The sequence below is a fragment of the Salvelinus fontinalis genome, chromosome 12 (genome assembly GCF_029448725.1).
Source record: "Salvelinus fontinalis isolate EN_2023a chromosome 12, ASM2944872v1, whole genome shotgun sequence".
NCBI lineage: Eukaryota > Metazoa > Chordata > Actinopteri > Salmoniformes > Salmonidae > Salvelinus > Salvelinus fontinalis.
Genome location: NC_074676.1, coordinates 21,682,401 through 21,785,370, shown reverse-complemented (window position 1 = coordinate 21,785,370; position 102,970 = coordinate 21,682,401). Strand labels below are relative to the sequence as shown.

Genomic DNA, 102,970 nt, shown 5'->3' with positions numbered 1-102,970 from the left:
ATCACTACACGGTACAAGAAAAGTGATGTTCTGGGTCAATTTGACCCGCAATTTGACCTTAGTCTATATACATTTTGAACGGTGTGTCCTAGAAATAAGCTGCTTTCTGCACAGGAATGATATCCCTATGATACTCAGACGCTGAACAACACTGATCTGGAGTCAAATTGACCTGCAATTTGACCCTTGAACTTTCTATAAAACACATAATAAAAATAAATAAAATAAATCACTACATGGTACAAGAAAAGTGACATCCATGATGTTCTGGGTCAATTTGACCCCCACAATTTGACCTTGACCTTAGTCTATATAACATTTGAGTGGAGTGTCCTAGAAACAAGCTGCACTGGAATGGTGCAACCTCGCCGACCACATAGATATGAGAAGGATTTCCCTATGATGTTCAGAGGCTGAGCAACACTGATCTGAATTTGAGCTGAAACTAAGTTTTGACAAATGTTGACTTATGACGTTGGATCACGGACGATCTGACGGATTTATGACTTTGACATGCATCAAACATTTGGCTCTATTTAAAGGTTGGGGCTATTAACCCAGGGAAAAGAGCATCTGAAAGAAGACATTCTCAGCAACATTTAAGGGAAACTGTGCTTTCTGTGACTGTACTTACTGTATTAACCTGGAACATAACTTGTGTGTAGCCGAATTGAACATAAGGGTAGGTTTTCCAGTATACAGTCTCGCTATTGTTATTTTACTGCTGTTCTTTAATTACTTGATAATTTTATTTCTTATCCATTTAAGAAAATCATTTTTTTAACTGCATTAGAAGAAAATGTAGGTAGAAAATGTTTATTATATTTTTTTGTCTGTACCCATTCAGGGACTGGTTCCTGATAGCAGCCTGTAGTCGGGTAATAGTTTAATGAATTATAGCATACTTTACTTGTACCATTAGGAATTGTCTTAAAGGACAGGCTCCTGTTTTATCAGTATTTTCAAGTACTAAGTAAGCATTTCACTGTGAGGTCTACACCTGTTGTATTCGGTGCATGTGACTAATAAAATTTGATTTGAAGGAGAGCATAATAGTTGACCTACAGTATACATGACCGTTGAAATTCATTTGACCTCAGTTTAATAACACCATCTTCATAACATATATTATCTATTATACATATCACATGCAAAAGCATAAAAAGCAATACATATCCTCTTCTTACGTAACCTTTTCCTGCAGTCAAACAACCTAGTGGCCTCGTTGGTAGAATGTTATTCATATTTTTTTATAATTAATAAACAGGATTTTTTTAAATGCAGAAAATCTGGTGTTTCTATGTCAAACAGTTTCGTTATATTTCAGTCTTCTGTGATGTACAGTATATAAAGTCTATTGGGATGTAAATTCAAAATTGAATACATTTCAACTCTATATCTGACATGGTACAGGTGTCTTCTTTTTTTTAAGCCCATGTGTGAGTTGTATACTTTTGTTTCAAAGTAGATTTTCTTAAGACTACCAAGTGACCCTGATTTAGCCCACTGCATTCAAAGGTTAACTCACAGTTTATACAACAGAGTCGCTGAGTCTGTCTCTCTAAATTCATTGAAGCTGTGGGTGTGTGTGTGTGTGTATATCTGTGAAGGTACATTTGTGTGTGTGTCAGGTGAGGCTGTACTGTCCCAGAGCAATGATCAGGTCCTGTAGAGGTTGTGTGTGTTCTGCTTCCAGCAGGTTGTGTTGAAGGCTGAAGTGTGTGAGGTGTATGAACAATGTGTTGAGGTGGGGGTGTAGTCCCAGAACCAGGGCCTCTCTGTAGTGACTCCAGTAGATATGAGCCAGAACACGGAACAACAGCAGAAACACCTTCTTGACCAAGAACACAAAACCTGCTGGGAACACTGACCCTGGTGATGGAAGGAGGGGAGGAGAGAAGAAATGAGATGGATAGGATGTAGAGAGGTGTTGGGGATAAGAGAGGGAAGGGAAATAGTGAGGATGCAGAGGATGATGTGTAAGGTAGTGGGGGAGAGGGAATGAAAGGGGAGAAGGGTTGAGTATTTTATTGACTGATAGATTAGTTGGTTTGTTATGTTGTAGTCATTGGTTGATGATCAGTAGGGCAGTGAATGTCTGCAGCACTTGTGTTCATTTACTGTGTGTGTGTGTGTGTGTGTGTGTGTGTGTGTGTGTGTGTGTGTGTGTGTGTGTGTGTGTGTGTGTGTGTGTGTGTGTGTGTGTGTGTGTGTGTGTGTGTGTGTGTGTGTGTGTGTGTGTGTACCTGCTCTGGTGGGGAAGACGTCTTCATCTGTCAGTAGGTCTTGGATGTAGGACATGGTATAGTCAAAGTAGAGAGGAGCGGAACACCTCAACTTCTTCCCCTGATCGTCTGTCCATATATACACTCTACACACAGACACATTGAGGGAGCAGAAGGGTGTGCCTGTATGAGTGTGAATATTAACGTACGTACGTGTGTGTGTTTGAGTGTGACTTACGTGTTATCTGGTCCGCAGGCTGTAGGACAGGTGGTAGGAGTACATAACTCAGAAAGGGCACTGGAGAACAGGTTAATATGCTTAAAGAACGCTACCGCTGGAGAGTGGGAGAGAGAAACAGTTTAGGTTATAGTAATGCAATATTGGGATTAGGGATATACCAAATTAACCCTAACTCTTATTTTAGCATAACCCTAAAGTAACCGTATCTTCATGTCCACATCCTGGTTCAATTCCAACCCTAGCTTCATGTCTACATCCCGGTTCAACCGTAACCTCAACCACAACTCTAACTCTAATCTTGGCATAACCCTAACTCACTTTATGTTTAACCCTGGTTTAACCCTAATCCTAACACTCCCAAATAGGGCTCCCATTTCTGAATTCCCAATGTCTGGTCTTGTGTGGTTTTTGTGTGTGTGAGCATGCTTACGTGTGTGTGTGTGTGTGTGTGTGTGTGTGTGTGTGTGTGTGTGTGTGTGTGTGTGTGTGTGTGTGTGTGTGTGTGTGTGTGTGTGTGTGTGTGTGTGTGTGTGTGTGTGTGTGTGTACTGACTGTTGCTGGCGAGCCACTCAGCCTGGTCCAGTCCGGGTGGCAGGGCAGTGAGGGCGGTCATGTTGGTGTGTGTGATCCTCTCAGAGATATACTGCTGCTGCAGATAGGGACGCTCCTCCAACACCAGCTCATTGTTATTATCTCCCCTAAACAATACAACACACACAGTTAAAGTGTGAGTGTGTCTCTCAGTATTTAAATGTCCATGTTTCACTGCTCCAGCTGCAGACATCAGAATGCATAGTTTGCAGTCTGGACTATATGGTTTACTATATGCACACACACAGCTGTTGCTGCAGTCTCTTCCCAGGTAGCACATAACGTTCTGAAAACCAATTAGAACCATATGTTTCTTAGAGCTTGGTGAGAGCATGGTTATCCCATGGTTATTTTGTACACAACCATCCCACAACTTTCTGGGAATTGTGCAGGATAGTTGCTTGGTTTGGAACATTCTCAGCACATTTAAGGAATTTGACCCAAAAATATTTTTTTTGTGGTATTTCATTACTTTTACCTTAAAATTCAAACATGGTTAGATTTGTCAATTTTGGTAACGTTCAAGGAACGTTCTCTAACTGGTTTGACATTGGGGAATGTTCTCAAATAGTTCAGAGAACATTAAGAAACAACGTTCTTCTGTGGGAATTTCAGTACTTCAGCATAACGTTTCCTACAGGTTTCCTCATAGTTCTATTGGTTATTGTTACATAAAACCCACACAACATTAGTAACGTTCAAAGAATGTTCTAAGAATGTTATTAAAAAATATATACATTCCGTTCTCAGTGTCAACAAAACTGTCTATTCTCTATCTTGTTCAGGTGTATTGGCCGCACTTTGAAATGGGGTCTGTTTGAATAGACTAAAATTAATAAATAAAACTTTGAATGAATATAAAAATTAAAAAGAAACACACTAGCGCCATCCCGGTGGTGCAGTGGACTAGTTCAACGGATAGAGAATACAAGATCATAAGTGCGAATCTCACTGACGCTGTGCCACAATAAAATGCCTAAGCAAATTAATTTCAATGTCCTATCTGTGTTCAAAACAGTTAACCTAAGCTAGCAGTGTCATTAAAAGTCTTATTGAAACCTTCAGTGAAAGTGTCAGGCCCTGGCCTTAGTTATCTTTTTTTCTTTATTATTTTAGCTAGGTCAGGGTGTGACATGGGGGATGTATGTGTTTTTTGTATTGTCTAGGGGTTTTGTATGTTTATGGGGCAGTGTCTAGTCTAGGTGTATGTATGTCTATGGTTGCCTAGATTGGTTCTCAATTAGAGACAGCTGTCTACAGTTGTCTCTGATTGGGAACCATATTTAGGCAGCCATATTCATTAGGTAGTTCGTGGGTGATTGTCTATGTGTAGTGTTTGTGTCAGCACTATTTGTTTATAGCGTCACGTTCGTTCGTTTGTTGTTTTGTTAGTTTGTCAAGTGTTCTTCGTTTCATTAAAAGAAGAATGCATTGTTATCACGCTGCGCCTTGGTCCTCCTCTCTTCAATGTTACGACGATCGTGACAGAAAGTAATTTAAAAATGTTCAAATAAACAATCATTTCCATTCTCAGAATGTTCATAAAACAATCTCAGAACCTCCCTGCAAACTAAAAAATGTACTCCCAGAACAAGCAACATTTTCACTCCTGGTCTCAGAATGTCTAAATAAAAAGTTGTTTTAACGGTCAGGAAACTTATGGCTTCGTTACCAGACCAGTGGGAAACCAAAAACGTTCTCTGTCACAACTTCCAAGGACCTACAGTGACCAAAAATATAAACGCATGTAAAGTGTTGGTCCCGTGTTTCATGAACTGAAATAAAAGATCCCAGAAAGGTTCCATACACACAAAAAGCTTATTTCTCTCAAATGTTGTGCACAAATTTGTTTACACCCGTTGGTGAGCTTTTCTCCTTTGCCAAGATAATCCATCCACCAGACATGTGTGGCATATCAAGAAACTGATTAAACAGATGCACCTTGTGCTGGAGACAATAATAGGCACTCTAAAATGTGCAGTTTTATCACAACACAACGACATAGATGTCTCTAGTTTTGAGGGAGGGTGCAATTGGCATGCTGACTGCAGAAATGTCCACCAGAACTGTTGGCAGATTATTTCATTTAACTACCATAAACCACCTCCAACGTCCTTTAAGAGAATTTGGCAGTATGTCCAACCGGCCTCACAACTGCAGACCACGTGTAACCACGCCAGCCCAGGACTTCCACATCCGACTTTTCCCCCTGCGGGATCATCTCAGAGCAGTCACCCTGACAGCTGATGAATCTGTTGGTTTGCACAACCGAAGAATTTCTGCACAAACTGTCAGAAACAGGGAATCTCATTTGCGTGCTTGTCGTCCTCACCAGGGTCTTGTGCTGATTGCAGTTCGGCATCATTACCGACAATGGAAATTATTGTTTTTTGAAGGTTTTTAAATAACTTCCTTAACTTTCACTGAAGATTTCAATTATACTTTTAATAACACTGCTAGCTTATGCTCACCCTTCGATAGCCACTGGCACGCTGGAGAAGTGTGCTCTTTCACGGATGAATCCCGGGTTTCAACTGCACCGGGCAGATGGCAGACAGTGTGAATGGCGTTATGTAGGCGAGCGGTCTGCTGATGTCAACATTGTGAACAGACTGCCCCATGGTGGCAGGGGTGTTATGGTATGGACAGGCATAAGCTACGGACAACGAACACAATTGTATTTTATCAATAGCAATTTCAATGCACAGAGATACCGTGTTGAGATCCGAAGGCCTATTGTTGTGCCATTCATCCGCCGCCGTCACCTCATGTTTCAGCATGATAATGCACAGCCCCATGTCGCAAGGATCTGTACACAATTCCTGGAAGCTGAAAATGTCCCAGTTCAGACATGTCACCCATTGAGCATGTTTGGGATGCTCTGGATCAACGTGTACAACAGTGTGTTCCAGTTCCTGCCAATATCCAGTCCAACATTCCACAACCAATAACCTGATCAACTCTATGCGAAGGAGATGTGTCGCGCTGCATGAGGCAGATATTGACTGGGTTTCTGATCCACACCCATACCTTTTTTTTTAAGGTATCTGTGACCAACAGATGCAGATCTGTATTCCCAGTCATGTGAAATGCATATATTAGGGTCTAATGAATTCATGTAAATTGACTGATTTCCTCATATGAACTGTAACTCAGTAAAATCTTTGAAATTGGTGCATGTTGCGTTTCAATTTTTGTTCAGTGTAAATGTGCTAGCTTGGTTATCTCCGGTGCTCATGGGTGCTAAAGCGAATTAATTATGCACCTGTGTAATGAGATTAAAGAGCTGTGTGTCTGGTCGTTACGGAAGCATCTGTTCGGCATAACAAATCAGAGTTGAGGAGGGGTGGTCTGAGGAGATGATAAAGTGAGAGGGGTAATACTTGTTATAATGCATTATAACCACAGACACATTAAATGTATTGTGATATTGGTCAATGTCTCTGTCCTAGAGAGTCTAAACCAGGGACTGGAGCCAGAGAGATTTGACTTCATGCAAAGCAGGTCCAAGTTTTACAATGTACTACACTACACTGTCAATGTTTTCCACTGACTATATCACCACACAGTCAGTGAAGTGAAAGCAACGAAAATACTTTCAACCTTGATATCTGTGTGTGTGTGTGTGTGTGTGTGTGTGTGTGTGTGTGTGTGTGTGTGTGTGTGTGACCTTGTTACACTGATAACAGACACATTCTGTTCTCTATGAGGAGTTTCAGTCCCTGCTGGGGTTGCCTTGGTGTGTGTGTCCTATTGGCAAAACAGCATGGCCTTTGTCCACAGGAGAAAGAGAGAGACAGAGAAAGCCAGCGAGAGCAAGTGAACGATGACAGAGGGAGGTTAGGGTTAAAGGGTAAGGTCAGGACAAAGTATGTAGGAATCTTCATAATTGCTTTTAAACAGCATCTGGGGATGGTACAGACAGAAGGAAGGTCACACTGGGAATCAATATAGTGAACACAGCGATCAGGCTGGTTTTACCACGCTGAGGGAACTGTCAACTAAACTTCCTCCCTAGTCTACTCTACACAATTGTCCTTTTATTTAGACTACACTCTCTACCAACCACCTGTACACACACACACACACACACACACACACACACAAATGAATCCAAAGTAGGTGGTGTGTTTATAGGTAAACAGAATCCACTGTGAACCTGCTCTCTCACTCGTGTGTGTGTGTGTTAACGTTTCACTGCACTCTGTGGACGAAGCAAACAGTAAGTCCAGCATAACTGGCTCTGTTCAAAAAGACACACAAGCCATCTATATATTCATGACATTTTTTAAAGCACACACCATCTCTTCTTAAACACTGTTTAAACCACAATCCCATCGTTCCTGCTTTTTGCCTCAGTCAAGGAATCTATATCCGTTGATGTTATCAGACAAATATGTGCCACACACACGTCCTTATAAAGAGAACATTCCTCAGTTTACCATGTCCAGCAGCCGTCTCTCTCTTTCCCAGTTCCTACTTCTCTCGCTCTATCCACCTCAGTTCAGATCTTTTGAGTTCTAACTAACTGTTCAACCTACTACCAGCCCTACTCACAAACCCAGTCTAATCTGAACTAGCATAGAACAATGAGAGAGGGAAGGGGGGAAAAGAGAGCGAGGAGATGGAGGGAATGGATAGATTGAGAGAGAGGAAGGGGAGAGATACTTACAGTTTGTTGACATCAGAGGGCTGGGGTACTATTTGTGTATCCGCAGCAGAGGGGTGACTCTGGCAGCCCCCCATGGCTGGGAGCTAAGACCTCGGAGTAGCCAGCGACAACCCTTTCCATCCGGGGCCGGGCTGTTACACACACAACATAACACACTCACACATGCTCTCACATTCACTCATACAAAACACACTAATGTAGGTACACTATACTACACACTAACACACAGACCTCCTCCAGCAAAGCTCCAAGTATGAATTATATTCCACAAGTGTAAAATCCACTGAAAAGTCCTCTGCTCCCTCCTCGTGTTAGTGTGTGTGTGTGTCTGTTCTTTGTCTGTGTCCCACGCCCCTAGACTCCTCCTCTGTGAGGTGGACAGGCAGGTTTCTCCACAAACATATTTACTGAGCCAAGAGCTCTCTACTCCTCCCCCTCCATCTCTACTCCACCCCTCCCACCATCTCCCTGCACTAGGTAGCCTCGTGGTCAGAGCGTTGGGCCAGTAACCGAAGAGTTGCTGGATCGAATCCCCGAGCTGACAAGGTAAAAATCTGTCATTCTGCCCCTGAACAAGGCAGTTAACCCACTGTTCCCTGGTAGGCCGTCATTGTAAATAATAATTTGTTCTTAACTGACTTGTCTAGTTAAATAAAGATTAATTTAAATTTAAAAAATCTCTACTCCACCCCCTCTCTCCATCTCTACTCCACCCCCTCTCTCCATCTCTACTCCACCCCCTCTCTCCATCTCTACTCCACCCCCTCTCTCCATCTCTACTCCACCCCCTCTCTCCATCTCTACTCCACCCCCTCTCTCCATCTCTACTCCACCCCCTCTCTCCATCTCTACTCCACCCCCTCCCTCCATCTCTACTCCACCCCCTCCCTCCATCTCTACTCCACCCCCTCCCTCCATCTCTACTCCACCCCCTCCCTCCATCTCTACTCCACCCCCTCCCTCCATCTCTACTCCACCCCCTCCCTCCATCTCTACTCCACCCCCTCCCTCCTCCACTCTGTGTTGGCTGCTGTATGTATAATTTAAGCGCATGGGAGCCCAGTGTTGATGGTTGACATATTTATTAGTTTGATATCTGAATTTACAGGCTAGGTTTGACAACAGTAACACACACAATTACATATACAGAAAAGGAACCGCCAGCATCAGAACCCTTTATAAAAGGCCTCCGACTACAGAGAGCACACACACGTTTGGGTCAGATGCAGTGTGTGGTGTTGTATGGGTCAGATGCAGTGTGTGATGTGGTATGGGTCAGGTGGTGTGGTATGCGTCAGATGCAGTGTGTGGTGTGGGTGGTCAGATGCAGTGTGTGGTGTGGGTGGTCAGATGCAGTGTGTGGTGTGGGTGGTCAGATGCAGTGTGTGGTGTGGGTGGTCAGATGCAGTGTGTGGTGTGGGTGGTCAGATGCAGTGTGTGGTGTGGGTGGTCAGATGCAGTGTGTGGTGTGGGTGGTCAGATGCAGTGTGTGGTGTGGGTGGTCAGATGCAGTGTGTGGTGTGGGTGGTCAGATGCAGTGTGTGGTGTGGGTGGTCAGATGCAGTGTGTGGTGTGGGTGGTCAGATGCAGTGTGTGGTATGGGTGGTCAGATGCAGTGTGTGGTATGGGTGGTCAGATGCAGTGTGTGGTATGGGTGGTCAGATGCAGTGTGTGGTATGGGTGGTCAGATGCAGTGTGTGGTATGGGTGGTCAGATGCAGTGTGTGGTATGGGTGGTCAGATGCAGTGTGTGGTATGGGTGGTCAGATGCAGTGTGTGGTATGGGTGGTCAGATGCAGTGTGTGGTATGGGTGGTCAGATGCAGTGTGTGGTGTGGTATGGGTGGTCAGATGCAGTGTGTGGTGTGGTATGGGTGGTCAGATGCAGTGTGTGGTGTGGTATGGGTGGTCAGATGCAGTGTGTGGTGTGGTATGGGTGGTCAGATGCAGTGTGTGGTGTGGTATGGGTGGTCAGATGCAGTGTGTGGTGTGGTATGGGTGGTCAGATGCAGTGTGTGGTGTGGTATGGGTGGTCAGATGCAGTGTGTGGTGTGGTATGGGTGGTCAGATGCAGTGTGTGGTGTGGTATGGGTGGTCAGATGCAGTGTGTGGTGTGGTATGGGTGGTCAGATGCAGTGTGTGGTGTGGTATGGGTGGTCAGATGCAGTGTGTGGTGTGGTATGGGTGGTCAGATGCAGTGTGTGGTGTGGTATGGGTGGTCAGATGCAGTGTGTGGTGTGGTATGGGTGGTCAGATGCAGTGTGTGGTGTGGTATGGGTGGTCAGATGCAGTGTGTGGTGTGGTATGGGTGGTCAGATGCAGTGTGTGGTGTGGTATGGGTGGTCAGATGCAGTGTGTGGTGTGGTATGGGTGGTCAGATGCAGTGTGTGGTGTGGTATGGGTGGTCAGATGCAGTGTGTGGTGTGGTATGGGTGGTCAGATGCAGTGTGTGGTGTGGTATGGGTGGTCAGATGCAGTGTGTGGTGTGGTATGGGTGGTCAGATGCAGTGTGTGGTGTGGTATGGGTGGTCAGATGCAGTGTGTGGTGTGGTATGGGTGGTCAGATGCAGTGTGTGGTGTGGTATGGGTGGTCAGATGCAGTGTGTGGTGTGGTATGGGTGGTCAGATGCAGTGTGTGGTGTGGTATGGGTGGTCAGATGCAGTGTGTGGTGTGGTATGGGTGGTCAGATGCAGTGTGTGGTGTGGTATGGGTGGTCAGATGCAGTGTGTGGTGTGGTATGGGTGGTCAGATGCAGTGTGTGGTGTGATATGGGTCAGATGCAGTGTGTGGTATTGGGGTGAAGGTATGACGCAACTCTGGTTAGCTTTATCAGACCCTGAATCAGGGTGGATCCCTCTCCCTGTCCCAAATCTAGCCAGTTTCATTAGTCTCTAGCACACTTTGGCATCACAATAGGTGGATCAAATCGTCATATCACATAAATATTATTAAGATTTTGTAATAACTTACTGATTCCTCTCTTCCTCAAACCTCTCTTCCTCAGCTGTGAGTAAAAGCCCTTGGTGGTTCTGCCCACCATCACAAAGTGCTTTAAACATAAAACCACACAACAACAGAAACTAACTTCACTAAGTCATACCTGAATGACATGCTCTAAATGAGAGAAGGGAGAGAGAGCGCTTTAGATACTGATAAGATGATATAGCATGAGGAATTGTATATGGAAAACATTTCCAATACACTAAACATATACATACATGTACCCACCCACCCACACACCCACTCAACCACACACCCACCAGGAGGAAGCATGTAGCAGGGTTTCAGGGTCTGATGCTGAGGTAAAAACCATAACACAGATGTCATTATTGCCTCATTTCAACATTATAAACACACACACACACACCAACCTGCTAAACATCCGCTTTCCGATACATCTGAATTGATACCAAAAATAGATACGTGTTTATATATATATATATATACTGTTTACATTATAATACGTTTACATTATACCACAACCTAATAAAAGGTTCAACGGTCACAATATTACATTTACACAGCTCTGTGGAGGGGTGATATGGAAGGGTGTGAGTGCTTCTGTCTGCGCAAACTCTGTGTTTGTGTGTGTGTATACACTCACGCAGTGGAGTGTGTGTATGCCTCACGCTTTGTGTGTGTCTTGTGTGTGTGAATAATCATGCTGTGTGTGACGTCACACAGGTGTGCTTTCATCACATCCACAGAACTGCTCTTTTAACCTGAGAATATATATTCCAAATCTCCCACACATACACACAAAGAGAAAGAACAGACGGAATCAATATTTTCACTACCTGTAATAGTCCACACAGAGAGAAAGACAGTGGAGGATTTTCATAATCAGGCTGGATTTTCTATGCTGAAATGATTGAGTCAAATAAATAAAAACTAGGAACACACTTTGTCTTTGAAGATCTTACAGTCAGTACTGACTACTCCTTCCCCTGCTCCCCAGGCCTCAGACTTTACTCTGCGCTGATGATGTGACTACAGCGGGAATGGAGCGTCTTCTCAACTTAAAGTGTAAAAAAATCCGGCTGAGTCAAGAACTAACAACACTACATAAAGCTGGATCTCACACACACGTCGCAGTGTGGTGATAGGTGTGTAGGAGAGACTACAGCAGAAGGGCAGGGACAAACATCACATGAATCTGTTTATAAACTGTTGTGTTTAGGAGCTGTGGTTTGGCTTCCGGAATGGCTTTCTCTTCTGCTTTCTGACTCTCTCAGCCACCGTAGATGTCCTAGACACAGACCTATGACAGGGCAGCACTCCTCACGATACAAGACGTTGCATGGCATGGAGTGTTGTTGGGAAGTGGAGTGTGTTAGAGTTTGCTAGGGAATGGAGTGTGTATGTGTGTGTCATTTTACCGTAGTACTAGGCCGGTCCGTTTGCCAAGGATGGTGTGTCTCTGTGGGGAGAGTGGAGGTGATGGTGTCAGTGAAGAAGCAGGTACACAAGACAGAGACACAGATACACACTTACTTTGTGACGGTGGCAGGCCGAATTTTGAGGGGAGCAGCGGTGGCATTGAGAGGGTCTCCTCCACCCATCACCCTCTCTTTCTCCTTCATCTTTTCTTTCTCTCTCATGTCAGCCTCACTGTAAGAGTAGAAAGACATAAGTAATAACATATTGGCTGTGTCTCAAATCACACCCTCTTCCCTGTATAGGGCACTATTATTGGCCAGATCCCTACAGTGCATTCTGAAAGTATTCAGACCCTTTGACTTTTCCACATTTTGTTATGTTACAGCCTTATTCTAAAATGTATTCAATTGTTTTCCCCCCTCAATCTACACACAATACCCTATAATGACAGAGGAAAAACGTTATTTAAAAAAAAGAAAAAAATACATTTTTGCAAATTTATAAAAATCTTGGGTATGACGCTACAAGCTTGGCACACCTGTATTTGGGGAGTATCTCTGATTCTTCCCTGAAGATCCTCTCAAGCACTGTCAGGTTGGATGGGGAGCATCACTGCACAGCTATTTCCAGGTCTCTCCAGAGATGTTCGCTCGGGTTAAATTTCGAGCTCTGGCTGGGCCACTCAACGACATTCAGAGACTTGTCCCGAAGCCCCTACTGCGTTGTCTTGGCTTTGTGTTTAGTGTCGTTGTCCTGTTGGAAGGCGAACCTTCGCCCCAGTCTGAGTTGCTGAAAGCTCTGGAGCAGGTTTTCATCAAGGATCTCTGTACTTTGCTCCGTTCATCTTTGCCTCGATCCTGACTAGTCTCCCAGTCTTTGCAACTGAAAAAAGAATCTTGTTTCTCATGGTCTGAGTCTTTAGGTGCCTTTTAGAAAACACAAACAGGTTGTCATGTGCCTAGCCACTCTACCTTAATAGCCTGATTGGTGGAGTGCTGCAGAGTAAGTTGTCCTCCTGGAAGGTTCTCCCATCTCCACAGAGGAACTCCGGAGCTCTGTCAGAGTGACCATCGGGTTCTTGGTCCCCTCCCTGACCAAGGCCCTTCTCCCCCGATTGCTCAGTTTGGCCGGGCGGCCAGCTCTAGGAAGAGTCTTGCTGGTTCCAATCTTCTTCCATTTAGGAATAATGGAGGCCACTGTGTTCTTGGGGACCTTTAATGCTGCAGAAATATTTTGGTACACTTTCCCAGATCTGTGCCTCGACACAATCCCGTCTCTGAGCTCTACAGACAATTCCTTCGACTTCATGGCTTGGTTTTTGCTCTGACATGCACTGTCAACTGTGGGACCTTATATAGACAGATGTGTGCCTTTCCAAAATCATGTCCAATCAATTGAATTTACCACAGGTGGACTCCAAGTTGTAGAAACATCTCAAGGATGATAGATGGAAACAGGATGTACCTGAGCTCAATTTCAAGTCTCATAGCAAAGGGTCTGAATATTAATGTAAATAAGGTATTTCTAAAAACCTGTTTTTGCCTTGTCATTACGGGGTATTGTGTGTAGATGGATTAAATAAACAATTTCTTCATCAATTTTAGAATAAGGCTGTAACGTAACAAAATGTGGAAAGTGAAGGGGTCTGAATACTTTTCGAATGCACTGTATGTGGCAGCCCTATGTGGTTCTGACCAAAAGTAGTGCACTATATAGGATTTGAGCGCTTTTGGATTTGCCTCTAGTAGACCCATCAGAACTCAGCATAGACCTAGAGTAGAGAGGCATAGTCATAAGGTCAGAGAGGAATGTAGGGATGCCCAGCCAAAGGTCAGAGGTCAAAAACATACAGTTAGTTATCATGCAGCTGACACAAAGCTCAATGTCTTGCAGCAGAATTGAAGTCAATTCACTGCTAATAGGGTGGCAGGTAGCCTAGCGATTTGAGCGTTGAGCCAGTAACCGAAAGGTCGCTGGTTCGAATACCTGAGCCAACAAGGTGAAAAATCTGTTGATGTTCCCTTAAGCAAGGCATTTAACCCTAATTTGCTCCAGGGGCGCGGTACTACTATGCCCAACACTTTAAAACAATACATTTCACCTATCTGGTATATGCGACAATAAAAACCTGTCTTTTTTTTGTTAGCAGATGTCATCTGTGGCTATGTTTCCATTGGGTTTTGCTCTGCAAAGTGTTATACACTCTGTAACACTCCCAAGCCAATACAACTCCAAAGGCAACACACTCAATGGCTAGAGACCTCATACACTACATACCCTCTGACTGCAGGATGAAACACTCTGGAGAGGAGGAGAGGAAATTCAGAAGTGCAGGAGAGAAGATGGAAGGGAATGTGGGAGTGGAGGGAAGAGAAGAGGAGTGGAAGAGGGCAAGACAAGAAATTAGGAGAAGAGGAGGGAGGACAGATTTGGAAAGTGGGAGGGAGGGAAGGAGAGAGGAAAAGAGAGAAGGTAAGATGAGAGGAGTGGTGTGGTGAGGACACTGGACAGTAAGGCAGGGAAAGGAATATACTGCACGACTGAGAAGAGAATGTGTGTGTGTGTGTACCTGGTGAAGACAGCTCTCTCGTTCTTGGCGTCCATCCTAAGTCTGATGGTCTCCCGTCCGGCGGTTGTGACAACGGTCTCTGTAGTAACAATTTCCTTGGATACCGTCTCCATAGTAACAGATTCAGTCTTGTCCTCTTCATCACTTTCTGAGCCTCCTGATGAAGAGCTGTCTGATGCTACCAGGGGAGCCTTCCTCGCCACACACACACTCCACACACAAGCTGCAGAGAAAACACACACACACGTTTATTTCACACACACACACACACACACACACACACACACACACACACACACACACACACTTTGCAAATTGAACACACACGGTTACACACGCCATGCAGGGAGAACACACACAGACTTACAGTTCTTGTCCTGGCTGGGTTTTGTTTTGTCTAACCCACAGATCTCTGAGTCTACTGGAGAAGTGCACCTCGGACCTGTTTCTGAACTGAATACACACACACACACACACGAATATAAACTTATACATGAGCAGCAGAATGTTCATAAAGACAGACTGAAATGTGGCTACACTCACCAGCAGAAGGGCTGAAAGTCAGTGAACTTGGCCCAGCCCTTCTCTGCAGTTATGGGTTGGGGGGCGGGGCTGCCCCATGCATCCACGCCCACTTCTGACTTGGGGGCAGGGCTGTCCCATGAGTCTACGCCCACTTCGGACTTGGGGGTGGGGCTACCCCATGGGTCTATGCCCACCCCTGATTTAGAGGTGGGGCTACCCCATGGGTCTACGCCCACTCCAGGTGTGGGGGCAGGGCTACCCCATGGGTCTACGCCCACTCCAGACTTGGGGGTGGGGTTAGCCCATGGATCCACACCCACTCCAGGAGAGGGGTCCTTAGAGTTCACCTCCCCGAAACTAGCCGCCCAGCCAGGGCCTGAGGAATAAATGTAACTCAGAGCTGAGGACCAGACACACACAAACAAAACAAGAAGAACCAGAAACATACGCATCGACTACCACAGCAACAAACAACTAAAGAAAGTGATAAACACATACAACCACAAAAACACCCCATGAACAAAAACACATTGAATACCCACACACAAGCAGACCTGTGTTCAAATAGTCATCCTTACTCTGTGCAGTCTCAGTCTGGCTGATGTTCTCAGTCTGGCTGATGTTCTCAGTCTGGCTGATGTTCTCAGTCTGGCTGATGTTCTCAGTCTGGCTGATGTTCTCAGTCTGGCTGATGTTCTCAGTCTGGCTGATGTTCTTGCTGTGTTTCGTCTGACCTGTGACCTCACTAGGCACCTCCCACTCCTCTGTTTCAGAACCTGTTGAGCTATCAGCAGTATCGCTCACCCCATCACTCTGAGCCGCTCCAACAGACGTCCGCGACCCCCCAAACCTGAGAGAGCAAGACAGAGAGTGTTGTATGTGTACCTGGTCCCGTGTGTGTCGTATTCTGGTCCTGGACCAGGTGTGTCGTATTCTGGTCCTGGTGTGCCGTATTCTGGACCTGGTGTGCCGTATTCTGGACCTGGTGTGTCGTATTCTGGACCTGGTGTGTCGTATTCTGGTCCTGGTGTGTCGTATTCTGGTCCTGGTGTGTCGTATTCTGGACCTGGTGTGTCGTATTCTGGACCTGGTGTGTCGTATTCTGGACCTGGTGTGTCGTATTCTGGACCTGGTGTGTCGTATTCTGGACCTGGTGTGTCGTATTCTGGTCCTGGTGTGTCGTATTCTGGTCCTGGTGTGTCGTATTCTGGACCTGGTGTGTCGTATTCTGGACCTGGTGTGTCGTATTCTGGACCTGGTGTGTCGTATTCTGGACCTGGTGTGTCGTATTCTGGACCTGGTGTGTCGTATTCTGGACCTGGTGTGTCGTATTCTGGACCTGGTGTGTCGTATTCTGGACCTGGTGTGTCGTATTCTGGACCTGGTGTGTCGTATTCTGGTCCTGGTGTGCCGTATTCTGGACCTGGTGTGTCGTATTCTGGTCCTGGTGTGTCGTATTCTGGACCTGGTGTGTCGTATTCTGGACCTGGACCAGGTGTGTCGTATTCTGTTCCTGGTGTGTCGTATTGTTAATCTAAGTGTGTGAATGTGTGTGTGTTTGTATACCTGGTCCTAGACTTGGTGTGTGTAGTGTAGTTAATCTCTCTCTCCTCCCAGATATCTTCCTCTTCGTTGTCATCAAACGACTGGATCTTCTCCTTAGTGCAGGCCTCAAATGCTGCAGTCTTAGCCTGCACATGCATGCACACACACCACAATGTATGCGTATAGATCCCTGCACAACTGTACTCGTTGACCAGTCTACGTAATGACTCAGACAGTGAATTTAAAATGGAAGCTCCTAGGAGAGAGGCTATGGACTCTGTCACTCACAGTGTCCTCTGTGTCCACGTTGAAGTTAATCTCTGCGATCCGGTCAAAGGTGGCACTGCCGCACACAACATACACACAATCAGGTCAGAACCACTTAGAGGACTTACTTGATGCTGTGTGTGTGTGTGTGTGTGTGTGTGTGTGTGTGTGTGTGTGTGTGTGTGTGTGTGTGTGTGTGTGTGTGTGTGTGTGTGTGTGTGTGTGTGTGTGTGTGTGTGTCTTACTTGATGTTGTCGCCGTGTTCTGAGAACTCGTCGTCATTGAAGCCGAACTGATCCACAAAGTTAGCAGTGATCTGCTGGATCTGGTAGTCTGAGAATGTCTGAAAGACAGCAGACATTGAAAACAGAACTGGATTATGGTAACTACCATGACAGAGTAGGAGCAGTAGATGACTATCTGGAAATACATGTAAATACATGCGTGTGTGTCTACCTGTTGCAGTGACAACTCTTTGGGGAAGGGACTCTGTCTGTCATCGTCTTCACTGGAGGAGCGCAGGTTGTGAGACACCTGGAACACACAAGGCCAGGGGTTTTACTTGTGTATGTATGTGTGTGTGTATGTGTGTGTGTGTATGTATGTATGTGTGTATACCAGGTCTACAGTGTTCTTCCTGTTGATCTCTGTCAGGGCCTGGTCTACAAAGATCTCCCAGCGCCCCTTGCAATCCACAAGCAGCTCTGCAACACACAGTCACAGTAAAGACAGCTTCACACACAGACAGTTATTCTACAATAGGTTTGTTGTGTCCCTAAGTAATCCACACAGTCCTACCTGTAATAAGGCTGCTGATCTGGCTGTGTAGTGGTCCTTTCTCCATGCTACAGACTACAGTGTTGGCGATCCTAGTCAGGTGACCCATGTAGCCTCTCCTCATGCCCCCCTCCGCCCTGAGAACATACACGTTCGTGCCAATATGTAACACACACAATTATATTTATGAACGTTAACACACTATACTAGTGATACACCAATCACAGATGACAAAACAGGTTCAAAAACAGCTGAATTGCTATCTGTTTAACAGTTTTAAGTATCTTACTGCATCTTATCATTCTCCTCCCAGGCCTCCAATATCCTCTGAAACAGACGACAGTCCTGAAACAACTACAGATGGAGAGAGAGAGAGAATGTTACTGAGACACACAGGCAGGCAGAGACAGAGAGAGACAGAGACAGACAGACACGTACATGGGTCACCAGTGGGTTGTGTGTGGAGATGTCGGGAGGAACAGAGGGCAGTGGGAGTGTGGGGCCAGGCGAGTCCTGCTTCTCCTGGGGCTCCTGCTGAAGCCTGGGATTTTCCTGGGTAACCAGGGGTCTCTGCTCCTGTGCAGAGTGGCTGAGGATGGCTGCCACACACAGCTCCACTTGGAAGTGCAGGAAGTTGTTCCAGGTGTACTTAAAGAACAGGTCCTGCAACACACAACAAAAACAGGTTAACGGATAAAAGAGGTAAAGGTGTATACAAACCAGGACATGGTGTGTGTGTGTGTGTGTGTGTGTGTACTGACCAGTAGAATGTTTATGGTGTTGAGTCTGCAGAGCTCCAGTGTGACGGTGTTGTTATAAATGGTGTTGTTACAACAGATGTAATAACTGGTGTTTGTGGTCTGTAGCAGAGAGGCCATCAGCCTGGCCACATGGAGACGACAGTTACCCAGTGGCACCTCCAACACACCTAGACTGGTAAGCATGGGGGTCACCTACAAACACACGACATTGAGTTTTATGATGTGTTGAATAGTTGACATTACAGCTCTGACACTATACATGGCATAACAGTGCAAGACTGTATGGGTGACTAAGTCAGAGACTACAGGATGTGTGTATGTTGAAGGTGTGTGTTTGCGTGCGTGTGCAAGTTTACCCTGGGCGGATCCAGCAGTAGTTGGTGGTAGTGTGTGAGGTGGGGTTGGATGGCCTGCAGGATGCTACTGTTGACACACCTCTCATGTCCCTGAACACACACATCCAACATACCCTCTACCCTGGAACACACACACACAGGTAAGATAAGTATCTTTAGATAAGCATCTAGATCAGTCACAACTTTCCCATTTACTTTCCCATTGGATAAACTCTGAAAATAAGGTCTGTGGTAAACACAGGTTTAAAGGGTAGGAAGCATGAGTTTTTGCTCGCCAATGTAACAACACGGTGTGGTCAAAGACTTAGTAACTTAGTTGTAGTCACGATCTGGTTAGCTATAAGTACAAACATGGTTTTGTTTTTGGGTCATTACATATTTAATACATTATTTCCGGATATCTTCTAAACAACCCACAATGCACTATTTCTCAACGTCACATGGAAAATCTATTCTGTGCTGCCTAGTTCGTATGCTAGCTCGGCAGCTAGCTCAAGCTGGCTAACGTTAGCCACTAGCTATGCTAGCACGTAATTACATTCCAGACCAAGTGTTGGCGGTGGTGAGCTACAATCCACTGATCAAGAGGTGTGATATACAAATGGGGCACCTGCGGCATCCCCGTGCTCTTTACGAACTTTGTGGCGGTTATCTAGTGGGAACCCATTAGCATGGCAGGCTCTGGTGCCTTCTTGCCGTAGGCTCAAAACAAAATAGAAAAATCATACCTGCTTGCTCTAATTGTGTAGTATCCGTTCTTTAATCTGTTCTCCTGTTTGTTTTGTCAACTATTCAGCATGTTCTCTGTGAAGTAGGCTACGAGAGTTTTGTAACTTTTCCCCACCTTGGTTTAGTGCTATCACGCTAGTTGACTGACTTCTGGAATCTATCTATTTTATATTTTTCTCACTATATACCTATTGGATTTCCCTGACTCTCCCTCGGCCCAGCGAAACGCCCACCTACACCTCGCTTTGGTAGCCAAATCAGCTTGCACTCTGAAAAGTTTTACCATGGGATGGGCCAAACACTTCAATCTGTAGATCTCTTTGCTTTTAATCTGCGGTTATGTTTAAATTGTGTTAGGCGTGGTTGGCTATGCTAGTTGGCTAAATAGCTAACATTAGCTGGCTGGCTAGCTTGCTGGCTAAGTTAACTGCATATAGCTAACATTCTTTGAAAACTGGTTAGATGGCTTTATGCATTTCCAAAACTTAAATGTACTTTAATGTAGCTGTACGCTAGGTATTGATAACAACTGGCTGACTATTGCAGTGCTAATGTAACGATAGCAGGCTGGTAGGGCAAACGTTAGTAAACTATTAGGGCTAAAGTTAGCAAGCTAGTTGGCTAGCAACCTTGCAAGTTGATTGGTAACAATTAATTAATTAAGTATCTGCTTGTAAATTGGCAGAAAATTACATTCAATCCAGTAGTCATGAGTGCAAATTATTTGAAGTTATTTCTGTTGGAGTTTACATTATAGGGAATAGACTGGCTTGCCGGGTCCTCCATAACAGGCTGACTACACCGCGAGCGTTGCAAAAATAAATGTAGAAATCGATATTATTCAATTATTGCACCCACACTGCTTGCGCGCCAACGAGCGTCTGCGTTACCAAGGGCTAAAATAGAAGTCAGTTCTATTTGTGATGCAGATTGCGCTGCTAGTCCTGCCTCTCCCATCTCCTCATTGGTTTACAGAAGCAGGTACCCACGTGCCATCTCCTCATTGGTTATACCCACGTGGGTGACTGAAAGACGAACGAGGTCAGTGGCGGTAATGCACCTAATTTATGAAAGTTGCCATTCGCAATATAAAGTCAAGAGAAGAAAAAGCCTAGAAGGAGGAGAGATGACTAGAAACGATTTGGTTGACCGTTTTATGTGTGGTTTAATTGTCGGAGTAGAGGACCTTGTGCATTTCAGGTAAAATAACAACTCAATGTTTATATTCCAGGACAAATTAGGCAGCAACAGCAAGCTAGCTAAATAGGACAAATTAGCTAGCAAGTGCAAGCTAGCTAGCTAAATTGCCATAAATGTTTAATGCTTTTCGACCTGTCCCCAAATTAATGTAATTGGTTCAGAGTTTGTTGTGATATTTTAACCTGCGTGTCGTGATCGTGTTTGGTGTGGAGGGACAAAATACATTTATGCACGATGGCGCATGATTCGATTTGGGTTCCGTGTAATACATCACATCCCCAGAAAACATTTTCCATCATGACTTCGGCAATCTTTGGAATTCTGATAGTTTTTTTTTAAATTTTGAAGCATTTATGTCATCAAAACAAGTATGTAAAGGCTTCATAAGGCTCATTTTAACGGACTGATATTATCTCATAGAACAAAACGTATACGATTTCCTAAGCCTGGGTTAACTCAGACCTTACTTTCTGCATATATCCCAAAACCCCATTAATTTCCCCCATGGGAATGAACCAGAAACAGCGGTAGAAGATGCTAACTCATTTCCCTTTTTTAGGACTGCAAGCTGGCGAGCACCAGACTTTTTAAGTATGCAAGAATAGAACACCCACCCTGGCCTCCTGATTTCCAGTAAGGTTAGAAGGATTTGAGTTCCACAGATGATACAGCTCTCTGTCCTCTCTCCCACAAACATGTTGTCTAGCAGCTGACCCACACACTCCTGCCTGCAGGAACACACAGGGCAGAGGATATTACAGGTGTGTGTGTGTGTGTGTGTGTGTGTGTGTGTGTGTGTGTGTGTGTGTGTGTGTGTGTGTGTGTGTAAGTGTGACTTACGACTCCAGCACGGCAAGCAGAGGGTCAGCCTCAGAGTTCTCTTGGAGTTGATTGGCCTGGTCTCTGCTCAGACGGATGATGTCACACACAGTCTGGGATGCATTTGACTGTTTCTGAAACACACACACGGCTGGAGTTACCCCGCTGACAGCACTCTCTAGTCATCAGTAGAGTGTGTGTGTGTGTCGGTCTTACCTCCTCATCTTTCCCAGGGTGGATGAGCTCTATAAGCCTCTGGACCAGCTGCTCTTCATTTAACCACTGCAGAGGGAACACAAACACACACTATTACATACTTTACCACACACTGAGGATGTGTGTGTGTGTGTGTATGTGTCATACGTTGAGTGTGTCCTGTCTGAGAGGAGCAGGCTCTACACAGCTGATGAGGCGTAGCAGGAGGTCCATCATGGCTGATGTGTTGATGTGATTCAGGACCAGACCCAGGAAACCCTCCTTTCCACGCAGAAAGGAGATGACCTACAGAGACCACAACACAACCACCTGTTAACCAGATCATCTAAAGACCAAAATAAATGACCATACAACAATATAGGCTACAACAACATCATACAACAAAATGATTACAACCAATATTATCTACCCAAGTAGGGCCCTATAAAATCTGTTTTATTTTTGACTCATTCAGTTTAGTTTTTCCGAGGTTTCCATTTTTCCCTCTCAAAATCAAACTTTTTATAGAAAAACAACAAAATCGGATGTTCTAAGTCCATAACGATGCTTAAAACACATCAGGAGACCACTCTGGGTCAGTTGTGGGACAATAGTTCCCAAAATCATATAACCTGTAGGACTAGGCTACATACCAGTCAAAAGTTTGGACACAACTACTCATTCAAGGGTTTTTATTTATTTTTACACTGTACAATAATAGTTAAGACATCAAAACTATGAAATAACACAAATGGAATCATGTAGTAACCAAAAAAAGTATTAAACAAATCAAAATATATTTTCAAGTAGCCATCCTTGCTTTGATGACAACTTTGCCAAGAGTGTGCAAAGCTGTCATCAAGGCAAAGGGTGGCTACTTTGAAGAATCTCAAATATAATTTGATTTGTTTAACACTTTTTTGGTTACTACATGATTCCATTTGTGTTATTTCATATGTCTTTTGATGTCTTCACTATTAATCTACAATGTAGAAAATAATACAAATAAAGAAAAACACTGGAATGAGTAGGTGTGTCCAAACTTTTCACTGGTACTATATAGATATAAAAAAAATGTTAAGCAATGATGAATAAGTTTTATTTCGCAATAGGATTTTTTTCTTCTCCCGGGCAATTGGACGGTACCAATTTATCGGCTTATCAATAAAAAATAAAAAATGTTTTACGGCCAGTAGCCGGCTAACGGAAGTCCTGGTGCGCGCACACACACACACACGCCATTTCAGAAAGTTGCCGGAAAATACGAATAACTGATGCATTTTCTAATAAGATCAATACATTTAGTTGATTTCCTACTAAGTGCAATACACTTTGAATATTTTTGAATTCTGTTTTAATGTCTGGATTCCGTGCGCATTTTCCACAACACAGATTTTATAGGGCTCTACAGTAGAGAGGAAACCTTCCTTCTTCTGCAGAAAATGAATCACCGCCACAATGAAACTACAACACAACCAGAATAAAATGATCAACTGTGTGAGAGTTGGTGTTACTGTACCTGTTCGGTCTTGCGTGTGATGAGGTTTCCGATGGTCTTGCTGAAGAAGGACGCAAGAAGGGGGTTGAGGGGAGGGGGCTGCTCCAGGAAAGAGTACAGGGTATCCAGCAGGGGCTTCTCTCCACCGAGCTTATCATTTATCACCCCCACATCACTCGTCAGCAGCTCACACGCTATGTTAGGGTGCCTGGAACACACACACACACTCAGCATAGTATCCCACTGACTGACTGACTGACAGTGTGTGTCTCTCTACTCCTCTTGGCCCCCAAAGTTTTCTGAGCAAAAATAATAACTAATAGATTTTTTAATTGTTGGACATAAGACTAAAAACACCAGGAAATCACCTCCAAGTGATTTAATTTTGGAAATCAGTTCTCAAGTATTCCCACGCATAATAGAGAGATGTGATCATATACAAAAGTAAGCAAGGTTTGAAATGATTATGTTTTAGTCAAATGTTATCTCTGTTTGGGCTTCTTGCGGTCAATTTGCCATCTATAAATTATTTGTAATTATGTTCCTGCCCCCCAACCACCCGCTCGAGAAACAATTCGGCCCGTGGCTGAATCTAGTTGATGATCCCTAGTCCACTCACTTAAAACGTCTTGTTTCTTCCAGGCCAGCAGGGGGCTCTGTGGTGATGAGGTGCAGCAGCTCCTGCATGCAGGTGTCCTGGGACAGGAAGACAAGCAGCCTTGGGCCCAGAGAGGAGTGAAGAGACACTCATTAGCATGACACCATTTCCTATTCAAAATGCTCAAACTAATGCTAATAAACAGTGTGCTTTCTATGGCAGATGTTAATGCTGAAGGATAACCTGCGGTTCTGGGCCTTGCACTCCTGCAGTACGTCCTCCTCCTCCATGAGCTCAGTGAGCGTGACATCATCCTTCTCCAGCAGGGCCTCCAGCTGGGATGCCATGTGCAGGTCAAACTTCCAGAACATGGCTGCAGCTGCAAGGAGAAAGAGTGAATAGAAAGTCATCCTCGCCAACTGTGTATCAAAGGTTTTGCAACTTTACATTTCCTGCTCGGTCTGGAGTGTGAGAGGTTCGTTCCCCACGGTCTTACTCAAGAAGGATGGGAGGAGGGGGCTTGAATTGGGGGGGGGGGGGGGGGGGGGGGGGTAATGTGTAATGTGTGTCCTTGGTCAGACCTCTTCAGTCATTTGTCTCAAAGACCCAGGAAGGAATGGTCATCTGCATGGACGATTACACACAGCCAGACATCCCCCCCCCCCTCAGTTTACAGAGGAAGCACTTTAAACCTTTGGTGAAATAGATATAGGTTAGATTGCACCTTTAAGTGCGAATGTGTGTGAGTGTTTACCTAATTAATGTGTGTCCTTGGTCAGACCTCTTCAGTCATTTGTCTCATAGACCCAGGAAGGAATGGTCATCTGCATGGACGATTACACACACACCATTGGCGCACACACACTGATAAACGGTCTGCAACCCGAAAAAGTGATAAAAAGGGAGACAGAATCAGTGTGTTCCAGCACATACACACATCTCTGACTCTCCTAATCTTCAAGATTAGGAAACTGTGCTGCGTAGCAAGGTGGCTAGCTAGCTGCCAATGACTGTCAAATATGTCTGACCATATTAGCTAGTAGGATGTTGTTAGCTAGATAGCTAATTAGACTGCGTATATAGTTAGCCAGGCTGATTATTGCAATCTTGCTATGGCACAGCTACGACAAGCACCTACCTTGTCATTTAGCTCCAGGGCGTCAGTGTCAGTCTGCTATAGTAGCTAGTTGAGCAGTTTGTTTATATTCCAAGCCAGTCAACTGGAGCTGCACGCCCCATCAACCAAATATGTCAGTAATCTGGCGAGTGTTTCTTTGACAGCTCACAAGAGGCTGCCGGACCCTTCCACCCGTGTATAGTACAATCAATCCCAGCGCCAGTAAATTAATTGTCGCTTTTACCCTCAAGATTGCAGCAAGACAGACAAGGATGCTGTCATATTTTTTTTAATCAAAATGGCGGACACTGTTACGGGAACGCGCAAAAGTAAAAGGTAGCTACGGGCACTTGTGATTTATCGTTGTGGTAAAGAGTAGAGATTGTGCTGACTATTACAATTCACAAAAATATGGGTGGCACCATTAAACCATAGCTTTCACACTGCTATATGTATGCCCCCGCCCTAACGGATTATTGTTAATAGGAGATTAGTAAAAATGATAACTGGGTCACACAGTCAGGAGGATACTTCCAAAATTGACAAGCAGACGTTATCCAAAGCTGTAACTGTTAGCCTAGAGATAATGTTATACAGATACATATGTATGTTTGTAGCTAACGGTACGTCATGACTCTCATCATCTCTGCTATCTCTCTGGAGCATATCAGCTGACTGACAGCGCGCTGACCCAAATTGACGCATTGCGTATGACGTTTCCACCCGGCTTGTCTTCTCTCGTTTCCTTTCATCCGCAATTCCGCAGGTCTTTCTCTGTGTGTAGCCCTAGATAGATAGCATTATGGCCAACGTTGTGGATACCAAGCTGTACGACATCCTCGGAGTTTCACCCTCCGCTTCCGAAAACGAGCTAAAGAAGGTACGTGACAGGTGTTATTATTGTTAAAAAAAGAACAACACCACAGTGCCTACACAGACATTTTGGTGATTAATTAGACAGCAAAACTGGGTTGGTGTGGCCTTGCCAACACTGTTCAGATGCTAAGCTAACTAGCCTTGCGAGTTAGACAGCGGATATTTCTGGAGAAAATAATTGATATAATGAAAAGCTAGCTATGTCTTTCTCTGATTGACAACTCGATCTAATGTAGCTAGACAGTTAGTTAGCTGTTAGGAAGTTGGCTAGATGTATTTTATACATGGGAAACTAACGTTAGGCCTTCCTTAATGCATAGAAAGTAACATTCGTTATCCCAGACAGTCAGATCGTTGCTAGACGATGCGCTGCAGATTGCTGCTCGAAGTTAGCTGCAGTGGCTAGCTGGCTTAACGTTAGCGTGAGGAAACAAATCTGTCAGCGTAGAACCATAGACGTACTAGTTAGGCTATGTGTTAGCTAGCCGGTTAGTACATACGATCAGAATTTCTGGTTCGACTATTAGCTAGCTGGAAGATTTTCAGATTCACAAAGTCTTGGTCTCGCGGCAGCAGCAGTGTATAGCTACGCAGTTAGAAACATTTTGGCCCTATAAACAGCCCAGAGACAGTAACTGAAGTAGTTGTTTCTTTTGTGTGCAGGCATACCGCAAGTTGGCCAAAGAGTACCACCCTGATAAGAACCCAGATGCCGGGGACAAGGTAAGAGAGAGGTGGTTATACACACAACATGTGACACAGCACACAACGAATCATAACACGCTAATCACGCCACATCACGATCACCAGCCATGGTAGTACCATTACACAGGCCTATCTATATTGAGCAGTAACTAAGATGGGTATTAATTGACTTTGGTATTAGTCAAATGGCCTCCTCTCTAGAGCAGGAGTGCACCTGGCTATTCTGTAGAGGCTCCTTCTCTCTCTTGGTCTCATCTGCTTCATATACAGCACTGACTTGAGATAACTGGCAGGTGAAAGCTAATTCCCAACCAGCATGTTCTGCATCTCTCAACTGACCTGTGTAACATCAGTGCAGATGAGGGAGGAGAGGAAAGTAAACCACGTTAGATTATTGCATTGGGAGAGGAGTATCTGTGAGACAACTGCATGTGGTGATTGTTCATGCAGATTTAAAGTAAACAGTTCATGCAGATTCTACAACACCTGAGGTTGTAGAATGTCTGTGGGAGGTAGTTATGATAAAGAATGGCAGGTCCCTAATGGTTCACCCCTTTTCTCCCAGTTTAAGGAGATCAGTTTTGCATATGAGGTGCTGACCAATCCAGAGAAGAAGGAGCTGTATGATCGCTATGGAGAGCAGGGGCTGCGGGAGGGAGGTGGTGGAGGGGCTGGCATGGACGACATCTTCTCCCACATCTTTGGAGGGGGGCTGTTTGGCTTTATGGGGGGGCAGGGACGTGGAGGGGGAGGACGCAACGGGGGACGCAGGAGAGGAGAGGACATGGTGCACCCCCTCAAGTGAGTGACAGTTACTCTCCCTTCACTTCTCTAGTCTTCCATCCAGACATTGTTGGTTATGCCTTACCTAACCCTGCCTACCTTTCTAACACAGAGTATCACTGGAAGACCTCTACAATGGTAAAACAACCAAACTACAGCTCAGCAAAAATGTCCTGTGTGCTTCCTGCAATGGGTGAGTTTACACACTTTTAAAGAATGTATTTAATGTGAAAATCAATGTTAGTAGTTGCTGAGCTACTCCACTTTTTGAAATAAATCACATCTTTAACATGAGCTATATTGTTTAATGTGATACTTTACTCTCCTCACTTTGGTCTGTCTCCAGTGCGGGGGGTAAGGCGGGGGCGGTGCAGAAGTGCGTGGCCTGCAGAGGGAGAGGCATGAGGATCATGATCAGACAGCTGGCTCCTGGCATGGTCCAACAGATGCAGTCAGTCTGCACAGACTGCAACGGAGAGGGTAGGAAAACACACACACATTCACATACTCTGCAATTTTATGAATACACTTTTGAAACACATTTTTTTATAGGAAACTAATCCCTTTGATGTTTTTGTATAGGGGAGGTCATCAGTGAGAAGGACCGTTGTAAGAAGTGTGAGGGTCGTAAGGTGAACAAGGAGACCAAGCTGTTGGAGGTCCATGTTGATAAAGGCATGAAACACGGCCAGAAGATCAGCTTCACAGGAGAGGCTGACCAGGCCCCAGGCACTGAGCCTGGAGACATACTACTGGTCCTACAGGAGAAGGAGCATGAGGTAATATACACACTCTCACACACACATTGTAGCAGAGAGTACTTGAAGACCTAAACAAACTACTGGAAACCTCTTCAAATGATGTGTTTGGAAATTCCTTAGATTCCTCCATGAAGATGGCCCTCAATTCACACCTTCTGAGTTTGAGACATTCCTGAAACTCTCGCCCACTTGTCATTCAGAGCAGTTCAAAGTGCTGAGAAAGTGTTAAGTGTGTGTGTGTACTGCAGGGGTTCCGTCGTGACGGCCATGACCTTCACATGACGCAGCGTATCGGCCTGGTGGAGGCTCTGTGTGGCTTCCAACTAGCAGTCACACACCTTGACGGACGCCAGCTTGCTGTCAAATATCCCCCCGGCAAGGTTATAGAGCCAGGTAAAACACACACATCACCTCAAGTATATATCTATTTGGTCCGACCTGTATCATTAAATTGATGATTGTGTGTGTTTGTGTCAGGTTGTATACGGGTGGTGAAGGGAGAGGGGATGCCTCAGTACAGGAACCCATTTGAGAAGGGAGATCTGTTCATCAAGTTTGACATCCAGTTCCCTGAAAACAACTGGATCAGTCCTGAGAAACTCTCTGTAAGTACCTCTAAGAACCAACTGGCCTGCCTAAGGTGTCCAACCATGTAGTTCACAGTCCAGGACATCACACATTGTCTCAACCATCACTTTCTCTACATGATCGTACTGAGCAGGGTTTCCGTTAGGAAAATGTAGCGCCGCCGGACATTTGACTGGCAGAATTTTTATATATCGTACATTTGAGAAATTTACCAGTCCCATATGCATTGGGTGCATAACCTAATTAGGCCGTCCACCCACAGTGCTCAGAATGACAGAAATCACATTTAGATTATGGTAATTCATTTTAACAGAACAAGTCGAGGATGCAACTATGTGCATCCTTCTTACCGAATTCCGATGCACAATAAGACGAGTAATGAACAGCAAAATCACTAGTCTGTGTCAATCTACTATCCCCCATAGTAGAACAGTTTACTTTTTCTATTGGTCAGCTTGTCATTCTGTGCGAGAAAGAAATGGCCTATCCCAAACAGACTCTGGGACAGTTGTGGGGCGATAGATCCCAAATTCATACAACCAGTAGGCCTAGGCTAAAAAAAATAATTTGAATAGAACATGAGTGAAATAGGTTTCAATGTTATATGGAAGTCTTTATAAAATAATTATCTTATCTAGCTACATATTGAACCTCCATCCTCTCGGGCCAGGGGCACAACAATGTATGAATTAATGGTTGGATCAGAATAGCCGTTATAATCATTGGCCAGTACATAGAATTAAGCAAAACCACAAGTCCAAATCACTATCTCCATCCAAGGCTAATTTAGGAAAGGCCCAATTTTAGCTAGCTAGCCAGCTACCGGAGGATAACAACACAAGGAGATGCAGCAATTCAAGTTTTTCTGTCAATGATGTGTGTTTTCACTGTCAATGAGAATCAAGAAGAGCCAATGTCCTTCATGACTGTGAAAGGCCTCGATTCTAGGACGTAGAAAATCCTACATCCATTAGATCAGAACAGGATGGATCAACAGTGATTCATATTACTGGTTTGCATCCTAAAAAAAGGATAGTTGTGTTTTGCTGCATAACAAGCTTACATTATTTGTCTGCTCATATGATGTGGATCATCGTCAGGTTATTAGATATAAGTTTTAGTAACAAAAGATCACCATGGTTATAATTACACTTTAAACAGGTAGTTTGTAAATGTGTAGAATGTGTTTGTTTTGGGTCCACACTGATAAGTTAACTTAAGCAAATTTGACCGTCAGAGGATTTTCTTCTGAATAACTGGTCAGAGCATAGCACTTTCCATTCAGCTTCAGGCAACTTGGATGTAAGGCTTGATCACACCTGTAGTGACTACTTCTATTTGTCACTCCCATTGTTGCTTATCCATTGTTCACTAGATATATCAATGTAATTACACCCAACAATGTTGAAAAACCGAATGCTTCCCACCTCTAGATCACATAACTAGATGTGAGCTGGAGGTGATCCCAACGCTGCCACCAATGTAGCGGAATAAAGTGAAAGCTGCAATAGGGACTCTAACCAGGGCTCATACGTAGAAAAGTGAACTCTAATGGCCATTGCCATGAAAGTCTAGCCAACAATGCTGGCATATGCCTTGTTACAATAGCCTAAGTATACATTTAAACCAAACAGATTTGTTTTACAGGTCTTCTTTCCCAACATTTATATATTCATCAAATCTGACAAATACAGCTTTTTACTCCAACTCCGACACAGCACCAGTATCCCAAAGTATTAAGTGAAAACATGCATAGAAAACAGCATTGGCATTAACGTAAGGCTGCTTTATAAGTATTTCAATGACAACCTGGTTGATTAACAATATTGGGTTGTTATTGTCCTCAATATTGAGGAAATTATTGTCCAAAAACAAACAAGTGGCGCTGACCCAATGACAAAGATGGTGAATATACGCACTCACCGGGAGGGAAAATGGCAGATGTTCTCCGCTAGTGCCAATATGACATGCTACTGTTCGCTCAATTAAGTTAAGAATTTTGATAACTAAAAGACAGATTGGAAGCTTTTCATTGCCATCTCTTTACATCAATAGCCATTTGCTTTCCAAATAGTTTTTCCGCAATTGTATTTTTAAATATTGCGATATGCCAGGGTGGGTCTCTGCTTTTCACTGAGTCGCAATGCCATCATCCTCTATTTGGTATTTGCAGCGTGCGCTGCCCAAATTGCGGGCCCTTCCAAATTCAGGTTATGCGATGAAGCAATCCAGCTTCTTCGTCTTTTTCTTTTTTTAAGCTAATGATCCTCTGTGGCCGTATCATGCTTTCTGTTGTAGTAGTCTATTTTGAGTTGCCTGTTTTGAATGATTTAATTAATTTATGTATAGGCAGTAGTAAGCTAATTAGGCGATATCATTTTGGCAATTTTAATTCAATTTACCTTAGGGAACGCTTACACGGAACCCAAACCGGCTGCGCGCGTGCGCCATCGTGCATACATTTATTGTGTCCCCACACCAAACGAGATCACGACACGCAGGTTAAAATATCAAAACAAACTCTGAACCAATTATATGAATTTGGGGACAGGTCAAAAAGCATTTAACATTTATGGCAATTTAGCTAGTTAGCTTGCACTTGCTAGCTAATTTGTCCTATTTAGCTAGCTTGCTGTTGCTAGCTAATTTGTCCTGGAATATAAACATTGAGTTGTTATTTTACCTGAAATGTTAAAGGTCCTCTACTCCGACAATTAATCCACATATAAAACGGTCAACCGACTCGCTTTTAGTCATCTCTCTTCCTTCCAGGCTTTTTCTTCTCTTGACTTGACTTTATATTGGTAACTTTCATAAATTAGGTGCATTACTGCCACTGACCTCGTTCGTCTTTCAGTCACCCACATGGGTATAACCAATGAGGAGATGGCACGTGGGTACCTGCTTCTATAAACCAATGAGGAGATGGGAGAGGCAGGACTTGCAGCGCAATCTGCATCAGAAATAGAATGGCTTTCTATTTTAGCCCTTGACAACACAGATGCTCGTTGGCGCACGCAAGCGGTGTGGGTGCAATAATTGAATAACATAGATTTCAAAATTTATTTTGCAACGCTCGCGGTGTAGTCATCCTGTTAGCTTCCTCTAGCCCTATGGACATGCGGCAAATGCCTTTTAACGTGGCATAAACACAACCAGTCATGATGTTTTCATCTGATTGTCAAACAATCACTTAACAAAGGTGATTCAGTCTATAACACAACAAAATGTGGAAAAAGTTAGCATGTGAGTACTTTCTGAAGGCACTGTATATGCACTTGAATGGGAAGTGCACTTCAATTACCAGTTGAGAAATAAAAATAGTACCTATTTGTAATGGTGGCTATCAAAACAGTTTTTAACACATGAATTCATTTAGAATTGTTGTGCAATGATTGGGCTTATAAAAGCATGTTTCACTCCAGCAGCAACAGGAGCTGTAGCAGCAGCTCTTGCACTGTCTGTCCAATTTTCTGCATAAACTTGGCTCTGTATCTGTATGCTGTGCGTGTGTAAATAATAATCTTGAAACTAACAAAAATACACCGCCAATTTAATTACACTAAATTATGCAAATTAACCTATATACCGATTACATTTTTGTATCATCCAAAAGACGGCTATTACCGGTTAACCTGGTACTGAGATATGCAGAATGTGTGTTTTGCCTGTATTTTTAGGAGTTGGAGGATCTGCTGCCTGGGCGTGCAGAGGTTCCAGTTATCTCATCGGAGGCGGAAGAGGTTGACCTCCAGGACTGTGAGGTCAGAGGTCAGGGGTCAGCGGGGGCCAGGAGAGAGGCTTACAACGACAGCTCTGATGAGGAGGGTGGACCACATGGCCCAGGGGTACAGTGTGCCCACCAGTAGACTGAATACATACACACCCTTCTCTCGCTGGTCTGTGTGCCCATCTGTTGAGTACTCGGAGGGAAGGGCACCCCTCCACTGCCCCTCCCCCAGGTCCCATCAGGACCCTCCACCCTCTTCATTCCTCCATCAGCCAATCAGTGTTTGAGTGTGGTCAGCAGGCTGTGATGGGTGTTTAATGGCCATTTGACATCTTATGTTTGTAGGCTCTACATCTGTCTGGAAACATTGTCATTTGGGAACCTTGTGTACAAAATGAAAATATTGTCTAGTGAAATTATTAATTTATCTTCTAACAGGCTTCAGTGTCGTAGTCTAGTCTTAGTCACACACCAGCGCATGCTGAAAACACATTTAACACAGACCTACCATAGCCCCTGGTCTACACGGTGGCCTGCTGTGCCACACAGAAAGCTATTGTATTGCTTCCTGTAAGCTCAAACGTCTCCCATCGCTGAGGCACCTCGGGACTACCTGGTTCAGATTTCTCTCCACCAATCAAATAGCTTGAATCTTTAGGCTTATTTACCTTTGTCAGAAAAAAAAACATGTTTCTCTTCTGTGAGGATTGTGCTTTTGCGCATGCGTGCGTGTGACCACAGAGCTTGTGTCTTGAGTAGCATACTCTAAACTGAGTGTGTGTGTGTGTGATTTAGTAGCTGGGTGTGTGTGAGCTGCTGTAGAATGTTCTGGCTTCTCTGCTCATAGCGGTGTGTGTTCTGTGTGTATCGCCAGTGTGAGTGGAGACCTCGTTTTATGTTCAATTAAAGATAAAAACATTTGAATGTGTTGAACTTCTCTCCCACCTTGACCATGTAACATTTAGCCCCTGACCCCTAACCTCTGACCTGTGCATTATACACAACTTTCCATGCCAGTACAACTGTCACACATGCCATCTCAACTTCCATTCCCTTAGCTCTGTAAATACCAAGCCCAGCCCCTGTGCACGGTCACATCTCAATACTCTACAGTTGCCTCCTTCCCTCCTATCCAAATTCCTGTTCTTCATCTGCACTGATGGGACAAGACAGCATGGTCATGGTCAGTTGGCACAAATGTTTTGGAACACTACCTGGAAAAACAATAATTTCCTGTTTCAACATTTTGCATTAGTGTGCACTATTGAACATGATCCAGGTGAAAGCAGCATGGTGTTACTAGGCCACACATGGATTTCCTTTCTCATGTCGTTCTGTCAGATCAGTACAGATGGAGTGGATAGGAGGCTACTTTAAACTGTAGAGATGTAGTCATCTGACTGTCACTGTATATATGCTATATAGGCCACTGGAGGGACACGCTACAGACAGGGGCTTTATTTAGTAAATGATGTTATTATTGTTGATGATGCTCATTTTTTGTTAGGATGACAATTAAACTGTATAATAAACTGTCACCATCAGCTCTGTTTTTGTGTTCATCCACTTACCATCAGGCTACAGTATAAGCCAATGACAGAATAAGCCAGAACTGGCTAATGTGGCTTGTAAACAGGGTGGGTAGTAGTGTAGTGAATGACAGATTGAGGGGGGAACAGCCGGGGCGGGACTTTAACCAGCAAATACTTATCAGATTTCTAGTGAGACAGATGTGTAGCATAATAGCATAATTAGCTTGTGCTGGTGGCTAGCCTAAGTGAGTCAGCAGTGTCGTCTGTCTCTGCACTGTGGAGTCTCACTGGACCCAGCAGCTCCTTGAAGCCTGCTGTATTCCTGGGAGGAGGGAGAGCAAAAGGGAAAGAGATGGGAATAAAGAACGAGTGAAAGGTGGAACTTGACACCAGTCTGGTTAGTTAACTGTATCTCTTACATATTGTGTGTGTGTGTGTTACCTGTCTCGCTTGGACTGCATGACATAGGAGCGTTCTCTCCTCAGCTGCTCCAGTCTCTCTCTGACCACTGTCTTCTGCTGGCTCTTATCCGCCTGACAGAAACACACAGTCCAGAATCACACACCCCCTCCAATGCTTGACAATGGGGTATATTACATGTGGTTATGTGTGTGTTTGTCACCTGGGGCAGGTTATGCGTGAGGTGTCGGAGTCTGTCAGTCTGTCTGAGGCCCATCAGGTCTTCCTGGGACTTCTTGTTCTGAATGATTGACAGCCGCTCCTGGACCTGACACACAGGAAGTAGTCACATGCCTTAGTGACATCTCTCTTTTATAATATTTTTTTTCCTTTGTTCTGTGCCTTTCTTTCTAAACCCCCCCTCTGTACATCGCTCTTGCTCTCTCACACACCCTCAGTAGTTGTCCCTGTCTATTCCATTCCTTCTTTCTCTCCCTTCTCTTGATCACCCCCCCCCCCCCTCGTCTCACTCTCAGTAGTTGTCTCACCCTCAGTAATTGTCTCTCTCTGTCTCGCTGTTGTTTCTGCTCCACCTTCCTCTGCAGGTCCACCAAGCTGCGCATCGTTTTCTCTCTCTCCATCATAGAGACCGGCTCCAATGTCCTCTCTCTCTCCATCACACTCCCCATTGTTTTCTCTCCCTCCATTGTTCGGTCTCCCTCTAGAGTAGTGTGTGGGGTGTTGAGGGTCTCCTGGGCTGATGTAAGGGGTGCAGGTCTACTCAGGGCCCAGAGCTCTGTCATGTCCTCCCTCTCCCCTCCCACAGAGTGCGGGTAAGCACTTCCATTGGCTCCCAAAGCAGTGAGGTCATCAGTGTGTTCCTCATCGACAGGTGGACTTCCGCGCCTTCTCTCAGCCTCCTGCTGGGCTCTGCCCCATGTTGGAGGCTCCTCAGTGTGTGTGTGCTCAGGGGGCAGAGTGTGTGTGATAGGTGTGTGTGTGGGCACATTAGAAAGTGTTTCTGCCTTCTCTGACTGCTCCATCACCAACTCCTTCTGCAACACACACAGTCATCACAGTTATAATCTGAACCTTAGTGAGCCAGATGGAACATTGGCGAGCCAAACAGAATCTTAAGAGTGCCACATGGAATCTGAGAGCCAGACGGAATCTTAGAGAGACTAACATAGACTACCTGGCCCGTGGTGGGGTGCTGGTCTGTAGGTGGTAAGAGCTGTTCAACCTCAGAGCTGTACTGTGACAGAGACGAGTCCAACACCTTCACCTGGTCTGTGTCTCTGGTTGTTTCGTTGTAGTGTTTGTGTCCAGGTGCGTCATAGTGTGTGTATCCGGGGGTGTTGTGTGTGTCACAGTGCACACTCACCTCACCCACTTCCTCTTGTTGCTCTGTTGCAGTAGACATGACCTACAGAACCACAACACAAAGAATACACAGTTCAGATCTCTGTGTGACAGTGTTTCTGATCCTAGATCTGTGTGTGAGACGGACCTGGGCCAAATATAGTTTATATACAGTGCATTCGGAAAGTATTCAGACCCGTTGACTTTTTCCACATTTTGTTATGTTACAGCTCTATTCTAAAATGGATTCAATTGTTTTCCCCCCTCATCAATCTATACACAATACCCCATAATGAAAAAGCAAAAACAGGTTTTCTATACGTTTTTGCAAATTTATTACAAATGAAAAAAAAGTATTTAGACCCTTTACTCAGTACTTTGAAGCACCTTTGGCAGCGATTACAGCCTCCAGTCTTGTTGGGTATTTCTCTTATTCTTCTCTGCAGATCCTCTCAAGCTCTGTCAGGTTGGATGGGGAGCGTCGCTGCACAGCTATTTTCAGGTCTCTACAGAGATGTTAGATTGGGTTAAAGTCTGGGCTCTGGCTGAGCCACTCAAGGACATTCAGAGACTTGTCCCAAATCCACTCCTGTGTTGTCTTGGCTGTGTGCTCAGGGTTGTTGTCCTGTTGGAAGGTGAAACTTCACCTTCGTTTTCAATACATTTGCTAAGATTTCTAAAAACATGTTTTCACTTTGTCATTATGGGGTATTGTGCGTAGATGGGTGAGTCAATGTGAATGTAATACATTTTGAATTCAGGCTGTAACACAACAACATTTGGAATAAGTCAAGGGGTATGAATACTTTCTGAAGACACTAGTTGAATTAGTCTAAATATATTATCATAAGCATATGGTTTGGAGGGTTCTTATATATGAATCTTGATATAAACTATAGCTAAAATTAAATACTTGAGGTACATTGAATCACCTCAACATTAGACTAGACCACGTTTGCAGCTTCAAAATGACAACATATTTTCAAAATAAGTGAGAGATACGGTAATACAGTAACACTGACATCAATTTCTTATACATCTGTAGTAATTTTTTGATCATAACAATAGCAACATTGTTGTTACATAGGATTTAGCTAGTGTCGTGTCTTTGGCATCATTACACTGAAGACTTATTTTTATACAAAATTCTCTGTAATTATTATTACGTGATTAAACTAAATTAATCATGTAACTGTAATTAACTAGGAAGTCGGGGCACCGAGAAAAATATTCAGATTACAAAGTTATGATTTTCCTAATATATTTTAATATCTGATCAATTAGTCTTCTAATTAATGAAATCTTCTTTACCTCACGTTAGTCTCATTCCAAACATCATAAATTGTTGGTTATCTGCATGAACCCAGTCTTCACTATGAGTCATCCATACATCAATTGTCTTAAATCATTTATTTACTAACTAAATAATCACAGAAATGCACAAAACAAATAAGTAGATATGGTTACAAGGAAATGATAGGGGAATGTTCCCTAGTGGGCTAAACCGGCATGGCGGTTTGTTAGACAAAGGGACTCAGGAGGGCGCGAAAGTTAAAAGACACTACAAAGTTGATAATTATAACAATTGAAATGCTAATCCTTTGTACATGAACGCTCCAACATTCAGGAATAATTGCAATCAATATATATATATATTTACGCTCAGTGTGTTGTCGTGATCTCTGTTGGAAAGTTTGTTTCTGTTGGAGAGTTTGTCCGTCCTCTCTCTCTCTCTGCTGTGGTTAGAATGGATAGTTCAGAGTAACATTCATAAATGTTGTTATAGATAGATGTTTCGGCGGTTGTCGGTCTTTGCGTTCAATGGTACCGAAATCCTAGCTGCAGACAAGTAATTAGTATCAAAGATTTGTTCTTATTCTGTCGGTTCGATAGTCTCAGAGTTGAACCACGTGGTATGGTTAAGAATTCAGCAAACGTCTGAAACCTTAGCCCTCTCGTGGTTATCAAGGTAAGATGGTCTCTACTCAAACCTTAGCCCTCTCGTAATTGAGAGAAGCATGGTCTCTACTCAAAACTTAGCCCTCTCGTAATTGAGAGAAGCATGGTCTCTACTCAAACCTTAGCCCTCTCGTAAGTGAAAGAAGCATGGTCTGAAGATAAATTCCTACGGTGGGGGTTATATTCGGAAGAGCAGAAAGGGGCTGTCCCATGACGCCAGATTAATGTCTGTGCTCATGGGGCCGGCCAATGATTTAGTTAAACTCAAGGGAATTGGAGTTTCCTTCATTAAACAGTTTAAAATCACATTACATAATTTCACAAATAGTTTCATCTTTACTCATTCATTTTACATTCATTTTATACAACAATTAGATGCAAGCCTCAAAACTGAGACTCTTGTATAAACAGGGTTATGGTAATGTTGCTGTATTGTCTCTCATTAGTTTCACAAACATTAAACGAAATGGACCGGTCGTAGCTGGATTCTTCCCCGACCGTGTACACCTTCTACAAAACATGTACATGGTTAAGTCCTCAAGTTCTATGCTGGAGAAGAGGTTCCGTTCTCCTGTGAAACCTTTTCTCTCTATATACTGTCTGGCCATGAGGAGAGTCTCCTCCAGGAATTTACGACCTGAGATAACAGCAGCCTGAGTGTAGGCGAGAGAGAGGGGGAAGGCACGCTATACCCAAAGAGCGCCACGTCATGACACAATAAATTTCTTTATAATTCCATAATAATGAGGTTATTACATAAATTGTATGAATTGTTCTTCTTTGGTATTATGATGGTCTGCAAACAAATATTAAAGGTGCATGGCGCCAACTACTGTATTTTCCTGCCTACTATTCTGTAGTATGAATTCATTATGTGTTGAGAAAAACTGCCCTACCAACTAAACCTGCACCCATTAAAACCTCACCACTATTCAACTACTTTGGTCCTACCTGATCCTACTCCAGGCCAGCAGCCTGGGAGAACGGGACTCTATTGTTCAAAACATCGTATAAATGTAATGCAGTAAAACCTTGTACACCCAAGTACTTCTCTGCAGCTGCCACCACAACATCTATCCTCTGTGATTTATATTCCATCTCTGCGGTACAATTGACAACCAGCACCATGGGTACTCATACAGTTTACACACACATCTTTTTCCACCGATAATACACATTCCATTGTCTCAAGTCCTCCTGCACACTTCTCACATCTAGGAATCTCCCTCTTGCACACTACTGCCACATGACCATAAATTTAACCACTGAAACACTGTAATCTGTAATGGAAAAACTCAGTAGTACAGACAGTGTCTTCTCTGTTTCACCACGCTCTCCACTGGGTCTGCATTGCACCCAACACCGAGAGTCACACCGGGAATCTTCAACTTCAGTTGATCCTCCTCAATACTTAACGCCACTCCACTTACCACTACTTTCAACCGTGCCCTGCTCCAGATAGGAAAGCAAGTCACAGGTTGTGGTCCAAAGCTCAAATTAAGTGGACACTTCTGATGAAGTATCATTTACATTTACATTTAAGTCATTTAGCAGACGCTCTTCTCCAGAGCGACTTACAAATTTGTGCATTCACCTTATGACATCCAGTGGAACAGCCACTTTACAATAGTGCATCTAGATCTTTTAAGGGGGGGGGGGGGGGGGGGGGGCAGAAGGATTGCTTTATCCTAGGTATTCCTTGAAGAGGTGGGGTTTCAGGTGTCTCCGGAAGGTGGTGATTGACTCCGCTGTCCTGGCATCGTGAGGGAGTTTGTTCCACCATTGGGGTGCCAGAGCAGCGAACAGTTTTGACTGGGTATCATAACGTCTGACGCGTATACACTTGCAGGGCAAGGGGCGAGTGAGGAAAGAAGGATTTTTAAATGGACCACCCTTGGCCGGAAATTCGTCACCCATTCATCCCGCGATGATTGTGTTTTCAGCCACTGGTAGCTTGTGGGTGCTTTATATGGCTACAGTCAATTATGAGTGCATGTCTACTTATATTAAATATATAATTATTAATATACACCTACTGTATGATAGGTAGCAAATTAATTAGTTACCTAACGTTAGCCTGCCTAGCCGGAACTTCTGAAGAAGGAAATGTTTTATTTCTACAATTTCCAAAAGCTAACCAAACAAAAACATATTTACATTTTATGAGACGTGTTTGTGCCGTCATGTGCATTAGTAGCACAATTTCTAACTTATTTGCATTCGTTTTTACTTACACTTGTATGTTCACTTCTCCATTGATGTTGTTTTTAAGTTTTCGCAGACTTTTGTTAGCGGATGTACAATCGTCGCAAATTGAATTATGGGGAGTTTCGGGCCCGGAGTGAACATAATTGTACACTCGCAAAGCCGACTAAAAACGAGGGCTGAGGGGATTACGTTGCAAACTTCCCTTGCTTGGCTAACCATTTAGACCGCCCTCCAAGATGGCGACGGGGATTCCCCCAAGGGCTTAAGGCGGGGGTAAGTGGACGAGGATGTGTCTTTTAAGTGTTTGGACCGCAGACACAGTTCTTGACCCCAGTCGCATGGCACGGAGCGCACGCTCCCTTTGAACGGCAGAAACGCAAAACATCAACACAATTACATTTCGAGTCACTTTCATCAACCCAACATCTTCTCCACCCAGCCTGACACCACATATGGATCTGCCACAAGGCAACGATACCTTCTCTCCAAAAATCTTACTCCCACTGGGCCAGAATAATCTTTCTCATCATAAGGACGAGGCTCAAACTTGGCGGTCTTCACCGCACCTGCCACCACAATTGATTCATCCTCACTCTGGTCAAGTTCAATTTCCTTCTGTAGCTTTTCTAAAAGTTCTGTGTGATCCACCACTCCATATTCACTCAAAACATGTTTTAATTTTCAACTTTTTTCCCTATCCACCATGTTCTCCTTCATTAGATCTTCCAGAAGGCTTGTTTCATTCTCCCATTCCATATTTACTAATTGTATGTTCCATTTTTCTCATTTTTTTCTAGTGATGTTACATTTGATACCGGAGCTATGAGGGATGTGTCGAAATCGCTTTATCAGAAGTACGTCATCAATAACATACAAAGCTTCATTTGATCACATGCTTTTTCATACTAGTCCAAACACTTAAAATACACACCCTATCCTCTCAGCCTTCAAATTAAGAAGACACTTCTGATGACGTATCATGACGTCTGACGAGTATACACTTCGCTGACTTTTCTTAGCGGATGTACAATCGTCACAAATTGAATTATGGGGAGATTCAGGCCCCGGAGTGAACATAATTGTACACTCGCAAAGCCGACTAAAAACGAGGGTTGAGGAGCTTATGTTGCAAATTTCCCTTGCTTGGCTAATCATTTGGACCGCACTCCAAGATGGTGAAGGGGATCCCACTGATTTTGCCGTGGTTTCACTGCTTTTTACCATTCCAAGCTGCTTTCAGACACTGTCCTCCACTGGACACTGTACTAACAAATAGAGTTAGGATTTTGTATATAAAGTTTCACCTGACCGGTAGCATAGCAGGTAGAGTAGGGGACTGTGTGGAACATTCAGGGACGTGAAAGGTATAAGGTTGAATCTCGTTGAAGGCACACTAGTTTGAAAATGGTTTTGCCTGCACTGTTGTTCAAGTATTCTTTTTATTTAGTATAGTATACGCTTTTGTCTTAAGCATCCTAAATAATGTTATAGATTCAGTTTTTGAAACATAATCAACTTGAAGGTGAAAAAGGGAAGCATAATGTAAGATGCAAACCGACTATAGGTTACTAATGGCAATGATTTACCGGTGTGCCACTGTATTATAATGAAATGGATTAAAAATATATTTTTGAAATGATCACACGCTGCTATTTATTGCTGATCAGCAGATGTCTCTAATGTGCATTGTGAATAGATAACGAAGCACCGACAAAATAACCGTTTTTCAGCACAATTTGGTGAAAGCACCAAAGCTTTCAGAAAGCCTCAGCTTCCGATTACTATTTTTTTCCCTGTACACCATTTTACCCCTATCTCATGGCCACACGAGCTAAATGTATGGATTATAATTACCTAAGGCATTTAAACTGAAACAAACATTTCAATAAGGGCTGCAAAAAAATCTAACTAACTTGATTGGATTTGTTTAGAAAAAAGTATTCTATTTATCTTTGTGTCGCATAAGATTAATCAATCAATCAATATACATGCACTATATATACAAGGCAAGGCACTCTGGGAAATATTTAAATAAAACTTTACACTAAGCAATGTGTTAATTTTAACACTGTTTCAGTGCCTATATGGGTCCACAGACTCCACAATTTCAGTGTTGATTTAACAATCGTATAATTTGCTCTGTAAGCATCCAACTTGCTGTTTGCATTGTTTGCAATTGGCTTTTGAATTACTCTGAAGTATTTTACGAAATGATCAAATGCATTGCAGCTTTCGACAGATTCAGTGGCATGTTGATAGAGTCATACAGTAGTTGAGCGTCACAACTTATTTGACTTGATTATGTACACGTGGGGCAATGGACATTCAGGAGAATGGACAGTTACAGAAAGTTCAGATAGAAATGCATTGTGTTGATCAAATATGACTTTCAGATATTTCTATCTTCAACATGCCGTTCCAGATACAGCCCTGCCATTAGTTGAAGGCAATCAACCCAATAGTTTCAGAAAAGTAGTCTCTTGCTGAGATCTGTATTCAGATATTTTGAAAATGTTGTTGCTTTCTCAAATCTGTATTCAAATAATTTTGAAAAGTAGTCATTCTTTGGGATCTATTTGTTCCCCTGGAAAAATAGTTACTTTCCATTAAGCATAGTTAAAACTATAGTTATGCCAGGTCTGGTGTGTGGTAGTGTTTCTGATCCTAGATCTGTGTGTGAGGTAATGTAGCATATCTTACTGTTCCTGTCTGCTGCTCAGTGTCTCCATCCGGTGGTTTGCTCCAGGCCAGAGTGATGAGAGAACCCTGCTTCTCATAGCTCTGAGGAGTCTTTCTGTGGCTGCCCTCTCTCGCCTCTCGTCCCTCACACACCTCTCGCTCTGCAGAGAATCCATTGGAGGCAGAGGGTGTGTGGTGTGTGTCGAGGGAGTGGATGGTGTCTGAAACACACAGGATCTCCAGATAGGGCAGGTCCTCTGGAGCCAGGGCCGTCCCACAGCCTGGAGACACACATACACACAATATGTGATGTGTCATTTTTAATGATCTGTGTGTCTGTGTATTACCTGTGCAGAGGTCCCCTGTGTGTTGTTGTTCTGTGTCACCTCTGGTCAGGTCTGTGGGCGGGGAGGCTGAGGAGTTGATCTGGACTGAGATTGAGTCAGAAGGCCCCAGGCAGGGGTCAACAGCAGTCAGTAGTGTGTTGGGGTCCGAGGTCAGGCAGGGGTTAGAGGTGAGGAGTGTGAGCAAGCAGGAGAGACGAGGCTCTCTGAGTTCAGACTCATACTCTTCTATCAGGGTCAGCAGGCGCTGTTCACCCTGGACACAGACGCAATGCGCGCACACACACACACACACACACACACACACACACACACACACACACACACACACACACACACACACACACACACACACACACACACACACACACACACACACACACACACACACACACACACACACACACACACACACACACACACACACACACACACACTTCAAATGGTGAACCAAATAGAACTGCCAGTGTAGCCACAATGGAAAGTTGCTTTGATTTTAACACAGTGTTGTGACTGACCCTGTCCAGTAGAGTTAACAGCACTGCAGAGACCTGGGCCTCCTGGAGATCCATCAGCTCAACCAGCAGGACCAGAGCACAGCCTTCCCACTGGGACTGGTGCTGGAGGGAGGATTGTGGTTGGGACTGGGGCTGGGCAGGGCCCTGTGCTGGCAGGGTTTGGGGCTGAAGACAGGACTGGAGCTGGGCATGTGTTTGGGCCTGAGTCAGCAGGAAGGGGTGTGTGTGTCTCAGCCTCCTCATACACCCCGCTCTCAGCGCCCTCTCCCTTTGCTGGACCCACTCTGCTAACACAACACCTCACAGATCACAGTCACACAACTGGTTACTGGACATCACTGATTACATTACAGATAATAGCAGAGATCCAGATAGATAAAAGCAGTCATTTAGCTATATTTGATATACAGACTGACCCTCTGTAGGTGACTTCTGCTCTCCTGGGCCCTGTAGCTTGTCTGGAGAGTTCCCGTGCAGCAGCCTCAGCAGACACTTTCTCTCCCGCTCCTGATTCAGTACCAGACACCTCAGCAACACCTGGTCAGAGGTCAGAGGCTAGAGGTCAAACTCCAGTAGCTGAGAGGGGCGGAAGGGGTGCATATAACAGTAAAACAAAGAGGCAACCGCAGTGTTACTGACAGATGCTAGACATAACCTGTTGTTCAAAGACAGAGGATTCCTCTTCTTCCTCTTCCTCCTCCTCCTCCTCCTTCTCCTCCTCCTGCAGCCAGAGCAGGGCCTGATCTCTCCTGCAGGACCCTATAATCCTAGGCCTGGAAACAAGGCAGATGTAGGAAATCATTGACACATTAAAGTCAGAGATTTATTCCCATTGTGGTTGTCATGAAGGCCTCACCATGTCTCCCAGTCCTGTCTGGCAGCCAGCAGTGCACCATAGGACAGTGTCTCCCTCTGAGCTCTGATGGTGGCCAGGCTGGCATACAGACCCATCAACTGCAGGGTTTCCCTGTCCAGTCTGCAGGGGAAGAAGGACACGATCTGACAGTCAAGGTTGTAATTGGCTTATTGCAGGACCTGGAAAATGTTGTGCTTGCCTCTCGTCAGGGCTGTTATTGTGGAATTGGTGTGTGTGTGTCTATGTGTTTGTACCTCTTGGCCAGGGCAGTGAGAGTGTTTGTCTCGTGCTCAAGGCTGGTGTGTATTTCAGTGAGGAGAGAGATGGCCGACCAAGACTGCTCCCTGGGTTTCACCCAATCAGGACAGCCCCTCAGGGACACACCCTCACTGCACCTGTCAATCATATCATCACCTGGTCAGAGGCATAGCCATCTGCTGCACATATACCTGCTCATCCTCAGGTTTGCCGATCAATTAGATCACTCCTCAAAATAAACTCAGTGTGCATCTTTGTTGTGCACAGCCCAAAACTATCCTAAGTATGTGTGTTACCTGTATATCCTGAAGGCTCCAGGTAGGTCAGACAGACTCAGCATGTCACCTGACTCCTGAGTCTCCTCCCATAGCAAACCTAGCTCCGCCTCCCTCTCCTCACGCTCCCATGGCAACAGTGTCCTCCAGGCAACCAGCCCTGTAATATCACAAACATGATGATATGTACTGAGTATACAAATGTGATGTACTGTGTGTGTGTGTGTGTGTGTGTGTGTGTGTGTGTGTGTGTGTGTGTGTGTGTGTGTGTGTGTGTGTGTGTGTGTGTGTGTGTGTGTGTGTGTGTGTGTGTGTGTGTGTGTGTGTCTCTCACCATGGTGTTCCTGCAGCATCTCTGTGAAGAGTATGTGTGTGACGGCATCATACTTCACTCCTACCAGTAGGAGTAGCTCTGACAGAGAGACACACCCCAATGCCTGACTTCTCACCCCTGACCTCCAACCACCGCTTAAAGACGGCAGGGCTCCACACACACCCTCCTGCACCAGTCTGGGGACAGACACACACACACATATATGAGAGAGGGGGGCAGACAGATAAAGGGAGAGAAAGAGAGCGGGAGGGAGACAGAGAGAGTCTTACAAACTAACAGCTTACCTGGCCCAGCGCTGTCTAACTGCTCTCCTCAGTCTCCACTCACACACTCCTCCCTCTTTTCTCTCCTTTCCCTTTTCTTTCTCTGTGGGTATGTTCTGTGTGTCTCTGTCGTACTGAGCGTGACTGGTGGTGTGGTACAGGTCTTGGTTGAGGTGTATGTTGTGCGTGTCTCTTGTATGTGTGTCTGTGGTGTGTGTGTCTGTGTGGTACAGGTCTCTGAGTTTTCCTGTGTTGAGCAACTGAAGGTCCCAGTAGATCTGTAGAATCAGGGTTCAGAAACAAACCTCATTCAAAGTTTTTTAAGCTCAAACATTAAGAATTTGAATTGTATTTGAACCCAGGTGTAATACACAGACATCACCCCCCTCCACCCCACACACATACACACAGAGCTGTGATAGCTACTATACCTCATCTCTCCTTTCTCTCTCTCTTTCCATCTCAAGGAGAACTTCTAAAACCTTTCCATCACTGCAGGACCAACTCTCGTCACCCCCTGCAACCTGAGTGAGGCAAGGGAAGAGGTTTAAACAATACAGCTTGGCAATAGTAACACATATTTGCCTGTCAAACCTATATAATTTTTGTCTGGGTACCAGTCATTTTAGCTAACATTCCACTCCTTTCCACTGGTCACATACTGGTTGAATCAACGTTGTTTCCATGTAAGTTCAATGAAATTGCGTTTAACCAACGTAGAATAGACGTTGAATTGATGGTCTGTGCCCAGTGGGTTGTCACTTCTTTAATTTGCCAAAGACAGGAGTGGCAAGGAGTGGAATGTAATAGCTGAACAGAGATGTCAACCAGGCTAATTGAATTTAGAGAGGAGGAGAAACAGAAAGAGTGTTTGTGTGTACTTCTAACTTCATTATCGCTGAGTGTTTGTTTGTGTGTACTTCTAACTTCATTATCGCTGGGTGTTTGTTTGTGTGTACTTCTAACTTCATTATCGCTGGGTGTTTGTTTGTGTGTACTTCTAACTTCATTATCGCTGGGTGTTTGTTTGTGTGTACTTCTAACTTCATTATCGCTGGGTGTTTGTTTGTGTGTACTTCTAACTTCATTATCGCTGGGTGTTTGTTTGTGTGTGTCACCTTCTTTATAGCTGTGTGTGCATCCTCCAAGCCAGTGTGTAGACGGAACACCTTGTGGAACAGAACACACACATCCTGAGGAGAGAGCTGTCCTCCAAGAGAACGACCTAAAGACTGGTACAGACCAGCCACACACTGCTCCATCACTCCCTGGAGAGATCACACACACAGTACACATCACACATTACACAAACACAATACTAATAAGACAGTACTGAAGAAAATAAATATTATCAGCCAGCCATAGTGTCTTACCTGCTCCATGTTTACGCTGTAGACTGATGAATTATACACACTATCGCCATTATTACGTCAGTCGCCCCGACAACAGCCGGATTAGGTTACCAGGCAACAATACCGAAAGTTGTCTGCCAGCCTAAGTCAGACAGGTGACACCTGACCATGTTACTGGTCTCACCTAGGAGCAAGTAGTTCCCCTGGCCTGTATAAAGTATTAAAACACGCACAGAAACCACATATTGGACAGTCATCTTTATTTGTTGTGAAATGGCAGAGGGAATGTGACCAATATTGCCAGTCTGTGTCCGGCATAACACATGTTACATTACACATTAAGTAACAAGGAAAAATCATGTATTCAAATATATTCCAATAATTCCCTGTGGATACAACAGGGTTTCTACAGTAAAAGCTCCTGGGATGTAGTGGAGTAACAACATGTTAATAACTGTGACGCTCGTCCTCCTCCTCGTCTGAAGAGGAGCAAGGATCGGACCAAAACGCAGCGTGGGTTGAATACATCATCATTTTTATAATAATAACGAAGACGAAAATACACTTGAACAAACTACAAAATAATAAACGACGTTAACAGACCTGAACTTGAGAACACATAAAACAATGAACGCACGAACAGGAACAAACGAACGAACGAACGAAACGAAACAGTACCGTGTGGTGAACAAACACAGACACAGCAACAATCACCCACAAACAAACAGTGAGGACAGCCTACCTTAATATGGTTCTCAATCAGAGGAAACGTAAAACACCTGCCCCTGATTGAGAACCATATCAGGCTAATGCAATGAACCCAACATAGAAACACATAACATAGAATGACACGCATACACTTCACACGGGTCAGACACATCACCCCAAGACTCCCCGTTGGCCCACACCCAACCCTCATACAGACAGCCTGAAACACACACAGATGTAGGATCTTAATTTGACCATCCTGTTGCAGGAAAACAAATTAAGTCACACAATCAAAATCTTGACACACAGGTACATGTATGCACGCATGTAAATGAACAGGTGCACACACATTTGAGGTTTAAAAATGGTTCTGAAGTTTGTAATTTCCACTTAGAAATGTCATACTTGATTTTCCCTTACGAAAAGTGTTTCAACCGCTACATAAATGTCCATTAATTATAATCCATATAATAATTCACATTTCCTGTTGCTGTAGGATTATTTTCCTGCTGTAGTAAAATTACTCAAATTAAGATCCTTTGGGACAGTCACACATACCTTGAGCTACTGTAGGATGTCAATTTTATTGACATGGTTACATAGACATGGACACTATATAGTGCCTTCGTAAAGTATTCAGACCCCTTTCCTTCTTCCACAATTTGTTACATTACAGCCTTATTTTAAAATTCATTAGATAAAAACATTTCCTCAGCAATCTACACACAGTACCCCATACAGTACCCCACAAAAACAGAAATACCTTATTTACATAAGTATTCAGACCCTTTGCTATGAGAGTCGAAAATGAGCTCTTGTGCATCCTGTTTCCATTGATCATACTTGAGTTGTTTCTACAACTTGATTGGAGTTCACCTGTGGTAAATTCAATTGATTGGACATGATTTTGGAAAGGCACACACCTGTCTATATAAGTTCCCACAGTTGACAGTGCATGTCAGAGCTAAAACCAAGCCATGAGGCCGAAGGAATTGTCTGTAGAACTCCGATACAGGATTGTGTTGAGGCACAGATCTGGGGAAGGGTACTGAAACAATTATGCAGCATTGACAGTCCCCAAGAACACAGTGTCTTCCATCATTCTTAAATGGAAGAAGTTTGGAACCACAAAGACTCTTCCTAGTGCTGGCCGCCCTCCCAAACTGAGCAATTGGGGGAGAAGGGCCAAGGTCAGGGAAGTGACCAAGAACCCGATGGTCACTCTGACAGAGCTCTAGAGTTCCTCTGTGGAGATGGGACAACCTTCCTTAAGGACAATCCTCTCTGCAGCACTCCACCAATCAGGCCTTTATGGTAGAGTGGCCAGACGGAAGCCACTCCTTTGTAAAAGGCACATCCGCTTGGAGTATGCCAAAGGGCACCTAAAGACTCTGTGTCACACCTGTTCTCGCTCCCCCTCCCTGGCACTCGAAGGCGCTAGGCTCCCCAGCATTAAGCACTCCTGCCGCCATTATTACGCACACCTGCCTTCCCCTCGTCACGTGCGTCTGAGATCATTGGACTCACCTGGACTCAATCTCCTCTGTCATTACCTCCCCTATATCTGTCTTGTTCCCCGCTCTGTTCTCTGCTTCTGCATTGATTGTCATATGTCCTTGTTTACTAGTGTGCTGACGCTGTTCCTGTCCTGCTACCTGTCTGTTCCTCATTAAATGTTTAACTCCCTGTACCTGCTTCTCATCTCCAGCATCGGTCCTTATTCTCAGACCATGAGAAACAAGATTCTCTAGTCAGGATCGAGGCAAAGATGAACAGAGCAAAGTACAGAGAGATCCTTGATGAAAACCTGCTCCCAAGCGCTCAGGACCTCAGACTGGGGCGAAGGTTTACCTTCTAATAGGACAAAGAACCTAAGCACACAGCCAAGACAACGCATGAGTGGCTTCAGGACAAGTCTCTGAATGTCGTTGAGTGGCCCAGAGCCCGGACTTGAACATCTCTGGAGAGACCTGAAAATAGCTATGCAGCAACGCTCCCTATCCAACCTGACAGAGTTTGAGAGGATCTGCTGAGAATTGTATGCTGTATTTATGTGTGTGTATTCCTGAGTGCGTGTGTGTGGCGTGTGTGTACTGTTACAGTTGTTTCAGCAACAGGTCCCTGGGAGTGGTGTGGTGCAGTGAGGTCAGGGGCATTCTGAGGCGTGTCAGTCGACCCTCCCTGACACACACACACACTCCGGTAGAGTACCTTATGATATCCACATCGAGCTAAATGCTAGAGCTGCCAATTTCAAGGAGTGGGACACTAATTCAGACGCTTTAAGATAGAATCCTACTACACCGGCTCTGATGCTCGTTGGATGTGGCAGGGCTTGAAAACTATTCCGGACTACAAAGGTTAACCCAGCCACGAGCTGCCCAGTGACGTGAGCTTACCAGATGAGCAAAACGCCTTTTAAGCTCGCTTCGAGGCAAGCAACACTGAAGCATGCATGAGAACACCAGCTGTTCCAGACGACTGTGTGATAACGCTTTCGGTAGCCGATTTGAGCAAGACTTTTAAACAGGTCAACATTCACAAAGGCATGGGCCAAACGGATTACCAGGACGTGTACTCAAAGCATGCGCGGACCAACTGGCAAGTGTCTTCACTGACATTTTCAACCTCTCCATGACCGAGTCTGTAATAGCTAAATGTTTCAAGCAGACCACCACAGTCCCTGTGCCCAAGGAAACGAAGATAACCTGGCAAAATTATTACCGCCCCGTAGCACTCACGGTAGCCATGAAGTTCTTTGAAAGGCTGGTCATGGCTGACATCAACAGCATCATCCTGGATACCCTAGACCCACTCCAATTCGCATACCACTCACACAAATCCGTAGATGATGCAATCTCAATCGCACTCCACACTGCCATGAAGTGCTTTGAAAGGCTGGTCATGGCTCACATCAACACCATCATCCTGGATACCCTAGACCAACTCCAATTTGCATACCGCTCACACAGATCCACAGATGACGCAATCTCAATTGCACTCCACACTGCCCTTTCCCACCTGGACAAAAGGAACCCCTATGTGAGAATGCTGTTCATTGACTACAGCTCAGTGTTCAACACCGTAGTGCCCACAAAGCTCATCACTAAGCTAAGGACCCTGGGACTAAACACCTCCCTCTGCAACTGGATCCTGGACTTCCTGACGGGCCGCCCTCAGGTGGTAAGGGTAGGCAACAACATGTCTGCCACACTGATCCTCAACACTGGGGTCCCTCAGGGGTGTGTGCTTAGTCCCCTACTGTACTCCTTGTTCACCCATGACTGTGTGTCCAAACATGACTCTAACACCATCATTAAGTTTGCTGGTGACACAACAGTGGTAGGCCTGATTATCGACAATGATGAGACAGCCTATAGGGTGAAGGTCAGAGAACTGGTAGTGTCGTGCCAGGACAGCAACCTCTCCCTCAATGTGAGCAAGACAAACGGGCTGATCGTGGACTACAGGAAAAGGCAGGAACAGGCCCCCGTTAACATCGACGGGGCTGCTGTGGAGCGGGTCAAGAGTTTCAAGTTCCTTGGTGTCCACATCACCAATGAATTATCATGGTCCAATCACACTAAGACAGTCATGAAGAGGGCATGGCAACACCTTTTCTCCTAAGGAGACTGAAAAGATTTGGCATGGGTCCCCAGATCCTCAAAAAGTTCTACAGCTGCACCATCGAGAGCATCCTGACCGGTTGCATCACTGCCTGGTATGGCAACAGCTTGGCATCTGAACGTAAGGTGCTACAGAGGGTACTGCATATGGCCCAGTACATCACTGGGGCCAAGCTTCCTGCCATCCAGGACCTATATACTAGGCAGTGTCAGAGGAAAGCCCCCAAAATTGTTAAAGACTCCAGTCATCTAAGTCATACTGTTCTCTATGCTACTGCACGGCAAGTGGACTAGAAGGCTCCTTAACAGCTTCTACTCCCAAGCCATAACTGCTGAACAATTAATCAAATGGACACCTGGACTATTTACATTGACACCCCCCTTGTATGTTGACTCCATATTGACTTTGGGGTTTTAATTTTGGGCTGTCTTTTCTTAGCAGATGTACAATTGTCGCAAATTGAATTATGGGGAGTTTCAGGCCCCGGAGTGAACATAATTGTACACTCGCAAACTCGACTAAAAAACGAGGGCTGAGGAGCTTATGTTGCAAATTTCCCTTGCTTGGCTAATTATTTGGACCGCACTCCAAGATGGTGAAGGGGATTTCCCCAAGGGCATAAGGCGAGGGTAAGTGGACGAGGGTGTGTCTTTTATGAGTTTGAACCGCAGCCATAGTGAAGAGAAAAATATCACATGACACCCTTTAAGCCTATATGAGAGATAGAAACATCAAATGACACCTCAACCAACAAGATATCACAGTCTGACATCAGAATTAGTTGTTCATCCATGTTTCTCAAACGTCAAATTTCAAAGTGTTTAAGGATAAGTTTAGGCATTAACTCTGAATTTTTAAGGTTAGTGTTAAGTTAAGAAATTAATGGTTAAGGTAAGGGTTAAGGTTTGGGATAGGCTCAGAAAAAAAACAAAAAAAACTTTCTATCAGTAGATTTGAACGTGCAACCTTTAGCGCCAGAGGCAGATGCTTACATTTAAGAGATAAATGGGAAACACTTGTCGTGGATAATCGTTTCAAAATATAACACTTACAAGAACTTGTGAATTCAATATAGGCTTTTAATACAAAATATCAGAAGCCGGGATGGTCCGTGGACCACACACACTTTCACAGAGCACTGGCTCTGTCTTTATACACATACAGCATATGAGTCCATCCTACATGTAAATTAAGTTACTTCCCTTAGGTCATCTTCCACCATTATCTTTCAGTTCAGACTTCCTGCTTGTTCATTCCCACACCTGAAAGCTGTGAGTCTACCTGACCAACCAGGCAGCCACAACCACATCCTAGACAAGACCTCCATGAGCCAACTAGTTTTAAGCCGGTCTTCAGCTCTGGTGTGGGTCTGCCCACAAAATAAGGTGGAAACTGAGCTGCAGTTCCTAACCTCATGCCAAATGTATGACGATACTAGGGACACATATTTCTCTCAGATTACACAGACCCACAAACAATTCAAAACCAAATCCAATTTTGATAAACTCCCATATCTATTAGATGAAATATCAGTGTGCCATCACAGAAGCAAGATTTGTGGCCTGTTGACACAAGAAAAGGGCAACCAGTGATAAACAAACACCATTGTAAATACAACCGATGTGCATGTTTATTTATTTTCCCTTTTGTACTTTAACTATTTGCACATCGTTACAACACTGTGCATAGCCTTAATATGACATTTGAAATGTCTCTATCCCTTTGAAACTTGTTTACTGTTAATTTTTTATTGTTTATTTCATTTTGTTTATTATCTATTTAACTTGCTTTGGCAATGTAAACATACAGTATGTTTCACATGCCAATGAAGCCCATTGAATTGAATTGAGAGAGAGAGAAATAGAAAGAGTCTTTACTCTCTGCCTCTCTCTCTCTGGGTCTGGTGTGTGTGTGTGTGTGTGTGTGTGTGTGTGTGTGTGTGTGTGTGTGTGTGTGTGTGTGTGTGTGTGTGTGTGTGTGTGTGTGTGTGTGTGTGTGTGTGTGTGTGTGTGTGTGTGTGTGTGTGTGTGTGTGTGTGTGTGTGTGTGTGTGTGTGTGTGTGTGGAGAAGTGGGCGGGGGTGTCATGGTTAAAAGCCTATGTTTGATTGGTAATCCCTTGTCAAGCCTGATTAGTGAAGAGCATGTTCTCTCTAAAGCTTGAACATCTGACGCACTCGCACACTGGCTCAAACAACACCCTAATAAGACGTGTGTCCCTTGCCTCCACTGTAACTAGATCATCGATAGGCTTAATCAGCCACATCTTTATATCCACACCACAACCCGGACCTGTAATGCCTGATGAAAACATATTCAACCACCAGGGATCCCAGAGGTGTGTGTGCAGGAAGGCAAATGGGGCAGTCAGGTGAGATTTGACTCCTGTCTTTAACCTCCATGCTGTTCTAGTATGATCTTTCTAGTGCTCTCGAAGTACTCTGTTTGGTTATCGGACTGTCACCAGGTAAATCCCTCCCCCTGAGCCGACAGTTATCCTCAGGAAATACCTTTTAAGCTGCTGTCTGGTGTGTGTGAGAGAGTTCAAGTGCTGTGTGTGTTTGCGTCCGTGTTTCTTTCTGTACGTTTGGTGGTGTTTGCTTGTGTATCTGTGCTTATGTTTCTTAGTGTGTGCTTATTGCTGTGAGGACACGCTCCCTGGGTCAGCTTGGAAGGCTGTGTATGTATATGTGTTCCTACAGTCCGTCTAGCAGATATGTTGTATTCTCTAGGCATTAAGAACATAACCCACAGATGATCTAACACCGAAAGGTCAGTCAGCACAAGTAAAGGTGGTGTGTCTGTATGTGTGTGTGGGGGGAGGGGCTTGTATTATTATCCTTGTGGGTACCGGAAAACCCCAAAAGTCCCCACAAGGATAGTAAAGCAAGGAAAATTATGTGTGTGTGTGTGTGTGTGTGTGCGTGCTTGTGTGTGTGTGCAGGGTAATATTTTTGAGTTCATCAAAATCAAATCAAATTTGTTTTGTCACATGCACCGAATTCAACATGTGTAGACCTTACCGTGAAATGGTTACTTACAAGCCCTTAACCAACAATGCAGTTATTTTATTTATTTATTTATTTTACCGTTATTTTACCAGGTAAGTTGACTGAGAACACGTTCTCAGTTGCAGCAACGACCTGGGGAATAGTTACAGGGGAGAGGAGGGGGATGAATGAGCCAATTGTAAAGAAATAAGTAAGAAATAAGGTTAATAAAATATTTACTAAATAAAATAAAGTAAAAAATGGAAATAAAAAGTAACACAATAAAATTAGATAACAATAACGAGGCTATATACAGGGGGTACCGGTACAGGTTAGTCGAGGTAATTTGTACATGTAGGTAGGGGTAAAGTGACTATGCATTGTGTGTGTGTGTGTGTGTGTGTGTGTGTGTGTGTGTGTGCGTGCGTGCGTGCGTGCGTGCGTGCGTGCGTGCGTGCGTGCGTGCGTGCGTGCGTGTCTGTGTGTGTGTGTGTGTGTGTGTGTGTGTGTGTGTGTGTGTGTGTGTGTGTGTGTGTGTGGTTGGGTAACGGGATGGTATTGCTGGTACATTGTGTGTATTACTGGTTGTGTTTCTAGGTTCTCAGAAGGCGAGTAGACTAGAGAATGGGCCCTTATTAGGAGAGATGAATGATCTGAATTAAATGGAATGGGACTGTCATTTCAGCGTGATTTCAAATTTACTCATGGATGCTTTATTTGTTGGAATTGAGATGGAATGGAGTGATCCCCAACCCTGACAGGAACCAGAACTAGGCCCCATGGAAGGAGGTTTGTTGGCAGCACAGCCAAGAGACAGGATTCATTATTTAGACTCCAGGAATGGATATGTATCTTTAAATACTCTACAGATCTGACAATGTTGTTTATCCTGACCTGATTTGTCACCTTATGTGACTCTCAATCACTTACCTGGCAATAGCCCATTCACATCTAGAAGGTACTGCTGTGTCAGTGGAGAGAGGGAGGGTTATAGGAAGGGTGAAGGGTGGTTGTTGGTCTCAGAGTCAACCTTACGTGACTCTCAATCACTTACCTGGCAATAGCCCATTTACATCTAAAAGGTACTGCTGTGTCAGTGGAGAGAGGGAGGGTTATAGGAAGGGTGAAGGGTGGTTGTTGGTCTCAGAGTCAACCTTACGTGACTCTCAATCACTTACCTGGCAATAGCCCATTTACATCTAAAAGGTACTGCTGTGTCAGTGGAGAGAGGGAGGTTTATAGGAAGGGTGAAGGGTGGTTGTCGGTCTCAGAGTCAAGCAGGGGAGGGGTTCAGGGAGGGCTGAGGTGGGGGAGAGCAGGGGTGAGGTGGGGTGAAAGGGGGGGTTAGAAGTGAGGTGGTTTGTCAGACAGGGAAAGCTGAAGAAAATCCCACTTACTTGTGTGTGTGTCTGTGTTGTATGTGTGTGCATGCAAGTGTGTATAAGTGTGTTAAAGTCCTGACCCTTAGAGATTATCTCCATCCAACTAAACATTAATTACAGATTCAGTAAAGACCTTAACTTGATCAGTTAAAAGCAGGACCAGGAATTCCAATGTGCCCAATTCTAACATTAGCCACTGAATAAAGTGTAATGTGAAAAGGTGAGGGATATAGAGGGAACAAGCCCACAGTCAATCAAGTAATGTCAATACAGAAAGCTAGGTAGTTAGCCTAGCATCGTTTAGTCAAAGTGACCACCATGATAAAACAGACAGCAAGCTAGCCATAGTTAACCAAGCATTTTTCAGTGGCAGCCTTGTCAATACAGACAGCTGGCTAGCCATAGTTAGCTTAGCTTTGCTCAATGGCCACTGTGTCAGTTAGTTGTAGCCTTCCTATCACCGCTCAATGACAGCTTGCCTATGTAAATACAGACATATAGCTTGCCATAGTTAGCCTAGCATCACTCACTTAAGTTACAACAATGAAAATAAAGACAGCTATCTAGTCGTAGTTAGCTTAGCATTGCTCAGTGACAGACATGTTAATACGGCTAGCTAGCCACAGATAGCCTAGCATTGATCAGTGGCAAAACGATTTGTTGTTTAACAACAAAATCACTCTTATGTTGCCACACTTATCTTCCTCTGTTCCAGGCCAGGGGTTGTGGTATGAGAGGCTGGGACTGGGCCCGGAGCATGGAGCTGTGCTAAGGAAGGTTCTAGATCCAGGGCTAGGGGCTGTGATTGAGACCTGGTGTTGGATTGAGGCTGTAATGATGCAACCACAGAGTCCTTGTCTGTGCAGGTGGAGGGTCCTGCTCTGGTTCCCACTACTCCTCCTCAGTCCACTCAGAGCCACAGGTAAGACCCATCACCACAACCGTATTATTATCTTACCCTGACTGTCTCATAGAAGAAGAAAAAAAAAAACAAGTAGGGAGGGAGGACAGTTTTCTGTTGAATGGTGTGTGTGTGTTTGTGAACAAGTAGAACTATTGAACGAGACCCTGTTGGACTGTCAGTGTTCCACATCGTAATTAAAGATGCGTTCCAAAGGTTTTGTACATACTTTTTAGCTATTAGTACTGAAAGTAGCACCCACAAGCCAAAACGGGTCCCGAATATTGTGCACAATTTTGTACAACACCATCCATTTCGTATGATATGTTACACATTTCAATTTGTGCAAAATGTTACGAATTTGTAAGCACTTTCATTTAATTTAGACTGAGTATCCAATGAAGCTGTGTGTAAAAGTTAGCTGTTTTTGTTCGTTCAGGGCATCCCTATACAATTGTAGAAGATGGCTTGCCTTGGGAGGCCGGGAGTGGTGACCAAACTGTGAGACGAGAAAATTGTAAGTAATTGTAGTGTACTGGTATATGTTTATCGCAATTTACACCCATCACCACGTTTCCCTAAGCTTCTTCCTTCCCTGCTGAAAAAACTGAAAACACACACACGTGCACATGCGCCCAAGGAAATTAGTCATTTTTTCCCTTGTCAATCGAAACACAATACGCCATAAGGACAAAGCAAAAACAGGTTACATTTTTTTGTTGCACATTTATTAAAAATAAAAAACTGAAATGATTTACATAGGAATTCAGATACTTTGCTACGAGAGTCGGAATTGAGCTCTTGTGCATCCTGTTTCCATTGATCATCCTTGAGATGTTTATTCAACTTGATTGGAGTTCACCTGTGGTAAATCTAAATTGATTGGACATGATTTGGAAAGGCACACGCCTCTCTATATAAGTTCCCACAGTTGACAGTGCATGTCAGAGCAAAAACCAAGCCATGACGTCAAAGGAATTGTCTGTAAAACTCTGAGACAGGATTGTGTCGAGGCACAGATCTGGGGAAGGGTACTAAAAAATGAACACAGTGGCCTCCATCATTTCTAAATGGAAGTAGTTTGGAACCACAAAGACTCTTCCAAGAGCTGGCCGCTCGGCCAAACTGAGCAATCGGGGTAGAAGGGCCTTGGTCAGGGAAGTGACCAAGAACCCGATGGTCACTCTGACAGAGCTCCAGAGTTCCTCTGTGGAGATGGGAGAACCTTTCAGAAGGACAACCATCTCTGCAGCACTCCAACAATCAGGCCTTTATGGTAGAGTGGCCAGATGGAAGCCACTCTTCAGTCTAAAGGCACTGAAACAAATCTCAGACCATGAGAAGCAAGATTCTCTGGTCTGATGAAACCAAGATTGAACTCTTCGGCCTGAATGCCAAGCATCATGTCTGGAGGAACCCTGGCACCATCCCTACGGTGAAGCATGGTGGTGGCAGCATCATTCTGTGGGGATGTTTTTCAGCAGCATGGACTGGGAGACTTGTCAGGATCAAGGGTAAGATGAACGGAGCAAAGTACAGAGAGATCCTTGATGAAAACCTGCTCCAGCGTGCTCAAGACCTCAAACTGGGGAGAAGGTTCACCTTCCAACAGGACAACGACCCTAAGCACACTGCCAAGACAACGCTTGGGGACAAGTCTCTAAATTTCCTTGAGTGGCCCAGCCAGAGCCCGGACTTGAACCTGATCGAACATCTCTGTAGAGACTTGAAAATAGCTGTGATATTTCAGCATTTATTACTTCATAAACGAATATAAATTTGCTAAAATCTGTTTTTGCTTTGTCTTATTAATGGGGTATTGTGTGTCGTTTTTTTAGGGAAAAAAACAAGTGAATCAATTTTAGAATATGGATGTAATGGCTGTAAATGTGGAAAAGGTCAAGGGGTCTGAATACTTTCCGAAGGCACTGTAAATATGTGTGTGTATGAATATTGGTTTTTAAATCAACTTTCTTTCATTGTCTAGCAGCCAAAGGCATTATCCTAGTCATATTAGCAACCAATGATAGTTGTTGACTCCCTCCTCTTTCAACATTTCTAAGGATATTTTTATCTCTGTACATGAAACCTCTTGCATGCGCTGTGCGCATTTTAGAACAGTGTTTTGCAGCCAATTGCATTTTGGAACATTTGCGAGTATGCCTACCGCTGTGTACATATTGCTGCGCTTAAAATGTGAAGAAATTATAGTTTATCAACATTTTAAGCTAAACATTCTGATCTTGTCACGTTCCTGACCTTATTTTCCTTTGTTTAGCTGTGTTTAGTTGGTCAGGACGTGAGCTGGGTGGGCAGTCTATGTTGTTTGTTTCTTTGTTTAGTTTCATTGTTAATTAGCCTTATATGGTTCTCAATCAGGGGCAGGTGTTTGACATTTCCTCTGATTGAGAACCATATTAAGGTACGCTGTTCACACCGTTTGTTTGTGGGTGATTGTCTTCCGTGTCAGTTTATGTACCACCCGGGACTGTTTCGTTTTGTCTAGTCTGTTCCTCTTCGTACGTTCTTCGTTTTATGTAAGGTCTCATGTTCAGGTCGGTCTACGTCGTTTACTGTTTTTGTAAATTTATCAAGTGTACTTCGTGTTCGTCTTGTCTAAATAAAATCATCATGTCTTCACAACACGCTACGTTTTGGTCCGATCCATGCTCCTCCTCAGACGAGGAGGAGAACAGCCGTTACAGATCTGTTCCATCAGCCTTATTAATTGATACCTCCACTACACCACACTACTTTGATAAGCATTGTGAGTATCCGCAACACCCACAAAAAAAGGTGGGTATACGGCGAATACCTGCGTATACCCTCCACTACACATCTGCTGGTCAGACCAGCTTGACCAGCATGGACCAGCTTGAAATTTATGCTGGTCTGTACTGTTTTTTTTTAGCAGGGTTGACACACCTTCTTGTAGGCTGTTCTGTTATTGCTTTGCCAGAATTCAAGTATTTATTGATTAAATCCATTAGCTGAAATAACCTTTAAATATCTACCTACAAGGTGTTTTCAGCAGAAATTGTGCTTCCTGCGTGGCTTATATTTCAAAGGCTCAGCACTTTGTCTGATTGGCTACTGTGCTAATCATAGACTTGTCTGATTGGCAGGGAACCCATGTCTGGAGGGCCAGGATGTGTTTTCCACGGTTAGAGAGAACAGCATGATGGGAGAACTTATCATTGAGCTTAACACAGAGCTGACAGCCAATGATGTTGTCTGGAGCCTAACTGGGGAGGATGCTGATTGGTTCTTCCTGGAAGGGCGGAGCATCAGACTCAAGGCCCCATTGGACAGAGTTCTGGACCGGGAGGTAATCTTAAAAATGTTATTGCAACTTTGTCACAATGATGACAGGATTTGGTCTTGGTTTGGTACATGACTCAAACAACAACACACAGCAGAGTCATATGCAGATTCAGGTTGACCTTTATTATCATGAATCCTGCACTGGAGGTAGAACTGAGCGATTTCTGCAAGATGGACCAGCTTCAAAGTCAAAATTGGCTAAATTGTTAACATTTATGAAAACAAAAAGTAGCTTTTTGGTCTTAAATTAAGGTTAGGGTTAAGAATTAGGATTAGCAGTGTGGTTAAGGTTAGAGTTAAAATGAGCAGGACCAGATTAAGAAATCATAGGTGGTAGTTTCCATTCAAATCAGGACTGACAGCCATTGTTAGTGTACCCATGAGTGTACCTACGAGTGTAACAGTCATATTGCCAGGGTAATAGGGCCAAAAACACTTCTATGGATTATATGTCTATTTGACCACAATGCAACAAACTGTATATCTGGCGTGCATGCTGCCCAAATTGCAGCCTTCCCGACTGTAGGCATACTGGTAACTGACGAAATAAAGGAAGCACTTGAGTAAATGAAGAATACGAAGATTACGTTATGGTGTGCGGTGCATTTTCCTTGCATGGTTTAGGTCCACTTGTAGAATCTATGTCAAGGATGATGATAAAACTTAATCCATGATAATTCATGATAAAACTTAATCCACAGTTCTTTTTTTTTAGAAACTATTGATCCTCTGTGGCAAAATTATGCTGACTGGTGTATTTTGAACATTGAGAGCTAGCTCCTATGGTTGGATAAACCATTTATTTTTATTTTTTTTGGACTCTGGGGCCCTCTACGACTTGGGCGCCTGTAAGCCCCCGCATTAATCTTGCCCTGAAGATTTTATGACTTTGTGGCTGCTAGTGACCTTTCTGCAGAGCTCCCTCCAGGTCAAGATTCATGACAATAATTGCCAACTTGCTGTGCAGATATGAAGTGTGTGTGCGTGTGTGTGTATTTGTGTGTGTGTGTGTGTTTCAGGTGCAGGGCCCGGTCCTGATGGCAGCGTTGACCTGCTATGAGGAGGACATTGTGCAGGTGGAGACTATTAATTTCTGGAAATATATTTGTCCCTTCTACCACAGTGATTTTATTATGGATCCCAAACTTCTAAATGTGTGTATGTGTGTGTGTGTGTGTGTGTGTGTGTGTGTGTGTGTGTGTGTGTGTTTCAGAGTGAGTACAGGATCATGGTGGAGATTCTGAATGAGAATGATAACACTCCTGAGTTTGTGGAGAGCACCATTCAGCCTCGCAGCATCAGTGAGGTAAGTAAACTACACATGTAAACACACACACACACACACACACACACACACACACACACACACACACACACACACACACACACACACACACACACACACACACACACACACACACACACACACACACACACACACACACACACACTGAAACAGACTATTGCGTGCTGTCTAGCTGGCTGAGGTGAATACAGTGGTGTTTACAGTCCAGGCCACAGATGCAGATGACGACGCCATTATGTACTCCATCGACCAGACCTCGGTACAGTATTAATAACGTTTTATACATAAATATACACCAGGTCTCCTTACTGCATCAATAATGTTGTGTATTTAAATGAGTGTGTACAGTATTTGTGGGTGGTCTCTGTTCCAGCCTGATGCTGCCTACTTCAGAGTGGATCTCCCTAACAGTGGAGAGGTGATATTGGCCAAGCCTCTAGACTACGAGACCAAAACACAACTGGAGATCACCATATCCGCTTTGGTATACTAAAACGACCTACTGCTACAGAAAGAGTTTGGCTGCGCCTACAATCTGCGTGATATATTTTGTGAATAATGCACACCAATCAGATTGCATGACTGGAACTGTTCCTAACCACCAACCAGTCTGTTTCAGTCTGATACGGTCTGTGTGTGTGTGTATGTGTGTATTTATGTATGTGTAGGAGATGAACACTGCAGAGAAGTTCACCAGTGCCATCCTGACCGTAAATATCTTGGACAGAGACGACCAGTACCCACAATTCCTGCCGTGCACGCCCCTCTCCAACGACCAATCAAATCGTGTCTGCACCAATCCTATCTACATGGTTAACATCACAGAAGGCGAACAGGTTAGTGACCAGGGTTAGGGTGGTAGGTGTCGGTGGTAGGTGTCGGTGGTTAGCGGTTAGGGACTGATGTATTGAGTTAATGTTGTCTTTGTTATAGGACATTCTTCTGGACTTCTCTCCCGGGCCAATCAATGCTGTGGATGGAGACAGAGGCCTCAGCACACCTCTCAGCTACAGCATCCTGTCAGGTAACACACACACACGTCGTTTAGCTTTACAATGAAATGCAGAATAATATTAGGAGTTGATAACATAGATAGCTACATGTTATCAGGGGCTGATAGCGGGCATTTCGTGATGGATGAGCTGACAGGGGAGGTGCGTCTGACAAGAGGAGTAGAGAACAGACTACAGACACCCACACTACACCTCCAAGTCATGGTGAGACACACACACACACTTATGCAGACTTACACTCAGTGGGCAGTTTATAAGGTACACCACCCCGCTCACAAAAATGGTTTGCAGATAGTGAGTCGCGTGGCTATGGCTTGCTATATAAAGCAGGCAGACAGGCATCGAGGTATTCAGTTACTGTTTGATTTAACATTAGAATGGGCAAAACGAGTGACCTAAGCGACTTTGAGCGTGGTGTGATCATCGTTGCCAGGCGTCCCGATATCAGTATCTCAGAAACGGCCGGCCTCCTGGGCTTTTCACGCATGACAGTGTCTAGGGTTTACCAAGAATTGTGCGGCAAACAAAAAACATCCAGTATCCAGTTAGTGGTAGTCCTGTGGGCGCAAACAACTCGTTAATGAGAGGTCGAAGGAGAATGGCAAGAAGCATTTAAGCTAACAAGTGGGCAACAAACAGGCAAATAACAGCGCAGAAAAACAGTGGTGAACAGAACGGCATCTTGGAACGCACAATTCATTGGTCCTTGTCACGGATGGGCTATTGCAGCTGCCGACCACACCGGAAGAAGCGGCTCCAGTAGGCAAGCAATTACCAACACTGGACAATTGAGGAGTGGAAAAACATTGCCTGGTCCGACGAATCCAGATTCCTGTTGCATCATGCTTATGGCAGAGTCCATGGCCCCATCCTGCCTGGTGTCAACGGTACAGGCTGGTGGCGGTGGTGTGATGGTGTGGGGAATGTTTTCCTGGCACACGTTAGGTCCCTTGATTCCAATTGAGCAATGTTTCCATGCCCTGAAGAATTCAGGATGTTCTGGAGGTAAAAGGCGGTCCGACCCGGTACCTGATGGGTTTACCTAATAAACTGTCCCCTGTGTGTATAAACGAGTATGAAGACTGAACAAAACCACTAATAATGGAAAAATGTCTCCCCCTCCTCAGGCGTACCAGAGGAATGATCCTAGGAAGTACTCAGTTGCCACGGCGGTGGTCCGTGTTGTGGCTGTCAACCGCTTTCCTCCCCAGTTCAGTTGGGCTGAATACCGTGGCTTTGTCATCGAAGGCGACAGCCCTGCCTCACTGGTCAACACTTATGGCAACACTGTGCTGCTGATACAGACACAGGACAGGGACTTCTCTGATGTATGCACACACGCACACACACACACGCACATACAGTACACACAGCTAGACATGCATAGTGTAATATTCTGTAACTTCAACTCTCTTCTCTCAATCGGTAGGGCATCAATCCCAATATGCACTACTCCCTGAGGTCCTCGTCCAATCACACACAGTTCTACCACATCACACAGGAGGGGCTTCTGATTGCCAGGACCAATCAGCTACGGCCATCACAGACACACAGTCTGAAGGTGGGCTTTGATTGGACAGAAGAGTAGTACCAGAGAACACCCTAATTACTCTCTATTGAGGATGGACAAGCTGCATTGGTGAAGCTGATGTTGATGACGATGATATCCTGCAGGTAGTGGCTGTGGATTTGGAGTCAGGTGAAATGGACACGGCTCTCATAAAGGTGGAGGTGCTGTTTGAAGGACAAACAGGTAACACACACACATAATTGGAATCTGTGTGGTCATACTTGCTCTGCAGTTCATCATCAGTGTCTGTATGTACATTGAGTGTACAAAACATGACATAGACTGACTAGGTGTATCCAGGTGAAGGCTATGACCTGTTATTGATGTCACTTGTTAAATCCACTTCAATCAGTGTAGATGAAGGGGACCTCTACAGGATCGGTGGGTCCCCTGCGGGATGGTTGAGCTAACGTAGGCTAATGCAATTAGCATGAGGTTGTAAGAAACAAGAACATTTCCCAGGACATAGACATATCTGATATTGGCAGAAAACTTAAATTCTTGTTAACTTAAATTATTGTTAATCTAACTTCACTGTCTAATTTACATTAGCTATTACAGTGAAATAATACCATGCTATTGTTTGAGGAGAGTGCACAGTTATGAACTTGAAAATGTATTAATAAACCAATTAGGCACATTTGGGCAGTCTTGATACAACATTTGAACAGAAATACAATGATTCATTGGATCAGTCTAAAACATTACATTACATTTAAGTCATTTAGCAGACGCTCTTATCCAGAGCGACTTACAAATTGGAAAGTTCATACATATTCATCCTGGTCCCCAAGTGGGAATTGAACCCTGGTCCCCCCGTGGGAATTGAACCCACAACCCTGGCGTTGCAAGCGCCATGCTCTACCAACTGAGCCACACGGGAAAACTTTGCACATACACTGCTGCCATCTAGTGGCCAAAATCTAAATTGTGCCTGGGCTGGAATAATACATTATGGCCTTTCTCTTCCATTTCAAAGATAATGGTACAAAAAAATACAAAAAGAATGTATGATTTTTTCTTTGTATTATCTTTAACCAGAACTAATGTGTTATATTCTCCAACATTCATTTCACATTTCCACAACCTTCAAAGTGTTTCCTTTGAAATGGTATCAAGAATATGCATATCCTTGCTTCAGGTCCTGAGCTACAGGCAGTTCGATTCCGGTATGTAATTTTAGTCGAAAATTTAAATAAAGGGTTCGATCCTTAGAATGATTTTTAAGCCTTTAGACAATTGAGATATGGATTGTGTATGTGTGCCATTCTGAGGGTAAACTGACAAGACAAAATATTTCAGTGCTTTTGAACGGGGTATGGTATTAGGTGCCAGGCGCACCAGTTTGAGTGTGTCAAGAACTGCAGCTCTGCTGGGTTTTTCACACTCAACAGTTTCCCGTGTGTATCAAGAATGGTCCAACACCCAAAGGACATCCAGCCAACTTGACACAACTGTGGGAAGCATTGGAGTCAACATGGACCAGCATCCCTGTGGAACACTTTCGACACCTTGTAGTCCATGCCCCAACGAATTGAGTCTGTTCTGAAGGAAATAGGGGGTGCAACTCAATATTAGTAATGTGTTCTAATGTTTTGTATGTTCAGTGTATGATAAACAGAGTAGCAGCAGCGTATATGATGACTGTATGTGAGTGGGTGTACCTTTGTCTAGAGTCAGTATAAATGGTGTTCCTAATGTTTTGTACACTTAGTGTATATCTGTGTGTGTGTGTGTGTGTGTGTGTGTGCGCGTGCACGCACGCGTGTGTGTGTGTGTGTACGTGTGTGTGTGTGCGTGCACGCTCGCGTGTGTGTGCAGTCCCTCAGGACCAATTGGGGGATGGGCTTCTTCCTGGTAGCTGTGCAGTGGGCAAGGCTATGGGTATGGTCATCCTGGGGCTAACTCTCTTAGGCTGCGCTCTGTATGCACTGCAGCATGTACTCCAGACATACAGAGGACTGAAGGACCCAGAGGACAGGGGCTGTATAGCCCAGGGGAAGCACCCCAACGTGGTGAGATACACTGACACCTCACCCTGACCCCTAACCTTTTAACTTTTAAGCTCTAACATTTACACATTCTGGTCCTGTGCTCTGACCCGTGTGTCTCTCTGTCTCCTCTCCCTTCTCCCCTGCTGGTTTAGAGATTACAATGCTTCCAACTGGTGAGTCTCTCCTCCTCTCAGCCCCTTTGTGTATGTGTGTTTGTGTGTGTGTGTGTGTGTGTGTGTGTGTGTGTGTGTGTGTGTGTGTGTGTGTGTGTGTGTGTGTGTGTGTGTGTGTGTGTGTGTGTGTGTGTGTGTGTGTGTGTGTGTGTGTGTCATACAGGGCATTGTGTAACCATGTTGATGTGTGTGTGTGTTTTCTCTCCCCAGGTGAGTCACAGTAGTCCAATGCCAGTTCTGGATGAGGTGAAATTAAAAAAAGAGGGTCTGAGCAGCTCCACCTCCAAGCTACTGGGCAGTCAGAGCATCTACAGTCCTGCAGACTCCAACTCTTCTCCACTCAATACTTTACCTATAGCTATACCCTCAACGACCTACATCCAGCCTATACTACCCAGCACCACTCCTACAGACCCCAGTCATTGCCCTGCTTCACCCAACTCCTCCTCCAATACACCTGCTACAACCACCACACCTGAACTACTCACAACATCCACTCAACCCTTGGACAACTCTAGCTTTAACAACCCCACACTCCCCACACCTACCCCAAATCAGATGGATGAACCTTTATCTACAGCCAGATCTTCACATACACACCCCTTCCCTATTGCAGAAGAGGTAGGTACACCCACTCAGGTAGAAGAGACTCCTAAAGACACCCACCCGCCTACCTCACCTACCCAACAGCAACAGCAGGTACACACACCTTTACCTCCTCCTATTCCTATCAACTCACCCCCTCACGCCACCCCACCTCAAACCTCAATGACCAAACCTCTCCCTCTTTCACCTACTGCAGACCCAATACACACTCCAGAGTGTACAGGAGATACTCACACACCTTTACTTACTCCACCCTGTCCAGAGCAGGACAGCGTTGGGACACCCCCACCTAAACCCACTACAGGGCAGGCACACATACCTGTACTGACCACGTCCACCCCAGAGCAGGTAGGACCACCAGGGTACCCTGAGGAGTGCAAACCCTCCACACACAGCTCTGAGACAGCCTCCATTGGGGATGATGACTGCTTCCTGGGGGATGACGAGGCCATCAGGACCAGTGATGATGAGGATGAAGAGCTGGTGAGACTCTGTTTTCGCATACAGCCCACATTCCTGATAACAGACTATGACAATGACATCACTACTGAGATCCCCCCCCAGCAGTGGAGAGGAGGAGGGGACTGAGAATGGCGAAGGAGTGGAGAGAGAGATGGAATGGATGGAGGGAGACAAGGGAGGGGTCGAGAGAGACAGTGATTATATGGAAGGAAAGGGAGGTCATTTGGAGAGCCAAGCAGAGAGCTTGAAACAGGAGAGTCAATCATCTCAACCCTGTAATACCGAGCAGGAAGTGTCAGTGGGCCAATCAAATGAGAGATAGACAGTAACCCAGCAACACTCTCTAACTATATCTTTGGTGAGTTGCTGAGGCCAAAGATGTCGGAACGCTCTGAAACACGCCCACAGAAACACACACAGAAACACACATGACATCGGAACATCTTAGACTTGCCTCAACCAAGTGTAAATGAAACACAACACAACAGGCCATGTGTCTGAGATATAGGATACACTTCACTTGTAACATATATAACAAAACATAACAAAAAAGGTGCTATCTAGAACCTTAAATGGTTCGTTGGCTGTCCCCATAGGAGAACCCTTTAAAGAACCCTTTTGTGTTGCATGTAGAACCCTTTCTACAGAGGGTTCTACACGGAACCCAAAAGGGTTCTATCTGGAACCCAAAAGGGTTATCCTATGAGGACAGCCAAATAACCTTTTGGAACCCTTTTTTCTAAGAGAGTACCTAAACCAGGGGTTCTCAAACTTTAGCAAAATCACCAGGGACCCCCTCATAATCTGAACACAACTCGAGTTAGATAAAAATAGCATACATGGCTGGACGGACTGATTTTGCTCCAGTACTGCTCTGGGCTTGCTCTGCCCAGCATTCTTCATTTCCTTCATCACTGTTATTTTAATTGGGCCTATTCTGTTGTACTTATTTAATCTACCCCACCACTAATGCACACAGATGTTGATAGTCGATCAAGAAATAGGTCACAGCCTGCAGAAGCCCCAGCGACGTTGGATTTCTATATAGGCTATTGTTAAAGAAAAGAGGAGTCTATCAACTATAAAATGTGAGCACAACAGAGACAGTTACAACTGAAGAATCTGATCATCAATAGATTATAGAAAAGGCCTTTTTTTAACACAGCTGCAGCATATCAGGTAGGTCCGTGTTTAATAGCCTACCACGTTGTTGAAATGTTGAATCTTTTTAGGATGGCCTACCAAATTATATTTTTAACCACTTAAATGTAAGGTCCACCCAATAGGGGACCTTCAAAAACTGTTTTATTCAATGTCATCTAAAATTTGAATAGGTAGCCCCTATCCGTCAATACAGGGTGTCTCCTATCCAGCCGTACCATACAGTCTTTGGTATTACTTAGTACCATATATGGGCAGCCATAAAGCCATAAAAGTGAAAGTCACACCCATGAGCCCATTTCAAGATGGCTGTGACTCACAGTCCGTTAGAAGAGGGGGGGGGGGGGTCAAATTAATCATTAGGTTCTTACGAACAAAAGTAGCCTATTGTCAATGTTCTCCGATAATGTTAATAGATGGATTAGAACATCAAATCTCCACCCAGTAACAACATCTTTGCGCACAAAAAGTGCAGTGTTTTTATCTTTTGACATGTGGTATAGTGTTAGACTGTGAAGCAGGTAAAATTAAAGATGGATAGTCAGGGCCAGCAGCAGAACAAATCAGTTGGACCCTTTATTTCCATAAGCGGGCATGTTTTTTCACAGGACCTCCTATGTGTGCAAAAGCTTGCCCTTTGACAATGTTTTGAATGGTTGTAATAGTAAAGACTATAGTAAAGACTGAGCTTGTGAGTTTCAAATTTAGGGAAGATAAAATTTTACCAATCTGTGTGCCAGTTCTGATTATTTTATATGCAAATTTTTGTCAAACAATTTCATTTCCATATTAACATTTTGTTTCTTAAAATTATTGTGATGTTTTTAATCATACAAATCTGAAGTAAAATGATACAAATATAAAAGTTAAAATTAAACTATGGTGGAAGCACTAGCCTCTGCCATATGGACACATTGATATTATATGATCCATTGGCAGCTAAAGAAATTAGAGTTTAGAACTCAGAGATAGCCTATAGGCCAATGCAGCAGTAGGCCTATAACTTCCATTGTCAACTAAGTAAAATACATAGGCCTAAAGCCGACAAATAAAAACAGTAGAAAATATCCTGATGAAAACTCTGGTTCTTTCAATCTCACTCCTCCTCCTGTCTGCCTCCCTTTCCATCTGTTGCTAGTGAAGTGCAACATTGTATCAAATCATCACTGTGTCTGGCTAGAAGGATGTAGCTAGCGAACTTGAAACATTGTATCAACTAGCCAATTCCGGGCCCTCAGAGTTTCTTGTGCCAGTAAGCTTGGGACAGACAGCTGTTTTTAAGGACATTTCCACTGGATGTATGGGATCATCAGATCATGATATTTTGTTCTTTCACACTGAGGCTTGGTGATTATCGAGGCCATGAGTGTTGGAAAGATTTTTCAAATACTGAGTAACTATCATTCGCAATAGCTTCATTGACTTGTGTGAGGCAAAGAAAAATGACTGAGCTTGGCTTATTAGTGGTGTATGTGGTGAGTTAAGACAATCAGACATTGCCAAATGGGTACTTTAGTACATATGCATTCATTCTGGAGAGAGACGCACCATGTCTTTGCCACGCACCCCACCCCTACTTCTTGATGCAACATTTTAAATTGTATGCAAGACACATTATCTAAACACATACAGTGCATTCGGAAAGTATTCATACCCCTTGACTTTTCCACATTTTGTTATGTTACAGCCTCAGGCTAAAATGTATTACGTCACGTCTGGAGGAAACCTGGCACCATCCCTACGGTGAAGCATAGTGGGGGCAGCATCATGCTGTGGGGATGTTTTTCAACAGCAGGGACTGGGAGACTAGTCAGGATCGAGGGAAAGATCAACGGAGCAAAGTATAGAGTGATTCTTGATGAAAACCTGCTCCAGAGCGCTCAGGCCCTCCGACTGGGGCGTAGGTTCACCTTCCAACAGGATAACGACCCTAAGCACACAGCCAAGACAACGCAGGACTAGCTTCGGGACAAGTCTCTAAATGTCCTTTAGTTGCCCAGCCAGAGCCCAGACTTAAACCCGATTGAACATCTCTGGAGAGACTTGAAAATAGCTGTGCAGTGACGCTCCCCATCCAACCTGACTGAGCTTAAGAGGATCTGCAGAGAAGAATGGGAGAAACTCCCCAAATACAGGTATGCCACGCTTGTAGATTCATACCGAAGAAGACTCAATGCTGTAATCACTGCCAAAGGTGGTACAACAAAGTACTTCAAAATACTACAAATATTTTACCTTGATTTAAACTAGGCAAGTCAGTTAAGAACAAATTCTCATTTACAATGACGGCCTACCAAAAGGTAAAAGGCCTACCGCAGGGACAGGGGCTGGAATTAAAAACAAAAATACATTTAATAAAAATATAGGACAAAACACACATCACGACAAGAGAGACAACACCACACTACATAAAGAGAGATCTAAGACAATAACATAGCATGACAGCAACACATGACAACACAGCATGGTAGCAACACAACATGACAACAACATGGGAGCAACACAACATGGCAGCAGCACAACATGGTAGTAGCACAAAACAGGGTACAAACTGATGTCATAAGGTGAATGCACCAATTTGTAAGTCGCTCTGGATAAGAGCGTCTGCTAAATGACTTAAATGTAAATGTAAAATGTAATTATTGGGCACAGACAACAGCACAATGGGCAAGAAGGTAGAGACAACAATACATCATGCAAAGCAGCCACAACTGTCAGTAAGAGTGTCCATGATTGAGTCTTTGAATGAAGAGATTGAGATAAAACGTATATTTATATTTTTTCTTCTAAACTTTGGGCAAAAATGTAATGGGGTTTTGAAACTTCTTTTTCGAATAGGGTTTTCAAGCGGGTAAATGCTGCCAGTAGATGCCAATGTTTCAAATAGGCCAAACTGGTGCATCACTATCACTAGCTATCACTAGCTAACAAGGATGAAATCCGAGCACGAGCACGGAGCGTGACTGGGCCAAGCTAGAGGAGCTTGTGAAATTGCTGGAGCCGTTCGCAATCCACTTACTGACCAGTAACATGGCCAAGCTAGAGCAGCTTGTGAAGTTGTTGGAACCGTTCACAATCCACACTGACCAACTTCAAACTGACAGCAAGTCACTGTCTGATGTGGTGTTGTGCTTTTTCAACCTTGAGGCACAATTGCAGTCAACTACTGTTGCAAAACAGTTGGCACAGGCCTTCCTGAATTCAATGAGAGAGCGCTTCGCATGCACACTGAATCCTCTGGCATCCAACTTCAATCCAAGCCCTGCAGCAGCTTGCCTGGTGGGCCCAAGTGTGTCTCTGGCACTTCACTTAACAGAGATGGAGCCACTGATGAGGGAAGCAGATACTTTTGTACTTCAGCAAATAAGAGAGTACAGCCGTGGAGCTGCAGGACCACAGAAAGATGCCAGCATGTAGAATCAGATATATGGAATGGGTTACAAGGTTAAGATTAGTATGCAATATACTTATAATTCACAGCAGACAGCATCTCATTGTGTCGAGACCAGGGTCTGTCCCTGGAGTCATCTCTCCCTGGTACCTTATAGAACAGAAACATTAACTCATGCTCTGGAACGCGGTATCACCAAAATACATCGTAAATCTTCCATAGGCCCATCCTCAGTACAACACACACAGATGAGCATTCTAGCAACCCCTTATTCGGTTGAATAAAACAACCATTTGATGCAATAACAGCATTAAAACATAATCCTGTAATTTCTGTTCTGACAAGATAAACCAGAAAATCTTGTTTGGTTGAACAGAAACACACACACCACACACAGGCTGGAGTGAAATTATAGATTTGTGAAGAAGTGTTGTATTGCTTATGTTTTTGCAGCTATTTTTATTAACCATATTTGACGGGGTTAGTCAGCGATACATGTTTAATATTACATGAACAAAACATGTCAAATTTTACTTAAGCAGAATATTTTTTAATACCTCACAAATGATCGAAATGACTGGCTACTTTGACACTGACAAACTGAGAATCTGAGATCAATAAAAACAACATTATCTTCAATTCATCAATAGCCCAGACCTACCGTTGGTGTGTGGAGACACATATTGTACAATATGAGGAGGAAATTATTGTCCTAAAAAAGCTTTCCAGTTTCACTGATTCACCCAATGATGCTCAACTCACTCACTGGTGATGGCAGATGTGCTCGTGCCAAAAGCTTATCTCTCTCGTTTTACTTCCTAAAACAATTAGCTGTGCTTAATTTGAGCCGGATCCTGAGGGAACAGGATCCGGCACCTCTCAGTTTTGGACTGTTTCATTCAGGAACCCATTTGCCAGGTACATCTTTAGACACGAAAAATACTTTTCACTGTTTGCAATGTACAAATTAAAGCAAAAGCTATCAGAATTGTGCTAATTCAAGTTAACTCCTCTAATTCAAGTTAACTCCTCTCCTAATTGATTTGTGTTGGGCTGGCCCGGGTTCATGATTTGCGCGACATTGTAGCCTATATACAGTAGACCAACACATGGCCCTTGTTGTGGTGAAAGAGAGAAGCACACAGAACTAGAATGACATTCACTTTCTATGATCTTTCTCCCTCTCTTTACTCTGGTAGATCTCTCCAGCATTGCACTTCATCATTTATTTAGTTATAGAATCATCGCCGGGCGAAGGGTTCTTTCTGGAGGTGCCGCAGCAGAAACACTAAAACATTGAAATACATTTGCCAAAGTTATAAAATTACAATGGTCTGTTCAGAAAGAAATGAAATCATTAAGAATACTAGCCCCATCTGTTTAGCAAAAAAATAAGTTTAAAAAAAGTAAAAATCATTGAGTTAATAAAGCCGCATACAAACATGGTATCTTTTTTTGTTTTCTTGAGTCAGGCAGCTCCAAAATGTAGGTGTTTCAGCCTAGCTCAGTGCTTTCTGTGGTGGTGGGTCAGCCGGCGTAAAACACAGAGCGTAGGTTTTTTAATGTTCTCTAGTTTTTCTGTCACTCATGGGAAAACCACATCACCGCACAATCTACATGGAGAGTTCAAAAATTCAAGCCCCTTGGGTGCTGCCATAGATTTACATTAGACGTGCCCATCCAAGAAGGCTCAAGGTCAGTGGCTAAAGATAAAACTATGTCAAATTACGTTATATCTACTGTAGCTTTGATTGGACTGATCATATCAACATCATACTAAGCTAGACAAGCAGTCATCATCATGAATGAAGTCGACAATCTACTGGCAAATCCTTTTCAATCATTGTCATATGAAGAGAAATTATAGATAAAACGAATCGGTGCTCATCTGCCATTGGACATAAAAATTACACAACAAGTTGAAAATCGCAAATTCAACAATGAGTGGTTTGGAAGGAATCAGTGGCTAACTGCAAGTGTTGCAAAGCAATCACTAGCCTGCTATTCAGTGGAGATGGTGTATTCGAAGTCTGGGTTTAAGGGTCTCTTTTCCAAACTTTTCAAGGATAAACACTCACGTGCAACACAATGGGCCAGAAAAGGTTGAATACATTGGCCATGCTGTCAATCCAGCATGACTTCTGCTGTATTTAAAGCAACTGGAAACTCGGACCTGGAAATCTCAGACTTCAGTGAGTTCAAGACAACTGGGAACTTCGGGAAAAAAACTGTTCAAATCAAACCAAATAAAACGTTTTTTGCCACATGCGCCGAATACAACAAGTGTAGACTTTACCGTGAAATGCTTACTTAGTTTAGTTTTAGTTTATTAATTCGACCATTTAAAAAAAACAAGCACACATAAAACTTAAAAGCCATACATGCACAATAATAAAATCATCGAGGATAACACACAATAAAGTCTGGGACTTATTTCCATTGCGGTCCTCTTGAGACAAGATGGCTAGACAAGATCCAACACAGTATGGCGGTGAAATAATAAAACAAAAACATAGAAGAAGAACATCTATCTCATCATTCCAGTTACATCATAGGGTTATTCATATTGGCACAGAGGACATCAAACATATTTTTACTTTATTTTTAAAGCTGTCCAGAGAGGACGTTGTTTTTATAGGCAGAGGCAACTCATTCCATTCTGAGGCCCCCGTACACAAGAAAGTACCTTTCTCAGCATTACTTCTGAACCTGTTTAAGCACACATCAGCAACACCTGATCTGGTGCTGTGATTGTGTGCATCCCTAACACGAGGAAAGTAATCACTTAGATATCTGGTCGCAGGACCATAAATACTCCTGCAAACCGAACCTAGTCTAATCTGGGACACCCTAGTGTAACAGTATAAACTTTACGTCGTCCCCTCGCCCCGACACGGGCGCGAACCAGGGAACCTCTGCACACATCAACAACGGTTGCCCACGAAGCATCGTTACCCATCACTCCACAAAAGCCCCTTTGCAAGGGGCAACACTACTTAAGTCTCAGAGCAAGTGACGTAACTGATTGAAATGCTACTAGCGCGTACCCGCTAACTAGCTAGCCATTTCACATCCGTTACACTCACCCCCCTTTCAACCTCCTCCTTTTCCGCAGCAACCAGTGATCCGGGTCAACAGCATCAATGTAACAGTATAACTTTACGGCGTCCCCTCGCCCCGATACGGGCGCGTACCAGGGACCCTCTGCACACATCAACGACGGTCGCCCACGAAGCATCGTTACCCATCGCTCCACAAAGGCCACGGCCCTTGCAAAGCAAGGGGCAACACTACTTAAGTCTCAGAGCAAGTGACGTAACTGATTGAAATGCTACTAGCGCGTACCCGCTAACTAGCTAGCCATTTCACATCCGTTACACTAGCCTCAACAAGCAGCCAGTTTAGTTCCTGAAAGCAGCTCCTGCCTATGTGAGTGTGTGGACTCACCTTCAATACTACCCTGATAAACTTATTCTGGGCTATCTGGAGCTTACCCTTCATAAGTTTAGATAAGCCCCAAAACCAGGAAGTACTAGCATAGTCAAAATGGCATTGAATGAGGGCAGTAGCTAGCACTTTCATGGAGTCCTTATCAAGCAGCTTGGACTTTCTAGCCAAAAACTTAGTCCTGGCATTAACCTTCCCTAGCACATTATTGGCCATGCTCACACCTCCCAAGCTTCCATCAAGGATACATCCCAAGTAGCTAACAGAGGTTTTAGTAGTCAGCACCTCACCCCCTAACTCCACTCTGATTTCAGACGACCTACACAATTTTGGTCTGGATCCCAAAATAATTGCTTCAGTTTTCCCTAGGTGCAGAGATAGCTTATTATCTCCAAGCCATTTGCTAATGTTAGTAAGCTTGTGCTAAGTATGCTCTCCAACATAGTTTTACTTTTGTGAGACACCAGAAGTGTAGAGTCATCCGCATAAAGAAAAAGACGGCAAGAACAAGCATCTTTCATATCATTAATATACAATAAAAACAGCAGAGGCCCAAGCACGCTCCCCTGCGGAACGCCACAACTCATTGGTTTTGCCTGAGACAGTGAGCCATTAACCTCTACTACTTGCTCCCTTGCTGATAAATAGGACTTTACCCAGCCTAGAGGGATATTTCTTAAGAACAAATTATTATTTACAACAACAGCCTAGGAACAGCGGGTTAACTACCTTGTTCAGTGGCAGAACGACAGATTTTTACCTTGTCAGCTCAGGGATTCGATCTAGTAACCTCTCGGTTTCTGGCCCAACACTCTAACCACTAGGCTACCTGCCGCCCCATAAACTAACCAGGACTAACCCTGCTTAGCTTCAGAAGCAAACCAGCAGTGGGCTGCAGTGTGGTATGCTGCTGGCATACTTACCTGCGATTGTATTTGCAAAAGCCTGTTCTGGCTAAACGCTGTTCGCTGACAGATTAGCCATCCATTCCCGACTGTAGGGAAGCCTCGTGATTGGGCTACACATAATCCACATCTAGACAATGTTTTATCATCTGTGGCTAAATTATAAGCCTTCTCCTGGTGTAGTATTTGGAATTATTTCATTTCTTTCTGAACAGACAGCAGTAATTCTATAACTTTGGCAAATGTATTTCAATTGATCAGGGGCAGCACCTCCAGAACCCTTCATGTGGCTATGATTCTATAAGGAAATCAATTATGAAGTGCAAGGCTGGAGAGATGAGAGTTGCAAGCTCATGTCTATCAGCAACACAATCTCACACTGAAGTCGTGCAAATATGTACAAAAAGCATTTCAGCAGATTTCGTGTGTTTTTGTGGCTCAATTCATGTGAAAAGATTCACATTTTTGTGCGACTTAATTTGTAGGAAAAAACGTTTTTGGGGGGCAAACTTCTAAACAATCTATTGAAACTTATTAAAGCAATGCATGATGGGCAATGGTGTTCTACACTGCCTTATTTTGTGTCACACATTTATGTATATAAAAAACAAACGTGTTAACAACCAAATATTATTCATCAACCAAGTTGTCACTAAAATAATTATAATATAATTGTAGCCTTAAGGTTTAAAAATATTTATGTATATTAATTCCAATACTATTTTCTATGCTTGTTTATGCTTAATACTTTGGGATACTGGTGCACTTGTCTGAAAGGCCCTTTTTTTGAGTAGACAACAGTAGGCCTACACAATTTTCTTCATAACATATTTCATGGAATCTACATTACACAATTTTCTTCATAATGCATGTAATGCAAGGCTCCACTTTAAAACATTTTTTTTTATATAGAAGGCAATGTTGAATTTTATGAGGGTTGCCATATTGGAGAAAATATTGATAAATACATAACAATAATTGTGGTATTGTTGAAGATGTTTGATTGGGGAATAGGGATACATTTTTATGATGGGACATTTTAATACCCACTGTAATACACACGCACACACTTACGCACACACTTACGCACACACACACACACACACACACACACACACACACACACACACACACACACACACACACACACACACACACACACACACACACACACACACACACACACACACACACACACACGTTACCCACTCACTTTGTTTGTACTAATGTTATAGCCAACTCTTCACTTTTGGTTGGATCAGAATAGCCGTTATAATCATTGGCCAGTACATAGAATTAAGCAAAACCACAAGTCCAAATCACTATCTCCATCCAAGGCTAATTTAGGAAAGGCCCAATTTTAGCTAGCTAGCCAGCTACCGGAGGATAACAACACAAGGAGATGCAGCAATTCAAGTTTTTCTGTCAATGATGTGTGCTCTCAATGGAAATTGATAAGAGAAAATACAAGCTAGCTTCCCCTGACACTTTTTTTTGGGTGCTTCTCGACCATTCACAATTGAGCTTGCTCAGTTTAGCTCAACGCTGATTGGCAAGTTTTTGTATACTTTTTTTTTAATCAAGGGAGGCCAGATGCTCGCTGACTTCCTTGCCTTCAATGCTACGGTTGTCCTATTCATTATCTTTGGTTAAATGTTTGTAGTTTGCATGTTTCACTAATGATTAACATGGTTAAATAGTTGTAAATCTCTGCTTGATTTAGCTTTTGGTATATTTGGCATTTTATACATATTCTGTATTTCCAAGGAAGAAAGCAATAATTAATCAACGCACTACTGTAAATAAATGGACTCTACCTGTTATAAAACGGAAAGGGTTAGAAATGCTCAGTCTGAAGCCATTCGGCTATGGGTTTCACAGTCCTATAATGAGAATAGTTATCACGTTTCAGGTGAAGACAGGTGAAACAGATCACCATTCGGCTATGGATTTCACAGCCCTATAATGAGAATAGTTATCACGTTTCAGGTGAAGACAGGTGAAACAGATCACCATTCGGCTATGGGTTTCACAGCCCTATAATGAGAAGAGTTATCACGTTTCAGGTGAAGACAGGTGAAACAGATCACCATTCGGCTATGGGTTTCACAGCCTTATAATATTATAATATTGATATACGTTATATCCCTTTAAAAAGTAAGTATGAATTACTTTTGAAACAACCCTCCCCCCACCAACCCACCCATCAGAGTTGTCAGTGCTAGTTAACAGTGTAGAGCTGCTAAGCCCTGCTCCTCCCTCCTTGGTGGAACCCCTTTTGGCTGAGTTGGTTCCCAGACAGGGTTGTCCCAGGCATGGCAGCCAGTTTGAGACAAGTCAGTCACATGTCTGAAAATAAATGTCATTGTTAAAAATGGAATCGCCAGAGGTGGTTCCAGCGTTTCCATAAGTGTTGATCCAGGATCTGTAAGATTGGAGTTCTCTGTCCGTCCATCTCATTTCCGTTATAGATAGTCTGTATCTACTTAGGTGCTTCTACACCTGCATTGCTTGCTGTTGGGGTTTTAGGCTGGGTTTCTGTACAGCACTTTGTGACATCAGCTGATGTAAGAAGGGCTTTATAAATTATTTTCATTGATTGAAAAAGGGTCTATTTTCAACCTCTGGGGTATAACATGTTGGGCAAAGTGGTATAGGAGAGTCTGACCTCTAACTTGAGTTCAGTCTTTGCCAATGAGAACCAAGAAGGGCCTAGCAATGTCCTTCATGACTGGGAAAGTCCTCGATTCTAGGCCGTAGAAAATCCTATTGTTACGATCGTTGAAAGAAGAATTGGACCAAGGTGCAGCGTGGTAGGCGTACATCATAAATGTATTAAATGAACACCAAAAACAAGAAAGAATAAACGACACGTAAAGTTTTGTGATTCATATTACTGGTTTGCATCCTAATAAAAGGATAGTTGTGTTTTGCTGCATAACAAGCTTACATTATTTGTCTGCTCATATGATGTGGATCATTGTCAGGTTATTTGTGCTTTCTGAAAGTATCCAGGCCCCTTGACTTTTTCCACATTTTGTTATGTTGCGACCTTATTCTAAATATATATATTTTTAATTCCCCTCATCAATCTACACACAATACCACATAATGACGAAGCAAAACCAGGTTTTTATACATTTTTGCACATTTATTAAAAATATAAAACTGAAATATCACATTTACATAAGTATTCAGACCCTTTCTCAGTACTTTGTTGAAGCATTTTTGGCAGTGATTACAGCATGGAGTCTTCTTGGGTATGACGCTACAAGCTTGGCACACCTGGTGTGATGAAACCAAGGTTGAACTCTTTGGCCTGAATGCCAAGTGTCACGTCTTGAGGAAACCTGGCACCATCCCTATGGTGAAGCATGATTGTGGCAGCATCATGCTGTGGCAATGTTTTTCAGTGACAGGGACTGGGAAACTAGTCAGGATCGAGGCAAAGATGAACGGAGCAAAGCACAGAGAGATCCTTGATGAAAACCTGCTCCAGGGCGCTCAGGACCTCAGACTGGGGTGAAGGTTCACCTTCCAAAAGGACAACACGTAAGCACACAGTGAAGATTACGCAGGAGTGGCTTCGAGACAAGGCTCTGAATGTCCTTGAGTGGCCCAGCAAGAGCCCGGACTTCTCCCCAATTGAACATCTCTGGAGAGACCTGAAAATAGCTGTGCAGCAAAACCACTTTTGATAGACTTAAAGGGGAAATCTGTAGTTGCTACATACATTTTTGACTTAGAAATTATATATATATATATATATCCGATTGATTCTTGAAGAATATAACTTATAAATGCCTCATGAGCTTAGCTCAACTGTCACACTCCACGAGAACCCACAATATAAGCTTGTTTTTCTCCAATGTTTATAAACATTGTAAATGTAAACACACATTGTATAGCCTCATAACATGGTTAAAACAATAATTGTTATATCATGGATGGTCAGTCCATAGCTCTGTCTATTAATCTGAGAGTGGTTACATTTCTCCAGGCCCATCTCTCAGCTTTTTAACAAAACAGAGGCGGCGTGTGCGTTTCGTTATTGTTTCATCTGTGGATTTGCACTTTAAACAGCGGCATATTATTAAGATATCAAAGTGTCACCAACAAAAAGGTCAACAATAGGCCTATAGCAAATGCAGCATTTTGCATTATTTTATTACATGTAAATAGCACTTTTCAGTAGTGCTCAATGCATGCCATTCCATGAGCGCAGCATTTATTTTTTAACTTGAATCAATGAGCCCAATCAGTACTCCAATCAGTACTCCATGACAACAAAATCATAAATAACAGAGTAGGGCTGGCTAATAAGTTCTTAGTTTTAGGGTCCTGCTCAGGTAAAACAATTTGGCTAATCTAAGTCCTATTCTTGAAGATCAAGGGGTATAACATTTATTGGAATGACTGGAATTCTGATAGACTTTAGTGTTTAATGTAAAGATATAATTTAGTCGTATTATTATATGTAGTAGAAAGCAATGGGTTAGAAGAAGCCTACATAACCAACCCATAAAGTAAAATGTAACACCCATATAGGGCCGGCTATGTAAACTTAACATTGATTTATCCTGCAATAGATGTCGTTCTATTGGCAACATAAATTGTTGTCTTCTTCCAATGCCTTTAAAGGGAAAAGTAATCTGAATGTAATCAGATTATGTTACTGAGTTTGGGTAATCCAAAAGATACGTTACTGATTAGAATTTTGGACAGGTAACTAGAGACTGTAACGGATTACATTTAGAAAGTAACCTACCAACTCTGGTTACAGTATCATCACCTTTCCTAAATAAATACTGCCGTAAAGTGGAAAGCGCACTTGAGCATGCACTGTGCAAAAAAAGCATTGCATCAACCTCTCCTTCAATATCACTTTTAATGGATGATGCACTGGAAGCTATAAAATCATTCTGAATTGACATCCCAGAGAAGACAGTAGAAACATCCATATGCTCAACAAGTAAAGCATCGTAATGTGCAATTACCTCTGCAAGCTCTATGTAACTAGTTGCCCTTGTTAGCCAAATGTTCCTTCTCATTGTGCCCTTAAACCAACTCTTGCATGCCCAAAAATGTGGTAGTATTGTTGTGCTGCTTGAGAACATCCTTTTCCATTTACTTTTTGTTGTGTTGCGCAGTTTGAATAGTCAGACTTTTGTCCATTACATGATCTATGCAGCTTTTTCCCAGAAGCGTGACTCTGATATGGGCAATGAAAGGGGTTCTTCAACAAATAATCCACTACATCGTTGTTAGTTTTAGCCATTCTGGCAGAGAAAACTGCACTCTGGTAATTAGCTATCTACTTGCTACTGAAGTTAGCAATACAAATTTAAATAAATTACACTAACTCTACACATAAATGTAGTTCTGTTACCAAGAAAACAATATATTATCTAACATTCCATTTCCTGTAGTTTGAAGCAACTAACTGAAATGGAAAAATATCAAAAAAATGGCCAACTATCACTATTCACTATCCAAATCTCAATCTATCCAATAATGTTACCAACTCACCAAGCTTCTAAATCACACATGCGTACTACTTGATTCATACTCGGATCCTTTGATTGCATGGACAACATGTTAGTTCATAACGCAAAAGCTTTGATTGGTTGGAGGATGTCCTCCAGAAGTCGTCATAATTACCATGTAGGTCTATGGAAGGGGGTAAGGAGCATGAATCTCCTAGGTTTTGTATTGAAGCCAATGTAGCCAGAGGAGGACAGAAAATAGCTCTCTTCTGGCTACACCTTGGTGTTAGAGGATGCTGTAGAGCAGGGGTGTCAAAGTCAAATGGACGGAGGGCCAAATAAAAAATTTAGCTACAAGCCGAGGGCCGGACTGTTCGAATGTTCATTGAAAAAATTTTAAATGACGCATATAGTCTAGTGAACCTAATTGAACCTACTGAAAACCTAACAAATATATTCCAATATGATCAGATAAATAAAGCAATATTTTCTTATGGCTCTGTCAGTAATCTTTAATTTTCAACAGACACAAAAGACAAATTTCCTTTATATAAAAATCCCCATAACATGAACATTAAATGAAAGAAACCGGTATTCAAGGCACCATCAGTAGCCTATATTTTCTATTTTAGCAAAAGTGGGCTAAATTTACTTCAAAGAAAAAAACAATAATAGCAATTTTCTATCATCCACTCAACTGAAATATTTTTAAAATATAATTGGATTGAAATACAATAAAATAAAGTGCAAAAATCTATTAATCAAAAACAACACTTTGTTTAAGGAGAAGTAACATGCAGTGAAAACAAATATTAAACTTTAACTTTTAAACTTGAACTGAGTAAAAACTCTAAATATGTGATTGCACAGTAATGTTCACTTGTTTGAGGTTGAGGGTGATACTTGGTGGTGTCCCATCTTTTCCACAAGTTCATCAATGTTCGGGGTAAGGCTCTGAGCTGAGGAAATCCTCAGAATTGAGTGGAGGTGTTCAGCAGTAAGTCGACTTCTGTGTGATGTTTTGTTCAGGTTCATCAAAGAAAACAGTTGTTCACACAGGTATGTGCTGCCAAACATAGACAACGTTTGAGCAGCCTGGATGCGCAGCTGGGGCATTGTGTCGGGGAGGAAACGGGCGAACTCCGCAGCACCCACTGCCGCATATTTTGCCCTCAGTGCATCATTGCATTGGAGGTCAATCAACTCCATTTGGAGGTTTGGTGGTGAGCTTTCCACGTCAACAGCAAATGGGTTACCGAGCAGTTCCAACCTGCTTTTTTGTGCTTCAAAGTCAGCAAATCGGCGTCGAAAGTCAGCGGCAAGCATACCTATTTTATCAGCCAACTGTGCGCTCGGGAACGCACTGGTAGAGAGCTTCTCTTTCATGGTCTGGCAGCTGGGAAAGTGGCTCAAATTTTCTTTCCGCATCTGCGTCTCCCACAGAGTCAGTTTGGTTTTAAATGCCTTCACTGTACTGTACATATCAGAGATGACATGATCCCGACCCTGCAGCTGCAAGTTCATTGCATTCAGATGACTCGTAATGTCACACAGAAAAGCCATTTCACACAGAAACATTTCGTCTCGGAGTTGTGTTGTGTCTTTCCCTTTGCTGTCCAAGAACAGACAAATCTCCTCACGAAGCTCGAAACATCTTTGAAGCACCTTTCCCTGGCTTAGCCATCGCACCTCTGTGTGATAAGGCAAATCACCATGCTCCGTTTCTAACTCCGTCAGAAATGCCTTGAACTGGCGGTGATTCAAACCTTTGGCTCTGATAAAGTTAACTGTGCGCGTGATGATGCTCATTACATGCTCCATTTTCAAGGCTTTACCGCACAACGCTTCCTGGTGTATGATACAATGATAAGCTGTCAGCTCACCTGTCGCGTTTTCCTCTTGCATCTTTTCCCGTATCTTCGCCACCAGTCCGCTCCTGTGTCCACACATCGCAGGTGCTCCGTCGGTTGTCAAACCCACGAGTTTTTCCCAAGGCAGCTCCATCTCATTTACACATCTTGACACCTCTTCATACAAATCATGCCCCGTAGTTGTGCCATGCATAGGACGTAAAGCCAAAAACTCCTCTGTCACGCTTAGGCTGGAGTCCACTCCGCGGATGAAAATTGACAACTGGGCAATGTCAGAAATGTCGGTGCTCTCATCCACAGCCAAGGAATATGCAATGAAATCTTTTCCCTTTTTCACAAGCTGCTCTTTTAGATTGATGGACAACTGGTCTACTCTCTCGGCAATGGTGTTTCTGCTCAGACTCACATTTAAAAAGAGTTGCCTTTTTTCTGGGCAAACTTCGTCACAAACTTTAATCATGCAGTTTTTGATGAAATCCCCCTCCGTAAATGGCCGGGCTGATTTAGCGATCTCTTCTGCCAAAATAAAACTGGCCTTGACAGCAGCCTGGCCTTGTGATTTGGCTTTTTTGAACAGAGCCTGTCGAGATTTGAGGCCTCGTTTTAATTCCTCTGCCTTTTGTAGCCTTTGTTCCATGTCCATATTCTTGTTTTTGTCCGCGTGTTTCGTTTCATAATGTCGTCTCAGATTATACTCTTTCAGTACCGCCACACTTTCTCCACACAGAAGACACACAGGTTTTCCAGCTACCTCCGTGAACATATACTCCGACTCCCACCTTGTTTGAAACCCCCGGTTCTCAGTGTCCACCTTCCGTTTTGCCATTTTTGATGGGTATCTGAAAGTTAATTTTACTGTGATGCTGACGACTGCTGTGCCAATAAATATTGAAATGAAGCAGCCTACTGCTCGGTGCGTCACCGTTGCATTGTGGGAAATGTAGTATTGGTGCGTGTAAAAGATCTGCGGGCTGCCGGCTTGCTGCGGTCTGCGGGCCGGTTCTAATAATAAATCAAGATCATCCCAGGGGCCGTAAAAAACCTTCTCGCGGGCCGGATGTGGCCCGCGGGCCTTGACTCTGACATATGTGCTGTAGAGAATACTGTAGATCTTCATTGCAAAACAGTGTGTTTTAATCAGGAATTTGGGGACTTGAATATATTTAGTATGGTTTTATCAACAACAACAAAAATTGTTGACGTTTCATTATTTGTAATATTTCTGAAATTCACTGAGTATGGTGGTCCTTCTCTTCCCCCTCTGACTGAGGCTACAACAGACAGCGACAGAAGGGGACGCTGGCCCTTTAACAACAACCAAAGAAGTAGGCTATCACATACATGTTTGTTTGTTTGTGATAATGTGTGATGGAGGTTTTCTTTCGGGACGATGTTAAAGCAGCCAGCCCACCAATATCAGTGATCGCTGTCCATTCATCCGTTTGTTAATTTATCCTATGCTGTCTATTTATTTATCAAACTACATTGTCTATTTCATTACTATCACGCGCTCTGTCGTTGTCTAGAGAGATTACGTTATTTCATTGCCTATACATTACGTAATGCAACGGTGGCTGGGGAATCCCAATACTGATTGAAATTAAATAGGCTACAGAATGTTCATACATTCAAGCATAGAGTTTTTAACTTCTTCTGTTAATAGCCTAATCTGTTCATAATATAGTTTACGTCTGTCATATTATGTGGCTTTTTAAATACAGTTTGTGGTGTTACGTTAAATGAAGAAACGATAGAGTGAGAGACATTCAGAGAAAGAACAGGACACGACAGACCGACAGCCGTTTGGTCTCGCTCTGGGGGTCGACCGCTACACGTGCACGAGAAACGGCAGAGCAGCAGCAGAGAAAGAGTGACCGGAGAACGGATTACTCTTTGTGTACTCCATAATTATTATTAGTAGGCTAGTAATCCTACAATTGTCATTTGGTGGGTTCGTCATTAACAACAGTTTAAACTATAGGGAGAGTAGAGGAGAACTGTGACACTGTAGTCGCTATGGCCGCTCTATCAGGAGGAGAAATGTGCGTCAAATACCTGATGTTCGCTTTCAACCTCATCTTCTGGGTGAGTCACTACTTATGCTATTAAAGGGACTGTGTGTGTGTGTGTGTGTGTGTGTGTTGTTTTGGCTGGCAGACAACAGCAGGGTTTGATTAATATAAATCATAGCCTCTTTGTAAGGGTTTATTCCACACATGTAGGGTAGAGGCAGTGTAGAGCCAGAGGAGGAAGATTCCCCAGTGAATCTGTCTGGTTCCTCTCCAGGTTTCTTTCATCTTCAATTAAAGTTATATGTGCATTGTAAAGGGGTTAGCGATAATTTGACAGTAGCTTACAGGCAGTTCGTGGCAAGTATAATTATGTATTTCATATTACAGTACAACCACTGTAATTATAAATACGGTTTCAAAGCAAGTACTGAAACTATTATACTGTAAAAGTAAATGCTACCATAATCGGAATGAATTAATATATGAGTGGATGAATTAATGAAATTCATTGAGGGGAGGAGTACAGTATTTTACTGTAATTACAAGGGATTGGTGCAAGCAGGTTGGCTGCTAGGTAAAGTGTTTACAACAAGTGTTAATAAGCCAGATACAACAATAGCATGCTCCAACTCATGGGAAAACGTTTTTGGGCAGTCCAAAAAATATGATACGATACTGTATTATGTGGGGTGTAATTACAGTACCATTCGAAATAAGGCAATTCTTTCCTCTCCCACAAAATTTTCCCACAATGCACCATCATTTACATTATGTAAACCATTTCAGAGTATTTTACTGTTGGTAATACAAAAAATGACATATAATTTACCGTTTTCAGTTAGTGTGTGTGTTTGTGTGTGTGCATGTGTGTATCTGTCTGAGGGGGGTTGTCAGTATCTGCTTGGGGAAAGTGGAACAGTGATTTAGCTGGCCATGACTGGACTAAGAAGTGGCCTCTTGTTGGTGAACGGTGAAATAATCTCACACACAAACACACGCTGGCCAAATAATCCCTGGTGGCCGAGTGACCCAGTGTGCACAGCATTTCAATAACTCAGCGTTTATATGGGTGTGTGTGATATTGTGTGTTTGTATGTTGTATTTTGTGTTTTGTCTTGGTGGGGTGTGCGACGGCGTGTGACGCGTATAGCCCCAATGCAGATGAAAGAACAGAGCTCCCCTTGTTGCATGATTCAGAACATGTGTCCATTATTGTAGGCAGCTACAGTATCTATGGGTGGGTGTGTGTGTGTTAGATTCTGCAGCTGGTGAGGGTGTATTAGCAGTAGTGTAGTTGTGTAGTGCGAGCAGCATGATTAGATTAAACAAATTAACTCAATCACTTACAGAATAGACCAACTCAATCATTCACAGAGTAAACCAATTCAATCATTCACAGAGTAGAACTCTGTCTGCGCTATCCTCCCTCCCCCAGCCCACCTCCTCTACCTTTCTGATCAGGTGACTCCAGGGCATGACAGTTACTCCCTACTGCTTTCTCTTTGTATCACTCTATGCTCTCTTTATCTCTCCTCTTGCTTTATCCCTGTCACGCTCTGCGATACTGTCTAGGGAAATAGGAGAGAAGTGTTAATGAGTAGTTATTGCTCTGTTACACACAGAGATCACGTTAGCAACATGGAAGTGTTAATGAGTTAGTTCTTGCTCTGTTACACACAGAGATCACGTTAGCAACATGGAACTGTTAATGAGTTACTTATTGCTCTGTTACACACAGAGATCACGTTAGCAACATTGAAGTGTTAATGAGTTAGTTCTTGCTCTGTTACACACAGAGATCACGTTAGCAACATGGAACTGTTAATGAGTTACTTATTGCTCTGTTACACACAGAGATCACGTTAGCAACATTGAAGTGTTAATGAGTTAGTTCTTGCTCTGTTACACACAGAGATCACGTTAGCAACATGGAACTGTTAATGAGTTACTTATTGCTCTGTTACACACAGAGATCACGTTAGCAACATTGAAGTGTTAATGAGTTAGTTCTTGCTCTGTTACACACAGAGATCACGTTAGCAACATGGAAGTGTTTGGAAGGATCAGGTGTGTGAAGTACATCATGTTTATCTTCAACTTCTTCTTCTGGGTAGGTCTACTTTACTTAGCTTGTGTGCGTGTGTGAGTGCAGTTGTGTGTGTGTGTGTTGAATGTTCCCTTCCTCTTTAACTAGGCCATTTTTCCCGAACTGAGAACAAGGCATGAGTAATCTACCCTGACTCACTGAGCTTATCTGGCCTCGTTAGGTTTGGTCTGATCAGACATGTTGTCCCCACTGCAGAACACGCACACACACACACCATGGAGCAGAACACCATTCTACATCAAGGTTCTTTGCTAAAGTGAATAATTAATTAGACTGAGGAGGCGGTTTGAGGAATGTGTGTCTGTGTCTGTGGTGGCGGCTCTGGTGGTAAGTCTGTAGCAGAATTTATTCTGAATGAAGGAATCAGGCCAATGACCTCCTCTTCTTCTTTCCTCTGTGTGTTAGCTTACCCCCAAGTCACACACACATGTATAACCTGACATAACCCTGTTTCTCAACATGTCCCTACCTGCTCTCTCACCTGGCTTTCCATGCCCTGGGATAGGTGTGTGTGTATGATATCTAATATTTTGTGTCTGTATGTGGTAGCTTGCAGGTACAGGAGTGCTGGCTATAGGGTTGTGGTTGAGGTTCGACCCAAAGACCAGAGGACTGTTTGAAGGAACAGAATCTCCCTATGTCTTCTTCACAGGTAATGCAAACACTCACATGCAAGCATGCTTGCACTCACACATATACTGAACACAAATATAAACGCAACCTGCAACATTTTAAAAGATTTTACTGAGTTACAGTTCATATAAGGAAATCAGTCAATTGAAATAAATTAATTAGGCCCGAATCTATGGATTTCACATGACTGGGCAGGGGTGCAGCCATGGGGGACCCAGGCCCAGCTAATCAGATTATTTTTTTTTACCCACAAAGTGGCTTTATTACAGACTTAAATACTCCTCCTCTTGATATGCCACACCTGTCAGGTGGATGGATTATCATGGCAAAGGAAAAATGCTCACTAACAGGGATGTAAACAAATTTGTACAAAAACAGAGAGAATAAGCTTTTTGTGCATATGGAAAATATCTGGGATTTGTTTTATTTCAGCTCAGGAAACATGGGACCAACACTTTACATGTTGTGTTTATATATTTTGTTCAGTGTACATAATCAAATATCACTGCAGGGTCTCTGATGATGTTGGAGGTTGCGTGTGTGTATGTGTAGGTGTGTATATCCTGATAATAGCAGGGTTGTTGATGATGGTGGTGGGGTTCCTGGGATGCTGTGGTGCGATTCAGGAGTCTCCCTGTATGCTGGGGCTGGTGAGTTAACCTCTATACCTCCTCTCCTCTTTTTCTTTCCCTTTGGTATTCAGTTGGTCTGTTATGGGGCTGGTAGTCAGATACTATGTAACTCTTTGTTTCAGTATAAAACTGTTTACAGAACAGATTCAAGGCCAGAACTCAGTATCTGTCTCCCTGTTTCCCTATCTCTCTGTCTGTCTGTTTAGCCTGGTCTCATAGACTAGACGTAAAATAGTACATTTAAAAACGGGACACTAAAATTAGCATGATATGTTACGGTTGGTATGGTTACATAAGACAGATGGTTACTTAAGGCAAAAACGAAAGTAGGGTTTTTGGTTGGTGTGGATGGGTGGCAGTATAAAGCAAACGTCTAGCAACCCAAAGGTTGCGAGTTTGAATCTCCTCATGGACAACTTTAGCATTTTAGCTAATGAGCAACTTTTCAACTACTTACACATTTTTAGATACTTTGCAACTACTTAGCATGTTAGCTAACCCTATCCTTAATCATTTTAGCTAACTCTTACCCTAACCTCTAACCCCTAGCCTAGCTAATGATAGCCACTAGCTAACTTTAGCCACCTAGCTAGAATTTGTAACATTTGATAAGTTTAGCAAATTCGTAACATATTGTACATTTTATAATTTCGTAACATATAATACAAATTGTAATTCGTAACATATCATACGAAATGGGTGATGGACATCCACAAATTATTACATACGAAACGCAACATATCATACTAAATGGAGTGTCTCTGATTTACATACAGGATAATATGAACTGCACTGAGACCAGGTTGGTCCCTCTCTCTCTGTATCTCTCTGTCTCTCTCGATTTCTCTCTCTCGTGTGTGTGTGTCCTAAGTCCCTTCTGACCGGGGAGTGCTTTGTGTCAAAGGGCACTTGTCAAATTAAATACACAGTGGTTCATGTGCATATTGGTCTCTTGCAGTTCTTCTTCTTCCTCCTCATCATATTTGCCATTGAGGTCGCCGCTGGAATCTGGTGTTTTTCCAACCAAAGCAAGGTCCCAAAACATATTACATACCCTGTGTTACATTAAAGCCCTTCCCCTGCTATTATCTGTGTTACATTAAATGTCTTTCCTTTCTTTGTGTCACATTGCAACCCTTCCCCTACAGGTGGTTGATGACATCACTCAATTCTACATGGAGACATATCAGAACTACCAGAACACTCGACAGGACACACTGAGAGAGACACTCCGTCTCATACAGACTGGGGTAATCATGTGTTTCATTTGTGTGCAGCCATGTTTGGGGGGTTGGGAGCAGAGACAATACATATTTCCAGATAAAAACAGATGGACACCTAAATTACCATTCAACCTTATTTGTTACAGTTGGACTGCTGTGGTACAGGTTCCGTTGTGGACTCTGCCAAAGACACCTGTCCCCCAAGAGACGGGCTGGATAGCCTCATCACCAAGGTACCCCCCTGCTCTGTGATTGTGTTTGTGTTCAGGTGTTCCTTTTTCTGTATCTCTACAGTCCCTCCTGTATCTTTACAGCCCCTCCTGATTTGGCCTCGTTTTTGAGCTTGGTCATTAATAAATGCAGCGGCTATGACTGAAGCAAAACGAGAGTTGTCTTGAGGGGGTGGTTTAATGCAGGCATCTCTTGTGTATGTGATCACACGTGGCAAGTGTTTGTACATTCACTCTGCCAAAACAGTACACAGTTACAGTCAACTCACCCTTCTAGATACCTTGAAGCATTCTAAACAGTTCTTGCATCTTGAAGTCGCCTAGGCTAGCTAGTGCTAGCCAAGTTCTTTCGCCAATTAGTTTCAGCCAGTTGGTGTGTGACCGTGATAAAGTTGGTTTGACATTGGGTAGCCTATCTCTGAGGCTAGTTAGGGACCGTCAATAAATTACACAATGTAAATTGGATAGTATTTTAGCTGTCTCAATAAATGCTTTCAATATTTGTAAAAGGATGTTTTACATTTATAGTTGGTTTGAGGTTTTTAAAATATAGACATTTGGAGCTATTGACATTGTCCTATGTACATTGTGTATTTGACCGATGGTCCCAAACTAGCCCCATAGGGATAATGTCAAATCAAATTGACCATGGGCATTGGGCCAGCTGTTGGCAGGATTAAAATAAACTCAACCCAAGGAAATCTGTTACAGTACCCTTCATTCTGTGACAGTCATTTTTTTCCTATCATCTTTCACATTTCAGTTTTGGACAAGAATGACCCAAAATATTACTTTTAAATTTTGTAGTAAATTCTGTCACTCACATCGATGCCACATTTCTTTGACTCACATCGATGCCACATTTTCAAAATGAGAAGTTGCTTTTTAGGGGCAGTCGCTCTTTAATATGTGTGTGTGTTGCAGAGCTGTCCTGATGCTATAGATGAATTGTTTGACTCCAAGCTGCACATCATAGGAGGAGTGGGCATCGCTACTGGAGTTATCATGGTGAGACACACACAGTGCAACGGAAGACCATGTTATCCCACTACGCTCCATTACAGATAGATAGGCAGACAGGTTGACAGAGAGACTTCCCTACAGTAAAGAACTCTTCATTTACTCTGCATTTCCCATTCTATTCCACAGATGTTTGGGATGATCTTCAGCATGCTGCTCTGCTGTGCCATCAGGAAGTCACGGGAGATTGTCTGAGGATGTCATCGTTACCGTGATGGCGGCCGTTAATGTTGCATGATGTCATTCCTAGTCACATGAATTTTGTCAACCAATAGAGAGGCTGTGTGTTGAGAACGGTCGGCCGTTAATGTTGCATGATGTCATTCCTAGTCACATGAATTTTGTCAACCAATAGAGAGGCTGTGTGTTGAGAACGGTCGGCCTGAGTGCTAGCAGCTGTTCAGGTCCACTGGACAACCAACTGCCATTTAGTTAGATCCGCCAACCTCTGTAACAAGGATCTGCTACACCTGGTTCACCTGACATTAAGTGCGCAAGCATTGCAAAATAAATATAAACATGCATGTTATTCAGTAATTTCATCCAAACTGCTTGCACGTATCAACTGGCGTCTGTGTAGCCAGGCACTAAAATAGAACTTGGTTCTATTTTAGATACTTGACGTACTGCAAGATCCGCCACTCCCATCTATTCATTAATTTTTACGAGCATACTAACCCACGTGGGGATTGAAAGATGAGGTCCACACTCCAGTCCAGTTGGTGGCAGTAATGCACATTGAAGTTAGTTGCCAACCGCCATATAAAATCCACAGAAGAAGGACTATGAATGAGGAGAGATTAATCAAAGAAAACGAACTAAAAACGAACTAGGTTTTCCTTTATATGAGTGGATTAATTGTGGAAGTAGAGAACACACGACTTTGTATGATTCAAAATGGGTAAAAATTCTACAAAGATCCAGCTAATAAAAATAACATATGCATTTCAGGTAAAATAACAACCTAGTGTTTATCTCGCAGGACAAATTAGCTAGAAACAGCAATCTAGCTAAATGTCTATGAATGTTTCATGTGTGTTTCGACATGTCCCATAATTACTATAGTTGGTCGACAGTTGGTTTTGGTATTTTAACGCGTCTGGTAGGGATAGACAAAATCAATGTTGAGCCGGTTTGGTCAGCATGTAATCACAGCGCTGCACAAATCACCTTGGCTGCTTTTGCACAATTCTGATCATTTTATCACTCATTTGTTTTTTGACCAATCAGATCAGCTCTGAAAAATATCTAATGTTATGAAGTGATCTAGATTAGATAATCTGTGCAGTGCTTTTCTCAGGCTGATCCTCTCGAACACAGTGAATCTGCCCAGTGCACAGGTTGACCCTCCTAAACCATCATGATGATAACATCAACAACATGCATGCCAGTCCTGGTTGATTACAACTCATCCTCTCCGTCTCTCTCTCTCTACCCAATTTGAAATTGCCTTGAAGTCTGACTGTTTTTGTAAAGCAGTTTTCTATTTGTGACTGAATATCTAGGTGAGTTGTAGTCCGTTTTACAGCATATCTAGGTCTCTTCTAGATAATAAACTTTTATAACACCCTTGCCATCTTACACTGGACAGGTTGGTTGTTGCACAAAACAAATTAGCCAAATAAACTGTAACATCTGATCTTCATTCTGGTTTCACACTGATGTGTGTGTGTGTATGTGTGTGTAATGAGTAAGAGAGGAAAACATGTCTGTCAGCCTTCACAGCTTCCTGCCACTGTGGAAATGAACAAACTGATCCCATCAAACTCTCCTTCAGTTTTCTTTATTCTCTTGTCTCTCTCTCTCTCAGAGCTCAGACACCGGTAGGATTGTCAAATGTTTGCCTGCCGACATTGTCGGCAGAATAGTGTCGGCAGTCAATCTCTTGTGTTTACACAGCAAAGACCTTGAAGTCGTCAACCACTCTGCCTTGTTATAATTCTCCAAACCAGAAGGTGGCAGTAGCGTTATTTGTTAATGCATATCCATGTGGTTTGTTTTATGGTCCAGTCAATGCTAGCGACAAGGAGGTGGACCGGAAGCAGAGGTGAGCAAATGTGAGGGTTTAATCTATAAAAGGCAAATGTAAGCTTTATTTTATTTTTGGGAATATTAACCGAATGCCTGTAAGGTCCGGACCAGTAGACCTGTTATTATTGAGAGAGAATGATGAGATGAGAGAGAACCTGGTTTTCACAGGTCTTTCTGAGAATGATGAAAATGCAAAGGAAATTGTTAGACTTTATATGACCAAAACTACATATCCCAGCAGATGAGGCATAACCATTTTTGGGGACCGAGTCCACGGAATGGGAGGCTTGGGAGTCAAAAGACCTGGTGCTCCTCGCTTCATCGTGGCCAAATTCGGTCATTACAAAGAAAAAGTGCCGGTTAAATCCAAGGGTCGAGAATTAAAATGGACAAACTTTGGGCTTAATGACCAGTTTCCCAAATAAATAATAAAGAACCCAAATGCTTAAGGAAAATAGATGAACTGGCTTTGTCCCCATATTGTTGTTGACAAGGTCTATATTAATAACACTTTGAAAAGGAATGTGGATGCTACCATGATTACGGATAATCTTGAATTAATTGTAACTAATGACGACGGAGAAAAGTACAGACGCACAAATATCATACCCCCCCCCAAAAATGCTAACCTCCCCTGTTATTGTAATGGTGAGAGCTTAGCATGTCTTGGGGGTATGATATATGTGCATCTGTAACTTTCTCACTCATCATTATTTATGCCAAAAATTGTCCCAATATTAATGGAAGACACTGTATGTTACTGACAACCAGACATCCAAATATCTTGTCAAGCTTTCTATGAGACTATTTACGGCTACCCCTTTTATGAAGTTACATCCCAGCTATAGAAAAAAACTGTGCATTCTCAACTAAGATGCCCCAAAAGCACCGTCTATGGTAAAAAAAAAGACCTAGGTAATGCCAATTATAATTGTAATGGTTTTGCAAATTATGCAAAAAGAAGAGGTGTTCACGTGGCTTCGAGATTTTATTTCTGTAATGAATAATGTAACAAACAATGATCAATTCATAATTGTTGGTGATTTTAATAGTGTGCAGAATAGAAATCCATATGGATTGGGGATTCATTTGTATAATTATCATCCAAAAGCACTTTCTGCAATCTCTGAATGAATGTCCACTTTAGACCTGCTAGATGTTTGGAGATTAAGAACCCCTGATCTGACTAGATAGACGTGGCATAGAAATAGGCAAGCTAGTGGCATCGCCTACTTCCTTATCTCCTTCACTCTGGTCTCAAAGATATCACAGTCTACTATTGATGACCGTTCATGGTCAGACCATGGACTTATTTATTAGTCTCTGACTACAGTAGAATATCCTAGAGGACCTGGTTATTGGAAACTCAATCAATCACTGCTAAAATATGAAGAATTTGTTAACGATTTTGCCAAAATAATGTTGGATTAGCTGATCCTCAGGTTGTCTGGGGCACTTTCAAATGTGTATTCAGATGCCATTCAATCAAGTGGTCATCATGGGGGGGAAAGCTATATCTTACGAGGGACAATTAATTAACTGAAGAGCTTCATGACAAGCATAAACAAATTGAGTGGACTCTCTGATTGAAATGCTTCTTTTGATCAAGGGTAGACAACATGAGTTTGAGAGTCTTTATGCAGATGGTATATTATTTATAAATCAAGGGATGGAAAAAGTGGAAAAGTGTTTCTTTCCTAGGTTGAACCAAAGGAATCAACATAATAAAAATGTCACAAAACTGCTTTCCTCTGAAGGGCTTAATATATTATCACTCCACCAGAAATTGCAGGAGCAAGTACAATATTTCAGTATTACTTTTTATTTTGAGGAGCAGCTAACCCCATTATTTTATTTTACCTTTATTTAACTAGGCAAGTCAGTTAAGAACAAATTCTTATTTTCAATGACAGCCAAGGAACAGTGGGTTAACAGATTTGTACCTTGTCAGCTCGGGGATTTGAACTTGCACCCTTACGGTTACTAGTCCAACGCTCTAACCACTAGGCTACGCTGTAACATCTTCTTAACTAGGTAACAGAAATACAAAAAAGCATCCAGGGGTTGATCGCTGAGGATGAACTACTAACGGAATTTATTTTCTAATTGGTAAATCTCTTGGCTTTGACCTGTACAGGGTATTTTTTTTACAAAAATCATAGAACCTTTGCTCATCTGCTTTAAGTTTTCCTTTGAACAGGGGGAACTATCAACAACCCAAAGAGAGGAACTGATTACATTACTATTGAAGCATGGAGCAAATGGCCAATATAAAAGCCCTGTAAACCTCAAAAACTAGAGAACCCTCCCTTTATTGTGACACCCATATTCTATCAAAATGTTTAGTACTTAGAATGAAGAAAGTAATAAGCAAAATGACTCAAAGTGAGCAATCTGGTTTTATTGAGGGTTGCTACATTGGTGACAATGTCTGTTATTTTCTGGAAACTATTGGACATCATGAAAAGTAAGAAAAGGCAGGATTGGTGTTTATTGCAGATTTTGAGAAGGATTTTGAGAAGATGGGATTTCGTTTATAGATTCCTTAACTATATACATTTTGGCAATCTATCGGCAGTCGGATTGTCGGTGCTGTTTCATGCTTAATGAGTTACACGCACGCACGCACACACACACACACACACACACACACACACACACACACACACACACACACACACACACACACACACACACACACACACACACACACACACACACACACACACACACACACACACACACACACACACACACACACACACACACACCTTGCAAATCTAAGTCCTCTTTTGGAAAGCTATAAAGCAGTGTCACAACCTGCACCTCACACATACACCTTGCAATGACAGCGTGTGTTTATGTAGTTAGAGTTTAACTCTGAGTGTTTAGTTCAGGTCCATGTGGTTGGCTGAACCTCAGCCTCTGTACTGTAATGGTTGTCAGGGCTGGAAGTGGTAAGTGTGAACCATTGGAGTGTAGACAGCTGGGCGTAGGCCTCCTCACCCTGATTACAGTTTTTTACGATTGCTTACACACTAAAATGTAACTTTTCCCACAATTAGCAAAACCTTACACTCAAGGAGCAAAACACAAGGCTAGATTTGCACAACTGTAAGCACATTGTCAGCTTCACACTATTTGCAAAACATTACACACAGTGATTTGCAAAACACTAAACACACTTGTATACATCAGACACAGAAGTATACACTTCCTTGCAATTCCAAAGCACTGACTGTCAAATTACCACACATATGAGCCAATCTGTTAAACACAGCCATCAGGTGCACAAACACATGATTGCTAAATTGTAGACACACCAATCAGGTTTAAGCACTATAAAAATGCAGGAGGTAGGTTCACCTACCTTCAACCAAAATGGAAGGAGTCAGAAGAAGAGCGAGGGTGAGAGGAGGAGTACACAGAGGAGGAGAAGGAGGTAGAGGAAGAGGCAGAGGCAGAGTCAGAGGTCGAGGAAGACCTGAAGCAGTAGGAGAACGTGCACAAAGAAGAAGAGGACCAAACTTATCAAATGACATTCGTGCAACACTCGTCTACCATGTTGTGAACCACGGATTGACGCTGAGGGAGGCTGGACTGAGAGTTCAGCCAAATCTTAGCAGATATACAGTGGCATCTGTCATAATGACTTTTCGACAGGAAAACAGGTAAAAGAAGATCTGTCTACAGTTACAGTAATCAGCCGCTTATTGTATGCACCATATCAGCACTTGTGATACCCCTTCCTGTGACATTGTACAGTAAGTTACATGTATTATTCTCTACATAGGATTGAGGGTCGGGAACGACAAGGAGGAAGGGGGCCCATATTCACGCAAGAACAAGAGAGAGAGATAATAAACATGGTTTTGGCCAATAATGCTATCAGGCTCAGAGAACTACAAGCCAACATTATCGGTGACCATGCCATTTTCAATAATGTCCATCAGGTCTCTCAGTCAACACTGGCACGCATCCTGAAAAGACATCAGGTTCAAATGAAACAACTTTATCGAGTGCCTTTTGAGCGGAATTCAGAGGGTCAAACGGCTGCAGCATGAGTATGTGGAGGTTTGTATTGTTCACTTTAACACTGTGATGTTGCATACTGCACACATGACTTTTTCACATTGACTGTATACTAGACCTATCCTGAACTACACAATCTTGTCTTTCACTGTATTTCAGGGAGTTTTGCAGATGGATGCTGAGGAAATCATGCATGAATTCATATATATTGATGAGGCAGGGTTCAAAGCAAGGAGCAAGGAGTGGCAGAAATATCATTGGCCACAGGGCTATAATCAATGTCCCAGGGCAACATGGGGTTAACATCACCCTTTGCGCTGCCATTTCACAGCATGGGGTTGTCCTCCGTCATGCCAAAATGGGCCCTTACAACACAACTCACATTCTCGCATTTTTGGACCGATTGCACCACATCGTCACAGCAGGTAATGAAATGCACCAGATGCAATACACGGTCATCTGGGACAATGTGTCATTCCACCGCTCTGCTTTGGTCCAGAACTGGTTTCAACACCATCCACAGTTGACAGTACTATACCCTCCACCATATTCTCAGTTTCTAAATCCTATCGAATAGTTTTTCTCTGCATGGCGGTGGAAGGTTTAGGATCTCCAGCCCCAGGCTCAGGTACCCCTCATTCAGGCCATGGAGGACGCCTGTGACCAAGTCGACGCCGCAGCTGTGCAAGTATGGATTCGACATTCAAGACGGTTCTTCCCGCATTGTCTTGCTAATGACGATATTGCTTGTGATGTTGATGAAATTCTCTGGCCAGATCCAGCTAGGCTAAGAGATAATGTATAGTATGTTTACTGTAGTATTTTCTGTACAATATTGTCTGTTTTTTTCCAGATTATTTTTTATGTTTGTTGTTATTTACTGTAATTGTAACCTGTACTGGATACAGTATTTTACTTTGTCTGTTTGCTGAGCTAACAGTGATATGCACACTACTGTAGTAGCATGAAAACTGGGACATATTTTGTTGTGATTCTCCATGTTGACTCATTTGGGTATATGGAGAGAAATAAATGATATTTTCCTCAGTCTGCAGCATTGGTCTTGTGTAGTGTTTGTATAGTTGCACTTTCTCTGTGTACTTAATTTACAGTACTCTAATCACTGACAATTAGACTTGCTAAAAGTGTTTTTGGTTAATATTATTTTTATGAAGTCGTGTATAGTTTTGACAAAAGTGTTCCATTTTGCAAATGATCTGAAGTGTTGTGCTACTTTGTAGGGTTGTGCTAATTGTGTGTAGTGTTTTGACAAACCGGGCCCTGTTTTCAAAATTGTGCTTAAACAATTGAAAAAAACGGTAAAGCGTGCGAGTCCTAACCCTAGGGTGGTAATACATTGTACTTACAGCAGTAACTCTAACACTGACCCTAACCCTAGGGTGGTAATACATTGTACTTACAGCAAATTCTCTAGTGTACAAAAAGATCTCCACAGCAAGTTTAGTCAACTCTGAAAGTGTTGAGTCTATGGAACCATATTGCAACACAAGCTCTTTCTCAATTTGTGTAAACATGTACAAAAAGTATTTCAGCAGATTTTCAAATCAAATAAGAAATCAAATCAAATGTTAAGGGTCACATACAATTATTTAGCAGATGTTACTGCGCGTGTAGCGAAATGCTTGTGTTTCTATCTCCTACAGTGCAGTAGTATCTAACAATTCACAACAATACACACATCTAAAAGTAAAATAATGGAATTAAGAAATATATTAATATTAGATTGAGCAATGTCGGAGTGGCATTGACTAAAATACAGTAGAATATAATACAGTATATACATATGAGGTGAGTAAAGCACTATGTAAAATAATTTAAACATTATTAAAGTGGCCAGTGATTCCAAGTCTATGTATACAGGGCAGCAGACTCTAAGGTGCAGGGTTAGATAACCGGGTGGATGCCGGCTAGTGATGGCTATTTAACAGTCTGATGGCCTTGAGATAAAAGCTGCTTTTCAGTCTCTCGGTCACAGCTTTGATGCACCTGTACTGCCCTCACCTTCTGGATGATAGTGGGGTGAACAGGAGGTGGTTCAGGTGGTTGATGTCCTTGATGATATTTTTTGGCCTTCCTGTGACATCGGGTGCTGTACGTATCCTGGAGGGCAGGTAGTTTGCCCCCGGTGATGCGTTGGGCACCACCCTCTGGAGAGCCCTGACAGGATCTTTTACAGGATCTGCATCTGTAAATGTTAGTGAGGGTTTTAGGGGCCAAGCCAAATTTCTTCAGCCTCTTGAGGTTGAAGAAGCACTGTTGTACCTACTTCACCACACTGTCTGTGTGGGTGGACCATTTAAAATCGTCAGTGATGTGTACGCTGAAGAACTTGAAGCTTTACACCTTCTCCACTGAGGTCCAATCGATGTGGATAGGGGCATGCTGTTTCTTGAAGTCCAAGATCAGCTCCTTTGTTTTGTTGACGTTGAGTGGGAGATAATTTTCCTGGCACCACTCTCCCAGGGCCCTCACCTCCTCCCTGTAGGCTGTCTCATCATTGTTGGTAATCAGGCCTATTACTGTCGTATCATCTGCAAACTTGATGATTGAGTTGGAGGCATGCGTGGCCATGCATTCATGGGTGAACAGAGAGTACTGAAGGGGGCTGAGAATGCACCCTTGTGGGGCCACTGTGTTGAGGAGCAGTGAAGTGGTGTTGTTTCCTACATTCACCACCTGTGGGCGAACTGTCAGGAAGTCCAGGACCCAGTTGCACAGGGTGGGGTTCAGACCCAGGGCCCCGAGCTTAATGATGGTGTTGAATGCTGATCTATAGTCAATGAACAGCATTCGTACATAGGTATTCCTCTTGTCCAGATGGGTTAGGGCAGTGTGCAGTGTGATGGTGATTGTACCGTCTGTGGATCTATTGCTGTGGTAAGCAAATTGAATTGTGTCTAGGGTGTCAGGTAAGGTAGAGGTGATATGATCCTTAACTAGCCTCTCAAAGCACATCATGCTGACAGAAGTGAGTGCTATGGGGCGATAGTCATTTGTTTCAGTTATCTTTGCTTCTTGGGTACTGGAACAATGGTGGACATCTTGAAGCAAGTGGGGACAGCAGACTGGGATAGGGAGAGATTTAATATGTCCGTAAACACTCCAGCCAGCTGGTCTGTGCATGCTCTAAGGACGCGGCAAGGGATGCCATCTGGGCCGGCTGCCTTGCGAGGGTTAAAACGCTTAAATGTCTTACTCACGTCGGCCACGGAGAAGGAGAGCCCACATTCCTTGGTAGCTGGCTGCGTCAGTGGCACTGTGTTGTTCTCAAAGCGGGCGAAGAAGGTGTTTAGCTTGTCTGGAAGCAAGATGTCGGTGTCCGCGATGTGGCTGGTTTTCCCTTTGTAGTCCATGATTGTCTGTAGACCCTGCCACAATCGTTTCATGTCTGAGCCCTTGAATTGCGACTCCACTTTGTCTCTGTTCTTATGTTTTGCCTGTTATGGAGGGAATAACTACACTGTTTGTATTCGGCCATATTCCCAGTCACCCTGGCATGGTTAAATACGGTTGTTTGTGCTATCAGTTTTATGCGAATGCTGTCATTATCAACGGTTTCTGGTTTGGGTAGGTTTTAATAGTCACAGTGGGTACAACATCTCCTATACACTTCCTGATGAACTCAATCACCATATCCGTGTATTTGATTTTGTGCGTTTTTGTGTGTTTCTGTGTGGCATAATTTGTGTGAAAATACACATATTTTTGTGCAACTTAATTAGTAGGAAAATGCATTTTTTTGGGGGGGGGGGGAAACTTCTGAACAATCTTTTGAAAGTTATTGGAGCAATGCATTTTGGGCAATGGTATTGTACGCTGCAGTTTTCTATATATAAAAAAAAACGTGTTAACAACCCAATATTGTTAATCAACCAGGTTGTCACCGAAATACTTATAAGATAATAGTAGCCTTACATTTTTTGTATTTTTTATTAATTAAAATGCTGTTTTCTATACTTGTTTTTGCTTAGTACTTTGGGATACTGGTGCTATGTCGGATTTTATGAGGGTTGACAGATTGGAATAAAAAGCTGTATTTGTTTTTTTTTGTGGCTTTGCTGACTGCATTCAACTGAGGAATGGAGAGGCATTTGGGGCTCCCGAGTTGGGCAGCGGTCTAAGGCACTGCACCTCAGTGCTAGAGGTGTCACTACAGACACACTGGTTCGAATACAGGCTTTATCACAACCCTGTTGTGATTGGGAGTCCCAAAGGGCGGCACACAATTGGCCCAGCGCCGTCTGGGTTTGGCTGGTGTAGGCCATCATTGTACATAAGAATTTGTTCTTAACTCACTTGTCTAGTTATATAAAGGTAAACAAAAAAAGGGGAATTAATTCATCTGTAGATGTGGGAAAACAGAAGACCTGCTTAAAAAAACAGTTTGGTTTAAATTTCCCTGGCGCAACTGCATGGTATTTACAACTATAACGAGTATGGATTAAGATAAATTAAACCATGTTAAACAGCTTAATGTAAAATAATAACTTATGTTGGCTTACAGTTATGGCACTTCCAAGGCTGTTTCATGATTATTATTGCAGTCGTGTCAATTGTGTTGTATACTCAGGCTATTGTAACAAGGAATATGTCAGCATTGTAGTCTTACTGTCTCTGCCCAGAGGCCTACTAAGCTTTCATGGTAACGACCGTTAGAGTTCACTTTTCCATGTATGAGCCCCAGTTAGAGTCCCTATTGCAGCTTTCACTTTATTCCGCTACATTGGTGGCAGCGTTGGGATCACCTCCAGCTCACATCTAGTTATGCGATCTAGAGGTGGGAAGCATTCGGTTTTTCAACATTGTGTTGGGTGTAATTACATTGATATATCTAGTGAACAATGGATAAGCAACAATGGGAGTGACAAATAGAAGTAGTCACTAAAGGTGTGATCAAGCCTTACATCCAAGTTGCCTGAAGCTGAATGGAAAGTGCTATGCTCTGACCAGTTATTCAGAAGAAAATCCTCTGTGACTGTCTAATTTACAATAAGTTAACTTACCAGTGAGGACCCAAAACAAACACATTCTACACATTTACAAACGACCTGTTTAAAGTGTTTACAACCATGGTGTTCTTCTGTTACTGAAGCTTATATATCAGATAACCTGACAATGATCCCCATCATATGGGCAGATAAATAATGTAAGCTTGTTATGCAGCAAAACATAACTATCCTTTTTTTAGAATGCAGACCAGTAATATGAATCACTGTTGATCCATATTGTTCTGATCTAATAAGATATAGGATTTCCTACGGCCTAGAATCGAGGCCTTTCCCAGTCATGAAGGACGAAGCTAGGCCCCTCTTGGTTCTCATTGGCGATGACTGAATTCAAGTTAGGGGTTATATGTCCGACTGTCCTATACCGCTATTCCTAACATCTTGTACCCCATAGGATGTAAATAAACCCTTTTTAAGGTGATATAATTTGTATCATTATTATAGGGCTGTGAAACCCATAGCTGAATTATCGCTTTCTTTAGTGGAAATACAGAATATGTATAAAAATGCCAAATATACTAAAATCTAAATCAAGCAGAGATTTACGACTATTTAACCATGTTGACATTACTGAACCAGTTAACGATAATGAATACATGACAACTTGATACAAATATTTTGTAAAAAATAATTTATACAAAAGTGAAGAGTTGGCTATAACATGAGTGCAAACAAAGTGAGTGTGTACATATGTGTGTAAGTGTTTGTGTAAGTGTATTATGGTGTGTATTATAATTTCCAATCATAAAATGTATCCCTATTTCCCCATCAAATACCTTTGTTGATACCACAAAAAATAATAATAATCTGTCTTTTTTCATCAATCTGGCAACACTCATCAAATTTGACATTGCCTTGTATA

The 102,970-nt window shown here is 43.2% G+C and overlaps 5 protein-coding genes and 1 pseudogene across 10 annotated transcripts; 3 read left to right on the top strand and 3 right to left on the bottom strand.

Moving 5' to 3' along the window:
• Positions 1 to 1,085: 1,085 nt before the first annotated feature.
• On the bottom strand, positions 1,086 to 8,098 carry LOC129866987 (MOB kinase activator 2). 2 transcript variants are annotated; one of them, XM_055940065.1, is made up of 6 exons: positions 7,961 to 8,098; positions 7,730 to 7,860; positions 3,019 to 3,164; positions 2,464 to 2,560; positions 2,247 to 2,371; positions 1,086 to 1,872 (listed from the first exon to the last, which is right to left on the bottom strand). In XM_055940065.1, exons 2-6 carry the CDS (start codon positions 7,801 to 7,803, stop codon positions 1,628 to 1,630), a joined length of 687 nt encoding a protein of 228 aa, XP_055796040.1. In that variant the 5' UTR covers positions 7,804 to 7,860; positions 7,961 to 8,098; the 3' UTR covers positions 1,086 to 1,627. The 2 variants fall into 2 exon arrangements, with proteins under 2 accessions (XP_055796040.1, XP_055796039.1); XM_055940064.1 differs by having other exon boundaries at positions 7,730 to 8,098.
• A 696-nt stretch (positions 8,099 to 8,794) lies between these two features.
• LOC129866974 (serine/threonine-protein phosphatase 6 regulatory subunit 2-like) lies at positions 8,795 to 25,367 on the bottom strand. Of its 4 annotated transcripts, none has more exons than XM_055940034.1 (26): positions 25,086 to 25,367; positions 24,702 to 24,823; positions 24,191 to 24,326; positions 23,969 to 24,067; positions 23,371 to 23,557; positions 22,020 to 22,157; positions 21,873 to 21,938; positions 21,678 to 21,790; positions 21,452 to 21,565; positions 18,909 to 19,029; positions 18,553 to 18,744; positions 18,230 to 18,454; positions 18,081 to 18,145; positions 17,813 to 17,928; positions 17,633 to 17,718; positions 17,471 to 17,548; positions 17,260 to 17,357; positions 17,036 to 17,090; positions 16,769 to 16,893; positions 15,781 to 16,052; positions 15,221 to 15,578; positions 15,045 to 15,130; positions 14,678 to 14,900; positions 14,386 to 14,409; positions 12,223 to 12,339; positions 8,795 to 12,148 (listed from the first exon to the last, which is right to left on the bottom strand). In XM_055940034.1, the coding sequence occupies exons 3-26, from the start codon at positions 24,316 to 24,318 to the stop codon at positions 12,115 to 12,117; spliced, it is 3,120 nt and encodes a 1,039-aa protein (XP_055796009.1). In that variant the 5' UTR covers positions 24,319 to 24,326; positions 24,702 to 24,823; positions 25,086 to 25,367; the 3' UTR covers positions 8,795 to 12,114. The 4 variants fall into 4 exon arrangements, with proteins under 4 accessions (XP_055796009.1, XP_055796010.1, XP_055796007.1 ...); XM_055940035.1 differs by having other exon boundaries at positions 24,702 to 24,771; XM_055940032.1 differs by lacking the exons at positions 24,702 to 24,823; positions 25,086 to 25,367 and having other exon boundaries at positions 24,191 to 24,372.
• A 408-nt stretch (positions 25,368 to 25,775) lies between these two features.
• Positions 25,776 to 34,045, top strand: LOC129866977 (dnaJ homolog subfamily A member 2-like). The gene is made up of 9 exons (XM_055940037.1): positions 25,776 to 25,944; positions 26,604 to 26,663; positions 27,211 to 27,446; positions 27,541 to 27,621; positions 27,775 to 27,908; positions 28,011 to 28,207; positions 28,438 to 28,582; positions 28,667 to 28,794; positions 32,458 to 34,045. The coding sequence occupies exons 1-9, from the start codon at positions 25,867 to 25,869 to the stop codon at positions 32,644 to 32,646; spliced, it is 1,248 nt and encodes a 415-aa protein (XP_055796012.1). The 5' UTR covers positions 25,776 to 25,866; the 3' UTR covers positions 32,647 to 34,045.
• On the bottom strand, positions 33,867 to 43,853 carry LOC129866976 (uncharacterized). Its single transcript, XM_055940036.1, has 8 exons — positions 43,509 to 43,853; positions 42,994 to 43,246; positions 42,668 to 42,927; positions 35,634 to 35,864; positions 34,987 to 35,493; positions 34,662 to 34,766; positions 34,481 to 34,572; positions 33,867 to 34,361 (listed from the first exon to the last, which is right to left on the bottom strand). Exons 1-8 carry the CDS (start codon positions 43,749 to 43,751, stop codon positions 34,259 to 34,261), a joined length of 1,794 nt encoding a protein of 597 aa, XP_055796011.1. The 5' UTR covers positions 43,752 to 43,853; the 3' UTR covers positions 33,867 to 34,258.
• A 12,396-nt stretch (positions 43,854 to 56,249) lies between these two features.
• On the top strand, positions 56,250 to 69,111 carry LOC129866973 (cadherin-related family member 5-like; annotated as a pseudogene).
• Positions 69,112 to 84,512: 15,401 nt separating this feature from the next.
• Positions 84,513 to 92,663, top strand: LOC129866972 (CD9 antigen-like). 2 transcript variants are annotated; one of them, XM_055940031.1, is made up of 9 exons: positions 85,174 to 85,246; positions 87,202 to 87,283; positions 87,830 to 87,932; positions 88,466 to 88,563; positions 89,504 to 89,578; positions 89,694 to 89,795; positions 89,915 to 90,001; positions 90,923 to 91,006; positions 91,148 to 92,663. In XM_055940031.1, exons 2-9 carry the CDS (start codon positions 87,218 to 87,220, stop codon positions 91,211 to 91,213), a joined length of 681 nt encoding a protein of 226 aa, XP_055796006.1. In that variant the 5' UTR covers positions 85,174 to 85,246; positions 87,202 to 87,217; the 3' UTR covers positions 91,214 to 92,663. The 2 variants fall into 2 exon arrangements, with proteins under 2 accessions (XP_055796005.1, XP_055796006.1); XM_055940030.1 differs by lacking the exon at positions 87,202 to 87,283 and having other exon boundaries at positions 84,513 to 85,246.
• The last annotated feature ends 10,307 nt before the right edge of the window (positions 92,664 to 102,970 follow it).

Coding starts and splice junctions, on each gene's coding strand:
- LOC129866987 (XM_055940064.1), bottom strand. CDS start 7,803: ATGGGGGGCTGCCAGAGTCACCCCTCTGCTGCGGATACACAAATAGTA. Junction 3,165..7,729: donor CCCTCTGATGTCAACAAACT/GTAAGTATCTCT, acceptor TGTATTGTTTAG/GGGAGATAATAACAATGAGC. Junction 1,873..2,246: donor CGTCTTCCCCACCAGAGCAG/GTACACACACAC, acceptor TTCCATCACCAG/GGTCAGTGTTCCCAGCAGGT.
- LOC129866976 (XM_055940036.1), bottom strand. CDS start 43,751: ATGAGGAGGCTGAGACACACACACCCCTTCCTGCTGACTCAGGCCCAA. Junction 42,928..42,993: donor CACAGGGGACCTCTGCACAG/GTAATACACAGA, acceptor GTGTGTCTCCAG/GCTGTGGGACGGCCCTGGCT. Junction 35,494..35,633: donor AGCACCCCACCACGGGCCAG/GTAGTCTATGTT, acceptor TGTGTGTTGCAG/AAGGAGTTGGTGATGGAGCA.
- LOC129866977 (XM_055940037.1), top strand. CDS start 25,867: ATGGCCAACGTTGTGGATACCAAGCTGTACGACATCCTCGGAGTTTCA. Junction 25,945..26,603: donor CCGAAAACGAGCTAAAGAAG/GTACGTGACAGG, acceptor TTTTGTGTGCAG/GCATACCGCAAGTTGGCCAA. Junction 27,622..27,774: donor CTGTGTGCTTCCTGCAATGG/GTGAGTTTACAC, acceptor GTCTGTCTCCAG/TGCGGGGGGTAAGGCGGGGG.
- LOC129866972 (XM_055940030.1), top strand. CDS start 85,178: ATGGCCGCTCTATCAGGAGGAGAAATGTGCGTCAAATACCTGATGTTC. Junction 88,564..89,503: donor CTCCCTGTATGCTGGGGCTG/GTGAGTTAACCT, acceptor GGTCTCTTGCAG/TTCTTCTTCTTCCTCCTCAT. Junction 89,579..89,693: donor GTTTTTCCAACCAAAGCAAG/GTCCCAAAACAT, acceptor CTTCCCCTACAG/GTGGTTGATGACATCACTCA.
- LOC129866974 (XM_055940032.1), bottom strand. CDS start 24,357: ATGACTTTCTATTCACTCTTTCTCCTTGCAGCTGCAGCCATGTTCTGG. Junction 18,146..18,229: donor ACAACCCACTGGTGACCCAT/GTACGTGTCTGT, acceptor CTCCATCTGTAG/TTGTTTCAGGACTGTCGTCT. Junction 17,719..17,812: donor GATCAGCAGCCTTATTACAG/GTAGGACTGTGT, acceptor TGTGTGTTGCAG/AGCTGCTTGTGGATTGCAAG.